General features: G+C 40.2%; 13 protein-coding genes and 2 non-coding genes across 18 annotated transcripts in view; 8 read left to right on the top strand and 7 right to left on the bottom strand.

The window, feature by feature from the left end:
* Window positions 1-5,808: 5,808 nt before the first annotated feature.
* Window positions 5,809-9,058, top strand: LOC120286863 (alcohol dehydrogenase 1). Its single transcript, XM_039299440.1, has 10 exons — window positions 5,809-6,207; window positions 6,805-6,941; window positions 7,034-7,080; window positions 7,177-7,502; window positions 7,577-7,659; window positions 7,767-7,842; window positions 8,087-8,148; window positions 8,240-8,335; window positions 8,424-8,585; window positions 8,728-9,058. The coding sequence occupies exons 1-10, from the start codon at window positions 6,171-6,173 to the stop codon at window positions 8,842-8,844; spliced, it is 1,143 nt and encodes a 380-aa protein (XP_039155374.1). The 5' UTR covers window positions 5,809-6,170; the 3' UTR covers window positions 8,845-9,058.
* A 15,917-nt stretch (window positions 9,059-24,975) lies between these two features.
* On the top strand, window positions 24,976-28,058 carry LOC104415881 (alcohol dehydrogenase 1). Its single transcript, XM_010027274.3, has 10 exons — window positions 24,976-25,218; window positions 25,811-25,947; window positions 26,040-26,086; window positions 26,177-26,502; window positions 26,577-26,659; window positions 26,767-26,842; window positions 27,086-27,147; window positions 27,239-27,334; window positions 27,423-27,584; window positions 27,727-28,058. The coding sequence occupies exons 1-10, from the start codon at window positions 25,182-25,184 to the stop codon at window positions 27,841-27,843; spliced, it is 1,143 nt and encodes a 380-aa protein (XP_010025576.2). The 5' UTR covers window positions 24,976-25,181; the 3' UTR covers window positions 27,844-28,058.
* Window positions 28,059-35,748: 7,690 nt separating this feature from the next.
* On the top strand, window positions 35,749-38,896 carry LOC104415882 (alcohol dehydrogenase 1). Its single transcript, XM_010027276.3, has 10 exons — window positions 35,749-36,049; window positions 36,654-36,790; window positions 36,883-36,929; window positions 37,026-37,351; window positions 37,426-37,508; window positions 37,616-37,691; window positions 37,935-37,996; window positions 38,086-38,181; window positions 38,270-38,431; window positions 38,573-38,896. Exons 1-10 carry the CDS (start codon window positions 35,890-35,892, stop codon window positions 38,687-38,689), a joined length of 1,266 nt encoding a protein of 421 aa, XP_010025578.2. The 5' UTR covers window positions 35,749-35,889; the 3' UTR covers window positions 38,690-38,896.
* A 9,132-nt stretch (window positions 38,897-48,028) lies between these two features.
* LOC104415883 (chromatin assembly factor 1 subunit FAS2) lies at window positions 48,029-54,215 on the top strand. The gene is made up of 12 exons (XM_010027277.3): window positions 48,029-48,353; window positions 49,332-49,440; window positions 50,550-50,576; window positions 50,669-50,741; window positions 51,422-51,525; window positions 51,606-51,820; window positions 51,918-52,014; window positions 52,216-52,288; window positions 52,764-52,852; window positions 52,941-53,079; window positions 53,605-53,705; window positions 53,795-54,215. Exons 1-12 carry the CDS (start codon window positions 48,240-48,242, stop codon window positions 54,031-54,033), a joined length of 1,380 nt encoding a protein of 459 aa, XP_010025579.2. The 5' UTR covers window positions 48,029-48,239; the 3' UTR covers window positions 54,034-54,215.
* Window positions 54,216-54,915: 700 nt separating this feature from the next.
* LOC104415879 (protein trichome berefringence-like 7) lies at window positions 54,916-59,478 on the bottom strand. Its single transcript, XM_010027269.3, has 4 exons — window positions 57,724-59,478; window positions 56,765-56,923; window positions 55,984-56,300; window positions 54,916-55,308 (listed from the first exon to the last, which is right to left on the bottom strand). The coding sequence occupies exons 1-3, from the start codon at window positions 58,506-58,508 to the stop codon at window positions 56,009-56,011; spliced, it is 1,236 nt and encodes a 411-aa protein (XP_010025571.2). The 5' UTR covers window positions 58,509-59,478; the 3' UTR covers window positions 54,916-55,308; window positions 55,984-56,008.
* Window positions 59,479-67,683: 8,205 nt separating this feature from the next.
* Window positions 67,684-68,609, bottom strand: LOC104417858 (transcription factor HEC3). The gene has a single exon (XM_010029062.2). The coding sequence runs from the start codon at window positions 68,576-68,578 to the stop codon at window positions 67,832-67,834; it is 747 nt and encodes a 248-aa protein (XP_010027364.2). The 5' UTR covers window positions 68,579-68,609; the 3' UTR covers window positions 67,684-67,831.
* Window positions 68,610-85,088: 16,479 nt separating this feature from the next.
* LOC104415878 (probable pectinesterase/pectinesterase inhibitor 51) lies at window positions 85,089-87,947 on the top strand. The gene is given in 3 exon segments (XM_010027268.3): window positions 85,089-85,820; window positions 85,823-86,579; window positions 87,011-87,947. Coding segments are annotated over 3 exon segments (1,647 nt in total). The 5' UTR covers window positions 85,089-85,613; the 3' UTR covers window positions 87,694-87,947.
* Window positions 87,948-95,855: 7,908 nt separating this feature from the next.
* On the top strand, window positions 95,856-98,595 carry LOC104441483 (probable pectinesterase/pectinesterase inhibitor 51). The gene is given in 3 exon segments (XM_010054635.3): window positions 95,856-96,286; window positions 96,288-97,191; window positions 97,632-98,595. Coding segments are annotated over 3 exon segments (1,758 nt in total). The 5' UTR covers window positions 95,856-96,118; the 3' UTR covers window positions 98,318-98,595.
* Window positions 98,596-100,542: 1,947 nt separating this feature from the next.
* Window positions 100,543-100,623, top strand: TRNAL-AAG. The gene has a single exon. It is a non-coding gene; the product is annotated as a tRNA-Leu (tRNA).
* Window positions 100,624-111,474: 10,851 nt separating this feature from the next.
* Window positions 111,475-114,047, top strand: LOC104415875 (probable pectinesterase/pectinesterase inhibitor 51). Its single transcript, XM_010027267.3, has 2 exons — window positions 111,475-112,552; window positions 113,130-114,047. Exons 1-2 carry the CDS (start codon window positions 111,580-111,582, stop codon window positions 113,825-113,827), a joined length of 1,671 nt encoding a protein of 556 aa, XP_010025569.2. The 5' UTR covers window positions 111,475-111,579; the 3' UTR covers window positions 113,828-114,047.
* A 358-nt stretch (window positions 114,048-114,405) lies between these two features.
* Window positions 114,406-114,477, bottom strand: TRNAC-GCA. Its single transcript has one exon. It is a non-coding gene; the product is annotated as a tRNA-Cys (tRNA).
* Window positions 114,478-114,601: 124 nt separating this feature from the next.
* Window positions 114,602-118,904, bottom strand: LOC104415874 (UDP-glucuronate:xylan alpha-glucuronosyltransferase 1). 3 transcript variants are annotated; one of them, XM_039299291.1, is made up of 5 exons: window positions 118,459-118,904; window positions 117,891-117,987; window positions 116,836-117,042; window positions 116,085-116,695; window positions 114,602-115,961 (listed from the first exon to the last, which is right to left on the bottom strand). In XM_039299291.1, the coding sequence occupies exons 2-5, from the start codon at window positions 117,941-117,943 to the stop codon at window positions 114,931-114,933; spliced, it is 1,902 nt and encodes a 633-aa protein (XP_039155225.1). In that variant the 5' UTR covers window positions 117,944-117,987; window positions 118,459-118,904; the 3' UTR covers window positions 114,602-114,930. The 3 variants fall into 3 exon arrangements, with proteins under 3 accessions (XP_039155225.1, XP_010025567.1, XP_010025568.1); XM_010027265.3 differs by having other exon boundaries at window positions 116,085-116,713; window positions 118,459-118,899; XM_010027266.3 differs by lacking the exon at window positions 118,459-118,904 and adding an exon at window positions 118,346-118,431 and having other exon boundaries at window positions 116,085-116,713.
* A 2,404-nt stretch (window positions 118,905-121,308) lies between these two features.
* Window positions 121,309-124,481, bottom strand: LOC104415873 (50S ribosomal protein L17). Of its 2 annotated transcripts, none has more exons than XM_010027263.3 (7): window positions 124,379-124,481; window positions 123,867-123,936; window positions 123,721-123,775; window positions 123,575-123,625; window positions 122,539-122,630; window positions 122,386-122,463; window positions 121,309-121,739 (listed from the first exon to the last, which is right to left on the bottom strand). In XM_010027263.3, exons 2-7 carry the CDS (start codon window positions 123,920-123,922, stop codon window positions 121,589-121,591), a joined length of 483 nt encoding a protein of 160 aa, XP_010025565.1. In that variant the 5' UTR covers window positions 123,923-123,936; window positions 124,379-124,481; the 3' UTR covers window positions 121,309-121,588. The 2 variants fall into 2 exon arrangements, with proteins under 2 accessions (XP_010025565.1, XP_010025566.1); XM_010027264.3 differs by having other exon boundaries at window positions 123,867-123,924; window positions 124,379-124,456.
* A 7,308-nt stretch (window positions 124,482-131,789) lies between these two features.
* Window positions 131,790-133,357, bottom strand: LOC104415872. The gene is made up of 3 exons (XM_010027262.3): window positions 133,091-133,357; window positions 132,799-132,988; window positions 131,790-132,584 (listed from the first exon to the last, which is right to left on the bottom strand). Exons 1-3 carry the CDS (start codon window positions 133,247-133,249, stop codon window positions 132,064-132,066), a joined length of 870 nt encoding a protein of 289 aa, XP_010025564.2. The 5' UTR covers window positions 133,250-133,357; the 3' UTR covers window positions 131,790-132,063.
* A 5,504-nt stretch (window positions 133,358-138,861) lies between these two features.
* The window catches only part of LOC104415871 (probable Histone-lysine N-methyltransferase ATXR5), a 13,716-nt gene continuing 11,538 nt past the window's right edge, over window positions 138,862-141,039 (bottom strand). The window contains exons 4-7 of the mRNA XM_010027260.3: window positions 140,209-140,438; window positions 140,017-140,117; window positions 139,705-139,917; window positions 138,862-139,470 (exon numbers count right to left, since the gene is read on the bottom strand). Coding sequence (XP_010025562.2) covers window positions 139,311-139,470; window positions 139,705-139,917; window positions 140,017-140,117; window positions 140,209-140,438 — 704 coding nt within the window. The 3' untranslated portion in view covers window positions 138,862-139,310. The remainder of the gene's footprint in view (window positions 139,471-139,704; window positions 139,918-140,016; window positions 140,118-140,208; window positions 140,439-141,039) is intronic.

The raw sequence follows: 141,039 nt of genomic DNA, 5'->3' as shown, positions 1-141,039 counted from the left end.
TCCTCGAATATAATAAATATATGAAACCAAATGTATTAGAAACACGATATGGACCACATATATCTAAGTAAACCAGCTCAAAGGGACTAGACACATAACTCTTCATGCGAGAAGGAAAGGAAACTCTATGGTGTTTACCAAGCTAACAAGCTTCACATTGAAAAGTACTCATAAACTCAGACTTAGGAAATAAACATTGAAGAATGTTCAAAGGCGGATGATCAGTCCTAGAATGCATCCGACACACATCAAGGGATGTGCGCTTCATAGATATTGCAGCTATCACCTTCTTGTCAAGATAATATATATCAATTGATTCATGTCCCCTACCAATCATCTGTCTGGTCCTCATATTCTGAAAGATGCAATGAGAAGAAGAGACTACTGAACAATTTAGTTTTTAGTTGATGAACTAACAAAAATCAAATTACATGGAAATTTAAAATGAAGGATAGACAATAAGGAAATAGAGGAACTCAAATGAGCAATGCTAGTACCAATAACTTAGGAAGGTGAACTATTAGTTAATGTAACAGAATTGGACACCCTAGGAGGTGTAGAATGTAATAAAGATAATAATTTAGAGTTACTAGCTATATGATGAGTAGTTCTAAAATCTATAGCCTATGAGTCAAACACTGTAAAAAGTAAACAAGATGAACTACATCTAGAGGTATGTACCAGAGTTGTGGTGGGAACTGAAGTTCCTATCACTTATTGGGAGCAAATCCATGCATCATATTCAGCACGTATCAATATAATAGAATCTCTCATTTTCTACACATTAGTAGAATTTGGTGGAGCTAGTGAGGAAAAATCTTCCACCTCGGCAAATGCAACAAGTGTAGGCCGAAACTCAGGATAAAGCATGTAGCAAAAAGCTTTTGTATATCCAACCCTTTAACAATTATTACAATAACAAGATTCACAACCACTAGTACCTCTATCATGACCTCCACGATTTCCACTCAAAACAAAACCATGTTTACAACCCCGAGTTCCACATTCACTAGAATCATAAAAAATCATAGCTCTTATCTCCAAAATTGTAGTTGAGATTTTGTTAGTAGGCGTCTAGTGAAGGGCTTGGAAGAAAACCTCATAACTGTAGAGAGGGAGATTTTCAGACATAATTTGATGGCGAAGAGAAGAATATTCAAGCCTTAGTACTTTTAGAAATAGTATCACTTGAAGATCCTCCTAGTGTTTGACTGGAACATTCGAATAAGCCGAAGTAGGAAAATAAGCATCCAGTTGTCGACAAAGTGTAATGATACAAGCATAATATTCAAATAGAGATCAATCTCCACGCTGAAGATCAAAGCATGGAGATCAACAAGCCTCCCATGTGTTATACACCCGTATCATTTTATTCAGGCTAGAGTAAAGTAAAGCACATTTTTTTACTAACTTCCTTCCAAGAAATTGCACTGAATGAAATGAGGACTAATTTTAGAATCCATATTATTCCATAACAATGTACAAATCATCGCATCTCCAACGACCTAGTCATTTATCTTACTCTTATCTAAGGAGACCATAGACATAAGATAATCATGTTGTCTAGTGGCAATAAGATAAACTTCTATGGCTTTAGACTAAGAAGGATAATTAGTTCCATCCAACTTAACAAATGTCAATTGAAAACGTGTCAAACCAGTAGAAGATCAACCACAAAGTAATAACCACAAATAAGGGTTCAATCAGTGCACTACTGAGTCACAATAATCTACCAAGAAGCCATAAAATTATACACTTGGTATCAAAGAATTACCATAATCATACGAGGATAGCTTTATTAGGCGTGGTTACTATAGAGGCCATACTGATGCTTATATACCTTATGGTGAGAATTTATACTATTGCAATGTGAACTCATTATATCCTTTACAACCCCCTAGCCCCCCAGCAAAAGCTTACTTATACCATTCCAACCTCAAAAGGGGAAAGAGCAAGAACAACACTTGTTGTATCCTTCACCCTATATGGCCAGTAAACCCCTCACTAACTTGCTTAGCTCCGCTTGGCCCTTTCTATACTTAGTATCGAAGAATTACCATAACCATACGACACTCCAAAGGTTACTAAGCACATACCAACTAGCCCTCCAAGGAACAATATGCTACAGTAAGAAGTCATGTAAGAACATTGGATAGCATCCTCCATTGTCCCCTTTTATTTTATTTTTATTTTTTTGGAAACCCTAGTAGTCAAACGAAATGCCTTTGAGCTCCTCAACCGAATAGACAAACACCAGTCAGATCTCAAGACACATGAATACCAAATCTATTAATCATTTTTCGATCTCTTTATCATGGAAGAAGGCTAAGCAAGCGTTGATTCCGCTGGATAAGCTTTAGCAATAGGCGCTGCTGCAAAACGAGGCTAGTCACTAGTTCTGAGATAGTACGATAAATAGAGATCTGGTGATGGTGATGGCGATGGCAATGGTGACAATCGTGGCTGTGGTGGTAAAGGTGAATGTGGCTATGGTGGTGGTAGTGGGGTTGAAGATTAGGGCTTTTTTTTTATTGGCTCTGATATCATGTTGAAGGAGATAAATTGTATTGTATATTTCTTAATCAAGAGGATTAGAAAAATGCATACATACACACACATATATATATGAGTAACCCTTAACCATAAAAGAACTATTGACTATTTTATCCTTATTGACTTATACTTTCCTAACAGCTAACAAGCTCTCTTAAAGCACCCATTAAAGGTATCGTTTGAGGAATATTTTAGACAACAAAGTCGACAAATAATTTTTATTACTGCACATTTGAGCAGTTAATGAATTGAATACTATAATATTTCCTTATTTAGTCACTAGACAAGTGCACATGCCAATTAAATTCAAAGAAAAATAATGTGCAACCATTACATCAAACATGTAAAACCGGTTCAGAAAGCATATCGCCATCTAAAAGATTGAGAACATAAAAAAATGAAGAGTTTTTTCTATTTTAGTAAATTTTTCGCGAAATAAACGGCACATTAATTGTAAATCCAATTTTTGTTAGGGTTTTGGAGTATTCCAAGTTCAGTAAACTTCCGAAGGGGGCCGCACCCGGATCAACGGTCCAGGAGATGCTGAATGGGCCGGACCGGCCCAGAGAGAGAGAGAGAGAGAGAGGGAGAGAGAGGGAGAGGGTCGATTTGCCTGCGCCTGCTTCATCCTCCATTCGACGAGCCCTCCCACGATCACACGCGCTGTCAGCGAAAGGAAGAGAGCAAGAACGCTTCGATTTCAGAGAGAGAGAGAGAGAGGGAAGAAGCAAAGGAAGCGGCGGAGCGGGCGGGCGGGTAGAGAAAAAATGAAGGGAGGGACGGTCCAGATCAACTGGCACGAGACCAAGCCCGTCCTAACCCTAGATTTCCACCCCCTCTCCGGCCTCCTCGCCACCGGTGGTGCAGTACTGTGGCTCAAAGTTTGCAAAATTTGGGGCGCCGGCTTTTTCCGTTTTCCATGTTTCTGCTGCTCTTAGGTTGATTTACGCCGCATTTTGCTCGTCTCGGCTGTATCGCGTCTGTGCTTTTCGGAACGTGGCGAGTGCAATTGCTGTCTATGTCCTGGGCTCTTCTTTCTTGGCATTCCGAAAGGAAGTGACTTTGTCTGCTTGTGGAGTTCAAGTTTGAAGCCCTTTATTGTAGATTACTTGTGGAATGTGGTTTTGGTGATAAGTAGTGCGTTGCATTTTCTGGAAGTGCCTAATGCTTTCTCCCCGGATGATGGCCAATGGAACTGTTCTTGCTGGATTGTGCTAAGTTCGTTCGCCGCGAATGGTAGGCGGTGTATATGGGATCCTAGTAAAAGTTGAAGGATCCCCATCGTATTAAATTGAGTTTCGGAGTCTCATGTGTTTCTTAGATAAGAGGAGTTTCTAGTTTCTCATTTTGCCTGAAGAATAATTCCACTGCACTGTGTTTTTTTAGATTTGGCTTTTAGTTTGTGAAGAGCAGAAGAAAGGTCCCGTAGCAACCTATCAGAACAGTCTCACATACCACGCCTCTGCTGTGCTTTTCGCCTTCAGGTAAGAATACCCAGTGCTGGTTAAATATGCTCTACACGACACGGACACGCGACACGACACGACACGCCGACACGTCATTTATTAAAAATAAAGAATTTCGACACGTACCGACACGTTATATATTAAATGTATTTTTATATATAAATACATAAATTATTATAATAATAATAATAGCCTACAATTAATTTACACGAAAAATATTAAATAATATCATTCATTATTTTAATTTGTTACAATAATGAAAAAAAACATTGTTTAAAGAAAAATGTTTAAATGATATTTTTAAATTTATTTATTTATCATATATAGCATTTTTTTATTACTTCTTTCATAATAAAAGACTTTTTAAAAAACTAAAAAATTCTAAAAAAAAAAAACTAAAAAAAAAAAAAAAAATTGACCCCGTGCGTGTATATTTATAGCATTTTTATTTCTTCTTTTATGTATATTTAAATTTTGACCCCATAAGTATAAGAAATTTTTAAAATTAACTCCGTGCGTGTCGGAATCGCGTGTCGAAATTTTGGACTCGCGTGTCGGAAAGAGTTGATCACGTGTCGGATTTTTCGACACTCGTTGACCGCGAGTCAGAGCATGTCGAGATGTGTCAGAGCGTGTTGGACACGTGTCGAAGTGTCAGACACGACACGAAGGCTTCCGGAGAGTGTCCATACTATATAGCATATCACCACGTCTTGCAACTTACTAACACGCTTATAGGCGTTCCTGGATTGCATCTCTTGAGAGTGAGACTCTATCTCATGATAATAGAAGCTATGACAATTGAACATAATGCAAAATCTTACAACACTAGGTAGTACCTAAATGCTTTCATCAATAAAGAGATTTAATTAATTTTTATATTAATTATTTACCACATCAACACCAAAACGACGTCGTTTTGGCACAATTTAGCCACATCGGTGTGCAAAACAACGTCGTTTTGCACTAAGCTCGCCGAAAAATTGTCACGTCAGTGTTTTGACCGAATTTTCTCACTGTTGGCACTTAACCTATCAATTGTGCTCCGATTTTGATACTTAAGTATCACTTTCGTAAGTTTTGACACTTAAGTGTCCTTTTGTGCTAAGTTTTGCCACTCCTAGTTTATAGACCTAGAAGACCTGATAATATAGTTTGACGTTGCAAAATATCATACAAAAATATGTCTATATAAGAAATTTTTTGGTACCTCTAACATCTATCTCATATAATAGGGAATTCTAATGTTACCATTTACAATATGTTTTTTCTTCCTAAAATACTCTTAATTTAGGGGTAGTAAAGAACAATAATACCCATGTAGTTCACTACCCTAAATTTAGAAATATAAATATCCAAATAACATTAATAACATTAATAACAAGAGTAGTCGTAATTTTTCGTTCAATCACTCTCTATTCTTTTTCTCGCCATGACAAAAATGAATGAAATAATCAAACCCAAAACTCATAAAGTGCTGAACAAAATCATGAATAGAGACTAAATAAGATGCGAATCAAAATTTGAGCAAATGGATCAAGTATAGAATCATGCCGATGCTTGTACTAAACGGCATAAAAGAAGGATCCTGTATTTGTATACTTAATCTCCACTAGACATGAGTCCTGATCTTTACGACAATAAAATAAGAACCCAAACCGGAGACAGAAACCGCTGCGGTCCAAAAGTAGCTGGAAGCTGACTGTTAACGCACCGAAAGAGGCCAAGAAGGGAAAAAGCCTCCCCGAGATTCTGACCTGCAGAGGTCAACGCACCGAAAAAAACCAGAAACTGGGAAGGATCCGCAATACAAAAGGCGCTGCAAGAAGTCAGCAGAGCATCCATCGGGCATGGAGAGAAACAGAGCACGCCGGTCCTGGTTTTGGGGTGACCTGGTTTTCGCCCTTTTCTTCTCTCTCACGTGGTCTCGAGATACCGTCTTCGAAACTGAGCTCACTGGTTTACAGGGTGGCGTGGTTTCGCCGTTTCTTTATTCCCTCCCTCGGACGTTGATTGGTGCTGAACCATGAGTCTTTCTCTTCGCCTCGCGGACTACAAATACCACCACCCATCACCGTCTTCTCCTCACATCCAGAAGAAGGAATCATCTTTTTCATCGCTCAAGAAAGAAGCCGAGGAGTTTGGACAACCATGTCGAGCACTGTCGGGAAAGTCATTCGTTGCAAAGGTGCGAGCTTCTGCGATGAAAAGCTTTAGCGAATAATGCTTCTTCTTTTATTTTATTTATTATTTATTTATTTATTTGGTTTAGCTCCTGTTGAGTCAGATTCGCATGGTTCCTTGCTGTGGTCTAATTTATGGTTTTATGTGGAACTTCCTCGTTGATCATATGCCCCTCAGTGCGTGTTTTTGACGATCATCAGGTTGATTATGCAGCTGGGATTTAGGACTTTGTGATTAATTGTTGGTTCTGCTAGTTGAATTGTGCCAGCTGCATATAACGATGTTGCTTGAGTTGCTAATTCCACTGCTTGAAATGGTCCCCATTATGTGGACGTACAGTCTGCTGATTCTGATAATTTCCAGCTTTGTTGTGTTCAAATGAAGCTTCAATGAAAGAATCTGAATATGGTGGTGACCTAATTCGGGTTTCCACCAATGCTAATTTGCCCAGCTTTGGTCTTCCGCCCCGTTCATCCTAATATCAATCCCTTTTCTTTAGAATACACTATGATGTCCTGCCTTATCGCAGTTTTTTACCTTCTCTTCAAAACATTAAATCACTGCATTCTGCTTGCATTAACCGAATGATTTTGGATATCAGCTGCCGTGGCATGGGAAGCCGGAAAGCCACTGGTGATAGAAGAAGTGGAGGTGGCTCCACCGCAGGCCATGGAGGTTCGTGTGAAAATTGTCGTCACAGCACTCTGCCACACAGATGTATACTTTTGGGAAGCCAAGGTAAATAGATGTTCCCCTCCTTCGATTCGCATGTTCCTTGTAGATTTTTCATCAAAGCAGTTATTAAGCCCTGTTGATCCATCAATTTTCAGGGACAAACCCCAGTTTTCCCTCGCATATTTGGTCATGAAGCAGCAGGGTATGGCCTACTACTTCTTCATTTGATATTTAATGGGCCTCAGTTTTATTCTTTCTTTCCTTGGTGCTTATAAGTTGTGATCTTCTTGATTCTTAGGATTGTCGAAAGCATCGGTGAGGGCGTGACAGAGCTCAAACCTGGTGACCATGTGCTTCCAGTGTTCACGGGGGAGTGCAAGGAGTGTCGGCATTGTAAATCTGAGGAGAGCAACATGTGTGACCTCCTCAGGATAAACACAGACAGAGGAGTGATGCTGAACGATGGCAAATCGAGATTCTCGATCAATGGAAAACCCATTTACCATTTCGTTGGAACATCAACGTTTAGTCAGTACTCGGTCATTCATGTCGGCTGCCTAGCCAAGATAAATCCTTCTGCTCCCATGGACAAAGTTTGCATTCTCAGCTGTGGAGTCTCCACTGGTACGTAATTGAAATGGTGCTTTTTTACCTTATCATTCATCAAATTGTTGTTGCTAATCTGAGTTGCAATGCAGGTCTTGGGGCCACCTTGAATGTTGCGAAACCTCCCAAGGGTTCAACTGTTGCTATATTTGGACTAGGTGCTGTTGGCCTTTCTGTGAGTTTCTGCAATGCTCTCCTTTACATGTTATTGCTTATTTTGTACTGAGGATGCTTGTACTTGCTCGTTGATCTGAAAAGACTGTTCCTTGTGACTTTTATCAGGCAGCTGAAGGTGCCAGAATTGCTGGAGCTTCGAGGATCATTGGTGTCGATCTCAATCCGAAAAGGTTTGACGAGGGTGAGTACAATTCTAACAAGATTAATACTTAACAGCATTCCGAAAAAAGAAGGTTGTCTCATGAGTTCCGAGTACTGAAAAGTAAATAGTAAGGTTGCCTCATCATTAAGCTTTCGCTAGTTTCTTTTGTTTACCCTGTAGGCATTCTGATGCGCTCTATTGAGTATAGCTTAAAATTTCCCTCTGATGAACTTGTGGTTCCATCAAACCTTCTGCTGATGGTCAATTTCTTTATTCTGAACAGCCAAGAAATTTGGCGTTACCGAGTTTGTGAACCCAAAAGATCATCATAAGCCAGTTCAGGAGGTTAGTAAACCAGTATGTTAAGTTGGAAAGCTGTAACCATTAAGTAGAGACTTTACCATCGGTGCTGATAATGCGATTCCATCATCCTCAGGTTCTTGCTGAAATGACTGACGGGGGAGTCGACCGAAGCGTTGAGTGCACAGGAAGCGTCAATGCCATGATCTCTGCTTTCGAATGCGTTCATGATGTAATCTCCGATGTATTTTGCCGACAGGCACGATAGAAATGATGTCACAAAGCCATTGGCAAAAATACTCACGTTCCTCCGTTTGCAGGGATGGGGTGTGGCAGTACTTGTCGGAGTGCCAAACAAAGACGACGCCTTCAAGACTCATCCGATGAATTTCCTGAATGAGAAGACACTCAAGGGCACCTTCTTCGGCAACTACAAGCCGCGCACCGACCTTCCAAACGTTGTCGAGATGTACATGAGGAAGGTAAGTGAGCAAAGACATGATAATGTGATTCCCATAATGGCTAGCATCGCTTAGGTTATGAAGATTCAGTGGCCTAATCTTCTTCGAAACTTTCATAAACTCGATGATGCTGACTTCGACCCCCGGTGTCTTATTTCTGCAGGAGCTCGAGCTGGAGAAGTTCATCACGCACGAAGTCTGTCTCTCCGAGATCAACAAGGCGTTCGACTACATGCTTAAGGGAGAGTCGCTCCGCTGCATCATCCGCATGGATGGATAGAGGAGCCTCAGTGGCCGATCGGGTTTGCCCGATAAGTTAGATCAGGTTTCCGAATGTAGGATCGCCAATAAAAGTCGAAACATAGGATGTTGAAAGTTCAAAAGAGTCTCCGTCTTTTGTTCCCCCATGTTGGTTTACTTCCCTTTGTACAGTGTGTATACTATGTTTTACTATGAATGGAGTTTGAAGAAAGATGCTAGTCCGGATTGTCACTTTTTTTCTGGTGCAAAAGAACTCCAAAGCTAAGTTATGAAACGATATCACTCTTCGATGAGCTATCTTTATTCGTGCAGATGGTCCGAGACCATCAATAACGGTTCTTGTTAATGTTGAATGAGATAAATCATATTGTGTATTTCTTAATCAAGAGGATTACGAAAATACATATAATATATATGATTAAGGGATTATGAAAATACATATAATATATATATATATATATATGAGTAATCCTCTAAACATAAAATAACTATTAACTATTCTACCGTCATTGGCTTATTATTTCATAATATGTCCCCTTAATTTGAGATAGATATCCAATAATTCCAACTTGTTACATAAAAAAACTTACTCTATTCCCCAATAAAGACTTAGTAGAAATATCTATAGGCCAATCCTCTGTCTTTGAATGTTGAAGGGTGATCTCTCCTATTTGAACTTTTTCTCATATAAAATAACAATCAACTTCATTGTGCTTGGTTCGCTCATGAAAGATAGGATTATTTGCAATATAAATAATTGATTGATTATCACAATATAATATTGATGGTTCTTATGTTGACATACCAATTTTTGACAATAATATCCTCAACCAGAGCAATTCACCTTCACATGTGCCATAACTTTATATGTTGCTTCAAAACTTGATCGAGACGACATGATGTTTCTTACTCTTTCAAGCAACTAAATTACCTCTAATAAATACACAATAACCCAACATAGATCTCCTACTAGTAGAACTTCTAACCCAATCTTTATCAAAGTAACCCATGGCATTCAGATGGCCATAATTCTTGAAAAGTAATCATTTACCTAGTGCTTCTTTTAAGTACTTGATAATTCGAAGCACAACATCTTAGTGAGTAATTCGAGGAGAATTCATGAATTGACTTATTACACCGATAACAAAAGATATATCAAGTCTTGTGACAATAAGATGGTTCAACTTTCCAACTAATCTCAAATATTTCACTGGATCATGTAATAATTATCTATGTTTTGTATCAAGTTTCACATTGAATTCAATAGGAGTATCAACTCATGTTACTCTAATAAATCCAACCTCATCAAGAATATTAATGATATATTTTCGCTGGGTTAAATTGATACCTATATGCGAGTAGAACTTATCAAGGTCAGGAGTAAGATAATGGGCAAAACAAATATAACCAAATACGCGTAGAGGTAATAGACGGGAAGATGATTTGGATGTAAAATCAAAAAATGTGTCTCCCCCAAGGAATAGAAGATGGAAGCCAAGATTGTAAGGATTACATGACTCTAAAATGTTTTAAGTAGATGTATGTGAAACATAAAACATCGAGCAATATTGATTTTTACATTTAGCTACACCATATTGCTATGGGGTGTATGAACAAGAAGTCTATCGAATAATGCCATGAGAATCATAAAACATTTAAAAACCAGAAGTAGGAGCAAGATACTCTTTGGCATTATCTAACTACAAAGTTTTGATAGAAGTATTATATTGATTCAAACACCACAAAATAAAATAAACAAAAGCAATGAAAAATCTCAGTACGGTTTTTTATTAAGAACAACCAAATCATTCGAGAAAAATTATCCTAGAATAAAATAAATATATGAAACCAAATGTATTAGAAACACAATATGGACCACATACATCTAAGTGAACCAGCTCAAAGGGACTAGAGACACAACTCTTAATGCGAGAAGGAAAGGAAACTCTATGGTGTTTACCAAGCTAACAAGCTTCACATTGAAAAGTATTCATAAACTCGTTCAAAGGCGGATGACTAGTTCTACAATGCATCCGACACACATCAAGGGATGTGCGCTTCATAGATATTGCAACTATCACCTTCTTGTCAAGATAATATATATCATTTGATTCATGTCCCTTACCAATCATCTGTCTGGTCCTCATATTCTGAAAGATGCAATGAGAAGAAGAGACTACTGAACAATTTAGTTTTTAGTTGATGAACTAACAAAATTCAAATTACATGGAGATTTAAAATGAATGATAGACGATAAGGAAAGAGAGGAACTCAAATGAGCATCTCTAGTACCAATAACTTGGGAAGGTGAACTATTAGTTAATGTAACTGAATTGGACACCCTAGGAGGTGTAGAATGTAATAAAGATAATAATTTAGAGTTACTAGCTATATGATGAGTAGTTCTAAAATCTATAGCCTAGGAGTCAAACACCGTAAAAAGTAAACAAGATGAACTACAACTAGAGGTATGTACCAGAGTTGTGGTGGGAACTGAAGTTTCTATCACTTATTGGGAGCAAATCCATAAATCATACTCAGCATGTATCAATATAACAGAATCTCTCATATTCTACACATTAGTAGAATTCGGTGGAGCCGATGAGGAAGAATCTTCCACCTTTGCAAATGCAGCAAGTGTAGGCCGAAACTCAGGATAAAGCATGTAGCAAAAAGCTTTTGTATATACAACCCTTTAACAATTATTACAATAACAAGATTCACAACCACCAGTACCTCTATCATGACCTCCATGATTTCCACTCAAAACAAAACCATGTTTACGACCCCGAGTTCCACATTCACTAGAATCATAAGAAATCATAGCTCTTATCTCCAAAGTTGTAGTTGAGATTTTGTTAGTAGGCATCTAGCGAAGGGCTTGGAAGAAAACCTCATAACTATAGAGAGGGTGTGACATCCGGATTTCGCCGGACCTCGAGTACGTAACGATTTGTGACGGGTCGACAAATTTGTCGTTGGACTACGTCGTTGACACTAATTACGGCCTTGCTTCATCACCACACTCACCGTGATGAAACGTTACGTTTCGTCACGTTCTTGTAATAGCTCCTCGTCTAATTTTCTTGCTTAACGCGGTCAACTATGAAGACACGTTAACCCCGAGCGGCCTCACAAATCAACGGAGTTGAAGACCTCGATTTTGTACCACCCCGCCACCACCGTCCTTTTTCCTAGATGGCCTCACCGATGACCATGCATGAAGGACTATGCAACCACGATAAATTGATTTCCCATGCAGCCGTGTGAGTCCATGGATTTTCATGCAATGGACAAAGATCTTAACCGCATCAAGTCACGCCACGTCCGTCTCTCTCTCTCTCTTGGGCAGCAGTTGAAGACAACCGACCGTCACGATCTCACGCATGCATTTCCTCTTCATGGAATGACCATACCGTCACGCCAATCTCTTCCCATGCATGCGATACGTCAAGACGCCCATGCACATGCGGCAATTGAAGGCCACGTTTATAGGAGTCAACCAAGAGACATTTGCTGACCCATGCAGCTATGTTTGCATGCAAGAACTGCTTACGAAGAAGTCACGTTCCACAATGGTCAACAAACGAAGAGTTGTTGACTGAGAGGACCCGAATGGCAGCCACGTTTTTTACCCTACTCAGCAAGCCGAAGAAGCCCCGTGAAGACCACGTCCTCCTCCAGCTGTCGACGTGCGCGCGCTCCTCTTCTCCTTTGGCCAGCACACCGAAGGCTTGAGTGATGGACTGGCCCGTCCCTGCATGAGGCGTGCATGGTGTTCCACGCACGGGCTGCCACCAAGTCCTATTTAGTTGACTATAGGGGTCAACTAACACGTATCTGCATGGAGAATCATGCTGTCTCAGCAAGGAGAGAAACCGACATGCAAGGAGCCACATCTTCACCAGCTGCCTTGCGTGCGTGCGGCCACCGGGATCCCCATTTGGTTGACTCACGAAGTCAGTGGCCAGAGGGAACGAAGCAAGCAGAAGACCTCCTTCTCTCTCTCTTTTCTTTCATCTCTCTCGGCGCCCAATTCTCTTTCTTTTTCCCCATTTCCAGCGGTGTTTGTATCGAAGAAAACCCAGAATTCCTTCACCCTCTCACTCGTAATTTGTTGTTCCACCCGTGCTTCGTCGACCACTCACACCACACCACCGCACCACCAGCACCACCAACCTCCCGCACTGCCGTAGGCCCGAGTTTCAATCGCCGTCATGTTGTTGTCACCGTGAACTGGTGTATTTGCTAACCCAGTAAGTTTATGCACTAAACTCTTCTTAGTAGGCTAATGACGTTTAAAGTGTGTTTAGATTTATTTAAGTATAATTAGTTTAATTATTAAATATTTTCCGGAGATTAGATCGGGGTAGTCGGTGACCGGAATTTCCTACTGATTGCAATGATGTGGTTATTTTTGCAATTGAGTTAAATTGTGAAAATTTGAGTGCTGATTGGAAATTTGGTCAATTGTTCCAAAAATTGTAAATTTTGATATTTATTCAAAAAATCCAGGGTGTCGGGTTTTAACATTGAAAATGGATTTTAAGTACTATATCAAATAGTGGGGCTTGAAAAAGATAGGTATCAGTCTTCTGGTTCGAATTGACCGTGTATCCACACACGACTATTTTCGGGATGTTTTTAATACGAATAAAATAGGTCAGGATCACCATTTTAATGGAGGCATTTGAATGCAATACACAATGCCTTAGGCCGAAATTGAATGGTCCTGTGCTGATTAAGAAAACCCGTCCCCGAACTGTATCGAATGGATGTTACCCTTTATGAGATACTCACTTGGTGGGATTTTGATCGCAGTAGATTCTAGACCTATACTCTTTCGGGAAAGTCGTATGAGAGACATAACCGTGCTCAATGAGGTGAGATGATGCCTAGCTATGTCAGTAGACCGCTAAACTTCAAGTAGGCCATACCCTCGAGTGGGCGTAATTATTAATTGGAACGGATGTTGAGTGAAATGAATGCGCCGGATTATGGGACAAAATTGTGTGACATGATATGGGACGTGTCATAACGGTTTGACCCTATAATCAGGACCCATGTGATTTAGTGAGTTAAGTAATGCATTTCAATTGTTGTGTGCATCGATTCTATACATAATGTATATAAACCATGCTGACCTACAAGGTGGAATTAAGGCGAGGTAAGTCATCTATGCTAAATGCGTGATTGTGTGGTTAGGGCGCCTCCGGGTGTATTTCCCTCCTAATCGGGGTTTAGAGTGTGAACTCGTTAAGATTTATATCTCACCCCGTCATGGGCTAAATTTTCAGGACCGTAGAGCAGAGGACCTAGAGTCGTACTGAGGTGATCTGAAGCGTAGGTCAGCTAAGGCCATTTCTTTTTGGAAAGACAATCTTTGTAGTCTTTTGGTCATAAACCTTGCACATGACTCTATGTGAACATAAAAACATGTTTGTTTGTGAATCCGTTGTCCTACTTTTCTATCCCGAGATGATTACTGTCAGTGAATTTATTATTCACTTCCACATGTGCAATAAAAAGAAAAGGGTTGGCGACTCTTGCTGGGAAGTCACAAATTTTATCGACTACCAAGGGATGGGCATGCGCTCGAGGTTTGGGGCGTGACAGAGGGAGATTTTCAAACGTAATTTGCTGATGAAGAGAAGAATATTCAGGCCTTAGTACTTTTAGAAATAGTATCACTTGAAGATCCTCCTATTGTTTGATTAGAATATTCAGATCAGCCGAAGCAAGAAAATAAGCATCCAGTTGTCGACAAAGTGTAGTGATACAAGCATAATATTCAAATAGAGATTGATCTCCACGCTGAATATCAAAGCATGGAGATCAAACGAGCCTCCCATGTGTTATACACCCGTGTCATTTTATTCTGGCTAGAGTAAAGTAAAGCACATTTTTCACAAACTTCCTTACTAGAAATTGTACTGAATGAAATGAGGACTAATTTTAGAGTCCATACTATTTCCATAACGGTGTATATCTTCGACTCATTAGCAACTCTCGGTTGTCGTGAAAATTTTGAGATTTCAATTACAGGCATAGATTACCAAAACGACAGAAAAATCGGTCTAATGCCGATCGACAAGAATTTTGTAATTAAGTGGAATCATCCATGCCTAATTACATATTTTAGTCAAGTCGACCTATTTCCAATCTTTGATAGATTTTCAACTGTGCCACAATGATTCTTGTAGACTAACACGGTCGAGCAGTCGATTCCTAGTCGAATTCTTAAGCATGTTGCATTAAAATCCCTTATTGACTCCCCCAACTAATCTAGTTATCTCCTGAGTGATCGACTTAGAGAATAGCGCTATAGGCACGTCGACGAAAAGCCCGATTTATTTATTTATTTATTTTTGTAACGAAAGCCCGATTTATTCAATTGAAACAGAAATATAAAATCAGACTGTCATAATAGGCCCTTGGGAAGACCATGGGCGTATGTCAAAAGCAAGATCAAGGTATGTAGGGCCGTCTAACACGAGAGCAGTTGAACGGTCACGGGCTGCACATGGGCTAGTCGAACATTGTTCACGGGTCATTCATGGGTCGTGCATGGGCCTTTGCCCGTATCATTCATGGATTGATTGTGGGTTGGTCTTCGATCAGCCCTTAGGCGTTGTGACAGTCTGATTTTCTATTTCTATTTTCAATGGAATAAATCGAACTTTTTATCGACTGTCTATAATGCTATTCTTTGAGCTGATCACTCATGAGATAACTAGACTAGTTGAGGAAGTCAATAAGGGATTTTCGTGTAACGGGCTTGAGAATTCAACTATGAATCGACTACTCGACTGTGTTAGTCTGCAAGGTCATTACGACACAGTCGAAAATCTATCAGAGACCGAAAATAGGTCGATTTGATTGAGATATATAATTAGGCATGGGTAATTCCACATAATTACAAAATTCTCGTCGATCGGCCTAAATCAATTTTTTTTTTGGTACTCTGTATCCATAATTGAAATCTCGAGATTTTTCATGACAACCGATAGTCGCCAATAAATCGAAGATGTACATTATTGTTTGAAAGTAATCGACTACAAGTATATTGCATTGAAAATTTCCAAAAACTATCTGATGGTTTAGGTCGCGCTAAAACCACGTTTGACTGAATTTAACCGTGAAATTCATTCTAATTTCAGAAATTGAGAACTTTCATGTGTCACAATTAATCATAGGGATATTGTTGCATCTTTTCAAAATGTATTGATGACAGGAATTGTTTGTGAAAAATGCAAGAGTGGAAAATTAAAAGAATATCGGAAATGTCATATTTTAAATAGGTTTTTGGGCCTTTAAGGTGGAACATTTGTAGAAAGAATTGTCCTTATTAACTAAGATGGTGAAAAGGATAAAATGGAAAAGGAAAAGTTATGAGAATTAACTCCAAATTCGGATGCCTAAACATTATGATGGATTCCACCACCATTTGCATCTCATTTGAAAGAGATAAGTGTGTTCAAGCAAAGTGGGCCTCATGAGAAAGATAAGAACCAATTTTTCCATGGAAAAAGTACTAAAACTCTTATGGAAAAACAAAAAAGGCTATGGAAATGTGAGAGGATGGACCCTCATCGTCCTTTTTCCTCCCTCTCCTTTCCCCCTCCGTGTAATCCCCTTCCCCTTCTTGGCACCATACGACTACTCTCTTCTCTCTCACCCTTTCTCTTTCTTTCCCTTTCATTTCTTTTCTCTTAGCCGAAAAGCTTGTCTTTTCTTTTCCCTATCTCTTTTTTCTTCCGCGTGTATTTCTTCTCCCTTGCTGCCATGCGCCTATCTCCCTTTTTCCCTTTATGTTCCTTTTCTTTTTCCCTTTTCTTTTTCAACCATGCAAGTTGTTGTTTTCTTCTTTAAACATGCAATCCCCATTCCTACTCCCTCTTGGACAACAAACCAGCGACTAAGAAAACAAAAGAATGCGTGATCTTGACGTTACAAAATTCCTGGACCCACAGAAATTTCAACCCAACTACCACCTTGTTTTATATCTCTTGGTCTTGGATTTCAAGTGACGACAAAACCCCCTCACCAGCAAGAGAACAACGCAGCTGACCAAACACCACGTTTATTTCTCTCTACTAAAAATTTTGTAATTTCGTGTGTTGCTATTGCCGTCGCACCGCAGCACACCCCTCTGCTGTTTCGGCTCAACCCCATCACTTGAGACCCAAGGCTTGTTTTATGTTGTTGTCCAACCATTAGCAAGAGCCGCCTTTAGTTTTAAATAGGTGAGTTGTTCTCCTAAAATTGGAATATGAGTTGTGTATCTCTGTTTAGGGATTAAAATTAGTTGAGAAAGGTTTAGATGAGATTAAAGATAATTAATATTAGCTTAGAAATGTTAGATTAGGTATAGAAAGGCTTAGTCTTAGTTTAAATAACAAGATTAAAATCATATAAGACAGTTTGGCCAAGAACAAAGACTCTGTTCCAGAATTGACTCCAGAACTGATTTCTAAGCACGTGCGGTTTGTTATTTTTGTAGACGGAGATGTGTTGCAATTTTGAAGTGAATTTATTCTAAGGAAATTCTATAGACACCTTTAATTATAACATATAATTTTATCATGATTTTTAAAAATTAAAAAGAAGACGATTTTAGCTTCATTAGCTTTAAACAAAAAGTTAGACTACACTGAAAATTCTGACCTGTAAGGATTCTACGGATCTTTACTGACATTTAGAGTTCTAATTTTCAAACAATGCATTCACAAAAGTTGTTCTTTATGTTTTCTAATTTAACATACTTGAATTTTAAATCAAATGGACCTGTTTTGAATCCCAAACCAAGCTGATTTCGGAAAACAGAACCACTGGAAAAGAATCCGATTTTAATGTTGGATTGAGTAAATTACTGGGCCGAATCCAAAATGATATGGGCCTCAGTATCTTCATGAAAAATGTTTGTTTACATGTCCTTTAGCACGTGTTCAAGTTTGAGAATTTTTTGAACCCATATGAATTGATTTCTGGTCTTGAACCTGAGAGTGTGCAACTAGGCAGTTTTTGCCAATTCTAGTCAGTAAAAGTTTACAACTGTTTTGAGGTGTTTTTTGTTGGAAAATTGTCTAATTGATGTTGTGAATGAAATATGCAATTGAGTTTTGAACTGTGGCATTAAGTGAATGCATACACAATATGAGAATCCGTCACGAGCCTTTGGGGCCGGACGATGCTCCTTCACGAATGCCCAAGTCAATGGATGCCGATCGCAGTGGATACTGGGCCGATGCTCCTAATCGGAGTGCTGTCTAAGTGTAGACGTTGTCGTGTTTGACGGTGCGAGACGATGCTTGGTTATGTCGAAAAACTGTTATCTGCTGCATTGATTATGGCCCGTATGCTTACATTGATATTTATGTCATTGCATATACTCATATTAAGGTATTCATATGATGTGTAGACTCGATACTATTAGCTATGATTTGATTGACACTAATATGCATGAACATGCTGGTATTAAAAGAATTGTGAGAAACATGACTAGATTGCATATAGAGTATACCATTCTCATATTCGGGTTTTAGGGAATTAACTCGCTGAAATGTGATCTCACCCCATTGTAAGCTTAAATTTTTCAGGTCCCTAGATGGAGGAAGGCCAAGTCATGTATAACCGGTTGCAGGAAAGAAGAGTAGGACTCTCACTATCTCATTCCAAGTGATGAACGAGTCTTCCGTCAAGGCCGGATGCAGGGTGACGGCTCACCCCAGAGAGATCGAGAAGTATGGTAGTGTAGTAGTGAACCACAGTCATGTAAATAGAAGCTTAACTCGTGGATAATTGAATAGCTTCACATTTTTTTATCGAATCTTGGGGTGTTAAACTGATCTATATACATAAGTATTACGGTATTGTAGGTATGGCTTGTAAAAAAAAAATATTATCCTACGTTTCTATCCCACTGCTTTATTGTATGGATGTTATTTTACATTTTCGCATGTGCAAAATAAACAATGGGTCGGCAACAGTTACTAGGATGTTGCAAATTTTCATCGACCATTGAGAAATGTGCATGTGCCCGGAATTCGGGTCATGACAGGCGTGACACGGCCCACCATAGACGGTTTTAGATCATGCTCCGTCCGTGGGCCGTGTCATTTTCCCCCACCTAATCTGGCGACGCCCTCGTCGCATCTGTAACATGGAAAGCTTCAATGTGTTTCTTGAACTGCCACAAAGCCTTAGAGAGTTCCCAGCTTGCTTCACTCTCGGGCGGGCCCTTCCATTGGACGAGGTACTCCTTCTTTAGCACACAATATCTCTACCGTATGATCCGGTCCGCCAATGATGCATTCAACATCCCGATCATACGAGGTTCTCGCTCCAAGGGAAGCTCGTCGTGACTCACCTCGATCCGAGTCGTCCTCGTCCTTATGGAAAGGTTTCAGCATACTTACGTGGAACATGGGGTGCACCTTACGCTTGGTTGGCAAGTCCAGCTTGTATGCCACTTTCCTGATCCCCTGCAACACTCGGAATGGACTTTCATATCGACGAATTAGCCCTTTGTGCACATCACGGTACCGAAGGACTAGGTGCAGTTTGGCCAACACCAAGTCCCCAACTTGAAATTCCATGTGTAGTTGCTTCTTGTCGGCCCACTTCTTGGTGTGGTTTGCAGCTCTATTGAGGCACGCCTATGCCAAGTCTGCATGCTCATCCCATTCCTTAGTGAACTTGTATGTGGGAGGGTTGTTTCCTTAATACCCCGAGGCGATCACGCTCGGTGTAAGAGGTTGTTGCCAAATCATGATCTCGAATGGGCTTTGGTTCATGGATTCGCTCCGCTGCAAGTTGTAGGAGAATTAAGCCACGTCGATCAGCCGCGCCCAATTCACTTGCGTGTTGCTCACATAGTGCCAAAGGTAGATTTTCAGCAATGCATTCACACGCTCCGTCTGTCCATTAGTTTGGGGATGCATGCTCGTGAAGAAGTTGAGGTCCATCCCCAGCAACTTGAAGAGCTTGGTCCAAAATTGCCCAGTGAATCAAGGATCGTGATCGCTCACGATCGTGCGTGGAACGCCCCAATACTTGACAACGTGCTTGAGGAATAGCTTGGTAGCTTCCTCGGCTGGACAATACTTTGTGGTTGGCACGAATGTCGCATACTTGGAAAAGCGATCCACCACAACCATGAGGGTCCGACACCCTTCGAACTTCGATAGATTCACAATGAAGTCCATGGAAATGCTCTCCCACGGACGTTTCGGGATAAGCAACGGTTCAAGGAGCCCCACCGATGATTGTTGCTCTATATTGTCTTGTTGGCACACAAGACACGTCCGCACGTAGGCTTCAATGTCGTCCCTCATGTGTGGCCAATAATATTGATCCTCAACGAGCGCCATGGTGCGATGGATTCTCAAATGACCCATTCATTTATAATCGTAGCACTCGTGTAGGACTTCCTTCCGAAGTTTACCGTGGAGCAGCACATAGAGTCACTGTCCTTTGGTGCAGAGGAGATTATCCTCGTGCCAGAACCGCCTTGTCTTGCCCTCTTGTGCGTATCAAAGGAGGGCTTGGGCTGTTTGATCGTGCTTCAACCCCTCCTTGATACACTCGATCCATGAATACTCGAGTCGACTCATCACATTGGCCAGCTCCATCTTCCTACTTAAGGCATCAGCCACAAAATTAGATTTTCCGGGCTTGTATTCTCGCACGTAATCAAACTCGGCTAGGAAGTCTTGACACCGAGCTTGTTTCGAGCTGAGCTTCTTCTGGGTTTGGAAGTAACTCGTTGCCACGTTGTCGGTCCTTATGACGAATCGCAATCCCGAGAGGTAGTGCCTCCATGTACGAAGGCAATGCACCACCATGATCATCTTCTTCTCTTGGACCATGTATCGTCGCTCGATATCATTCAGTTTTCGAGATTCAAAGGCAACCAGATGCCCTTCTTGCATCAAGACACCACCGATAGTAAAATCGAAAGCATCGGTTTCTACCTCGTATGGCTTGGTGTAGTCGGGCAGCACGAGCACCGGTTCTTCGATCATGGCATGCTTAAATCGGTCAAACGCCTCTTGACACTGATCCGTCCACTCCCATGGCCATTCTTTCTTCAACATATTCGTGAGTGGCACGGTGAGGCTTGAATATCCTCGGATGAAATGCCGGTAGTAATTTGTGAGTCCGAGAAAGGATCTCAACTTCGTCACCTTAGTTGGTGGCTTCCATTCAACGATGGCACGAATCTTAGCCGTGTCCATCTGCACTTGTTCGCCCCCAATGATGTGCCCAAGGAAAAGGACTTCCTTTTAGCGAAAGCACAATTCTTGCGATTTACATACATGTCATTCTCCCGAAGAGTCTGGAAAACTTGACTCAAATGCTTGACATGTTCCTCGAGCGTCAAGATGTACACGACAATGTCGTCAAGGTAAAAACAATGAATCGATCAAGGAATGAATGTAGTACATTGTTCATGAGAGTGCAGAATGTGGCCGACGCATTTGTCAATCCGAAAGGCATGACGAGGAACTCATACAATCCGTATCGAGTCACGCATGCAGTTTTCAACTCGTCCCTTTTGACAATCCGAACTTAATAGTACCCTGATCGAAGATCAAGCTTGGAGAACCATCGGGCTTACTCGAGCTGATCGAACAAATCCGTAATGAGCAAGATTTGGTACTTATTCTTGATAGTGAGCTTGTTCAAGGCTCGGTATTCTATGCACATACAAAGGGATCCATCATATTTCTTTTGGAACAACACCGAGCACCGAACGGAACCTTGGACAGCCAAATATACCCCACGTTGAGCAACTCTTTTAGTTGTTTTCATAGTTCCTCCAACTCAAGCGGAGCCATGCGATAGAGTGCAATGGCCGGTGGTTGAGCATCGGGCACAAGCTCGATCCAATGGTCGACTTCTCTACGAGGAGGCAACTTCTTTGGCAACTCGAGCAGCATCACATCTTGGAAGACATTAAGGACTCGGGACACTTCTTCCGATACATCGCTTTCTTCCACGCCCTCCTCCTTCAACGGTGCCAAGAAGGTCATCTCGCCCTTATTAAGCCATTTAGATAGTTGCATGGCCGATAGCATCTTCCTATCATGTCCCGATTCGTGGTAGATCGAGACCATACATTGACACCACTTGTCTAGGATACATATGCAATCCACAAAGGGCATAACACCCGCATTGATTCGATCGAGGAATCCTAAACCAAGCACGAAATCATAGTTGTCAATGGGGATTACCTCGATATCCTCTTTGCTGGTCCATGGACCAACATGCAGTTCCACGTCCCTAGCCATGCCGCTAGTTGGGACTCTTCCTCGGAGTTCACCATTTTAAGCCAATCGGCATCACTCGTCTCGACTGGAAGATTTAGCTTCTTCGCAGCCTCTTTGGAGATGAAGAGGTCGGACGCCCCGATATCCACGAGTGCACTCATCGTGGTACCATCGATCGTCACATCCACAAACATCATTCATTTGGGTTCCTTGGCCTTCTTGGCCTTGATCGACCTAAGGATCCGCAACGATCCTAACCATGCCTCCTCTCACAGGCCATCCTCTTTGTACAAGGCCACTAGCTTCCCTCTTTTTGAACAATCTCGGGCCATGTGTGGCCCGTCACAAAAAAAAAACACTTGTGGGTGCGTACCTTGCAATGATATCCTCCGTTGCTCGACTTAGGTTGGGTCTTATAAGGAACCGTAGGTGGTCTGCCTACATTCGGATGGTTGTACCTATTCCAATCTCCCCCACTAGTGGCCCTTTCTCTCAATCGAGAGTCTGGCTTGGCCGACGGCGATGGTTTGTATTCCACGAAGGACTCGACCATCGAAGTAGCCATTGTGAGATCCATTGCATTGCACCGTTTGAGCTCTTGCTTGACCCATGGTTTGAGTCCTCTCATGAACTAGTGGAATGCCTCCATCTCGGTCATGGATGGGATTTGGAGCAGCAGCTTTGAGAACCGTTTCGCCTAGTCACAGACTCCACCTTTTTGCTCTAGGCGCTTGAGTTCCCCGCAAGCTTCCTCCTCTGCATAAGTGGGATAATAGATACGTCAAAATTCCTTGACGATCCGAGCCCATGTTGTGATAGGGTCACCATTCCTACCATCCGACCTATGACGCCACCACAGCAACGCATCATCAGCTAAATACATGGTTGCGGTGTTTACCCGGATTACATCGTCGATCATTCCCATGGTCTAGAAATAGCGTTCCATGTACCACAGGAAGTTGTCCACGTCCTTTGCCACCCGTGAGCCCTTGAACTCCTTTGGCTTGGGTGCATCGGCACGTGGTTGCACGATGATCACCCCATTCACGCGTGCAGCTTTAAGATTGGCGAGCTTGTTTTTCATCTCAGCCATCTCTCGTGTGCATGGCCGCCATCGTGACCTCCCAAGTCTCGTCCCACTGTTGTAGCTCATGCGTGACGAAACCCAACACCTTGATACGGAGCTCTACCATGCCAGCCTAGAGTTCTTGCACTTCGACTAAGAACTCCTCCCTACCGGCTTCTGCTCCTTCGACGGTCTGGTGCAGGTTGTCCATCAACACTTGGTCGTCTATGACGGTCTCTTCTAGGACCGTCATTCAGTTTTCCAGATCCCCCTTCGGATCCCTCAAGCTTGAGACAACCCAATTCTTCTTCGACCGAGTGGCCCTCTTAGCTAGACGCCCATGATCTTCTCAGTCATCGCCTTGAACGACCAGAGCATCAGCACAAGGATCAGCCATTGCGCTTGGAACGAAGGCTTTGATACCACTTGTCACGGGTAGGTCAATTACACTCGATCAAAACACCGTGCGGACTTAGAATTATCGATCCCAAGTCAGCCTTACGCACATACACTCGAACACAATAATCGGATGGGCAAAGAGAGTGTATATTCACTTGTGGATGAACTACTTACAATGAGAGAGAGGAATCCTTATTTATACAAGTGCGGGTCGCATCTCAACCATTAATCGTTCCTCCGATCCAATGGTGCATTTTGAATTCGTATCATCATTACAAGGCTACATAGCAGGCTACTCGATGGTTGTACACAGCAGGCCCTTGGGAAGACCATGGGCGTGTGTCAGAAGCAAGATCAGGGTCTACAGGGCCATTTGACGTGAGAGTAGCTGAACAATTATGAGTTGCACATGGGTTAGTCAAACATTGCTCACAGGTCGTTCATGAGTCGCGCATGGGCCTTTGCTTGTATCGTTCATGGATTGATCATGGGCTGATCTTCGATCAGCCCTTGGGCATGACACTGCCTACCATGGACGGTCTTGGATCATGCTCCGTCCGTGGGCCATGTCACTAGTCACTAGTTCTAAGATAGTACGATAAACAAAGATCTAGTGATGGTGATGGTGATGGCGATGGCAATCGTGACAGTGTGGCTATGGTGGTGGTAGTGGGGTTGAAGATTAGGATTTTTATATTGGCTCCGATATCATGTTGAAGGAGATAAATCATATTGTATATTTTTTAATCAAGAGGATTAGAAAAATGCATACACACATATATATGAGTAACCCTCTAACCAAAAAACAGCTATTGATTATTTTATCCTCATTGACTTATACTTTCCTAACAGCTAACAAGGTATCGTTTGAGGAATATCTTAGATTACAGAGTCGACAAATAATTTTTATTATCGCACATTTGAGCGGTTAATGCATATACTATAATATTTCCTTATTTAGTCACTTGACAAGTGCACACGCCAGTTAAATTCAAAGAAAAATAATGCGCAACCGTTACATCAAACATGTAAAACCGGTTCAGAAAGCATATCGCCATCTAAGCGATTGAGAACATCAGACATGACTCCTCAGATTCTTTACGACAATAAAATAAGAACCCAAACCGGAGACAGAAACCGCTGCGGTCCAAAAGTAGCTGGAAGCTGACTGTTAAACAGCCGGGTAAAAAGGCCAAGAAGGGAAGAGCCTTCCCGAGATTCTGACCTGCAGAGTCAACGCGCCGAAGAAAACTAGAAACTGGGAACGACCCGCAATACAAAAGGCGCCGCAAGAAGTCAAAAGAGCATCCATCGAGCATCGAGAGAAACAAAGCACGCCGGTCCTGGTTTTGGGGTGACGTGCTTTTCGCCCTTTCCCTCTCCCTTGACATGGGTTGGAGATACCGTCTTCGAAACTGAGCACATCGGTTTACGGGGTCGCGTAGTTTCGCCGTTTCTTTATTCCCTCCCTCGGACGTTGATTGGTGCTGAACCATGAGTCTCTCTTCGCCTCGCGGGCTACAAATACCGCCACCCATCACCCTCTTCTCCTCACATCCAGAAGAAGGAATCATCTTTTTCATCGCTTAAGAAAGAAGCCGAGGAGTTTGGACAACCATGTCGAGCACTGTCGGGAAAGTCATTCGTTGCAAAGGTGCGAGCTTCTGCGATGAAAAGCTTTAGCGAATCATGCTGCTTCTTTTATTTTTTTTGGTTCAGCACCTGTTGAGTGAGATTCGCATGGTTTCCTTGCGGTGGTCTAATTTATAGTTTTATGTGGAACTTCGTCGTTGATCATATGTCCCTCAGTGCGTGTTTTTTACGATCATCAGGTTGATTATGCAGCTTGGATTTAGGACTTTGTGATTAATTGTTGATTCTGCTAGTTGAATTGTGCCAGCTGCATATAACGATGTTGCTTGAGTTGCTAATTCCACTGCTTGAAGTGGTCCCCATTATGCCCACATCGAATGGACGTACAGTCTGCTGATTCTGATAATTTCCAGCTTTCTTGTGTTCAAATGAAGCTTCAATGAAAGAATCTGAATATGGTGGTAACCCAATTCGGGTTCACGCCAATGCTAATTTGCCCAGTTTTGGTCTTCCACCCCCGTTCATCGTAATATCAATCCCTTTTCTTTAGAATACACTATGATGTCCTGCCTTATCGCTTTTTTTTTACCTTCTCTTCAAAACATTAAATCACTGCATTCTGCTTGCATTAACCGAATGATTTTGGATATCAGCTGCGGTGGCATGGGAAGCCGGAAAGCCACTGGTGATAGAAGAAGTGGAGGTGGCTCCACCGCAGGCCATGGAGGTTCGTGTGAAAATCGTCGTCACAGCACTCTGCCACACAGATGTATACTTTTGGGAAGCCAAGGTAAATAGATGTTCCCCTCCTTCGATTCTCATGTTCCTTGTAGATTTTTCATCAGAGCAGTTAATAAGCCCCGTTGATCCATCAATTTTCAGGGACAAACCCCAGTTTTCCCTCGCATATTTGGTCATGAAGCAGCAGGGTATGGCCTACTACTTCTTCATTTGATATTTAATGGGCCTCATTCTTTCTTTCATTGGTGCTTATAAGTCGTGATCTTCTTGATCCTTAGGATTGTCGAAAGCGTCGGTGAGGGCGTGACAGAGCTCAAACCTGGTGATCATATGCTTCCAGTGTTCACGGGGGAGTGCAAGGAGTGTCGGCATTGTAAATCTGAGGAGAGCAACATGTGTGACCTCCTTAGGATAAACACAGACAGAGGAGTGATGCTGAACGATGGCAAATCGAGATTCTCGATCAATGGAAAACCCATTTACCATTTCGTTGGAACATCAACGTTTAGTGAGTACTCGGTCATTCATGTCGGCTGCCTAGCCAAGATAAATCCTGCTGCTCCCATGGACAAAGTTTGCATTCTCAGCTGTGGAGTCTCCACTGGTACGTAATTGAAATGGTGCTTTTTTACCTTATCATTCACCAAATTGTTGTTGCTAATCTGAGTTGCAATGCAGGTCTTGGGGCCACCTTAAATGTTGCGAAACCTCCCAAGGGTTCAACTGTTGCTATATTTGGACTAGGTGCTGTTGGCCTTTCTGTGAGTTTCTGCAATGCTCTCCTTTACATGCTATTGCTTATTTTGTACTGAGGATGCTTGTGCTTGCTCGTTGATCTGAAAAGACTGTTCCTTGTGACTTTTATCAGGCAGCTGAAGGTGCCAGAATTGCTGGAGCTTCGAGGATCATTGGTGTCGATCTCAATCCGAAAAGGTTTGACGAGGGTGAGTACAATTCTAACAAGATTAATACTTAACAGCATTCCGAAAAACAAAGGTTGTCTCATGAGTTCTGAGTACTGAAAAGTAAATAATAAGGTTGCCTCATCATTAAGCTTTCGCTAGTTTCTTTTGTTTACACTGTAGGCGTTCTGATGCGCTCTATTGAGTATAGCTTAAAATTTCCCTCTGATGAACTTGTGGTTCCATCAAATCTTCTGCTGATGGTCAATTTCTTTATCTGAACAGCCAAGAAATTTGGCGTTACCGAGTTTGTGAACCCAAAAGATCATCATAAGCCAGTTCAGGAGGTTAGTAAACCAGTATGTTAAGTTGGAATACTGTAACTATTAAGTAGAGACTTCATCATCGGTGCTGATAATGCGATTCCATCATCCTCAGGTTCTTGCTGAAATGACTGACGGGGGAGTCGACCGAAGCATCGAGTGCACAGGAAGCGTCAATGCCATGATCTCTGCTTTCGAATGCGTTCATGATGTAATCTCCGATGAATTTTGCCAACAGGCATGATATAAAAGATGTCACAAAGCCATTGAAAAAAATACTCACGTTCCTCCATTTGCAGGGATGGGGTGTGGCAGTACTTGTCGGAGTGCCGAACAAAGACGACGCCTTCAAGACTCATCCGATGAATTTCCTGAATGAGAAGACACTCAAGGGCACCTTCTTCGGCAACTACAAGCCGCGCACCGACCTTCCAAACGTTGTCGAGATGTACATGAGGAAGGTAAGTGAGCGAAGACATGATAATGCGATTCCCATAATGGCTAGCATCGGTTAGGTTATGAAGATTCAGTGGCCTAATCTTCTTCGAAACTTTCATAAACTCGATGATGCTGACTTCAACCCCCGGCATCTTATTTCTGCAGGAGCTCGAGCTGGAGAAGTTCATCACGCACGAAGTCTGTCTCTCCGAGATCAACAAGGCGTTCGACTACATGCTTAAGGGAGAGTCGCTCCGCTGCATCATCCGCATGGATGGATAGAGGAGCCTCAGTGGCTGATCAGGTTCGCCCGATAAGTTCGATCAGGCTTCCGAATGTACGATCGCCAATAAAAGTCGAAACATAGGATGTTGAAAGTTCAAAAGAGTCTCCGTCTTTTGTTCCCCCATGTTGGTTTACTTCCCTTTGTACAGTGTGTATACTATGTTTTACTATGAATGGAGTTTGAAGAAACATGCTAGTCCGGATTGTCACTATATTTCTGGTGCATAAGAACTCCAAAGCTAAGTTATGAAACGATATCACTCTTCGATGAGCTATCTTTATTCGTGCAGATGGTCCGAGACCACCAATAATGGTTCTTGTTAATGTTGAATGAGATAAATCATATTGTGTATTTCTTAATCAAGAGGATTACACAATAACCCAACATAGATCTCCTACTAGTAGAACTTCTAACCCAATCTATATCAAAGTAACCCATGGCATTCAGATGGCCATAATTCTTGAAAAGTAGTCATTTACCTAGTGCTTCATTTAAGTACTTGATAATTCGAAGCACAACATCTTAGTGAGTAATTCAAGGAGAATTCATGAATTGACTTATTACACCGATAACAAAAGATATATCAAGTCTTGTGACAATAAGATGGTTCAACTTTCCAACTAATCTCCAATATTTCACTGGATCATGTAATAGTTATCTATGTTTTGTATCAAGTTTCACATTGAATTCAATAGGAGTATCAACTTGTATTACTCTAATAAATCCAACCTCATCAAGAATATTAATGACATATTTTCGTTGGGTTAAATTGATACCTATATGCGAGTAGAACTTATCAAGGTCAGGAGTAAGAGAATGGACAAACAAATATAACCAAAGACGCATAGAGGTAATGGAAAGGGAAGATGATTTGGATGTAAAATCAAAAAAGGTGTCTCCCCCCGAAGAATAGAAGATGGAAGCCAAGGTTGTAAGGATTACATGACTCTAAAATGTTTTAAGTAGATGTATGTGAAACATAAAACACCGAGCAACATTAATAAGATGGCGATTTTTACATTTAGCTACACCATTTTGCTATGTGGTGTATGAACAAAAAGTCTATCGAATAATGCCATGAGAATCAAAAAAAGTTTGAAAACTAGAACTAGGAGCAAGATACTCTTTCGCATTATCTAATTGCAAAGTTTCGACAGAAGTATTATATTGATTCATACACCGCAAAATAAAATAAACAAAAGCAATGAAAATCTCAGTACGGTTGTTAATTAAGAACAACCAAATCATTCGGGAAAAATTATCCTCAAATATTATTAATATATGAAACCAAATGTATTAGAAACACGATACGGACTACATACATCTAAGTGAACCAGCTCAAAGGGACTAGACACACAACTCTTAATGCGAGAAGGAAAGGAAACTTTATGGTGTTTACCAAGCTAACAACATTCACATTGAAAAGTACTCATAAACTTAGACTTAGGAACTAAACATCGAAGAATGTTCAAAGGCGGATGATCAGTCCTACAATGCATCCGACACACATCAAGGGATGTGCGCTTCATAGATATTGCTGCTATCACCTTCTTGTCAAGATAATATATATCATTTGATTCATGTCCCCTACCAATCATCTATCTAGTCCTCATATTCTGAAAGATGCAATGAGAAGAAGAGACTACTGAACAATTTAGTTTTTAGTTGATGAAGTAACAAAATTCAAATTACATGGAGTTTTAAAATGAATGATAGACGATAAGGAAAGAGAGGAACTCAAATGAGCATCTCTAGTGCCAATAACTTGGGAAGGTGAACTATTAATTAACATAACAGAATTGGACACCTTAGGAGGTGTAGAATGTAATAAAGATAATAATTTAGAGTTACTAGCTATATGATGAGTAGTTCTAAAATCTATAGCCTAGGAGTCAAACACTGTAAAAAGTAAACAAGATGAACTACATCTAGAGGTATGTACTAGAGTTGTGGTGGGAACTGAAGTTCCTATCACTTATTGGGAGCAAATCCATGCATCATACTCAGCACGTATCAATATAGCAGAATCTCTCATATTCTACACATTAGTAGAACTCGGTGGAGCCAATGGGGAAGAATCTTCCACCTCTGCAAATGCAGCAAGTGTAGGCCTAAACTCAGGATAAAGCATGTAGCTATAAGCTTTTGTATATCCAACCCTTTAACAATTATTACAATAACAAAATTCACAACCACCAATACCTCTATCATGACCTCCACAATTTCCACTCAGAACAAAACCATGTTTACGACCCCAAGTTCCACATTCACTAGAATCATAAGAAATCATAGCTCTTATCTCCAAAGTTGTAGTTGAGATTTTGTTAGTAGGCATCTAGCGAAGGGCTCGGAAGAAAACCTCATAACTGTAGAGAGTGAGATTTTCAGACATAATTTGCTGACAAAGAGGAGAATATTCAAGCTTAGTGCTTTTAGAAACAGTATCACTTGAAGATCCTCCTAGTGTTTGATTAGGACATATGGATCGGCCGAAGCAGGAAAATAAGTATCCAGTTGTCGACAAAGTGTAGTGATATAAGCATAATATTCAAATAGAGATTGATCTCCACGTTGAAGATCAAAGCATGGAGATCAAACAAGCCTCCCATGTGTTATACACCCATGTCATTTTATTCTGGCTAGAGTAAAGTAAAGCACATTTTTCACATACTTCCTTACAAGAAATTGCACTGAATGAAATGATGACTAACTTTAGAATTCATACTATTCCATAACAGTGTATAGATCATCGTATCTCCAACAACCTAGTCATTTATCTTACTCTTATTTGTGGAGACCGTAGACATAAGATAATCATGTTGTCTAGTGGCAATAAGATAAACTTCTATGACTTTAGACTAAGAAGGATAATTAGTTCCATCCAACTTAACAAATGTCAATTGAAAATGTGTCAAACCAATAGAAGATCAACCACAAAGTAATAACCACAAATAAGAGTTCAATCAGTGCACTATTGAGTCATAATAATCTACCAAGAAGCCATAAAAGTATACACTTGGTATCGAAGAATTACCATAACCATATGAGGATAGCTTTATTAGGCATGGTTACTATAGAGGTCATATTGATGCTTATATACCTTATGATGAGAATTTATATTATTACGATGTGAACTCATTATATCCTTTACAACCCCCTACCCCCCAACAAAATCTTATTTATACCATTCCAACCCCGAAAGGGGAAAGAGCAAGAACAACACTTGTTGTATCCTTCACCCTTTATAGCCAGTAAACCCCTCATTGACTTGCTTAGCTTCGCTTAGCCCTCTCTATACTTGGTATCAAAGAATACCATAACCGTACGACACTCCAAAGGTTACTAAGCACATACCAACTAGCCTTTCAAGGAACAATATGCTACAATAAGAAGTCATGTAAGAACATTGGATAGCATCCTCCATTGTCCCCTTTTATTTTTTATTTTTTATTTTTGGAAACCCTAGCAGTCAAACGAAATGCCTTCAAACTCCTCAATCGAATAGACAAACGCCAGTCAGATCTCAAGACACATGAATACCAAATCTATTAATCATTTTTTAATCTCTTTGTCATGGAAGAAGGCTAAGCAAGCGTCGATTCCATTAGATAAGCTTTAGCAATAGGTGCTGCTGCAAAACGAGACTAGTCACTAGTTCTAAGATAGTACGATAAACAGAGATCTGGTGATGGTGATGGCGATGGCGATGGCGATGGCAATGGTGACAATGATGGCTATGGTGGTAAAGTGAGTGTGGCTATGGTGGTGGTAGTGGGGTTGAAGATTAGGATTTTTATATTTGCTCCAATATCATGTTGAAGGAGATAAATCATATTGTATATTTTTTAATCAAGAAGATATATATATGAGTAACCCTCTAACCATAAAATAACTATTGACTATTTTATCCTCATTGACTTATACTTTCCTAACAGCTAACAAGCGCTCTTAAAGCCCCCATTAAAGGTATCGTTTGAGGAATATTTTAGATTACAAAATTGACAAATAATTTTTATTACCACACCTTTGAGCGGTTAATGCATATTATAATATTTCCTCATTTAGTCACTTGACAAGTGCACACCCTAATCAAATTCAAAGAAAAACAATGCGCAACCATTACATCAAACATGTAAAACCGGTTCAAAAAGCATATTGCCATCGAAGCGATTGACAACATCGGAAAATGAAGAGTTTTTTCACTTTTAGTAAATTTTTCGCGAAATAAACAACACCTTAATTGTAAATCCAATTTTCGTTAGGGTTTTGGAGCATCTCAAGTTCAGTAAACTTCCGAAGGGGGGCGCACCCGGATCAACGGGGTCCAGGAGATACTGAATGGGCCGGGCCGGCCCAGCCCAATGAATTTCCCGCCAAATCAAACGGGGGCGCGCTAACATCACCCCCCGTCTCTCTCCCTCACTCTCTCTCTCTCTCTCCCTTAGAGAGAGAGAGAGGGTCGATTGCCTGTGCCTGCTTCATCCTCCATCGACGAGCACGCGCGCCTGTCAGCGAAAGGAAGAGAGTAAGAACGCTTCGATTTCAGAGAGAGGGAAGAAGCAGGGAAGCGGCGGAGCGGGCGGGCGGGAGAAGAAATGAAGGGAGGGACGGTCCAGATCAACTGGCACGAGACCAAGCCCGTCCTAACCCTAGATTTCCACCCCCTCTCCGGCCTCCTCGCCACCGGCGGCGCCGATTTCGACGTCAAGGTCTGCTCCTCTCCCTCCCTCTCTCTCTCTCTCTCTCTCTCTCTCTATCGTCTCTTCCGTTCTCTTAATTGCTATTCTGCAGCTCAAAGTTTGTAAATTTGGGGGGCGCCGGCTTTTTCCGTTTTCCGTCTCGGCGTGTTTCTGTTGCTCTTAGGTTGATTTACGCGGCATTTTGCTCGTCTCGGCTGTATCGCGTCTGTGCTTTTCGGAACGTAGCGAGTGTGATTGCTGTCTATGTCCTGGCTTTCCTTTCTTATCGTTCCGAAAGGAAGTGACTTTGTCCGCCTATGGAGTTTAAATTTGAAGCCCTTTATTGTAGATTACTTGTGGAATCCGATTTCAGCGATCTTTAGTGCGTCGTATTTTCGGGAAGTGTCTAATACTTTCTCCCCAGATGGTGAATGGAACTGTTGTTGTTGGGTTGTGCTGGTTGTGCTGAGTTCGATCACCGCCCTAGATTCAGTGGACGTAATTTTTTTACCGAATGGTAGGTGGTTTATATGGGATCCGAGTTAAAGTTGAAGGATCCCCATCGTATTAATTTGAGTTCCAGAGTCCTGTTGCTCTTAGGTTAATTTATGAGGCATTTTGCTCGTCTTGGCTGTATCATGTCTATGCTTTTCGAAACATAGCGAGCGTAATTGCTGTCTATGTCCTAGGCTCTTCTTTCTTAGCGTTCCAAAAGGAAGTGACTTTAGAGCCTAAATGAGCATTCCAAATGCTGAACCAAACAGGGCCTTTGTCTGCTTGTGGAGTTCAAGTTTGAAGCCCTTTATTGTAGATTACTTGTGGAATGTGGTTTTGGTGATAAGTAGCGCGTTCTATTTTCTGGAAGTGCCTAATACTTTCTCCCCAGATGATGGTCAATGGAACTGTTCTTCTTGGATTGTGCTAAGTTCGTTCGCCGCATATGGGATCCAAGTAAAAGTTGAAGGATCCCCATTGTATTAAATTGAGTTTCAGAGTCTCATGTGTTTCTTAGATAAGATGAGTTGCTAGTTTCTCATTTTGCCTGAAGAATAATTCCACTGCACTATTCTCCCACTAAGTTATCGACTTGTCTTGAGTTATCAATTCTAATTTAAATTGTTTTCCTTTGTTTTTATAATGGAGAAAAGTTTATTAATCACTTGAAATAATCTTTATAATTTCACATAAATGTTAGTAAATTTAAAGCATAGTTAAGAAAAAAAATGAGGGTGGGTGAAAGAAGAGAGAATTTGATAATTAAAAGAAAAATAAACTTTGCTAAGTAACTTATATGAGAGTGAGTAACTAAAAATCAATGAGTAATTTAATTGGAAAAAAATTGGGTAAGTCAATCTGACTGAGAATGGTGATTTCTAAAAATTAGTAAATTCAAGGCATTACTAAGAAATGCGGATTTTGTCCGAAGAAAGAAAGAAATGTGGATAGAAATTTGTGAAGAAAAGTTGGCAAATTAAAAAAAAAAAAAAAAAAAAAGTCAAATAAGTACTAGCGACTCAAACGAAAGTTAGTAACCCAATTCAATTTAACAGGAGAAAAGCTACTGACTCACTTTAGGTTCATAATTTTTTTTAAATGAGTTAGAGACATAAGAATTGGTAATTAAGGCATATAAAAGTTGATAATTCAGTAGAAAAATGATAAAATATAAAGAAAGACTGTTAATATAGATAAAACAACAGAAGCGATTTTATTATAATGAGATGGTTTCAATTTCAAGTGGCAATCTGTGAGATCAAGTTGCCTCACAAGTTGCAACTTTTACTAACTGCTTCGCTGACCGTTTATTGAGATTCTGATTGGCGATTACGCATTCAATTCAATTTAGAATATATGGGATTAGATTTTTTTTTCTTGGTAAAAATATATGGGATTAGATTCAAACAGAACATTTTATTCATGATTGGTTAATTGTGTTTTTGGGAGCTTCTTGCCCCCAATTTTCGACTCATGTGACTTATATTGTAATAGAAATTAGAAGCTTGGATTTAAAGACTATTTAACATTGAATTTACTTTACGGACTGTACTCATAACCAGATAAATTTAAATATAAATAATTATGGGCATATAACTATTATAGGTGCTCAATGTAAATTCATTTGCAATAAGTGATAGTCACTTAAAAAATTAAAGTCAAATTCCAAACCTTTAAAATTGGGCCTTTGTCTTTTGTACTGATATAGTCATTCACAATAAGTAGCCAAATTCAATAATAAAGCGAAGTTCATATTCTAAATCTCCCTAAACAGAAAATAAAGTGGGCCTTTGTCTTTTGTACTGATATTTTTGCTAAATAAATCTATGGCAAAACTATATGCGCAAAATCTATTCACAAAACTTCCACACAAAATGACGTGATAATAATCTATAAACATGTCAATTTCTAATTATAGATTTTATTTGACTAGTTTATAGACCTAGAAGACATGATAATATAGTTAGACGTTGCAAAATATCATACAAAAATATGTCTATATAAGAATTTTTTTGGTACCTCTAACATCTATCTCATATAATAGGGAACAAGATTCTATCCTTATGTTACCATTACAATATGTCTTTTCTTCCTAAAATACTCTTAATTTAGGGGTAGTAAAGAAACGAGAATACCCATGTAGGCCACTACCCTAAATTTAGAAATACAAATATCCAAATAACATTAATAACATTAATAACATGAGTAGTCGTAAGTTTTCATTCAATCGCTCTCTATTCTTTTTTTTGCCATGACAAAAATGAATAAAATAATCAAAACCCAAAATTCATAAAGTGCCGAACAAAATCATGAATAGGTACTAAATAAGATGCGAGTCAAAATTTGAGCAAATGGATCAAGTATAGAATCATGCTGATGCTTGTACTAAACGGCATAAAAGATGGATCCTGTATTTGTATACTTAATCTCCACTAGACATGAGTCCTCAGATTCTTTACGACAATAAAATAAGAACCCAAACCGGAGACGGAAACCGCTGCGGTCCAAAAGTAGCTGGAAGCTGACCGTTAAACAGCCGGGTAAAAAGGCCAAGAAGGGAAAGAGCCTTCCCGAGAGGGAGATTCTGACCTGCAGAGGTCAACGCACCCAAAAAAAAAAAAAAAAAACCAGAAACTGGGAAGGATCCGCAATACAAAAGGCGCTGCAAGAAGTCAGCAGAGCATCCATCAAGCATGGAGAGAAACAAAGCACCCGGTCCTGGTTTTGGGGTGACGTGCTTTTCGCCCTTTTCTTCTCTCTTGACGTGGTCTCGAGATACCGTCTTCGAAACTGAGCACACTGGTTTACAGGGTGGCGTGGTTTCGCCGTTTCTTTATTCCCTCCCTCGGACGTTGATTGGTGCTGACCATGAGTCTCTCTTCGCCTCGGCGGGCTACAAATACCGCCACCCATCACCCTCTTCTCCTCACATCCAGAAGAAGGAATCATCTTTTCATCGCTCAAGAAAGAAGCCAAGGAGTTTGGACAACCATGTCGAGCACTGTCGGGAAAGTCATTCGTTGCAAAGGTGCGAGCTTCTGCAATGAAAAGCTTTTGCGAATCATGCTTCTTCTTTTATTTTTATTTTTATTTTTATTTTGGTTCAGCACCTGTTGAGTCAGATTCGCATGGTTCCTTGCGGTGGTCTAATTCATGGTTTTAAGTGGAACTTCCTCGTTGATCATATGCCCCTCAGTGCGTGTTTTTGACGATCATCAGGTTGATTATGCAGCTGGGATTTAGGATTTTGTGATTAATTGTTGGTCCTGCTAGTTGAATTGTGCCGGCTGCATATAACGATGTTGCTTGAGTTGCTAATTCCACTGCTTGAAGTGGTCCCCATTATGCCGGCGTCAAATGGACGTACAGTCCGCTGATTCTGATCATTTCCAGCTTTGTTGTGTTCAAATGAAGCTTCAATTAAAGAATCTGAACATGGTGGTAACCTAATTCGGGTTTCCGCCAATGCTAATTTGCCCAGTTTTGGTCTTCCGCCCCCGTTCATTGTAATAGCAATCCCTTTTCTTTAGAATACACTATGATGTCCTGCCTTATCACAGTTTTTTACCTTCTCTTCAAAACATTAAATCACTGCATTCTGCTTGCATTAACCGAATGATTTTGGATATCAGCTGCGGTGGCATGGGAAGCCGGAAAGCCACTGGTGATAGAAGAAGTGGAGGTGGCTCCACCGCAGGCCATGGAGGTTCGAGTGAAAATCGCCGTCACAGCACTCTGCCACACAGATGTATACTTTTGGGAAGCCAAGGTAAATAGATGTTCCCCTCCTTCGATTAGCATGTTCCTTGTAGATTTTCCACCAAAGCAGTTATTAAGCCCCCTTGATCCATCAATTTTCAGGGACAAACCCCAGTTTTCCCTCGCATATTTGGTCATGAAGCAGCAGGGTATGGCCTACTACTTCTTCATTTGATATTTAATGGACCTCAGTTTTATTCTTTCTTTCATTGGTGCTTATAAGTCGTGATCTTCTTGATCCTTAGGATTGTCGAAAGCGTCGGTGAGGGCGTGACAGAGCTCAAACCTGGTGATCATGTGCTTCCAGTGTTCACGGGGGAGTGCAAGGAGTGTCGGCATTGTAAATCTGAGGAGAGCAACATGTGTGACCTCCTTAGGATAAACACAGACAGAGGAGTGATGCTGAACGATGGCAAATCAAGATTCTCGATCAATGGAAAACCCATTTACCATTTCGTTGGAACATCAACGTTTAGTGAGTACTCGGTCATTCATGTGGGCTGCCTAGCCAAGATAAATCCTGCTGCTCCCATGGACAAAGTTTGCATTCTCAGCTGTGGAGTCTCCACTGGTACGTAATTGAAATGGTGCTTTTTTACCTTATCATTCACCAAATTGTTGTTGCTAATCTGAGTTGCAATGCAGGTCTTGGGGCCACCTTGAATGTTGCAAAACCTCCCAAGGGTTCAACTGTTGCTATATTTGGACTAGGTGCTGTTGGCCTTTCTGTGAGTTTCTGCAATGCTCTCCTTTACATGCTATTGCTTATTTTGTACTGAGGATGCTTGTGCTTGCTCGTTGATCTGAAAAGACTGTTCCTTGTGACTTTTATCAGGCAGCTGAAGGTGCCAGAATTGCTGGAGCTTCGAGGATCATTGGTGTCGATCTCAATCCGAAAAGGTTTGACGAGGGTGAGTACAATTCTAACAAGATTAATACTTAACAGCATTCCGAAAAAAGAAGGTTGTCTCATGAGTTCTGAGTACTGAAAAGTAAATAATAAGGTTGCCTCATCATTAAGCTTTCGCTAGTTTCTTTTGTTTACACTGTAGGCGTTCTGATGCGCTCTATTGAGTATAGCTTAAAATTTCCCTCTGATGAACTTGTGGTTCCATCAAACCTTCTGCTGATGGTCAATTTCTTTATCTGAACAGCCAAGAAATTTGGTGTTACCGAGTTTGTGAACCCAAAAGATCATCATAAGCCAGTTCAGGAGGTTAGTAAACCAGTATGTTAAGTTGGAATACTGTAACCATTAAGTAGACTTTATCATCGGTGCTGATAATGCGATTCCATCATCCTCAGGTTCTTGCTGAAATGACTGATGGGGGAGTCGACCGAAGCATCGAGTGCACAGGAAGCGTCAATGCCATGATCTCTGCTTTCGAATGCGTTCATGATGTAATCTCCGATGAACTTTGCCGACAGGCACGATATAAATGATGTCACAAAGCCATTGACAAAAATACTCACGTTCCTCCGTTTGCAGGGATGGGGTGTGGCAGTACTTGTCGGAGTGCCAAACAAAGACGACGCCTTCAAGACTCATCCGATGAATTTCCTGAATGAGAAGACACTCAAGGGCACCTTCTTTGGCAACTACAAGCCGCGCACCGACCTTCCAAACGTTGTCGAGATGTACATGAGGAAGGTAAGTGAGCAAAGACATGATAATGTGATTCCCATAATGGCTAGCATCGGTTAGGTTATGAAGATTCAGTGGCCTAATCTTCTTCGAAACTTTCATAAACTCGATGATGCTGACTTCAACCCCGGCATCTTATTTCTGCAGGAGCTCGAGCTGGAGAAGTTCATCACGCACGAAGTCTGTCTCTCCGAGATTAACAAGGCGTTCGACTACATGCTTAAGGGAGAGTCGCTCCGCTGCATCATCCGCATGGACAGATAGAGGAGCCTCAGCAGCCGATTGGGTTTGCCCGATAAGTTCAATCAGGTTTCCGAATGTACGATCGCCAATAAAAGTCGAAACAGAGGATGTTGAAAGTTCAAAAGAGTCTCCGTCTTTTGTTCCCCCCATGTTGGTTTACTTCCCTTTGTACATTGTGTATACTATGTTTTACTATGAATGGAGTTTGAAGAAAGATGCTAGTCTGGCGAAAGGAAAATGTTACATCCACTGAATCTTGGGCGGTGATCGAACTCAGCACAACCCAACAACAACAGTTCCATTCACCATCTGGGGAGAAAGTATTAGGCACTTCCCGAAAATAAAACGCACTAATCATCACCGAAACCGCATTTCACAAGTAATCTACGATAAAGGGCTTCAAATTTAAACTACATAGGCGGACAAGTCACTTCCTTTCGGAACGATGAGAAATGAAAGCCAGGACATAGACAGCAATCACACTCGCTACGTTCCGAAAAGCACAGACGCGATTCAACCATGACGAGCAAAATGCCTCGTAAATCAACCTAAGAGCAACAGAAACACGCCGAGACGGAAAACGGAAAAAGCCGGCGCCCCAAATTTTGCAAACTTTGAGCCACAGTACTGCACCACCGGTGGCGAGGAGGCCGGAGAGGGGGTGGAAATCTAGGGTTAGGACGGGCTTGGTCTCGTGCCAGTTGATCTGGACCGTCCCTCCCTTCATTTCTTCTTCCGCCCGCCCGCTCCGCCGCTTCCTTGCTTCTTCCCTCTCTCTGAAATCGAAGCGTTCTTACTCTCTTCCTTTAACTAACAGCGCGTGTTCTTTTATATATATATATATAGTAATCCTTAGGAGTATGCATGATAAAATTTTTGTTTCTCTCAATTTCTATTATTTTGTTTTCCGGAACAAAAAAAGAACATAAATCTGTTTGGAATAGAAATAAGAAACAAAAAAAAAGAAAAAAAAAGTAATTTCTTGTTCTTAAGAATAATTTCTAGAAATAAGTCAATTTTCTTTTTTTATTTTTCTTTTGTTCCTCTCTCTTGCCGTGGCCACCTCCAACTAGAGCCACTGCCGTCACCGTCGTTCGCCCACCGTTGCCGTTGTACGACCGCCGGCCATCGACCGTCACCACCAACTGGCCGCAACCGTCACCATCAACCGCCCCCTCCCACGGCCGCCCCCTCCCACGACCTCCCGACGGTCCGACGGTGGCTATCGATGGGCTATGCGGCACGATCAGCCATGCCCGATGACGATCGATGACCGGCGATCATGCAGCGGCGGCAATGCGGCGATCAACGGTTGGCGTCTAGCAAAATAAAAAATGAATAAATACAAAAAGAAATTGTTTCGTACCAAACGCATTTTTATTCTTTTTCTATTTCAAAAGTATAAATTTTATTTAGTTACCAAACATCTTATTTTACATAAAAATTGTTCCCCAGAGTAGAAATAAAAAAATAAAAAAAAAAAACTATTTCTGAAAAAAAAAAAAAAAATGTTCTTCACCAAGAAGCGTTACCATGCGCACTCTAAACATAAAATAAATATTAACTATTCTACCCTCATTGGCTTATTATTTCATAATATATCACTTAAGTTGAGATGTAGAAATCAAATAATTCCAACTTGTTACATAAAAAAACTTACTCTATTCCCCAATAAAGACTTAGTAAAAATATTTATAGGCTAATCCTCCATCTTTGTATGTTGAAGGGTGATCTTTCCTATTTGAGGAGTGTTGACACCTAAATTTTGGCGATTTATTTAGTTATTTATTGCATAAAAATTATGGATTAATTTTATCCCTGAAAAAAATATTAATTGCATAGCATATAGATTTAGGTGCATTTATTTTTAATTTGCATTTTTTTTACACTTATTTACTGGACCAATGGCAGATGGGTCGAATTAGTGGTTTTAGGTTTTAAATAAGCTGGGCTAGGCTCACGAAAAGAGTACAAATTGGCCCGAGCCCGTTAACCTAAATTGTGATTTGAAATGAGGATTTTTGAAATTTAAGAAAATTGGGTTTTGATCTTATCTTTAAAAATCAATAGAAAATATTTAGGAGATAAGAAAAATAAGAGGATTTTGTGATTCGGAGGTTATAGGAAAATCTTCGTGTATATTGAAAAGTGGATGAAATATTTCACGAAGATTTTCATCTTATTTGCCTATAAAAGGAAGCCGTATACGATGAGAGAATGGGGGGCTTCTTTTCGTAAAAAAAAATTGAAAAGCGAAAAGAGAGAAAACAGAGAATAGGGTTTCGGTTTGTGGGAGAGGAAAAGAGGAAAAAATAAGCAAAAAGTAGAGGGGAAGGCTGCAGCAAGTGACGTGAGAAGACGGGAGAAGAGGGGAAAAAGAGAAAAAAAGCAATTGACAAGACCCCTACTGTTCATCTTCTCCAAGGGGTTCTTTTGCTGCGTATCCGCCTCAGCCAGCCCAGCGCCTGATTCCCCTGCTGCCGAGCCACCGCCGTGCCGGCGCCGCATCTCCAGTGATGACCTGACGCCGAGCCGCTCCCTGCGGTCGCAACCAGTCCCGACGCAGAAGCCGGTCGCTGATCCATCGCGTGCCTCCGCCTCGATCAGTGCCCCTGCCCCGACGACCCGAAGCCTCGACGCTCCACTCTCCGCGAGCAAGCCCGAGCCGTGCTACAGCCGAGCCGCCTTCCCCGCGCCGACGTAGCCGCCGGTCTCCGTCCACGAGCCCCGACGCTCGCGCCTCCGCCTCGCCTGGGACCTGCAGCTCGGCCCGTTGGCCTCCGCCAGAGCTAGACCCGAGCCGGATCGCAGTCCTTTCCGCCCCGGCGTTGCTGTTCAGCCCTCGGCCCGCGACGCTTCAGCCAGCCCAGCGCCTCTGCTCCGCCTGACGAAGCCGCCGCTGTGCCAATCCGAGTCTCCCCCCGAGTGACTCCCCTGTTCTGCTGCCTGTGTGTCCACTTCGCCGGTGATCCGCCTCAGCCCGAGCCTGCACCTCCGCCCCGGCGGCTGCTTCGCCCGAGCACCCCTGCAACGCTGCTGCCCCTCGCCGGACCTTCGCCGGAGCCCCGGCCGCGACGCCCTTGCTGGACCGACGGTGACCACCACACGGGCACAAGCCTGCTTGAAAAAAAAAAAAGAAAATCATTTAGGTAGTTCTTTTTTTATTTACTTTATCTTATTTTTTTTTAATGTTATTCTCACTTATTTACTTTTTTAGTAGGATTATTCCTAAATATATGATTGATGTTCCAACATGAAAGTCCCCTCAGTTAAGGGATTGATAGTGGATTTTCGCGCCCGAAATCCGACTCGCAATCCTTATAAAAATCGACAATCCACGTCTCAGTAGAGATTTGATTCGCGATTTAAAATTAAATTGGTCAACCCGTCTCTACGCGCGAAATACTTGCCACCAATTTTGGATATCAATATTGTCTTGCTTGATTTGATATCGTATGTTTGGATCAATTTTATTTTCATAAGAGAAAAATAAAATAAAAAATTCAAATTAGGATTAAGTATGTTTTAGAATATTCTTAGTCTTAGGGTTAAAATCGCGATCTGATTTCGAATTTTTTTAAATAAGAAAATCAAAAAGAAAAATCCGAATAAGGACTAGGTCTGTTTTTGTTATCTTGCATATTAGGATTGTAATCTTATTATGAATTTTTAAATAAAAAAATCCAAAAAAAGTGCATTCATTTAGGTTGTTAGTTTTTTATTTGAATTGCATGTTAATTAGGTATTAATTTTAATTTCGAGATTAAAGAAAAACATAAATCATTGTGCATATTAGATTATAATTGCATGTTTCATTTTAAATTTAGATCATCTTTTTAGATAAATGGCATTTTAGATTTAGATAATGTTTTAGTTTAAATTAGGATTTAATATGACTTAATCCTAATTTAAATTAGATAGAATCTTAATCTAGCTAGATCATTTGAAATTTCATAAAATTTGTCTTAGGATAAATTAGTTGCAATTTCTAGGATAGATTGCATTTTTAAAATAAAAAATGTCATTTGCATGTCATATAGAATTAAGTCCATGGAATGCACGTCATTTTAGTGATTATTGTTAGGTTCATTTCTAATTAGAAATTGCCCGTCATTAGATTAGGTCACTTAATAAATGTCGCGTGACATATACCTCGCATATTAAATTGCATGTTGCATGTCATTTTAATTGAAATGATTTTGTACGTCATTGTATTGCATCGCGTCATTAGAATTAAGTCATTTAGGTTAATTTAAATAGACTGCATGCTTATTTATATCATATAGTTTAGGTCATGTTGCCATGCTATATCATTTCATTTTAAATTAATAGCATTGCATTGCATATTGACTATATTTTCATTTAATAAGTGAAAACAAAAAGAAAGAAATTGCGTGTTAATTAGAAACCATATCTAGGATTGTTGATGTGGATTTTAATTTAACACTGCAGATGCTTTCGTTGCTTTGAGGTAAGTTATGCATCATTTAATTGCTTTCTTGGGTGTTAAATTGGTGGTTTGCGCACCCGCATTAATGAGCAAAATCATCCCAAGATCAAGATCAAAGAATGGCATAACCACTGATGAGGCAACAAATGAATCGAGTGATGGCCATACTATTGTAGTAGGAGTTGATCCATTAGCCAAACCATATAATAAGTGTGGTAATGAGCAGATCAAACTGAAATCTCGTGGCCACGATGGAGTTGATCCACGCCTATAATAAGTGTGGTCAGAAAAGTGTTGGTAAGACACACCTATCATCATCAAGAGGCGCAATAAGGACCATCTGAGTATTATAGTATGGTTGGTCTTCAAAGAATGTTAAATCTATTGACACAAACACACGACGATGAGTAGGACCGTAACATTTGTAGCCCTTTTGAGTTCGAGTGTATCCAACAAAGGCATACTTCTCGGCATGAGTGTCCAACTTATCAATGCCGAGAGTAAGAGAATGGACAAAACAAATATAACCAAAGACGCGTAGAGGTAATGGAAAGGGAAGTTGATTTGGATGTAAAATTGAAAAAGGTGTTGCCCCTCGAAGAAGAGAAGATGGAAGCCAGTTAATTAAGAAGTAGGTTGTAAGTATTACATGACTCTAAAATGTTTTAAGTAGATGTATGTGAAACATAAACACCAAGCAACATTAAGAAGATGGAAATTTTTACATTTAGCTACACCATTTTACTATGGGGTGTATGAACAAGAAGTCTATTGAATAATGCCATGAAAATAAAAAATAAATAAATAAAAAGGTTGAAAACTAGAAGTAGCAGCAAGATACTCTTTGGCATTATCTAACAGCAAAGTTTTGACAGAAGTATTATATTGATTCAAACGCCTCAAAATAAAATAAACAAAATCAATGAAAAATCTTAGTACATTTTTTTATTAAGAACAACCAGATCATTCAAGAAAAATTATCCTCGGATATAATAAATATATGAAACCAAATCTATTAGAAACATGATACAGATCGCATACATCTAAGTGAACCAACTCAAAGGGACTAGACTCACAACTCTGAATGCGAGAAGGAAATGAAACTCTATGATGTTTACCAAACTAACAAGCTTCACATCGAAAAGTACTCATAAACTCAAACTTAGGAAATAAGCATCAAAGAATGTTCAAAGGCAGATGACCAATCCTACAATGCATCCGATACACATCAAGGGATGTGCGCTTCATAGATATTGCAGCTATCACCTTCTTGTCAAGATAATATATATCATTTGATTCATGTCTCCTACCAATCATCTGTCTAGTCCTCATATTTTGAAAGATGCAACAAGAAGAAGAGACTACTGAACAATTTAGTTTTTAGTTGATGAACTAACAAAAATCAAATTACATGGAGATTTAAGATGAAGGATAGATGATAAGGAAAGAGAGGAACTCAAATGAGCATCTCCAGTACCAATAACTTGGGAAAGTGAACTATTAGTTAATGTAACAAAATTGGACACCCTAAGAGGTGTAGAATGTAATAAATATAATAATTTAGAGTTACTAGCTATATGATGAGTAGTTCTAAAATCTAGTCAAACACTGTAAAAAGTAAACAAGATGAACTACATCTAGAGGTATGTACCAGAGTTGTGATGGGAACTGAAGTTCCTGTCACCTATTGGGAGCAAATCCATATATCATACTCAACACACGTATCAATATAACAGAATCCCTCATATTCTGCACATTAGTAGAATCCGGTGGAGTCGGTGAGGAAGAATCTTCCACCTCTACAAATGCAACAAGTGTAGGCCGAAACTCAGGATAAAGCATGTAGGGGTGTGCATGGTCCGGGCGGGCGGTTCCCGACCTAGAACCGGGAACCGCCCGCTAAGGAACGGTTCCGAAAAATTGGAACCGGAATCCACCCGTTTGTTGCATGGATCCACCCGGGAACCGAACCGCCGGTCCGGTCCGGTTCCTAGGTGGATCCATGGAACCGATCTTGACGCAAAACAATTTTGATTTTTAACATAAGACGACTACGTGACATCAAAGCAAGCCAAAAAAAGAAAAACCAAATTTAAGTACGTGGAACAAAAAATCATTTGTTGCAACTATAAATGCAACCAATGAAGGAATGGATGTACGTAAGTTGATATAGAGGTAGAGATAGTAGTAAGTGTTTAGGAAAATGGGTCTCTCTTAAAGCTATGAACTGAACATATCCCTCATTAGGTTCGGCAAAATATCACAAGTCGCACAAACAAATCAAAGGAGGTGAAATGAGGCACCATCCAAACACAGGAAAACAAAGGAAGTGCAACTAAACAAGACTTTATTGAATACATCACCTTCATCATTGTATTAATAAATAAACTAAACAACGAAAAGCATAAGAATTCCCTAATATTTAGCTTTGTATTCATCCCGTAGCAAAAACAATTGCCACAAAACAATTGCTTTGTATTCAATTTTAGTATTTTTTTTTAATATTAAAAGGGAACCGGTCCGGTCCGGTTCCCACCGGTTCCCAAAATTGGAACCGGAACCGGACCGTTCCCTCAAGAACCGCCGGTTCCGGGCGGTTCCGGTCCGGTTCCAGGCGGTCCAAGCGGTTCCCGGGTATTTTGCACACCCCTAAAAGCATGTAGCAAAAAAAAATTGTATATCCAACCCTTTAACAATTATTACAATAACAAGATTCACAACCACCAATACCTCTATCATGACCTCCACGATTTCCACTCAGAACAAACCATGTTTACGACACGAGTTCCATATCCACTAGAATCATGAGAAATCATAGCTCTTATCTCCAAAGTTGTAGTTGAGATTTTGTTAGCAGGCGTCTAGCAAAAGGCTCAGAAGAAAACCTCATCAACTGTAGAAAGGGAGATTTTCAGACGTAATTTGCTGATGAAGAGAAGAATATTCAAGCCTTAGGACTTTTAGAAATAGTATCACTTGAAGATCCTCCTAGCATTTGACTAGAACATTCGAATCAGTTGAATCAGGAAAATAAGTATCCAGTTGTCGACAAAGTGTAGTGATACAAGCATAATATTCAAATAGAGATTGATCTCCATGTTGAAGATCAAAGCATGGAGATCAAACAAGCCTCACATGTGTTATACACCCGTGTCATTTTATTTTGGCTAGAGTAAAGTAAAACACATTTTTCACAAACTTCCTTACAAGAAATCGCACTGAATGAAATGAGGACTAATTTTAGAATCCATACTATTCCATAACAGTGCACAGATCATCGCATCTCCAACAACCTAGTCATCTATCTTACTCTTATCTGAGGAGACCGTAGACATAAGATAATCATGTTGTCTAGTGGCAATAAGATAAACTTCTATGGCTTTAGACTAAGAAGGATAATTAGTTCCATCCAACTTAACAGATGTCAATTGAAAAATGTGTCAAGCTAGTAGAAGATCTAAAAGCAACCATCGGTATTAACTCCACTGAACTCCAATAACACAATCAGCCAAGTAGAATGATTATAGGATACAATTGAACTCAAGAACAATGTCATAATAATCAAGCACTTAACTCTAGTAACGCAATCAACCACAAAGTAATAACAACAAATAAGGGTTCGGTCGGTTCACTACTGAGTCATAATAATCTACCAAGAAGCCATAAAATTATATACTTGGAATCGAAGAATTACCATAACCATATGATACTCCAAAGGTTACTAGGCACATACCAACTAGCCCTTTAAGGAACAATATGTTGCAATAAAAAGTCATGTAAGAACATTAGATAGCATCCTCCATTGTCCCCTTTTTTATTTATTTCTTCTTCTTTTTTGAAACCCTAACTCCTCAACCGAACAAACACCATGCGACACGTCCGAACCATTTTTCAATCTCAACCAAATAGACAAACACCAGTACGATAAACAAAGATATGGTGATGGCAATGGCAACGTCGGCAACGGCAATGGCATCTCAAGACACATGAATAACAAATCTATTAACCATTTTTCAATCTCTTTGTCATGGAAGAAGGCTGAGCAAGCATCAATTCTACTGGATAAGCTTTAGCAATAGGTGTTGCTGCAAAACAAGGCTAGTCACTGGTTCTGAGATAGTACGATAAACAAAGATCTGGTGATGGCAATGGCAATGTCGGCAACGGCAATGGCAACGGTGACAATGGTGGCCATGGTGGTAAAGGTGAGTGTGGCTATGGTGGTGGTAGTAGTGTTGAAGATTAGTGTTTTTTTATTGGCTCTGATATCATATTGAAGGAGATAAAAATCGTATTGTATATTTCTTAATCAAGAGGATTACAAAAATAATTATATATATATGAGTAACCCTCTAACCATAAAAATAACTATTGCTATTTTATCCCCATTGACATATACTTTCCTAACAACTAACAAGCGCTCTTAAAGCACCCATTAAAGGTATCGTTTGAGGAATATTTTAGATTACAAAGTTGACAAATAATTTTTATTACCACACCTTTGAGCGGTTAATGCATATTATAATATTTCCTCATTTAGTCACTTGACAAGTGCACACGCTAATCAAATTCAAAGAAAAACAATGCGCAACCATTAAATCAAACATGTAAAACCGGTTCATAAAGCATATCGCCATCGAAGCGATTGAGAACATCGGAAAATGAAGAGTTTTTTCATTTTTAGTAAATTTTTCGCAAAATAAACGACACATTAATTGTAAATCCAATTTTTGTTAGGGTTTTGGAGCATGTCAAGTTCAGTAAACTTCGGAAGGGGGCCGCACCCGGATCAACGGTCCAGGAGATGCTGAATGGGCCGGGCCGGCCCAGCCCAATAAATTTCCCGCCAAATCAAACGGGGGCGCGCTAACATCACCCCCCTGTCTCTCCCTCTCTCGCTTTCTCTCTATCTGTGAACTGCTTCTTCTTCCTGGGGAAGAGAGAGAGAGAGAGAGAGAGGGTCGATTTGCCTGCGCCTGCTTCATCCTCCATCGACGAGCACGCGCGCCTGTCAGCGAAAGGAAGAGAGTAAGAACGCTTCGATTTCAGAGAGAGAGAGAGAGAGAGAGAGAGAGAGAGAGAGGAAGAAGCAAGGAAGCGGCGGAGTGAGCGGGAGAAGAAATGAAGGGAGGGACGGTCCAGATCAACTGGCACGAGACCAAGCCCGTCCTAACCCTAGATTTCCACCCCCTCTCCGGCCTCCTCGCCACCGGCGGCGCCGATTTCGACATCAAGGTCTGCTCCTCTCTCTCTCTCGTCTCTTCCATTCTCTTAATTGCTATTCTGTGGCTCAAAGTTTGCAAATTTGGGGAGCGCCGGCTTTTTCCGTTTTCCGTCTCGGCGTGTTTCTGTTGCTCTTAGGTTGATTTACGCGGCATTTTGCTTGTCTCGGCTGTATCGCGTCTGTGCTTTTCGGAACGTAGCGAGTGTGATTGCTGTCTATGTCCTGGCTTTCCTTTCTTATCGTTCCGAAAGGAAGTGGCTTTGTCCGCCTATGGAGTTTAAATTTGAAGCCCTTTATTGTAGATTACTTGTGGAATGCGATTTCAGTGATCTTTAGTGCGTCGTATCTTCGGGAAGTGCCTAATACTTTCTCCCCAGATGGTGAATGGAACTGTTGTTGTTGGGTTGTGCTGAGTTCGATCACCGCCCTAGATTCAGTGGATGTAATATTTTCCGAATGGGAGGTGGTGTATATGGGATCCGAGTTTAAGTTGAAGGATCCCCATCGTATTAATTTGAGTTCCGGAGTCCTGTTGCTCTTAGGTTAATTTATGAGGCATTTTGCTCATCTTGGCTGTATCATGTCTGTGCTTTTCGAAACATAGCGAGCATAATTGATGTCTATGTCCTGGGCTCTTCTTTCTTAGCTTCCAAAAGGAAGTGACTTTGTCCACTTGTGGAGTTCAAGTTTGAAGCCCTTTATTGTAGATTATTTGTGGAATGTGGTTTTGGTGATAAGTAGCGCGTTCTATTTTCTGGAAGTGCCTAAAACTTTCTCCCCAGATGATGGTCAATGGAACTGTTCTTCTTGGATTGTGCTAAGTTCGTTCGCCGCAAATGGTAGGCGGTGTATATGGGATCCTAGTAAAAGTTGAAGGATCTCCATTGTATTAAATTGAGTTTTGGAGTCTCATGTGTTTCTTAGATAAGATGAGTTGCTACTTTCTCATTTTGCCTGAAGAATAATTCCACTGCACTGTGTTTTGTTAGCTCTGGCTTTTAGTTTGCGAAGAGCAGAAGAAAGGTCCTGTAGCAACCTATCAGAACAGTCTCACATACCACGGCTCTGCTGTTAATATCCTGCGCTTTTCGCCTTCGGGTAAGAATACCCGGTGCTGGTTAAATATGCTCTATGGGTTTAAAGTATATGAGGAGGTTTTTCATCTGATACTTCTCCTACGTTTCTTAAGAAATAGATAGCATATTGTGCACATTGCTATTTACTAGTCATACATATCACCACGTCTTGCAACTTACTGACACGCTTATAGGCGTTCCTGCATTGCATCTCTTGAGAATGAGACTCTTATCTCATGATAATTGAAGCTATGACAATTGAACATAATGCAAAATCTTACAACACTAGGCAGTACCTAAATGTTTTCATCAATAAAGAGATTTAATTGTAGCTCTGGTTAAATCATTTGTTCTTTTTTAGAGGTAAAGGATTTATTTATTTTTCAGTTGTATCTATCTTTGGTTAATAATCTTTTAAATTCAATCCTTGATATGAACATTGGTAGTTGTGTGGTGATGAAGGAAAGTTTCCATGCCCCAAACTTTTCATCTCATAAAAAACCCCAAACCAATACCCTTGTGACACATTTACCCCAATTTAAATTCCATCTCATAGAAAATTTTAAATTAGTACCCCTGATCGAAATCTCCTCTCTTAAAACGCATACATGTCAACACACGTGCATTCTCCACGTCGGACTTGTTATTCTCCATGTCAGATCCATTTGCACTCGTTTGCTGCATGCGGTAACATGTGTGCATTTTAACAGGATATTGGTCAGAATGCTAATGGAGAGAATACTTGGGTCAGTGATATCGGTTTGGTTTTTTTTAGTGAGATCAAAATTAGCTTGGGAAAATGTGTCATGTGGTACCAATTTGAGATTTTTTGGAGAAACAAGAGTTAGCTCGCATCACTGGTTACCAATATGAGATTTTTACCGGTATTATCCCACATTATATTTTATCAGTGTGAGTTAGTGTAACTATTAGAGGTGTTGGTTTGGAGTTTTTTTAAAACACTTATGCATATAGAATCTAAAGTACGGTATCACATGGAACATTGTTTGTTTTCTCTAATTCTTGAATAAAATGCTCATGCACTTTTTATTCACTTTAGTATGTTTCCTTTGTTACTGTATTTACTGCTGTGAATTCCCACCATCAATAATAATCTTCTATGTCATGCAGGGGATTTTCTGGCCTCTGGTGCTGATGGTATGGTGTCAACTCATGTTTCAAGCTACTTTCCCGGTTCAGGTTGGGAGCCAAAGAGGCTAATTAGTCTGATAGCATGTCTTGTTTTTCAGGAGGAGAGCTAATCTTATGGAAGTTGCATGTGGGAGAAGCTGGTCAGACGTGGAAAGTTCTCAAGACATTATCGTATGACCATCTCCTTTTGATATAATGTTGTGCTTTTTCCTTCAAGGAATTTGCTGATGTCTAATGTCAGATCATGCCAATCATCTTTAGCATTTTCTTCTCGGAAGTTATTTATTAATGACTTGACTCTCGAAAGTAGCAGCTAATGTCCCTTCAGCTGGTGTTTACTTGGAAAAGGAAATCTCTCCAACTAATTAATGCTATTGAAGAAGGGTTGACAATTCATGTTTGTGAGATGCGTTCCTGTCATGTCAAAATGATTCAAATTTTCATAAAAATGTTTCATTTAGAGATGCGTTGCTGTCATTGTGTGCTGTTATCAAAATGATTCAAATTTTACTATTACTATCATCATCATTATCATCGGTATTATATATATAGGCTTTAGACTTAGCTAACGTAGGCTGTCACGACGCAAGAGCATGACTTGAAACATGAAAATATTGGTACTTGTATAATTTGAGGAAGCATAAGCTAAGTTCAAAGGCAGGTGGAACAGATTCATTGTGTTGTTGCCTGGCTTTTGGGATGTGGGTTTCAGCTCATACAGTGATGCACATATTTTGTATTTCATTTTGCTATTTTTGTTCATTAACTAGGGTGCATGCATGTTGGTAAGACATTGGGCTGACTTTACAGAGTAAATCTTGTTTTAATGAGCGTCACTTTTTATGAGCCAGGTTTCATCGGAAGGACGTATTGGACCTTGAATGGTCTAAAGATAGTGCATTTCTGATTTCAGGATCAGTTGATAATTCTTGCATCATTTGGGATGTTAACAAAGGTAGGAAGGACTATCCAACTAAGAACTTTTAATTTCATAAGTGAAAATATTGATGAACAAATTATTCTACTTCTTTTCAGGATCAGTTCATCAGATTTTGGATGCTCATTTGCATTATGTTCAAGGGGTCGCATGGGATCCATTGGATAAATATGTTGCTTCTCTCAGTTCAGATAGGACCTGTCGAATTTATGTCAATAAGCCTCAGACAAAAGGAAAGAGTTCAGAGAAGATGAATTATGTCTGTCACCAAGTTATCTCCAAGGCAGAACCCCAGCTACCAGATGATTCAAGGGTATAGTTAGAACAGATCATCTTCTTTCTCATTTCCTAATGCCACTAAATCTAATATGGTGTTTAGGAATTTAAACATCTTTTGTGGTTCGTGACAGCCTGTGAAAAGTCATCTCTTTCATGATGAGACATTACCATCATTCTTTCGAAGATTAGCCTGGGCACCAGATGGATCCTTCTTACTTGTGCCTGCTGGTACTCACCTGATTACAGTGGCCTTTTTTTTTCTCAATATTATTGACAAACTAAGTTTGATGATTCTCGGTTCTGATTTTCGTGATTGGGCTTCATCTTAAAGTAGTGTATCTCAGCAATATTTTCCTGAAGTACTTTGAGCTTGCAATATTTGTCATGTAACATGAGGTCTCCTACCTTGTTGCTTCTCCACTACTGCAGGTTCTTACAAATTATTGCCTTTGGCAGAACCTGTAAATACTGCTTACGTATTTTCTAGAAGAAATCTTTCAAGGTGAGACTCTGATTGCAATCTGTCTTTTTAGAAGACTTCTTCAGTTTTGAGTACACTATCCGTCTTAACAAGCTTAAAGTAATAATGGCTTGGAGATAGCATGATTAAAGCTAAAGTACCACATATTAGTTGCTTTGCATGAAAGTAATCTTGGGATTTACTCTTCAAATTATTGATCACATTTAGGAGATGGTCAGATCAAAGTGTAGGCAGATTTTTCTTGTGAGGTTTATAATTGCGGTTCCATTGAGATTCTGATATAACCTCAAGGAATAAATAACATAGGAACTGGGAATTCTGATCTTGCAGATGTATATGGGTAGCTTCTTTGTCTTGCTTTTTTAATCTTGTACATTGTGGTTTGTCTAATTCTTGTCAAGCTTTCTCATCTGACGGCAAACAAGAATTAAGACTGGCCTTCCATTTGTCCACTGAAGAAACTCTCAGGGCATGATTTTCTTTTCTTAATGTGCAGACCTGCTATACAGCTCCCTGGAGCTACCAAACCTGTTGTTGCAGTTCGTTTCTGTCCTGTAGTATTTGATCTTCGAGGATCCAACTCTGGTATATTACATAGATCATAATGTTGTTTCTGAACAAAGAAAAGGATCATGTTTGGTGTTAAGTTGGATGACTTTTGATGCTTTTGCAGCTGGGTTTTTCAAGCTCCCTTATCGCATCATTTTTGCTGTGGCTACTTTGAATTCCTTGTACGTCTATGACACAGAAAGTGTCCCTCCAATAGCAGTTTGGGCTGGTCTTCACTATGCAGCGATAACTGATATTGCATGGTGAGTTGGGTGATTTTTTTCAATAGTAATAAATTTTGCTCCATCAGTCAGAAGCTTTTTTCTGGTGCGAACAGCTATTCTTCGAAAGTCAAGACAAAAGTCGAATGTCTGCTAGCTGCGTTTTTGTGCTGTGATTACTTTCCTGCATTTATTTATTCAAGATCTACATGTAAATTTGCACACAGCTCTGTAAAGGATTTAATTACTCTCTGGACCTTGTGTATTTGTTGAGCAGTTGTTGAGCAGTGAAATTTAGGAATTTGCTCTACATGGGCACCAAATTCCTGCTTCCATCTAATTCATTGGGGATTCTAATTTATATCATTATATAAATGACACCTTGGCATTAACATTTAAGCTTTCTACACTCTTCATATTCGATGAAGTATCTTAGGCAGCGTTTGATATAGCTTTATCATACTGGATGTTAGATCCTGTGTTATTTCTTAGGAACCTGATTCATTTCCAGACACCGTAGCTGGTATACAGTATGTACTAATAAGTGCCACTAATTGCTCTTAAAAGGTCTCCAGATGCGCATTTCTTAGCAGTTTCTTCTCAAGACGGCTATTGTACCTTGGTGGAATTTGAAAATAATGAATTGGGATCCCGTGCTTCCGCATCAGGTTGGTTTACTTTTATGTTTATCACTTGCATCTATCTGTCTTAAATTAGCTTCTCTTGGTTGCTTAAGACATTCTTTTCACTATTTCAGTGGAGATTAAGGTGGAGGAAAAGAAAAGTGATGAGCACAAGTCGGAGGTTTCAATTGAATCTACTACCAGTGATAGAAACACAAAGGCTCAGGCTTCGGTTGAATCTACTACCGATGATACAAACACAAAGGCTCAGGCAGACGAGAGAGATGTTAAGGAGGTGTCTTCTATTATAACGAGCTCTTCCGTCCCAAATAAGCAGGCCAAGAGGCGCATTACTCCAATGGCAATCGATTAGACAGAAATTGTAAATTTTTTTTTTTTTTTTAAGTATGTTTTATTTTATACGTTATGTTATATCCACATTGCTTCCAATGGCATAAGGAGAAAAGGTTACTACTCAGTTTCTGCACCGCTAAAATCGTGTTCCATTTCTAGGATCTTCATGCTTCCTATTGGAATCGTCCTATTATCTTATTAGTATAGACCCGCTTCATATTGTAAATCATACAGTAAATTACAATACTGAAGGCGGAATCGGTTGATTTGCTCCTGTTTCGTTGTGAATGCTGTCCTAGTGGTCACAGGGCAATGACCGTCCGATTCCAATGGTTATATACTGAGGCGATTCATTGCGATGCTGTACCATGTGCTCTGCTTTTTCTGGATTTGCTTTTATCTCGATTGATCAATCAGTTTGAACTGTGCCTCCTTACAGTTTATTTACTTTACCTTGTTCTCCAAAAAGGGCCCAACTGTCGCAAGGAAAAAATTGAATACAGCAGCAAGCCAATGTCCTTTATGTGAAAAAAAAGATTAATAATGTCCGGCCCCCACCAAGATGTATTTTCCATTATCCTGTCAGGTTTTGTTCATCATATCACTTGCAAAACTTGCATGCTCGTAGACTCAAGACTCTCGACTGATTTCAACGGCAAGCTTAAGATGACAAGGTGCTTTCATGCAGCCATTTTGCTTCATATTTCTTTCCTCTATATGTTTGGACATGCGCGTCGTTAGTTTCTTTTAAGCATTATCGCCTTGAATGCGCCAGCTTTGTTTCATCAGACATCACAATTACAGCACCAACAACTACAGTCACCTCAAAGGAATGGATAGCATCTGTAGCCTCTGTTTCAGCCTCATGCCAGAACCAGAAACGAGGGCACCGAAATCAGGATGTTTGAACCTTTTTACCACTTCTTTCCTCTTTGTTGCAAACAAAATTTTGTAGTTGTTGGTAAAATACAGAGTGTACAGAGGGAAAATGATTGTTACATCTGACAGACAAAATTTTGACCTCTGAAAAAAACAAAAGAATTGCAGAAAGAATGAAAATAATCACTTCACTTCCTATCGCGTAACTGTTCTTACTTGAGTAGCTCTATCGTTCTCCAAGGAATCTGGATTTGGTCGGGACTTGCCAAAAGTTTCAGGCATTGTGCCAAAAGAATCAGAAAGGAAAAATCAATGTAGACAGATCAATAAAACTTGATCATTCCAGCTCTTTAGGGGTTGGGGAATGTAGCAATTGCTCTCGTACACTGCGAAGCTATATATTCTCTTCTTCAATCTGCAGTCATTTAAAACAGGTCAGAGAAGTAAAATGTTTTGAAAAGCAGGAAACAATTGAGGATATTAGGCAGTATCAGAAGTCCATAAAGGCTTTGCCATGTGGGAGTGGTCATTTAGAAGAAAGGAATGCAATGACAGGTCAGAAGGAAGAAAATTGCAGCTGTGGTCAATCGCGGTTGAATAAGATCGTCATATGCATCAGTCACCAACTGTAAAGTAGAAGATATTCTACTCAAATATGCTAAAATCAGGAAGACTTCCTTTTTAAAGTTCTGAATAACAAATGGAGTCCTACCAGAATGTAATAAATGAATACGAAAAGGTAACTGTGGGTGAATAATATTATGGGTGCTTAATACTTTTTCAAACTAATATCCTTTACAAGGAGAAAGTTCTTATGTTATGGATACACGTGTGGCATTGTGGACGTGGTATAACCAATCAATCACTACTATCCATTTGCTACACATCTCATCCTATTTGATGCCATGTGCATATGCATCTCACTTTTGATTAACATGTTACCAACACGTCACTTCCACATGGTGTACTTGTTACATAAAATACCTTGTCCTTTACAAGTTTAATTCTAACTTCATTTCCAAGTAAGTGGCAAGAAGAAACAAACAAGCAAAAGGATGAGATAGATGAATGCAAAGAGATAGGAACTGACCCCCTGGTGCCAATCTCTACAGAGGCTATTCATGGTTGGTAAGAAGATAATAAAGGAGAATTTCGTTCCACATATCAGGTAATCCTGGAAGACACCAGTGGCTGCAGTCAGGCACAGATGGGTTATTGCTCCAATTGCCCACGTGTGCATCAATTCGGAAAGCTGACAGTGATGTAATGCGCAAAAGGGTAGCAGGAAAGCTCATGTTCTTCACCACCTCCTCTGCAATGTCTGCGAGTACATGTTGATCACTCCTGCTAGCTTCCAGCAGGGGATACCGAGTCACATTGCAAGATCTAATTCTTTGGTCACTGATTCTGAGGTATTAAATGGTATTAGTCATATGGAAAGACAAAAAAGTCAATGCCCAAATTGATATGGAGTCTGCATGAAAATGAAACACCATGACGAACTACTTATGCAATCTCTTTAAATTTATCCCAACAAAGATGACAACAGGAATTTATGCTTTTGATAAATGTTTCCTTTAGATCAAATAATCAGGCATCCTGAGAAATCAAATTTAATAAATTGACTAAGAAGAAAGATAAAACTACTCCTTCAGGCATCTGTGATCTATCCTATCGACAATCCTTCTTCCATGGAAAAGTTGGAATCATAAGCTAAGCTTGATATTACATTAAGCAAAAGGAGAGTCCTACTTCTAAAGATAAAACTTGAGTTTTATTCCAGAAACAACGTTTAGAGATAGAATAGTTGCTGAGCAAGGTGATGGTGCAGCATATATCTGATACACATCAAAAGAAATGTAAAGCAATACCTCCAATGAGATGGTTCAAAAGTCCTGAAAAAGACACTTGTTCGTTTTCTGTCAATTGCTCTCTCGACCCATGATGCCCAAGTGTCAAGTGCTACTCTGAAAGCACCAGGAATTGACATCCCAAGCTTTAATGAACTTCCAACCTGGAAATAACAACCCCTGCCGAACATAAAGTTCAGAAGAAAAGCAAACGCTGAAACAAAATAAAATAACAGAACACAACTTAAGAGCTGATTTCACAAGACTTATTCTTCATCTGTACAGTGGGAGAGTATCAGGGATGGAAAAGAAGATATTGCAATCTGTCAAGTCTTCAGTAGCATTACACGTTCAGTGGAGAACAAAGGCCAAGGGTGGACGATATATACAAACAATAGCCCGAGATAATTTGGAAAACAAATGCTTTTAGCTGGACAATGATATCATAAATCATGTTCATAATTAAGAAACTGCATTGGCACAGAATCCGATGCAGGCTGCCATAACTTTCAGATGAGATAGAAGACAATTAACGAAACCTATGAAGTATAGATTAAACACTGGGCAAGATCACAAAGTCTATGTACTTTCTGATAAGAAATTTGTCAGGAACATATGTAAAACTTGCTGCATTATCACTAATCTTGAACATTGGAAGCATTCCCCTCAATCTCCACACGTAAGAAGAAAGACATAAGTAAACAAAGGAAGATGATGTTATGGGGCCAGAATTTGACCCTAACAAAAGAAAGAGCTATCTTAGTAAGAGTGAATGCTTGGAAGAGCCTACAAACATGACTAGCAATAGAGAATAATTGTCATGTGTGAATGTTGAAACTTTGATATGCACAAATATCTAAGATAACCCATAAGTATAAAGCATAAAAACTTGGAACATTTGATGCTGTAGACACTAGCACGGTGCATCATCGATAAGCATCTGAGTACCACTAATGTTGATGACAGGACAAAAAACTTACGTTTCAAAAAGCTTCCCTGGCACCCACCACTGCCCTGTGTTGAATATTAGAACATCCGAATCAATCCAATGACTACTAATATCATCAAGTTTGTCCAACATAAGCGTTGACCTAACCCTTTTCGGTGCATGCCTAGGCATCCAACCATGTTGCACCAGGAAAACAGACCGAAAGAATTCGATGGTGAAGTTGAAGGAGCTAAATCGAACACCTAAGAATCTGATCTGCTTTGTGATTTTACTCCCATTTACTTCATACACACTCTTCTTATCCTCCACTCCAGTCATGAGCAAACATATCAATGACTCCCACTGCGACCTGCTCATTGAATCACCGACAAAGACAAGCCTTCTGTTTCTCAGCCACTCAAGTACGGCATGCACATCAAATTTCGGAACAGCACAGTTCTTGGGCTTCCACCTCCACTTAAGATATTCTTCATCTGTCCTACCATTACCCAAGCAATTAAATCCTTGCTCAGCAAAAGGACATTCCGAAGCATTATACAATGGATAGCTATCATCCAGAACCCAGCTCCCATCAGAAACGTCACAAACGCTCGTGGACTCATTATTCTGGGAAATAGAATCACCAATGAAGGTATGCTTTAGACTAGGAACCACGAATATATAGCTGGCAGAAATAGCCAGCAGAAAAGTAAACAGAAATCCTAACACAATAGGCACATGAAGGTGGCGCGTAACCACGGTGGGTCGGCCAAGTCTTGGGCTTCCGACACTCAAGGCCCTCCGGTTCAACGACGCACTTCTGTTGAAAGTATGCATTATCTTACATAGCCATGGAACCAAGATTCAATGGACACTCTTGCCACAAAAAAGACTGTTTGTGTACCAGCATGCCATAAACCACTTCTCCTCACAGGACCCAAATGCATCAACCGATCCAGAAAGCTCCATTCCATCAAAGACCATCAGGCTAGCATTGCAACAGTGCTCTTATCCATTCAAGGCACAAAGTCATCGCCAAATCGAAGTAGAAACGTAATTAAAAATCGAAACTTGACATTCCAATAACGAATCCACAAGATCCCCCCACACAACCCAGAGCTATACGCATATCCTGAAGCCTCGTATTACCATTTAATCATGACCCAGAAGAGAAACCAGCCGAAATATCAGATGGGCATGGACCAAATCTCAGAAAGCAACGAACTTAAACGCAGAAACATCGCACTCGCGCGGTGTCTCATATATCAACACCAGGAAAAAAGCATGGAGATTCAAACAGCGTATTGGGTGATGGTGAGAGTTCAAGATGGTACCCTCCGATGCGAACAGATCAACGAGCGATTCAACACCGGGACAAGATCCAGAGTGGTTGCGAGAAAGACAGAGAGAGAGAGGGTGGCATTTCAAAAGTGGGAGACACAGAGAAGCCTGGGGGAGGAGAGTAGTTGACATTCAAAGCAGTTATTACTGGGAAGGGGAGAGGTCAGCCTCGTCATTTCGGGTTCAGCAAGCGGCATTGGAACGCCAGGGGGAAAACGAAACACGACCAAAAAGCTCCGTCCCTGTCCCTGTCCCTGTCTCTCCACCTGCCGACTGCCCTCTCTCTCTCTATGAAAATTCCTTTCTTTAATCACCGCCAAGATCGCAAGCTCCCCCACCCAATTCCCTTCGCACCGATCTCCTTTCCTGGGTGATGATGTCTTTGCAGAAATTTCAAGAATTCTCCATCATTTCCTCTCCGGAAAAGTCAAATTTCCACAGCCACGGAAACTTTAAAGCACTGATTTTTACAACAAAGGAACTTAGATACCCTTTAAAGCTTGTGATATATGAGAAATTGCAAAGCCGGGTGATCGATCGCAGCTTTTACTTTCCGCCTCTCTGCACTATTGATTCGGATAACCTTTGTATGCACAAATGAGAAGATTGGACTATTTATAGCCTTTACAAGAGGGCAGTTCGCTCTCCTCATATCATTCTAGAAATTAATCATCAACCTCCCCCACAAACGTCCTAAGATTCTTTGTGTAAGAGAGGTAGTGAATCTTAGTCTTCATTAACTCATTTTTTTGAAATAGGTAAAAGAAATCTAGAGTTATGCTTATGCCGTCTAATCCTTTCTCGAGACATCCCCACACATTTCAAATAGGTCTTTTCGCGAAATTTCTTAGAATGAATGATTGTTTCGATATTTTTATCGTGATCTATCAAAATAATTAGGATTTGTCATCAACACCCATGTGAGATTTTCTTTCATAGGTAACGCTAGATCTGCTTGAAAGGGTGGGCTAAAATAATCGAGCCAATATAACTGCAGGATGACCATACAACTATGATATCCGAGTAATAAAAGACATTGTAAATTGGGAAAAATTATACAAAAAAAAAAAAAGTCATCAATTTATTGTAGATATCAGTCATAAGCTTTTAATTTGACCAATTTAGTCCCAAAACTTTTAATAATTTGCCAATATAGTTGATTCGGCCGATTTGGCTAACAATTATTTAGGTGGATATCGATTGTCATGCGTGACATAATCGCTAACGTGAACAATTTATTGTATTTTTTTGAATTCTTATGAATTTTTTAATTTCCTTTTCTTTTATGTTTTCTTTTCTTTCCCTTCTTCCTCTGTTGGTCTCTAGGCTTTTGCAATGGCTAGCGAGGGTCACACTCGTCGGATTTGGCGAGGGTTGACCTTGACAACCTCAAGCAAGGCACACCCTCGTCAGGTTTGACTTGCCGATCAAAGCAACTATTGGAGGAAGAAGGGAAAAAATTGAAAAATTTTATAAAAAAAAATCAGAAAATTTTAAATAAAAATTCAAAAAAAAATCCATGATAGCACTAGGTTAGTTTGCTAGTCAAAATTAGCCATAACAAAAACATTGGTAAATTGTTAAAAAATTTAAACTAAATTGACCAAATTGAAATATTATGACTAAATTGGCATCCGTACAATAAATTTATAATATTTTGTTGATAATAATCCCTTATAAATTTTTAAATGGAAAATAATATCGATGAGCACAAATTCAAGAAATAACGAACTTGTATTAGAAGTATGACCAAGAGAACTGCAATAACATGAATGACATCACATCTTTGAAATGATAACAACTTCTTGACGACATGAACTAATACTAATTACTTCGGAAAATTCGCACCAACTCGGTCTTTGTGTATGCACACCACCTTAAATCAATTGATGTTATAATCATCTCATCTTTTGATATGAATGAAACCTCATTAAATGTTCAAAAGTCCCTTTTGCAATCTATAGATATCAAATTTTATTTATTTATTTATTATCTTCTACACAGCACTGAAATTTAATTCACTTGTGCTTAGATCAGTTTGAGCTCTTATTGAATTAACGATGGCAATTTTCCCTTTTTGGCAAAAAGAAGGGTAGCCAACCTAATAGTTTCATAATCTTGTCAAAACTGTTTGCAAATCATCGCAATTAATCTACGGATCCTATTCAAGTTCAACCCATTTAACCCAGAATTAAATCGTCTAAACTATTTATAGTTAAACGTCGTATTTTCCCAATTAATGATTAACCTATATTCATTTTCGTATTTAGAAAAGTTATATTATTCTATACTTTAATACTAAACTCAACAGTATCAGCGAATATAGTGATACTAAGCATTGTTTTACTGCAAAAATGTATCAGAAAAATTACCCAATCATTCCTAAAGTTATTGTACCCATGTCAATTTAGTCGGTCCAAAGTTGGCCAAATTGAAATTTCATGCAGAGATTCAGGACTTAATCAGTAAAATTGGAAAGTTTTTGACTAAATTGACATCTATACGCTAGGTTTAGGAATAATTAAATAATTTCTTATAATGGATTATAAGCATAAAATATTTATAGATTATCTAGAATGAACGTTTACCTAATCATAAATTGCACAGAAAGAATTAAATGAAAATATTGATAAATACTTGATTATGTTAAAAAAAAAATCATCTCAACTTATTAATAAAGTGTGTCAATTTCATAAGCACAAACTTAATGCTTAAATTCAATAACAGGAAAACTATTTGGATATTGTTCGTATCATGTTTATGTCGAATTAGCCCAATTTGAATCATTAAATTGAATGATTTATGTGGATCAAGTCTGTATTATATATTTAATAAACAGTACCTATTGTGCTTGAGCTTTCTGATGTAACCAAGAAACGTGTCATATTTGATTGACCTATTTAACATTATACCAATATGTCAACACAACAAACTTGTAATGACATTAGCACTAACTAACCAACGCCATTGTGTGGTCGGATGATCTACCCGTCACACTTGATAATGATTAATTGGTTACATCAAGGTCAAATGGCCAGTCCGATGTTAACCTAATTTAGCATTTCCAGCTAGCTAATTAGCATACACACACAACTAACAACCACATCAGCAAAACGAGACTTGATCACGTCGTTGCCCATGGTTGAGTTCACTTAAATTAGGGTTTCCTCATTTTCTAGTTGGGAGGTCTTTTTTTCCAAGTGTCCTGCACCTGCATGCGTTGAGCCTCTTTCTTTTTCTGTACTGACCATCACTAATGCACACGCGCATGCAAATATAAGTAATCATTCTCTAGAGTTTATCTCGTTTAGGAATTCAGAAATGATGATATCAAATTCCCCCAAAGAAACTATAGAGTCTCTTTTACAAGGCAACACAGGCTTGATTCGATGGATTAGACCAGACCGATCTAATCACATGATATAACGACAAGATGTGCTCATTAGGCCATACGAAAAGAAAAGAAAAAAATTCCATCCACCTCCATGAACTACGGTAGGCGCTAACCCTAAAGTCCCCCCTCAAAAGATCTAAATGAATGGCCTTTTGAGCCTCTTCTAAAGTGTCGCAAGGGGGGACCAAGGGAAGCTGAAACACACCCAACAAAGATCATCTTTGCTCTAGAAGTGACAATTTTCCTTGAGCAAAACCCACACTGTGTACCATTCTAGGTTATTGTCCAAGCATGATTCTCGTTCTCCCAAGGCAATAACCATGTTCGAGTGTTATATATTTTGGAAATTCATAGTACTTGGCATAATCCCATTCATTTGGACACATGAAACATCATTTCGAATTGGTACGAACCATATGGTATGAATTAAACTAACTAAACCTAATTCTCGATTAATTTGGGAACAAAAACCATCAAGTATGACCCACCCCGTTGGTGGCAGAGATGGTGGAGTTGCACGCTGGCCACCCACAAGGCTAGAGTTCAACTCCCCACCTCGTCATTTGTGCGACTTACCTACGGCTTGTGGGAGGTGGGTCCCTGCGGGTCGCCCCGGGTTTATGCTGCCAGCTGTACGGCGCTTCCCGGGTCACCAAAAAAAAAACCATCAAGTATGACCCACCCACACATGGTTGAGGTGGTTGAGGGCTTGCCTTTCCTCCTCAAAGGTTCTAGGTTCGAACTCCCTAATCGGCTCCGTGATTTAAGTGGGGTTCATGGTGATGGGCCTTTCCTCCTCAGAGGTTCTGGGTTCGAACTCCCTAATCAGCTCCGTGATTTAAGTGGGGTTTATGGCGATGGGTTGTTGTGCTAGTCTCCCCCAAGGTATAGTCACGAATACCGAATTGGCGTAAACCGACAAGGGAAAGTGGATCCTCGGTCACCAAAAAAAAAAAAAAAACCATCAAGTATGCTTCATTATAGATTTTGTCTGCCTTGAGTTCAACTTGAGAGGAACTATTAGTAAAATTGCACAGAGTCATCTTCTCCTTCTAGAAAATTAGAGGTGTAGATGTCGTTATATTCACATGGTTTAGTGTCTCTTTCGCATCCAAACTCGTAAACAGACCCTAGGAATTCCATATCGATATAACAATGATTCACCCCATGCATTCACCGTGTCTTAACACATGTTATGTTCTTTTTTTAGGTTTTTCCCTTTACTTGACTTGAAAGAGCTTGAGTTACAAGAAATACAATCACAATATTAGCTTTGCTAAAGCTGTTACCTATCAAAAACTAAAATGTTTGATTCGATGAACAGTTGATCTAAACCATTCATGGATTAACAAACTTTCATCATGTGTTTTTTGTAATGTTGGTCCTCCGTGAGATTTAGTGGGCTTCGAGCACTGCATACTCGTGATCATAGAGCAATTTAAAATAAGAGGAATGCTAGGTATATCAAAGGAAATATATATAAAAAAAAAAATCGGTTTAGTAGATGATACATCACACTTAAACATTTGCTAGAGAAGTGGTGGTTCGAAGCACGAGATAATGAATTTGCCCTAATGTCCGACAAAGAAACCAAAATTTGCACACCCTATTGTTATTACAGGTGTCTATGTTTTTACGATGACTTTGCATTCATTTATTGGTACGAAAAGGACAGGATTCTCACAAAGGTCGACATTTAATCTTCTGCCTTGTGGATCTCGACCAAGGATCAGTTAGTTTGGAACAAGACCAAAAGTAAATAGACCTTGAATTGGTGGTTCTCCTCGTCCGCAGAACTAGGGTTTTGATTCAAGGAAGCAAGCGAGCGAGCATGTAATACCAAACACGGAAAGATTGCCAAACGGAAAGAAGAAGGTCTGGGATTATCATCATCATTATAACGTCATGAAAAGAGAGACCTGCTGCATCAACTGTAATGGAGCGAAGTACGTATGCGATGGAAAAAGAACGGCAAACATGTGTATATATTTCGAGAGAAGGACTTATTCAGATCTGACACACCCATGCTTTTTCGCCAGGCATTTAAAGAGAGGAAAATGAAAGGTCATAGAATTCAACACCCTTTGGCCTCCCCTCAATGCAAGTACTAATAGCGACCGGGCGTACATGCAAGAATATGAAGTTCTGCATTAATGGAAAAAGATGTAGAAAAGTGAGAGTCTCTCCTGTTGGGTCTTAAAACGGCACTTGGATAGCTCCCCAGATATTTCTCTTCTAGCCCTTGAAAGAAAAATGCACAAATTTAGTGGAGATTGCTTCCTCTTTTCGGCTTGTTCTTCCTCATGGAAAGCCCTAGTTTACTTGTGAAACCATAATCGAGTCTGAAGCATTTTCCCCAAAAAAAGGTATGGTGTCTTGGCCTAGCAATGGTATAAACCTGGTTTATCTCCCGGAGAATGCTAATTGGGATGACAGGACTAAGGCATGTACAATAATGGGGAAAATTATCTATAAGATCTTAAACCTATTGTACAGAGATTAATTCAATCATAAACATTTTAATGATTTGTCAAAATAGTCATTCCAAGCATATATCCAAATTATATATCTAAAACTAAATTGGAAAATCGTCAAAATGTTGAGGACTAAGTTGACACAATTGAAATATATTTAATTGAATTAATTGTTATATAATAGGTTTAACACTTTTTAGACAATTATCCCTACAATAATGTCTATGGTTTCATGATGTCTCCATTTTTTTGAAACATGTATTGACGTGAATATTGAAGAATTGAGGCATTTCACTTCAAAAAGAGGCAACTTGTGTTAGTTTCCGATACTCCACGGTATTATCAAACAATTTTTTTATTCTTAAAATTGAAGTTTGAACCATTCAGTCAAGCAAATGTCAGGTCTATAAACAAGGATCCATCATGTTTGCAATACATCCAATTAGAATGCAAGAAATCATCTACAGTAATGAGAAAAATAGAAGAGCCACCCATAAGATTCGAACAAAGGTGGAGAACATTATGTACTCGAATGTAAAAGGTTAAATGGCTCTTGAGTTACGGAATTATTGTAGTAGACAACGAATATGTACTTTGCTTTACAAGATGTTGGGGTTCCACATTTCTTTCCTGATAACACCCAATCACTAGAAATCAAGGAGAATAAACGACCGAATGCCATGCAATCCGGATGACAAAACACCGTTGATAAAGAAAGATAAATCATACAGGAACGTTTAAGAAGAGAGCTCAAGCAAGCATCCAAATTACATCCGCTCTCAGTGATTTCAATTTGTTAAAGGATCCCGCGCAATAAAATCCATCCAAAAATAGGGTGAAAGCAAGGTGAGCGGTTTCAAGTTTCGTATAAATTCTATTTGGAAGTTGAAACCTAAAACATACTAGCAAGAGCAAGTTCCTTATATTTTGGAGTCTAAAACCTACTCCCACATATCCTAGAACTTGGAATCTACCCCGTAATAGGTTTTAGATTCTACGGTCAATTCCAATTTCTATCCAGGTTCCATATATATGATTAATTAAATGGTTATAGTGAATCATCACATTTAATGATGACCACTTTCTGACCACAATTTATGTTTAGACACATGAAAAAAAAATGAAATATTAACAAAGTAAAAATCTTAATCGTAAAATGAAAACTCAGACTAGTAATTGTAAATTATACATTCATCATCGGACGCAATTGAATACCATAGGATCACGCGAAAACATAGGCTAAGGAAAACACCAAAACTTCTTTAAAGTTTTAAGTTTTAAATTCCAGCTATCTAGACCTCAAACCTACTAGATGAAACATGTTGTCCTTTTTTTAGAACTTGGAACCGGATAGATTCTTTCCAGGTTTCCAATAATCTAGTTTTTCAGTTCCAGATTATATTCTGGAATCATGCTCACCTCTAATGAAAGCCACTATATCTCTACTTTGACAAATAAATGACAAAGTTTAAGAGTAACTTTTAAGGAACAGGACAACTGTGTACACCACTAATATGGTTGCAATTATTGTTCTAATCAACATGTCCTATGGAGAGCCATTAGTAGTACCGATGTCAAGCAAACAAGATACATCAATTTACTATGGAAACAATGTCAAAATATAAGTGATCGTTACATGAATAGATAGGCTAATAAGAGTAAATATCACAAGATATGTTTGAATGGTAACTAAAAATGCGGGTAAATCACTACAAATGAATATCTGGGCAGACCAATAATCTTCCAAATAGGAAAAGAGACAGTAGGTTGCACCATAAAATTAACAGGTCAAAACATTTCGAAAATGCGATGCTCATATTTTCTGCACACCGGTGACTTTTAACGATCTATTTGGCTTGGTGATTTCTTAACAAAAATAAGCCCAACATTGAGAGGTCGCACATCAAAAAACTTTCAGGACCGTACAACGAACTCAAGTTGAATAAGATATAAAACAAATCTCACTCTATCTCTAGCACGGCGATATGCGGTCACTTCACCATCAAGTATGTTACGATTGTAAAGTTTACACATCATAGTGCTACAATTATTGTTGATCTGCTATCCACCGATACTATAGTTGCGGTATGAGAACCTAAAACCGCTGCTTTCTGCACGCGAGACTCTCCTTCAGAGCCTAAGTCAGCAATGGATAGAGCATGTTTTCAGGGAGGCTAATCAATACGCAGACATCTACGACGGTGAAAGTTTAATATTCTAAAAGACCCACCAACGGAGATTTTTGCAGCACCTGCAACTGGGTCGCAGAAGCTGTAGTTTTGCTGGACTCGCTGGAATTACCTAAGCTGTAGTTTCTTCTCTATCGTAGGACTTGCGTCCGCTTGGGTGTACCCGGAAAGGAATGAAAGAATCAAACCGTTCCAAAGAAATGTTTTTCATAAGTCCAGGAAGATTTCAAAACCTCCTTGGAATTCCACTTGGGTATATATAACTAAAAATCAATCACAATTGCAAGCCACCAAGGACATCTTTCTGAAAGGATCATGCACGTGCATTAACTCATATTACAGGGGTGAAGAGAGAGAGAGAGAGAATGTAATCATAAGCAATGATATCTTCCAAACGTCAGTGTTTTGTTCCAGGAAGAGAGTTGGCCAAACCAAACTAGCAGACTTCATAACTCTCTAACTCTCTCTCTCTCTCTCTCTCTCTCAAATATAAAATCGCATGCAAATATAAATATACTATATATCATAAATATGGTGGTACGTAAATCAAGCTGTGACGGTTAGGATTATTCTACATCCCTCGCGGTCAACCAAATCCTAACAAACTTTCGGTTCGACGACCTCTTAGAAACTATTACACTTAGATCTTACATAAATTAATATATCTCACAACTTCACCAGTATATAGTACACACTTCCTTATAATAAATTATTATAATTCAAATACGATGACCCCATAAAGTACAAGCGGACAACCTTAAATTATTCACTGATTACCTCATGGCCATTGAAGCACGAATTACCACCACCACCACCATTGGACCAGAACCCAAACCTTGATCCGACCTGTGCTTCGAAGGACGATGACGAGGTAGTGGAGGGTGGTTTGCTCGGTGCAATCACGCCTTGCCAATCCCCTCCCACCAAGCTCCCCGTGACTGCGCCCTGATCTGGTGTAGGGTTTTGGTTATTTGGCTGTTGAAGCAAACGGATTTGTCGCTTCAAGAACTTGACATAGCGAATAGCCTCGTCCAACATCGAAGCCGTGTCCATCTTTGTCCCCCCGGGGACGAGCCTCTGGAGGATCCTGATCTTCTCGCTTATCCTTTCCCGCCGGAGGCGCGCCGCTACACTTTGAGGATCATCACTGATCCGGACATTCCGCCTCTTCGGCTTCCGAATCGTCGTCGGGTCGACGTCGACTGGTTGCATCACCGCAATCTTGTACATCATCTCCTTCATGGCTCCAAGCTCCTCTTCAGGCTCTTCATCCTTGTCTTCGATTTGATTTGCCACAACCCCAATGCTACTATCATTCACAAAGTGGGAAGATGGAATCTGGGAAGTAGTTGGAGTTGTTTGGTGCATTAATGGGAGATGGATGCTAGGCCAAAGGGAAGTGAAAGGCGGCTGATGATGATGTTGGTCATTGGTATGGAGGGTTTGATCTTCCATGCCCAAGCCAAGATCCCAAAAGTTGTTCGAGAACTTGCTTTGGTTGAAGTCCATGGCCAAAAGGTGAAAAAAGGGTAAGGGTTTGCTGTTGTGTACAAGAGATGGAGAGAAAAAGAAAAATCCGTAGTATGTATATTTACTATGCTTTCCAAAAATGGTTATGACTTGTGGCTATAATTATTCCTAGTTGTTTGGATAAAAGGTTCGCCTAAAAGGGTATAAAGAAGGGTTTTTTGGGTAAAATCTCTGTGCAAGCATCCTGTAGCTTCATGAAGGTTGATGGCACTTTGGGGAAGGGGAGAGAGAGAGAGAGAGAGAGAGAGATGTATATACGCTACTTCTTTGATTGAAGAGGGATATGACGAAACCATGATAAAGGGAAGGAGAAAATAGTTAGAAAATGGATGGCCCTAACGGGCTTAGTATTGACTTTTCTTGTCTCCATTTTTTTTTTTATTTTGGCAGAAGCTTGGATTTTTCTTTTCTCAGTTTTTTTCTTGATAATATCAATTTATTCATATGGGTTGATTAAGTTTACAATTCGCAATATTACAAAATAGTGGGTTTAGAACGACTGTTGACATCAAACTGCTTCTTAAAAGTAATTAAATAATTAAGTTTAAAAAAAAATTCTCAAAATGTGGGATTTAGAACTTTCGCCATTTGCCTTGTACCTTTGTTAATCTTCTAAAGATTATCTCCTCAAAATAATTTTAGATGAGATTGAATTGAACTACTACTACTGAAATCTTTTAAGGTAAACTAATTTTAATTGTCTCATACAACTTTTTTTTTGTCCGCTTATTTATTTGTTAGGACACATGTTCTGATAGGTCATACATATTAGTGTTATCATACTTCGAGAGATAACAACTGACCTCGAGGAAGATTGTGTATCCCTTTATCTTTTATAATTATCCTTTTGATCTGTCGTTCCAATTTATAGTCATACAAGGTGATGATTTTCACTTGAAGATGCGACTGCAAAGGTCCTTTTAAAAGCAAGTGCCGCTAAAATCTCTCTCTCTCTCTCCCCCCTCTCCTCCCTCCCTCCCTCTAATGTGGCAGCTAGCCACCATATTGATACACGTAATTCCTTAATGACCATCTTATTAAAATCGAAATTTAAACGCGTTATGGGGAAATCTCCAAGCTTAGTTTCTAGTCTGTTTTTCCTTGCTTGATCATGAATATCCAAATGACAATCTTCAAGTCACTTATTGCAAAGGAGATGATAGAACTTCAATTTATTGAAATTTGTCGATTGCCATTGTATTGAATCCTTACGTACAGATGGATCTTTCCAAAGAAAAAATCACTTGATTTCAAATTGCGCATGACATTATATGTGGAACACTAGCTATGTAACTTCCATCGCAGAAATACCTAAACCACAGAAAATTATTGGACCGTGTATATGGTCCCTAAAGACCAAATCTGGAACTGAAGATTCATAAGGCATGCTAAATGTGACAAAAATTAGATAAATTTCATAGTAACTTGGTTGTTCAATTAGTGTCTAGTGAAATCCAAAAAAAAATGTCTGATAATATGCTATGGTTGTTAGGGTTCATATGAAAGCTGCAGGTGGCAATACATATAGAGAAATATGTTATTGAAAGCAAACTTTTCCCCTTATTTGACTTACAATCGAATTGGTCAAGTTATGGATGGCAAAAGTGGCAAGCAGTGTGAATTCTAAGTGCGGATAAAATTATGAAATCATGCATGACATGTTTTTTGGCCTTTTTTTTCTCTCTTCCTTCTGTTTCCTTATGGCGAGAGACGTGCAGTTCATCTTGTTAACTTTTGGGTCCTTTTTCTTTACTAAATCATGCTTTTTTGTTTAAGGAGATATCGTATTAGTGCCCTATTAGGGTTTGGGAATTTCTACAGGAACTTTGAGCTAAGCAAGCCGACTTCCTATTATGTATAAAAAAAATACTTCATCACCCACTTTCGACATTGTCTACAACGCTTTTTGTAGAGTCTTATATGAATTTGACGTAATTTGGTGAAAATGTGATTGATTGAGTCTCAATGTATAAATCGGAATCTCTTAGCCACTATTTACCATTTGCAATGGTGTACTGTAGTTACACGAGGTTGGACCAACCTGCCTAATTTGAACGGGATGGCAGGGTAAATGTATACCTAGTTTTCCCTTTTCTCTCTCTCTCTTTTATTTAAGATTTTTGGAGGGACCTCTTCCCAAGTGTCCTGCATATGCATTATGGCGACTTTCGTATGTTGGCATCAAATCGTATTGGCAGTGCGAAGACATGCGCATGCACACAGCGCAATCATTCCCTAGGGTTTCAATTTCGGGCATTCTCGGAAACATGTGGAATGAAGCCTGAATATGTTTGCAACCCTTGCACAGTAAACCAGACGAAATACGTGAAGTCACTCTCCATGATTGCGAGCCTGAGTAGTAAGCATATAGTTCGTGATATATATATATGAAAACATTTTTCCTTTTCTCTTCTATAATTCTTTTTGTACTTTTGGCTGAAAATAAGGACAGACATTTTCATTTTATTCCAAAAAGAAGGCAATACCTACCTGCCACTTCTGTCATTTTCACGAATATTAGCTGGAAACATTTCAAGGTTTTGCATTTTCTTTATTTTCATTTCAAGGTTTCTTTATAATACTTTTTTTTGTGTCCTGAGCTTTATAGCATGTTATTTCTTAAGTCGGGTTCTTACCTCATTTGTAGTAACCCCTTAGACATATGATCAGTAGATAGTCCTAGCCTGACAAATGTCGAGAGTCATTATAACCTGGCGAGATTTGGGGTTATGATCTAAGTTGACCCATGTTAGAGATCAAATTCGCCATTTTTCTTTTCATCATTGAGATTGTTAACATTCATAGGTTGTCTATGACAAATTCAGATTGCTACAAAATCGTGAACTTCAGAAAAAGAAATTATTAATCTCTTAAATGCTCGAGATATTTGTTCAATTTTAAAATTAAGAGCTCCTATTGTGCAAAGGAATTTAGAAATGCAACCTGATTGAAATTTCATGGTCCAAATGAAAGATGCTAAGATACTGAGGCTAACCAACATTTCATCGTTTGCAATGATATCTTGGCCATATGTATCTCACAAAAGCATATCTAGTGCTCACCACACACCAAGCAATGTTGGAATTAATTGCAAGTCTTGTTAGCCATCAAGCCAAGACATTTTTGTGCAATTCCTTTCTTTTCTAGGATAAATAAGGACAATGGCATAAATGATTATTAAACTTTAATTCAATGTACAATTTCTTCACTAAATTTTTAATTTGTGCAATATGATCCCTAACTTTGGTCCAATATGTAATATCATCCTAAGACTTTTAGTTTCTTCAATATGATCCATGAATTATTAGTAAATGTTTAATATAATCCCTAGACAATAAGAAAATGTTTAAAAGTTCACGGACTGCATTGAATATTAGAATAAAATTCAAAGACCGTATTGAACAAATTAGAAGTTTAGGGACGACATTATACATTAGACCAAAGTTTATAGACCATTTGTGTCATTCTCAAAATATACCAATGTATTCAGCTTGTAAAGTTAAATATCTCTTATGAACTGCGGTTAACTATTATATACAAATTTTAAGATTACAACTGTAAGTAAAGTTCATCGGCTAGAAAGCTACATGTAGACGCTACAAGTCTACCTATCAAAAGTCACCACGTTGAGGTCATGAACCCCGTAGAGCAGGGCCGTCCAAGTAAAATAGATGAGGTAGGCCGGTAGGCCAGATAAACAGGAGTTTATATGCAAATCTTGAATGTTCAGAGACTGGACATGAAGTCCTTTAATTGCTGACTCGGAGCTCTCAACTTAAACACGGTTATGGAAGTTCGGTGACATAAGTACAAATCGATGCCCGACAGCGAAATCAACACAATCTTTCTATTTTCCTTCATTATTTGAAAAGAACCTCACAGCAAATTTATGGTGAATAAAGTAGCAACAGATTGTAAGATAAATACTTAAGATTTAACTCGTTCATACATTAATGCGTACTGAGTTTCGCTTTAGCATTTTCAGAGACGATTTCCCGAGAATCAGTCATTTGTGAATGACGCATATCGGAAACATGAATTTTTTGGTGTTACTTTAGATACTCATTCATGCTAGGCTAAATGTTTATGTCATCTTGAAAAAGGGACAAATGCGATGTACTTTTTTGTAATGGCAGCTTAAGAGTTATCTGAATAATTAAAAGACGTTCAAATCAATTACCATCACACCGCTAACATGCTTATGGGAATTAGGTTGGCTAATTAATACATTAATCGCGTAAGAAATGGTCAAAAAGGAAATTGTTAGCGTCTTCTATTAATTGGAACTTTATAGTAAGTAAGCATGCGCCAATTAGGTTGAAGCCTATTCATGTAAACGTGGAAACTCCATGATCAAATTAGCTGGCGAGCTCCAGAGCTAGGGTTTCAGATTATTGCTTTTTCCAGGAGCTAATGATCAAATTACCAGGTCGGGAAGATCTTCCAAATGGAAACAGGAGGGGGCAGGGCTTACATAAACACCCTTCTCTAAAAAGGCAAAGGAACTTGCTTTACCGGTTAATTGAATGTGATGAAAGAAGCTAGCTTATTACTACGAGGAGGATCGATTCAGATCTGACACCCATGCCCAGCCCAAGCATTCAAAAGTGGAGAAAACGAAGGGTCGTGAGATTCAACACCCTTTTGGCTCCACAATAGTCAGTACTAGTATAGCGACTGGGCTTACATGCGTGAAGAATTTCAACTTCTCTATTAATGGAAAAAGAGCAGGAAAAGTGAGCATCTCTCTTGTTGGGTCTCAAAATGGCCCTTGGAAAATCTCCCCCAAGGCAAATTCTCTCTCGAACCCTAGAGAACACCCGCAAATCAATGGAGATTTCTTCCTCTCTCGTTGAAAAAATTATTAACTAGGCTTAGCTCAATTGATGGTGAAAAGAAAAATATATATTATGCATCAATTGCCGCTAGATCTAATCTCCTAGTCCTTGCATAAAGGAAAAAAGAATGGGTTTTGCTAGCATAATAGTTTTTGAGTATTATGAGAACAACTGTAAGTCACAAATTTTTAAAAGACTAGACTCCATAACAATTTATAATTATTTGTAATTTGATTTTTTGTGATACAGAATAAATTGTTATTCCTTTCATTCATTTCATCACAGTAAATTAAAGATTATCACCGAATCATTTCTCAAAAGAATTTCATGCACTTCCTTTCAGGAAGAAAAAAATCTTATTACTTGCTGCATTCTGTAAACGTCCCAAAAAAGCATGAAAAAGTATGCTAGATGGAACGATCATTCCATCACCCTAGAATGAAAGGGGTGATCTCATAATTTTTTATCTATAAAGGAACATTAATAGGTACTCCATATTATTTTCTCATTAAGGCCAAATCTAAAACTATGCTTGAGAGATCGTTGTCAGTATACTGATAAGGGTTGTATAGATTCTCTATAAGGGAGGAAACGTGGAGGTCCCCCCACAATTGCTTGAATTCTATTAGTAAATAGAAAGTTGGATCTACATTGAATCTCATCTAAATCGCTCTATGAGAGGTTTAATTTCAAATCCGATTCAAACAGGAGAAGTACTCTATGGTAATATGCCTTAGACAATCCACATCTCAAGATGAAGCGCTGACGAACATGTTGAACTATCCATGTGGTTGAGAGCCCTCATAGTCCAAGCAAAATGACATAATAATCAGCACCATAATTATCAAGATAATGCAAGAAAGAAAAGCACTTTGAATTATTGATTCATTGGCAAAGTTGGCTTAGAACCAATAATTTATTATCTACTGGAAATTTTTGTTCTAATACTCATATGAGAGTTATTAATATTTATCAAATTTGTTCCTATCTAATAGAAGGTTATGGGATCAATTGACAAAGACATTGTTGAAAAAGATGGCTTTTCTTAGATGAAAAGAAAATCTGAGTCATTTAACAATAGAAAGATCTCCTGAAAAAGAAATCAATATGCAATAGCCTTGGCATTGAGAATGATATGTAGAGTGGCATTCAAAAAAACTCATCGAATTAAGTTTATAGATAATTTAATGTAAAAAAATTCCGGGAAAAAAAAAACATATCTCACTTTTCATCCAATGACCATTTAACATATCTCTACCTTATGAAATACCAAATATGTACATGATTTTTATCTTTGGAGATCATATTGCACTTGTACATTAATTATTCACGTGTGCCTATTTATTAAAATGTCATTTTCCTTCCAAAGATGCTCATCCTCAAATGCCCAATTCTCACGACCACTCAAAATAAAGCCTCTTGCACCCTAAGCAAGATGTTAGGATGAGTTGCGAGGAGGGGTAAATTGGTCTTTGCAATGTAGGATTTTGTTTGGAGGTATGTTAATGGAATATGCAAAAATAAAGTTATATAAGTGGTCAGTGGATTAAAAAAAATTATGCATATTTTTTATACTTTCCCAAAATAAAAAATTTATTTATCCAGTTTATAAACAAAAATTTGGTACTGGAATCTCATTTTAAAGAAGACAGGCATAAGACAACATTGTCATGCATCTTTCCACATATTGTTTTCTGTAAAAGATTTTGATTAATAAAAAAGATATCAAGGCAGACACCGTTGTTCACATTTTATGATCCATATTTACTTCTAGTCTCCCACGGAAATGAGAATAACCAAATTAAGTTCAGTTAGATAAGACTTTAGTGAACCTTTTCAGCAAGACCCTCTTGGATTATTTGTATAGCTATGAATGCTACACTAGCCTCGAACTCTTGGCAAATATATTCGGGAATTAACAGAAATTGGAGTTTCTATATAATGCGCCATCAGAGACAGAACTATATTGATATTTTCCTAGGCTTAACATCTCTTTGTAGCATTTAGTTATAGCTGCCGATTTTGAAAAATTAAATATATAGACTATGAGACTAGTATATTCCCCCCTCCCCTCGTTCTTTACCAGGGCATTTGTTCTAGATTCATCTTGATTTTGCTCTTGATTCTCATGCTTGTTCCAGCTTTTCCTTGGACCATGTTGATTTTTTTTTTCTGTGCACACCCAGGGTTTGGATCAAGCTGGGAAGAATATCGAATCGAGTATCATCTTGAAGTAAACCTATACATGATATAACAAAGGAAAGAACAAAAATGACCGAAGATAGACAACCAAACAAGAGAATGCATACAAGTAAACCATTTCTCGGTTGAGACAGCGCCTAAACATATGATACTCCATGGATTTATAAAATGCATTTGTAGTCAAAAACTGTAACAACGATAACCCACCCACATGCCACAATCGCGTCGTTGAGATGATAGCTCTAAACATGTTTTACTTAGTAGTACAATTCTTTCTTCTTTCATTAGTAAGGAAACCTGTGACTACTGGAGCAAAGTGTTGGTAAAAAGTATACTCAATGCCCTTTTGTTGGAGGACTAAGGAAAGATAATTAATTTTCCTGCATGGAGCATGAGGACTGAAGGGTACAGCTCCCTTTTTGTCTTTTGGTTTTTTAATTTTTTTTATATACAATGTTAGGACAATGAAAACTTTAAACGGTGCTATCAAGTCCCTGTGACGGTAGTTTACATAGGTTGACAGAACGTAAGAGGGTTAGACATGCAGAAGCCGCGTACATAAAGGGACGACCCAAAGATGGTTGCACAATAAATGCAACCAGCAGCAATTATTTTCGCAGTAGACATCACAATCGAGATGAACTTTATGGTAATCAAACACGCTGTATATAGGTGCATTCCTATTAAAGATATCCTACCATATCTCACTTGGATGTTATATTCCAAGTTATAGGAATCATTAAACGCATAGCATACCCTTAATAACGCTGTAGGAAAGCACTGTTGCATCATAGGAATAGGAGACAATGCTTACACTAGAGTTTCCAAAATTTGCGTTGTCCTATTGAACCTAGTCCATTGGCTCTCCAATCGCATAGGTTAGGTTTCCACCCTGGAATCTCTTTATTGGGTTAAGGCTCTTAAACCCATTCCCCTTGATGCGCAGTTTATATGCTCTCTTGACAAACTTTTTTTCAGCGGATCTGCAATATTTTCCTTTGAATTTACAAAGTAAAAAGAAATGATTTCATTTGAGAGCAACTGCCTTACGGTATTGTGTCTACAACAAATGTGTCTAGACTTACCGTTATAGATCACATTATGCACCCCCACACTTTTAGAAAATTGTAGGATGACAACTGTCCATTCCATAACTCGTATGGAGTTTTACCTACCTTTTTGTGGGGTATTTTATTAAGAATATAATTTGCAGTTAAAACTGCTTCCCCCCACAAGTTCTGAGGTAAACCTGAACTCAAAAGCATGGCGTTAGCCATCTCCTTTAGTGTCATGTTCAATCGTTCAGCAACTCCATTTTGTTGTGGAGTATAAGGTGCAGTCGTTTGGAGAATTATTCCAAAACTAGCACAAAACTCTTTCAAATTAATTGAACTGTATTCTCCTCATCTATCAGACCTAAGCACTTTGATTCGTTTATCAAGTTGGTTTTCAACTTCATTTTTATACTTGACAAACATGCTCATAGTCTCATATTTGCTAGTTAGTAAATAAACATAGCAAAATCTAGTACAATCATCCACAAATGTGATGAAGTACTTCTTTCCACCTCTACTTTCTACAAACTTCAAATCACATAGATCACTATGGATTAATTGTAGATGTTCACTTGTTCTTTCAATGGATTTGAAGATGTTCACTTGTTCTTTCAATGGATTTGAAAGGTTTCTTGGCAAACTTGGCCTCAACACAAGTCTCACACTTGTAACGGGCATCCAACTCAAATCTTGGAATTAACCCCAAGTTTGTTATTCTCTTCATTGTACCATAGTTTACATGTCCTAATCTACCATGCCATAGATAAGGAGATACAACAGTGTAAACTGAAGACTTTTCTTTATTAATAGTCTTTGGGTACACATACTTTGAGTTTACATCAATGACAGCCACATTGGCCTTAAACAGGTCATTACACAAGTACCCTTTCCCCACATACGTCCCTCATTTTGAAAGTACAAACTTGTCAAATTCAAATACAACTTTGAAACCCTTCTTGACAAGTATAGGGCCAGAAATTAGATTTTTCCGAATCTCCGGTACATGCAGCACATTCAGCAGAGCGACCTCTTTGCCAGATGTAAACTTCAGGATCACCTTTCCTCTTCCGGCAATCTTTGCTGATGCAAAGTTAGCCATATAAAGCTTCTCATCTTCTTCAACCTTCTCATAAGATGAGAACATGTGTTTATCTGCACAGATGTAATTTGTGGCACCCGTGTCTAGCCACCAGCCATTAGTGTTCGACACCAGAGATGCTTCAGACATTATCACAGCAGACAGTCTCTCAATATTGTCATGTTCTGTCAAATTCAGTTGCTGGGATGCACATTCGTTCTTGCCTCTCTCTTTTTTCGGGCACTTCTTGCAATCCTTAGCTTGATGGCCAGGCTTGTTGCATATAAAACACATCCCTTGGAATTTCTGGAACTGCTTTTTCTACTTGCCTTTTCCTTGAAAAGACATCTTCCTTTTTCTATCTTGCTTGGATTTGGAAGATTCCACAACGTTGGCCTTTGCCTCAGAAGAAGGATTCGCACTCCTTCTATTGTCTTTCTCGATTCTGAGGCGCAGAATGAGATCTTCAAGGCTCATCTCCTTCCGTTTGTGCTTCAAATAATTTTTAAAGTCTGACCAGCCCGGAGGTAGTTTCTCAATCATTCCCTCAGCCGAGATGTCACTCAAAATTAATTGCAATTCTTGAACCCGACTCATGACAAATTTAGAATCCACCATCTTGTAGTCCAAGAATTTGGCAACCACAATTTTCTTGGTGCCAGCATCCTCGTTTTGTATTTTTTTTCTCTAAGGACTCCCATAACTGTTTAGCAAATTCAATATTACAATAAACATTATAAAGAGAATTCACTAAACAGTTAAGGATATAATTTTGGCATAAGAAGTCCCCATGCTTCCAAGCCTCCAACGCACCAAGCGTCGTGACATCTTGCTCATTTGGACTAATTATCGGGCACACCTCCGATAAATATTTCGTTAGATTGAGCATGGTCAGATAGAAGAACATCTTCTGTTGCCACTGTTTAAAGCCCACTCCGGTGAATTTCTCCGGTTTCTCATTAGCTGTAATCGAGGCGTTGCCATCACAAAGAGGCAAAGTTCGTTGAACTATCCCTCCAGAAATGGAGCCAAAAGCCATTTGGCTTGTACTTTTCTGAAAAACAGTCCTGGGCATACCAGTCGTGTGACTTGTACTCGCACCACCAAAATTGGTGTTAGCCCAAGGGCCCGTAGCATTGGCTGCTACAAATTCAAACCCCGAGGGTTGAACATATTCCATAGCAATGGTCGAATCGACCATAGGAACGTCTCCTGAAACATTCTGACATTGAATGGCACTTGATTGTTTTTAGCCATCTCAATAATCTGACAAGAACAACAAATAGTGTGAGATAATCGCCTTAAGATTGTTGGAAATTATATCCAGAGAATACACATTGTTTGTTGTAATCAGAACATCAGTGTAAAGAAGACGATAACAGCTATATAATATTCTTCTTTTTATGTAAACTTACAAATCTTGGAGAAAAATAAAATAAGATATCACTGGAAAAATAACATAAAATTGGAGGTGAGGTACGGATAACCAAATCTCCTTAAGGCGATTAGTTTCTGCCAATGGTGCCCCACAGATTCACGAACTATGCCTCCCAAGATACAACACCTCAAACCTGTTTGGATTAGCACTATGCAAACAGGACTCTGTTGAACCGTTCAATTGAACCAGCACACTGAGGAAAAACAGAACAGTAGAAAAAGATATCAAAGCTCTTTTTGGAATCGAATCAAGAAAACCAAAAACCCTTATGAAGCTCTATGCTCATATCTATTTATAGAGCTTTTTAGTTCATGTACTAAAAAGATACATGAATTAAATAGACGCGTGTATCCACGAGATTCATGAATAAAGAGATACGTGAATCCAAGAGATTCATGTATCCAAAGATACGTGAATTCAAGAGATTCATGAACTCAATAAATACATGAACTAAACGATACATGAATCTAGGAAATTCATGAATTCAATAGATACGTGAACATAAAAGTATAGGAAATTCATGAATCCAAAAAGATATACATGAAAAAAAAAAAACAACGTATCTTAATTTATTGGATTACGTTGATCCATTAACCATAATTATAACCATAATTACAACAGCCAGGAAAGGGCTCACAGGTTCGGAGCTTCGAGAGGCGCAATGCGAGCGGCGAAGAGATCGGGCAACAGGGGAGCCCGGAACAAAGTAGGGGGCAGCCGCGGCTTCGCTGGTCTCGTGGGTTGTAAGTGAGGCGAGCAGGGACGTCGTTTGCTGGTCTTCCCTCGAGGCGGCATCAGCACGTTGGGCGCCGGGTTGAGCGGGCAGTGAAACAGTGGCTGCGGAACCGGTGGCGGTGGGAGGAGGGGCCGGTGGTGCAAAGCTTCGGTCGTCGAGGCAGCAGAGGCGTCGGCACAGGGTGCGGTGGCGTGGCTGGGTGAACGCGATGGCGCAGGTGCGGGCCCGGTGGTGCACCGGTGAGGAGGAGCCATCGGTCTGCGGGCAGCAAATTCTGGCGAGTGCAAGGGGAAGAGGTGAACAGTAAACGTCCAATCCCCCTGCCGATTAAACTTTTGCTTCTACTTTTCCCTCTTTTTTTTTGCTTTTCTTTTTCTTTCCTCTTTTTCTCTGCTCTCACATCTCTCTCTCACGTCACTTTCTCTCGGACTCTTTTTCCTTTCTTTTTTTACCAAGAGAAACTCTCCTCACTTTTCTTTTTCCTTTTCACTCGTGTATTCTTTTCTCCTTTGACTAAGACAGAGCGAACCCCCCCAGTTCCAAAACCTCGCCTTCCTTTTTATAGAGGAAAGACTTAGAAATTGTTGAAGATCCGGCGATATTCACTCAACTTCTTCAACAAAGAAGTGGCTCTAAAATCTGACTGTTGAATTCTTTTGAATTCAAAAAAAAATTCAAAATTTCCTCTAATCAAATATTATATTTTATTTCTAAAAATTAAATTTAAATTAGGTGTCAATAACGTGCATAAGGTCCAATTACTAGATGTTGTCAAAAAATCAAATCGTACCATGCTTACATCACCTGATATATATTGATATGAATATCAATAACCTACTAAGTATTTTTAATTATTGATAATAGGTGACGTAAATATAGATGGTGTGAAAATAAAGCCATGCCGGATCGATGTGATACTATGTTAGGAATGTCATTAGCGTGATTGTGAATTACATAATGTAGGTTTCGTACTCAAACTTTGAAGGATGCGCCTCAAGACACCACTGTATTTTGTTTCATAAGTCCATAATGTTCCACGAGATGCAGTAAATGGGACCATCCGGATGCTGGCTTAAGTACTTTGCTGCTTCTCTTATATGTACTTCTTTTGATACATTTTCACATGCTGTGCATTTTTTTTTTCCAATTACTTTAAATTTGACGCTTCTCAGTCAATCGCGATTTCTTTGGCCAGCATGACCACTGGTATTTAATGCCTATCAAAAACATAAGTACGTAGGTACGTACACAGGCATCATAATAGATATGTGCATTTAATTGAAATATCATTTCACGATGATTAATCTACACAACCTTTATTAGGAACCTCTAAAAAACTTTCAGGATAACAAAAAACTAGTGTCGTCAACATGTTGAGAATAGTAGTACATAAAGATTTCAATCTGAGTTTTTCTAAAATTAAAAGATGTATTATAAACAACTTTTTGATAAACTGCTAGAGAGGAGAAAATAATCGATATGTAATGAATTTGCACTTTTATCATTTATGTCAAAAAATATTTGGTATCTTACAATAACTTATCATCAAAATGATAAAATGTACTTCTTGTCTCTGTTAAAGAGACGAGAGATTATATAGTGAGCATAGTCTTTTTCTTTGATCTTTGGAAGGAAAATTTTTTGAAATGTGAAACATCCTTAGAAAAAATATGAATATATATATAATCTACATAGCAAACATGGCTAGCTAAAACCATATCATTCAAGGAAAAAGTTTAGAAGTACACAAATGACTTGAAAGACATCATATTAACATAGGGCTGACAAAAAGGTTTTTTCATATCAATACGATAACTATGTTATGCATCTTGTTAATTTAAATTTCAGAATTATCGGTCCATGCATATAAAATAAAAGTTAAAGTAAGTGTGTTGTAATGTGAATCCAAATCTGTTTTAATGTCGAGATCAACTTATATTCTCATATGGTGCACTAGCATTAAACGTACTCTGTCATTTTGAATATTGAAAACTACATTAAGAAATGTATATTTTTAGATAATTGCATGAAGAATAGTTATGTGAAATGTCAAATAAAAAGGTATATATATGAGAGAGGGAATAAAATGTTTTAATGTCGAGATCAACTTATATTCTCATATGGCACACTAGCATTAAATGTACTCTGTCATTTCGAATATCGAAAACTACATAAAGAAATGAATTTTTTAGACAATTGCATGAAGAATAGTTATGTGAAATGTCATATAAAAAGGTTTATATATATATGAGAGAGGGAATAAAAGGTGAAAGTAGATGAAGGGGAGATTACCATTGGGAGCTACGCTCCCTTGATTATATGTGGTCAACAAATTAGTCAACCTGCCCATTTTCATGTATTTATATATTCAAGTGTGCTTTCTTGCAAAATAATTTATGTGAATATACATACACACACATATACTTCCTCTTAATTTTTTTTCTTTTTTCTTTTTTGGTGAAGGGAAATTAGGTGCATCTCATGGTTTTCCCCAACTTTTTGGTCATATGGATTATTCTAATTTTACTGTATCGACTACTTCGCCATATACCTGATTTTCTCTTTGGTGTATATACTTGGCTTTGCGGCTCCATAAATCGTATAAGATATCTTTGATACGAAAAAAAGAAGGAAAAACTGCAAGTCGGCTCAAAGGTTCAACCTTACAAGGGCAAATCAAACTCAAGTTTCATAGGTGTGAAAGCCCAAACCCAAATGCAGGCTCCAAGAAAACACATTTTTTTCTTCTGAGTTTCACAAGTGCAAATTAAACTTAAGGTCCAAAAGGAACATGAGCCCAACTTTAGACCTAGAAGGCCAGAAACCCTAAAGCCCAATGAGAAATGATTAAGTATAAGTGAAATACCCCTTTAAAAATGGACAAAAAAATCTACAAAGTAGTAGAGACTACTCCAAGCCCGATGGGAAGAACGGCTCAAACGTGAAATTATGTGCACTTTCTTGGGGTGGAAAATCGAACATATGCTTTGCGCTAATCCTTAGTCAAACTCCATTCGCCAATCAAGCCAATGCCATGGAATCAAAATGGACTTCCATATAGGAATTGCCTATTGCTTTGAAGGAGGAGTCAAGTCACCATGATTAAATTTTATGGATTGAAATCACCATAACTTACTAGCACCCTCACTCTTGGTTGGAACGATTTGTTCAACTCCACTAATGATTCATCATGATTTTATCATTATCTCATTTGTAATAATATAAAATGATGATGAATGGAAGTCTCTAAGATATGTGAATGCCACAAGCCGAAAGCTTCCTAGTCAAGGTGATGCAAAGAAAGTTATGCTTGGAAAGGATTACAAAGATAATGTTTATTTTGAATAATGAAGTGCAGATTATAATATCTTAGGCTCCTATTTATAGGAAAGTTGTCATCTAGAAAATAACCAAATAATTGAAATCGAATAACAAAATTAAGGAAAATATATTGATAAAAATGAAAGTTATCAAAACACAACTAAAAAATCTGCAAAAAGAATATGAAATCTGTGACATCTTGGAAATAAAAGGAAATGCATAAATCAAATATTGTAATCCATTTGTAATCTCGAAAATCATGTAATCCTTTTTAATTTGTGGGACCGCTTACTCTTATAACACTCAATGTTTCCATAAAGGCATTTGCATGTTGTTCTACATCACAAGGACAAGCCTATATGGCACCTAATGAGCCAAAGCAACATGTTGGCTTTCTTTCAATAAATCATAGTATACCAAATTACATATTCATAGTTAATGTATCATGCCCAATTTAGCTAATGCATCCAATCTCTCGAGCAAAACGAAAAATCACTTCATGACAACAATTGGTACCAACGTAATATGGTTATCATAAAAAGATGGGCATCAGTTGGATACAAAAGGCCAAAGCAAAAGGTTTGGAGTACTTTATTTAAATTATCATAAGCGCAAATGCTAAAAAACTTGAAATTGATAGGGTAGATTGGTTGTTTCTTTTTCTTCTTAATTTGATGAGTCACCCTCCTCCTTTTTGGCTAAAACACTCCTCAACACGGTAATCTTACTATATTGCCTTTTGTGGCTCTCATTTTCTCGCATCCGTCTTGGCCAATATTCTATGAAAGTGTTCCATTTTTTATTTTATTTTTTGGGTAGAGTCTCTTTTTTTATATTATATTCTGTTTCCTTTCTTATGGGTCCCACATTAATTTTCCTTGGTCTTCTTCCTAATGCGCGTTTTCTCTCATGGAAACCACTCCGAGCAATAGAGAGGTAGAGAAATGGAGACTTCCATGCTTGTGTAGGTGGGAAGGAGGCTAAGGGTGGCAGCCTCAAGGCATACTCTTCGCAATTCAAAACCCTTTCTTGAAAGATCCTTCTTTGCACGAAGAATCAATAAGATTTGCAAAAGCAGCATTGCTCACAAGCGCAAGTTCTATTGGTAATTCATTGACTCCCGGAGCTTGGGAATCAATTTCCTCACCTTCTCCCCATCTAGCTATCAAAAGTATCCAGCAACCAATTTGCTATATTACAAAGAATTACTATCTTCAACCATTTCATCAAGTAAATTTTGCGCAACCCTCTCCTTGCCCACTTTGTAGTTACCCATTGATTAAAGTAGTGTAAGAAACCCAACTCGGGTGATTCCCCCTGCTTCTCATATCTAGAAACACCCCATATGCCTAAAGCTAGTCTTTAAATATAGCACCACTGATCAATAAAGTGACCACCGGCCCTTTGTCTTCCATGGCTTTTTATAGTTCCAAGATCGCCTTTTTCAGACCAAATTTAAGTCCAAAGTGGAAAATAGAAGAGAATGGCAAAATGCACCTAAAACGACAGCGCCTCACCTGTCTCTCTCTCTCTCATGCACTCATCTAATCGGCCATGGCAACTTCAAGAACTTCGAAGTTTCACTCATCCTAGCCTTCTCTTCACCAAACAGCAAAGCATATAAATCTCGCTCTCTTGCTTCATGTCTTGTCCCTCAACCTCGACGAAGATGGTCATTTCATCTGCTTGGGGCTAACTTGGCCACCGTTCCCTCATGTGAAGTAAATTTGAAACAAATCCTAGACAACGAAATTTATTTGTAAATGGAGGAAATATTTCATATAAATCTTTCCACCAAAAATCGTTAAGCCGGAAAAATCTTACCGTGCGTGCCGTAAAACTGGTAGAAAGAGACTGTATTCTGAAACGATATAACGAAAGTGGGTCTCGAATGGCGAAAGATTGAGGAAAAAAAAAACCAAACAGATTCCTTCCACCATCGGAAGAACCGAAGTTCCGGATCCCATCTTGTTAAGGCTTGGAACTGAAGCACTCCTGCAAACCTACATCTCTCTCTCTATCTCGATCTCTTTCCCTCGGACATGAGCATGGAACAGAGAATCCGTGGGCTTCCCAAACTCCATCGCCAAAGAAAGGAAACTACCTGTGACGCCGATTCCTCCTCTCGTGAAACCCCCATCGCCATCTCTTTCCCATCGACCCACCATCTCTATCCACCATCAATTCCATGTTCTTCCAAATCACTACCTTCCAAACCCACTCCCAACTGCACCATAGCGCCATGACACTCCCCTTCCCCTCCAAGAGATCACCTATAAAACCCACCTCCTCTCTCCTTCTCCCCTTCTCCCCTTCAAGCCCACCTCCTCCTTCATCTGCATTTCCATGGCTTCCCTCTTCCTCCTCTCCCTCCTCTCCTTCTCTCTCCTCCCCTCTGCCTCCTACTCCCGCCATACCCACCTCTCTAAACCTCCCCTTCTCCCGCATTCCGCTTCCTCCTCGTCCCCGGAGATCCAGCAGGCCTGCAAGTCCACCAGGTTCCCCGACCTCTGCGCCTCCCAGCCCTACCCCTCCCCTCCGCCGCCCCCTCCTCCCTCGACGTCATCCTCTCCGCCATCCAGATCTCCTCCGACCGCCTCGCCACCGCCCAGTCCATGATCGACTCCATCCTCGCCTCCTCCGCTGGCAACGTCAACCGCACCATCGCCGCCAAGAACTGCGCCGTGATCCTCGCCTACTCCCGCCGGCGGACTGAGTCGACGGCTGGGGAGGCGATCCCGGGCGGCCGCACCAAGGACGCCCGCGCCTGGCTCTCCGCCGCGCTGCTCTACCAGACCGGCTGCTGGTCGGGCCTCAGGTCCGTCAACGACACGAGCCAGGTCGACCAGACCATTGCGCTCTTGAAAACGCTGACGATGCTGACCAGCAACGCCCTCAGCATGCTGGTCTCGTACGACCGGTTCGGGAAGGACACGGCGGCTTGGAGGCCGCCGGCGACGGAGCGCGACGGGTTCTGGGAGGACTCTCCCGGTGGCGGCGGGGGGCCGTCGGGCCTGGGGTTCGACGGCGGGGTCCCTTCGGGGCTGACGGCGGACGCGACGGTGTGCAAGGACGGGGGAAGCGGGTGCTACGCGACGGTGCAGGCCGCCGTCGACGCCGCGCCGGAGAACGTCGGCGGAGGGAAGAGGTTCGTGATCCACATCAAGGAAGGGGTGTACGAGGAGACGGTGAGGGTCCCGTTCGAGAAGAAGAACGTGGTGTTCCTGGGGGACGGCATGGGCAAAACCGTCATCACCGGGTCCTCGAACGCGGGGCAACCTGGGGTCTCCACCTACAACACCGCCACCGTCGGTGAGCTTTCATTCATTTTTCAATAATATCTTAAATATACTTTCGTTCTTATGTAGAATGTTTTCGATCAATTAGTAGTATTTTTTTAAAGCAATCTTCTGGTTCTTTACTAGTGATTCGCCTCTTAAATTTCCTGGGACACCGACAATATCTAGTAGGAATCGTTCTTTGTTTAAGCCGGAATTGTCCAGAGAAGGATCAATTAATTCTTGTCGTGACGCGACACGGGACACGGCATGGACTGCAAGGCTTGTCCATGTCTTGTGGGGTTTGACAAGATTGGCTCTTTTCTTTCATCTTTCGAGAGGGTTTTTTTCTCATTTCTAGTACCAAATTTCAGGTTCATGAATGTGAACTGAAGTTGGCATTGGGTGCGATTGCAATTTGTGGAGGACCGTCAATCTGATTAACGTTTGACGAATTTGTTGCAGGAGTGCTCGGCGACGGATTCATGGCAAGCGGGCTCACGATCCAGAACACCGCAGGTCCGGTCACCCACCAGGCGGTGGCATTCCGGTCGGACAGCGATTTCTCGGTCATCGAGAACTGCGAATTCTTGGGGAACCAAGACACGCTCTACGCCCACTCCCTCCGGCAGTACTACAAGTCCTGCCGCATCGAGGGCAACGTGGACTTCATCTTCGGGAACTCGGCCTCCTACTTCCAGGACTGCCAGATCCTGGTCCGCCCCCAGCAGGTCAATCCCGAGAAGGGCGAGAACAATGCGGTCACGGCCCATGGCCGGACCGACCCCGCGCAGTCGACGGGCTTCGTCTTCCGGAACTGCTTGGTCAATGGTACCGAGGAGTACATGGCGCTGTACCGGAGCAAGCCCAAAGTGCATAAAAACTTCCTGGGGAGGCCGTGGAAGGAGTACTCAAGGACGGTCTTCATCGAGTGCAGCCTCGAGGCCCTGATCACGCCTCAGGGCTGGATGCCATGGAGTGAGGATTTCGCCCTGAAGACGCTCTACTACGGGGAGTTCAAGAACACGGGGCCAGGATCCGACACGTCGAGCAGGGTGTCGTGGAGCAGCCGGGTCCCAGCCGAACACGTCGATACATATTCGGTGAAGAGTTTCATCCAGGGAGATGAGTGGATTCCGACATCTTGATCCAAGAGGATATATAAAACGTTAAAATGAAGTCGAGATTTCTAGTTTAGAGACGAGTGAGACGGGGTTTCGAACCCACGACACTGCAGTTCTCACCCGTTCGATGTACATGAAAGTCATCGAAGTTGTTTTGTTTCATTAAAGTCAATTAGCGGCGTCGGCTGACTTTGGTCGAACCCATTCTGGGTGAGTGGAATTATATTGTCCATTAAAGGTTGCGTTCGTTTTACGGAAAATTGGCCATCTCCGGAAAATATTTTCCTGAAGTCATTTTCCAAAAATGGTATATTTTCCGTATTCGGCTGAAACTTAAATTTTGAGTGGAAAACATTTTCCACCGTTCGTTAACTAATTTCTTTCTTTTTATTTTTATTTTTTCTTTTCTTTTCCTTCTCCTTCCTCCTTCCTCCTCCTTCCTCCTTCCTCCGCCGCCACACGCCTGACGATGGCGAGCCAACCAAGATCCGGTGCGCCGATCCAGTAGGCCAAGATCCGGTTGCCGGATTCGGGCGGAGGCGGGGCTCGGGCTCCCGATCAAGGCAAGCCCGAGCTCCGCCGCCAGATCCGGCAAGCTCGGGCGAGGCTCGAGCCCCGCCCAGCTCGCCGGATCTAGCGAGGCCAGAGCTCCGCCCCAAGCCGGCGAGGCCCGAGCTCGGGCGAGCTAGGCTTCCACAGATCGGGCTAGGCGGAGCCTCGCCAGCCTGGGGCGGAGCTCGAGCTGGCTCACGACCGCAGCTCGATCGCCCCGCCGGCCACTGTTGGGGTCGGCCACCGGCCAAGCTAAGGAAGAAAAATGAAAAGGAAAGAAAAAAAAAAAAAAAGAAGAAGTTATGGAAAATGTTTTCCACTTTTCGAAGTGGAAAACATTTTCCTTAGCTTTGAATGTAATTTTTATTGTTGATGGAAAACATTTTCCTTGAGTAGTTGATTTTCCGTGAAACGAACACCTAAAATCCGTAAAACATTTTCCTGGAAGTTATTTTCCCAAAACGAACACGTATAAAGGATGCGTTCGGTTCATGAATAAAGCAGACTGCACAGTTCGGATCTACAGACCCTTTTTTCTTCTATAATGCCTTGTCTGATCTGATTATTAATGTCTGCTACCTCTTGGTTTCTCATTGCTGGATGCAAATGCTTGTGTCTCGAGCAACAATGCGGCTATTGCTTTGGTCACATGGGAAAGCGTGGGAAAGATCATGCATCTTTTCGACTTTTACTTGACTTGTAAGAAAATATTAAATGGGGAATGACAAACCAAAATTTCTATTGTAAAAATAATTTTTCTATTTCAAATTTGTTTATGAAATAAAACTTTAAAATTATTTTATTTTTCTATTTCTAGAATAAATTATTTTAGAAATAGATTTTAAATAAAAATCAAAAATAAAATTTTTTTACTTTTTATTTTTGGAGAAAAAAAGAAAAAAAAAAAAGTTTTATCGTTGTCCTCGCTACTAATCGACCACCCACTTATCTCCCACCTTCCACTACTTGCCGGTCACCATCGCCAGCTTGCAGCCACCACTTTCCACAATTAGTCAGGAGGAGAAATTTTGTTTGATAATTTTATTCCAAGAACATAAATTTTATATCATTACTAAATGCGAATTTTTGTACAGAAACTTATTTAGAAATTGAAATAAAAAATATTTTTCTTTTAGAAATTAATTTTTACCAAAATTTTATCCGCATCTTAAGTGAACCGATGAGGCCAAACCAGGCACAGGTGAAAGGACGACAGCGATCGCTTCCTTTCATTCGTGGCCACAGAAAGTTGCAGGGATCGGAAATGGGAAATGGCTTATGGGACGGGGCCATATTTTTTCCCCCGAGAAGAAAGTGAAATGGCTCTCTTGAGCATGGGCGTGAGGCTACCGTCTGTGTCTGAGATGCGCGTGAGGGTACAGAATTTATTGCTGATGGCAGGAGCATTTGGCCGAATTTGCAGGGAACGTTTCGACTGTTCCGTCCGTCCGAGTCTTCTCTGACGGGTTTCCAAATGCCAAGGAGCCATAAAGTTGTCCGTTTGGAGTTTAGTGAACAAGACTCTAGGCCTCGTGGCTTGGCTTACCAATGGCGTGAATTGTCGCGTGACGTGTTTACCTCGACGATGTTTCCGCTCGGATTCTTGACACCCACGTCAACTTCAGTCGCTGGGAACAGCTGGTTCCTGAAATCACGGGATAAAGCTGGAAGAAGTTCTTCCAATCAGACGATAGTAGGCAGTCACGAGATGAAGGACATCAAATTGTATACGCTTTGCTTTTCAATCGCTCGGACTGGCACCCAGGCCCAGCCTCGATTGATACAGGACAGGGCACAGCCCTTGGGGACCTAGACTCGGGCATTGGGATCCCATGCTCAGCCCTTGGACACCCGGGCACAGACACTGGGGGCATGGCACAGGATCGAGGTCTCGGGCACTACTTCAATGGACTCGGGAGAGAGCGTTTATCTTATCGTGGCATGGGCACTAGGATCCTAGGCACGTGCACTGGGGTCATGGGCCAGCACTCAATGGACCCAATCTAAGCATCAGAGACTTGATCTAGGACGATATGTTCTAAGAATTGGCATTGGGTTTCAATGCCCAAATGTAAAATTTCGTACCAAAATGCTAATACCCAGTCTATATTTTGAAAAATGATTTTTGATTTTTTATAGAAGAAATCACTAGTCTAAATTTAAGCATAGATTTTCCATTGATTCATTTTTCAAATAGCCAATGCCGTCCGTATGTTGAGAATACATAAAGATTTCAATCCAAATTTTTCTAAGATTAAAAGATGTATTATTAACGACCTTTTGATAAACCTCTAGAGAGGAGAAAATAATAGATATGTAATGAATTTGCACTTTTTATCATTTATGTCAAAAAATATTTGGTATTTTACAACAAATTATCATCAAAATCCAAACATGTACTTCTTGTCTCTATTAAAGAGACGAGATTATATAGTGAGCAAAGTCTTTTTCTTTGATCCTTGGAAGGAAACTTTTTTGAAATGCGAGACGAAAAATTTGAGACACTACTTATTTATATATATTTCGATAATATACATATCAAGCATGGCTAGCTAAAACCATATCATTCAAGGAAAAAGTTTAGAAGTACACAAATGACTTGAAAGACATCATATTAACATAGGGCCGACAAAAAGGGTTTTTCCATATCGATACGATAACTATGTTACGCATCTTGTTAATTTAAATTTCAAAATTATTGGTCCTTGCATATCAAATAAAAGTTAAAATAAGTGTGTTGTAATGTGAATCCAAATCTGCTTTTATGTCGAGATCAACTTATATTATCATATGGCACACTAGCATTAAACGTATTTTGTCATTTCAAATATTGAAAACTACATTAACTAAATGTATTTTTTTACGACTTCACAATATTCTTCAAGAATTGTCTAAAAATATACATTTAAAAAGGTAAAAAGTTTTCAGATGTATTGAAATGACAAATAAAACGTTTAATGTAGATGAAGGGGAGATTAGCATTGGGAGCTACACTCTCTTAATTATATGTGGTCAACAAATTAGTCAACCTGCCCATTTTCATGCATTTAGATTATTCAAGCGTGTTTTCTTGCGAATTAAATTATGTAAATTTATATATTTCCCTCTTAATTCTTTTTTTCTTTTTTCTTTTTTGGAAATGGGGAATTCAGTGCATCTCATGGTTTTCCCCCACTTTTTTGACCATATGGATTATACTAATTTTACTATATCAACTACGTCACCATTTACCTGATGTTTCCTTTGGCGTATATACTTGGCTCTGTGGCTCCAAAAATAGTATAAGGTATCTTTGATTGGAAAAACAAAAGTAAGGTAAGTCGGCTCAACGGGTCAACCTTGAAAGCGCAAATCAAACTCAAGTTTTACCAGTGTGAAAAGCCCAAACCCATTTGCAAGCTCCAAGAAAATACATTTTTCCTCCTAAGTTTTACGAGTGCAAATCAACCTCAAGGTCCAAAAGGAACTTGAGCCCAACGTTAGACCCGGAAGGCCAGAACAACCCTAGAGCTCAAATGAGAAATGATGAGTGAAATACCCCTGAGAAAAATGGACAAAAACAAAGTCGTGGAAACTACTCCAAGCCCAATGGGACGAGTGGCTCAAACGCGAAATTATTTGCACTTTCTAAGGTGGAAAATCGAACATATGCTCTGCGCTAATCCTTAGTCAAACTCCATTAGCCAATCAAGCCAATGCCATGGAATCAAGTGGACTTCCATATAGGAATTGCCTATTGCCTTGAAGGAGGAGTCAAGTCACTATGATTAAATTTTATGGATTGAAATTACTATAACTTACTAGCATCCTTACTTTTGATTGGAACGACTCGTTCAACCTAAACTCCACCGACGATTCATCATGATTTTACCATTATCTCATTTGTCATGATACAAAATGATGATGAATGGAAGTCGATGAGACATGTGAGTGTCATAGGCCAAAACTTCCTAATCAAGGACAAGCTTGTGAGCCCAATGAGCCAAAGCAACATGATACCTTTCTTTTGATAGATGGTCCCCGAGAACAGTACACCAAATTACATCTTCATAATTAATGTCCTGTGCCCAATTTAGTAAGGGCATCCAGTCCCTCAAGCAAAATGTCAGAACCACTTCATCACAACAATTAATATCAATGTAATATGTCCATCATAAAAAGAGACACATCAGTTTAGGTACAAGAGGCCAAAGCAAAAGAGGAGTTCTTTATTTAAACTATCATAAGCACACACTAAAAAACTTGAAATTGTAGGGTAAACTGGTTGTTTATTTTTCTTCCTAATTTGATGAGTTACCCTTTTCCCGCCTCCTCTTTAGCTAAAACACTCCTCAACGCTATAATCTGACTAAATTGCCCACTGTGAGGCCCCTTTTTATCATCGTCTTCGGCCAATGTTCTAAGAAAGTGTTCCATTTTTTTCTAGCAGTGTCCTTTTTTCATATTGATTCTCTTTTTTTTTTTTGCGCGTCCCGCATTCACTTTCCTTGGTCTTTTTCCTTCTCTCCGTTCTCTGTCGTGTAAACCACTCAAAGCAACAGAGAGGTAGAGGAATGGAGACTTCCACGTTATGTAGGCGAAGGCGACTGAGCTGGTCCTCACTCCTCAGGACCCACAACACCTCCTTTCCGAGCCGGCTAAGTGAAGGCCGGGCGCATAGGTCTTACAGCAACAAGGGGATCGTGTTTACGGAGAGTGGCGCATACGACGGGGCATGAGTCTGACGAAGGTAGAGTTGTTCGCGCCAATGAGGAGATAGGAAGGGTGGTGGGGAGGCTAAGGGCGGTAGCCTTGAGGCATATTCTTTGCAATTTGAAACACTCCATCCAAAACCTGTTCTCTACATAAATAATCGATGAGATCCGCAAAAGCAGCGTTGCTCACAAGAAAGTTCTCTTGGTATTTCATTACCTCTTAGAGCGTGATAATCAATTTCATCACCCCTCCCAATCTAGCTTTCGGAAGTACTCACTGGCCAATGTGCTACATTTCAAAGAATTGAGCCTGATACCATCTTCGGCTACTTCATCAAGCAGCTTCTGTGCAGTCCTCACCTCACTCCATCCAAAACCTGTTCTCTACACAAATCTCGCTCTATCGCTTCATGTCTTGTCCCTTACTCTCGACAACAATGGTCATTTGATATGCTTGCAACTACCTCAGCCACCGTTCCAGCCAAAACATTGGAGATAAAGAGAGTCTCCGGGGATGCAACATGGACTCTCTAGAGAATGCATCGACGGAACAGAGACGGCTGTCGTACTCTGATTTGCCACCGTAACCATCTCTCTAGTCCTAGAAGGTGGCGATTCAAAGAGTTGATGCTGGTGAGGGAGGGCTTGTTGCATTGAAGAATAACGAGAAGGTCGAGAAGTTGCTGTCCGTGCCTCTTGAAATTGGGATTAGGGTTTGCATGTTCTGATTTTGCCCCAATCTAAAGAATTGGGGTTAGGGTTTTGTGAAGTACATGTTGAATTTTGCCCCAAATTGTCAATTTGGTGTTAACATATGGCTTAAATGATATCATTTAGTGGCTAACTTGCTGACTTTATTTTGCCAGTGAGGCACATCAGACATAGTATAACAAATTAGCGTCATGTCGGATTTTCCAACAAAACAAATCGCTAATGAAATATAAGTAAATGATATTTAATAAATGTGTCATTCAGGTGAATGAAAAAAAATTACGACACTCAAATGAGTACCATACAAAAATTATGGTTTAAGTAGCACCGATATACGACACGACACAACATAACATATTAACAAATCATTTTTCAAAAGTAGAGAATTCCGGCATATCATGACACATTATATATTAAAGGAATATTTTTATTTTAATTAATTTAATTCAAATTCATAATTAATAAATGATAAAAAAAGAGCTACGGTGAATTTACACTAGTAATATTAATAAATCTTTTCTGTGTTTCTTCCCCCACCCCCACCACTTATTAGGCAGTTACTTTCTTTATTAAAAATTGAAGTCACCCTTTTGTCCAAAACCCCTCTGAAAAGAAAAATGTCCAATCAAAATCTCATTTTTTAAAATTTCCTTCTTCATAAATCCTAGCCCCTGCCTTCTCCTCCTCCTCCTCCTCCTCCTCCTCCTCGCACGACTCTCTTCTTTTTTATCTCTACTCTCTCTCTCTCTCTCGCCTCATTACAATCGCTTGCTACCCCGCCTCTCCTTCACAACTGTAGCCTCGCCATCGGCCCTCCATCACGGCATCGTAATCTTGATCCTCTAGTCCTCTCAATCTCTACTCTTCCTTTGGCCCTTCCATCCCGTTGTGGCTTGCTGTTACTCACGGCCTTACCTTCACTCCCTCACCCCCACCTCCACCTTCCATTGTCTTCTTCAACGATTCTCTCTCTTGGACACGCATGTTGTCGAAAAATTCAACACTTGTTGACCGCATGTATGAGCGTGCCCGATATGTCGACATAGAAGCTCCGACAACATGTCTGTGTTTCATAAGTTATGACATATGTGATATCCTTATCCTCTTTATTTTTCTATATCTTGAGAGAGAATAAAGAAAATGAAGAAGATTAAGTAAAGTGGATATGGGAACCACAAGAAAAAAATTAGAAAATCAATATAAAAAAGGGAAAGAACAAAAATGGGACTACACCACTGGCCGCGGTGGCTCCGTTGGATAAGAACTTCGCGATCCTCGGTCCCAGGAGGTAAAGGGTTCAAAACCCGGGGAGGTCTTGCCAGTGTATTAAGTGTGACTCGGGGATGGTGGGTCCTCCTCCCGCGTCGCACGGGTTTACGGCGCAGGTGTCATCGTGCAAGCCCGGTTCCTTCTCCAAAAAAAAAAAAAAAAAAAAAAAGGGGACTACTTTCTTAGAAGGATAGCCAAGGGATGCTACAAAGTAGGATCCACAAAGAGAAATATTGTTAGAACACTTTATTGAGGAGTGTCTTAGTTGGGAAAAATAACAAAACAATCCATAAACTTTAGCTCAATATGCAATGTAGTCCCTAAACTTTTAATTTATTTAATATAGTCTATGAACTTTAATTCAATGTATAATATGACCTATGGACTTTTAATTTTTTTTTTAATGTAGTTCATTAAATTTTGATACATGATGAATTTAATTCTATGTTATTACTTATCTTAAATTAATGAAAGAACAACATTAAATATTTTTATACAGTTCAAAGACTATACATTATACATTGAACTAAAGTTCAAGAATCACATTATATATCATACCAAAGTTCATGAATTATCTGTGTCATTATCCACTTTAATTAAAAAGGGTGGAAAAAGTGTGGTCCTAATTTGATTTGATGATCATGCGATGCTCCTGCCCATCAATTCAAATCTGGGTGGATTGCACGACTTCCGGTAAGCAGCAAGGGACGGAAAAACAAATCAGATGGGGGTGTGAGATCTAATTTGGCTTAAACTAAAGCATAAAAAAATGGCATTTGATAAGTTTTGTTGAGAAGGTTTTTGCTATCGAAATTCCCAAGCCTTCCAAAAGATTACCGTCAAGCAACAGTAACATCGAAAGAGAGATGAAAAGGAGTGAAAACATAAGAGGACAATCCTAGACCGAATGCTAGGTGGCTGGGATAAATGGTGAGGCAGCTCATTATCCATTTTTCATTAGGGGTTCGCAGCCCTCCTGCAAACCCTCCTCTCTCTGCCTCTCTCGATCTCTCTCCCTCGGGCGTGAACATCGAACAGTGAATCCGTGGGCTTCCCAAACTCCATCGCCAAAGAAAGCCAACAACCCGTGACTCCAATTCCTCTCGTGAACCGCCCCCATCGACCCGCCATCTCTTTCCACCATCTCTTTCCATGTTCTTCCAAATCACTACCATCCAAATTCCCCCCCACCCCTCCCCCACTCCCAACTGCACCATAACGCCATGACACTCCCCTTCGCCTCCAGGAGATCGCCTATAAAAGCCGCCTCCTCTCTCCTTCTCCCCTTCAAGCCCACCCCCTCCTTCCTCTGCGTTTCCATGGCTTCCCTCTTCCTCCTCTCCCTCCTCTCCCTCTCCCTCCTCCTCTCCCCCTCCTCCGCCTCCTCCCGCCATACCCACCTCTCCAAATCCCCCTCTCCCGCATTCCCCTTCCTCCTCCTCTTCCTCCCCGGCGATCCAGCAGGCCTGCAAGTCCACCAGGTTCCCCGACCTCTGCGCCTCCCAGCCCTACCGCCTCCCCTCCGCCTCCCCCTCCTCTCTCGACGTCATCCTCTCCGCCATCCAGATCTCCTCCGACAACCTCGCCAACGCCCAGTCCATGGTCGACTCCATCCTCTCCTCCTCCGCCGGCAACGTCAACCGCACCCTCGCCGCCAAGAACTGCATCGAGGTCCTCGCCAACTCCCGCCGCCGGACGGAGTCGACGGTGGGGGAGGCGATCCCCGGCGGCCGCACCAAGGACGGCCGCGCCTGGCTCTCCGCCGCGCTGCTCTACCAGTACGACTGCTGGTCGGCCCTCAAGTACGCCAACGACACGAGCGAGGTCGACCGGACCATGGCGTTCTTGAACACGCTCACGATGCTGACCAGCAACGCCCTCAGCATGCTGGTCTCGTACGACCGGTTCGGGAAGGACGCGGCGGCGTGGAAGCCGCCGGCGACGGAGCGCGACGACTTCTGGGAGGACGGCGTCGTCGGCGGCGGGGGGGCGTCGGGCCTGGGGTTCGACGGCGGGGTCCCCGCGGGCCTGAAGGCGGACGCGACGGTGTGCAAGGACGGGGGCAGCGGGTGCTACGCGACGGTGCAGGCCGCCGTCGACGCCGCGCCGAAGAACGTCGGCGGAGGGAAGAGGTTCGTGATCCACATCAAGGAAGGGGTGTACGAGGAGACGGTGAGGGTCCCGTTCGAGAAGACGAACTTGGTGTTCCTGGGGGACGGCATGGGCAAAACCGTCATCACCGGGTCCTCGAACGTGGGCCAACCGGGGGTCTCCACCTACAACACCGCCACCGTCGGTGAGCTTCCGTTCGTTTTTCGATAATTTATTAATATATTTTAGTTCTAATGCGGAATGTTTTCGATCAATTAGAAGTATTTTTAAAGCAATCTTCTGGTATTTTACTAGTGATTCGCCTCTTAAATTTTCTGGGAGATTGACAAGATCTAGTGGGAATTGTTCTTTTATTCAAGTTGGAATTTCGATCATTAATTCTTGTCGTGATGCGACATGGGACATGGCATGTGCCTCAAGGCTTGTCCATGTCTTATGGGGTTTTAAGAAAATTGGCACTTTTCTTTATCTTTTGAGAGGGACTTTTCTCACTTCCGGTACCAAATTTTAGGTTCATGATAAATGAATCTTGTTAAAATATGCCCAATGTGAACTGAAATTGGCATTGGGTGCTATTGCAATTTGTGGAGGACCATCAATCTGACATTGTCGATTTTGTTGCAGGAGTGGTTGGCGACGGATTCATGGCGACCGGGCTCACGATCCAGAACACTGCGGGTCCAGACGCCCACCAGGCGGTGGCATTCCTGTCGGACAGCGATTTCTCGGTCATCGAGAACTGCGAGTTCCTGGGAAACCAAGACACGCTCTACGCCCACGCCCTCCGGCAGTACTACAAGTCTTGCCACATCGAGGGCAATGTAGACTTCATCTTCGGGAACTCGGCCTCCTACTTCCAGGACTGCCAGATTCTGGTCCGCCCCCGGCAGGTCAAGCCCGAGAAGGGCGAGAACAACGCTGTCACAGCCCATGGCCGGACCGACCCCGCGCAGTCGACGGGCTTTGTGTTCCAGAACTGCTTGGTCAATGGTACTGAGGAGTACATGGCCCTGTACCGGAGCAAGCCCGACAAGCACAAGAACTTCCTGGGGAGGCCGTGGAAGGAGTACTCAAGGACGGTCTTCATCGAGTGCAACCTCGAGGCCCTGATCACGCCTCAGGGCTGGATGCCATGGAGCGGGGATTTCGCCCTGAAGACCCTCTACTACGGGGAGTTCAAGAACACGGGGCCAGGGTCCGAGAGGTCGAGCAGAGTGTCGTGGAGCAGTCAGGTCCCGGCCGAACATGTCAATACATATTCGGTGAAGAGTTTCATCCAAGGAGACGAGTGGATTCCAACCTCTTCTTGATCCGAGACGATGGAAAGAAAGTTAATAAGGTCAAGATAACTAGTTTAGAGAGTGAGATGGGGAGTTTTTCGAACCCACAAGACCACAGTTCTCACCCGATCGATGTACATGAAAGTCATCAAAGTTCTCTATTTTCATTAAAATCAATCAGCGGCATCGGCTGATTTTAGTCTAGTTACCATTCTGTGTGATTGGAGTTACATTGTCCATTGAAGGATGTGTTCAATTCACGAATAGAGCAGACAGCAGAGTTTGGATCTACAGACCCTTTTCTTCTATAATGCTTTGTCTGATCTGATGATTAATGTCTGGTACCTTTTGGTTCCTCATTGCTGGATGCAACTGTTTGATGTCTCAAGCAACGATGGGTTTTGAAGGTATTCCCTTTTCCTACCATTGGATGAAGAAAGCAGGAAGCAAAGAATCACTACATACATAGTTTTGTCTGTATGTGGCGTGCCGTGCTGGTGTTTATATTTATCTGTGCGGACGGCACTAGACCGACCACTAATCAGTAGTGGAAGCATGGGACTATGGGGCTATTGCTTTGGTGACATGGGAAAGCATGCATCTTGCTTTACTTGTAGGCAAAAATGAAAAGGATGACAATGATCTCTTCCTTCCATTCGCTGCCACAGAAAGTTGGTGGATTGGAAATGGATAATGGGACGAGGCCATGTTTTTAACCCTGAAAAGAGTGGGAAACGGCTCTTTTGGGCATGGGCGTGAGGCACACGTGTCTGTTCCTCGGATGCGCGTGAAGGTTTTTACGATCATCGCTGATGGCAGGAGCGTCTGGCCGAATTGACAGGGAACGGCTGGACCGTTCGGTCCGTCCGAGATTTCTCGAACGGGTATCAAGTGACAACGAGCGATAAGGTTGTCCGTTTGGAGTTTAGTGAACGAGACTCTAGACGTTGTGGCTTGGCTTTCCAAATGGCGAGAACTGTCTCGTGACGTGTTACCTCGACGACGTTTCCCCTGGGAATCTTGACCGACGTCAACTTCAATCGCTGGGACCGGCTGATTCCTTAAATCACGGGATAAAGATGGAAGAAGTTCATCCAATCAAAAGCCAATAGGAGGCGTGACGAGCTGAAGGGCATCGCATTGTATATGCTTTGCTTTTTCAGTCACTCGGACCGGCGGCATCCGGTCCTGCCTCGATGGATCCAGGACAACCTTTGTAGACTTGAGGCAGGACCCAGACTCGGACTGGGATTCCACGCTTGACCCTTCGGACCCGGCCCCAGTGCCAGGACATTAGACATAGGCATTTGGGAGTAGGGCATGGAAATCGAAGTCTAGGCACTACTTCAATGGATCCAAGAGACGGTGTCAAGATCCAAGCATGAACACTAGGATCCCAAGCATGAGCCAATGGACCGGCCTCGATGGACTGAGCTCAGAGCCGAAGACTTGATCTTGAATGCTGTGTCTCGAGAATCAGCATTGAGTTTCCATGCCCATGCGTAAAGCTTTGCACCCAAAGTATTGATGATATCTAGTCATATTTTTTGAAAATTATTTTCGACCTTTTAAGAATGGAATCATAAGCCTAAGTTAAAGCATAGATCTTTTATTAACTAGCAAAATATTTTCCATTCACTCATTTTTCTAAACAAATTTAACGTTGGAAAATGAGGAAAAACATTTTCCTACGAAGCAAACAAAGCCCCCCCGAAGTTAGGCTTTGTTTTCATGAATACGCCATCACGAAATCTTCCTTTTACTCGACCTGTCTTTACTTGTTTAATTTGGGGCCTTAGACCAATTAGCCCCACGTCAATGGTTTATTCCACAACTTCCTAACTATTATGATAGCCCATATTTCTCGACCATTATCATTCGTGACTTTCAAGACTTTTGGCCTCGCAAATTAGTGATGGTGCTGGCTTCGCAATTGAATGGGTCATGACTGCAATCGAAATTGTTGGCTTTGTGAATTGAATGCTTATCTTGTTCTTGATTCATTGATCTTCACTTTTCTTTGATTCCTTTATTAATTGAACCAAGTTACAAATGTCTATACTCATGGCTCAATACTTAGTAATTTTCTGTTATATCGCCTATCAGTGACTTTTCATCGCCTTTGTCGATTACCTAAAGTTGCCAATCAAAAGGACACAACAAATTTTACCTCAAGGATGTCTTGCTTGGTCTATTCTAGTTCGAGTCGACGGTCAAAGAGTTGTGTAGTTATATGTCGAGTCTACTCCCAACAAGTTGAGATGGCCGAGTTGGTCTAAGGCGCCAGATTAAGGTTCTGGTCCGAAAGGGCGTGGGTTCAAATCCCACTCTCAACAACCCTCCAATGCTTTTTTAGCCAAAACAAAAACATGATTGTTTTGTGTGTGGAATCTCCGACAATTTTTTTCCCCAAAAAAAATCAAATCTCCTTATCCCGTTTTCTTCTTTCAAATTAACAACTCCAACAACTCCACGAGGTTAAGTTTTTGAGGGAAAAAAAAAAGCAAAAAAAAAAAAAAATCACAAATTATATCTATTGCGATACATTTACTTTATTATTATTATTATTATTTTACATTAAAAATTCCAAATTTGTAATTAACAACTCCAACAACTCCACGAGGTTAAGTTTTTGAGGGAAAAAAAAAGCAAAAAAAAAAAAAAATCACAAATTATATCTATTGCGATACATTTACTTTATTATTATTATTATTTTACATTAAAAATTCCAAATTTGTATTCGAGTGATACATTTACCATTTTTAAAGATTCTATTAAAAATCCTCACGTAACATTGTATCTAAAAATTTTAAAAAGAAAACTAAATTTTAAGTTACTATTCATTACGAGTTACCATTCATCATCTTTAATCTCGTCTCTAACACTTGTCCGTCATTGCATTGTCATGGCCCAATGCGGCTTAGACTCCGGGAGCATTTGTCGTAGTTGTTGGCCATGGTGGCTGCGAACTTCAAGGTTGGATCTAGCTTCGTGACTGCCATGGCCGCTCGAGCTCGAAGCTGGACCATTCAAATTGGATTAGAGATGGAAAGTCTTTGGTTGATGGCTTATTCAACTCATTTGACCGTAACATCAATTGCACGCCGCTCAATTCGGAGACAACATTTTGTGGAAGATAAAATCCTTTTGAAACGAGGGCCTATTCCTCCAGTCAGATAAGTGCTTGCGGACCCATCTGAACAGAAAGTCTCGTTCAGAATCGATAAATTATTTGCTGTCTCCTTTGTCAAAGTTTTGTTAAAAACACCTGGTGGCGTTCAAAGCAAACAATAACTTGAATTTTAGTTTTTTACGCGCAACCAGCCCCGATTTTTTTAAGACACTCTTGAGGACCAAGATTTTACGCGTGCCCAAGCTTCGAATTCGAGCAGCCATGGCGGTTGCAAGATCTTGCGGCTGCCATGGCTAGTAGCTAACGAATGCTCCCAGAGATCGAAGCAGCAGTGGGCAGCTACAGACGAGTGCCAAAAGAGCTTTGGCCAAGCGATCGTGAGGTTGAAGACGATGCACAATAACTTGAATTTTAGTTTTTACTAATATGGCACTATGCGAGCATTATGTCAAAAAATTTAATAGGGATTTTTAACAAAACCCTATGGAAGGGTAAATGTGTTATCCAAAATACAAATTTGGATATTTCAATGTCACACACAAATTTTTTGACATATCAATTTTTTTTCACAAAATCTAGCAACTACTCTGAATTTCTCTCGCCCATGTTAGAGTTTTCTCTCGCGTCTAGGTCGAGATATTCGCCATGTCTTCATCTTCAACCGTTCTTCGTCGATCTGTGCTTTCCTTTTGCACTTTCGGAGCTCGTCGCTACTTCTACCTTAATTGTATCCGTTCTTCTTTCACTCTTCTGCATGCACATCTTCTTCCTATACTTCCAGTCCTCACCTTATTCTCGTTCGGAGTTTTTCCTCATTATCTCTTCACTTCTGATTTTCCAGCTTTGCATGTAGCCGATCCGTAACATGCAACCCTTGCAATCCTTAGTTTCGGTCCTACTTTCTACAAATAATCTATCCTAGTGTTCTTCGGTTCTTACATCAATGGATGAAAGGGACGATACCTCGAGAATTGCTTCTCTATGCAAACAGCTGGGTCAACTATGCTCGAACGGGAGCCGGAGGTGCAGGATGATCTTCCTTCCTCGGCCAAACTGCACGATTGTCGTCTTATCTTGGTGGGTAATGTTTTTACTAATCCTTCACAACATATCAGCATTTCAAGTTGCAATGAAGAAAGCCCGGAGAATCGAACATGTAGAGATTACTCCAAAGAGATCTGAGGCTGTATATAATCAAATTTCGAAATGAATTAGAGCGAAGGCGTGTCTTGGATGGGAGCCCTTGGCTGTTTTCTGGCCACTTGGTTAATCTTCGCCCATGGCAACCCATCACTCCTTTGCAACATTATGATTTTAGTAAGTGTATGTTTTGGGTGCATGTTGTTGGATTACCTTTGGAGTGGACTTCTCCTCATATTCTGCGTAGAGCTGTCTCTCGCTTAGGCAAAGTTCGGGATGTGAAAACCGATAACTCTCGCAAGAATACGGATTGAATTAGATTTGAAAGCACCTTTGAAAAATGGCAAACTCATAAGTATTGAAGGAAAAACTCTCTGGTTGGATTTTCGGTATGAGCGGTTGTCACATTACCATTACTCTTGTGGACGTCTCGGGCATTATGTCTGCTTCATGTCCGGAGGTTCCTTATGATGAATCCCAATTTGACGGCGTGCCACGATGATCTATGGACCTTGGCCGAGAGCAGAGCTTAAACAATTTAGTCCATACTTTGGGATGCTTTTATCAACCTAAATCCCCTAGTGAGACAATGGACGAAAGCGTACACTCGAAACTCCTCCTCCATTTCCGATCGCACTCCTCGCTCTTCCATCTATTCCCAAGGTGGATGTAACTTTGAATCTGGTATACAACACGAACCTTCTCCGGGCGCTTGAATGTTGTCAATCCCTGTTATTACTACGGATCTCGTCCCTGCAGCGAGACAAGATGAAAGCTACTCAGCCTGTACGGTGGATAAACAAAGAATGCGATCTAAGATCACTCGTCCTCTGTCTCTTGGGGGCTCTAGTAAAAAATCTAAACGCTATGCACCTTATGATGTGACCTTTCCTTCATCTACGGTATGGATGAGTCCCTTCTTTTGGATGCCCCAGTTTTTGAGGCAACTTTTCCGATCTTCGGGCTTTGGCGGTGGCCCTCAACAGCCACCGGGTTCCAAATGAATCTTCTCTCTTGGAATTGTCAGGGATTGGGCAATCCCCTGACAATTCAAGCCTTAAAGGCGATGATAGCCTGTGATAAGCCCGATATTTTGTTCTTAATGGAAACGAAGCATAATCAGAATTTTGTGAATAGGATACAGCGGAAGTTACATTTCACTCACTCTTATATGAAGGACCCCGTCGGCTTCAAGGAGGCCTCGCTCTGTTTTGGAATGACACTTTTGAAGTTTCTCTTGTTCATTTGGATGATCGGTTGTTGATTTCATTGCCCGTGATCCTCGAACTTGTCTCTACGCATATCACTTGCTTGCATGCTCCCCATCATATCAACTCCGTCAAGAGTTCGGGATACTATCATAATTATACATGCTGCCAATCATTTACCTTGGATCTGTCTTGGTGACTTTAATGATTTCCTTTCTCCCTGGGAGAAGATGGGTAAGAGACCTGCATCCACTTCGAGAATGACCTCTTTTCGGAACCTAATTAATGATTGTGCCCTTCTAGAACTACACAAAAGGCTGTGAATTTACTGGTCCAATCACCGTGAAGGGGATGATCTTGTAAAGGAGAAGTTAGATCGGGCGTTTTGTTCTGGGATTGGCCGACGTCTTTCCCTTCGCGAAGTTTATGCTTTACCTCCTGTGGGCTCGGATCACGCCTTTGCTGTTGCAAGCGCGTCCCCCATCTGTCAGACGTACAAAAATGTTTCACTACGAAGCTTTCTGGAACCTAGATCATGAGTGTCACGACATAGTTTCAAAGACATGGGACAATGGTAGTACCTCATTGCTTCCGAAGTTACGGGATTTGCTCTCCGATTATCTAGCCGGAGCGAAAAAAGGTTCAGCAGAATCACCAGCGTATCTCTCATTTGCATTCTCAACGCAATCAATCATTAATCGACCGTTTATCAAAGAGGGGATAAAGAGCAAGCTCATGCAATCCGATGTGAAATTCATCAATTATGGACTCGAGAGGAACAATTCTGGGCTATGCGTTCCCGTATTAATTGGTTGAAATGGGGAGACCATAATTCAAAGTTTTTTCATGCTTCTACTATGCAACGACGACAAATAAATCGAATTACAATGCTTCTAGATACTAATCATCGGTGGATTCGAGAACCGATCGCTTAAAGAACTTACTCGGGGTTTCTTCTCTCGGCTATATCGATCTGTGGGCAATCGGGATTTTCAACCTTTTCTACAATGTCCGCCGGTGGTAACTCTTTGAAATAAATAATCATTTGATGAGAAAGATCACGAAGAGGAAATTTACCAAGCAACCCGCAATTGGGAGCTTCAAAGTCTCCCGGTCCTGATGGCCTTCCTGGACTCTTCTATCGGCATCACTGGAATGTTATAAAATCATCGGTTATTCAAACGGTCCAAGATTTTTTTGATACAGGAAGTATGCCTACCAGACTTAACGAGAACGATTATAGCCCTAATCCCTAAAGTTCAAAGCATCCGAAAGCATTGAACAATACCGTCCTATTAGTCTTTGTAACTTTGCTTACAAGATCATTTCCAAGATAATGGCCAATCGACTTAAACCATGGTTATCCTCTTTGATATCAAATGAGCAAGCAAACATTTATTAGCAACCGTCGATTCGGGACAACATTATGGTGGTGCAAGAAGTCATGCATCAATTTCGAGTAAGGGCATGCAAGAAACGTTTCAATTTTATGCTAAAAATGATATGCGAAGGCCTATGATCGGGTTGAATGGGACTTTTTGGCAGCCTATTTAAATCATTTGGGCTTTCACTCTAAGTGGGTTTCTCGGGTCATGGCTTGTGTCACTACGCTTTCCTTCAAATTAGATTTAACGGTGAACATCTTCCTTATTTTAAGCCCACTAGAGGACTGCGCCAAGGTGATCCCCTCTCTCCATACCTCTTCATTTTAATAGCCAATGCCCTATCTCGCATCTATCTCTCAAGTGTCTATAGGTCATCTTAAGGGGGTTCAATTCAATAGAGACTGTCCTATCTTATCGCACCTATTTTTCGCCGATGATTCCGTATTTTTCCTCCGAGCCACCATTTCGAAAGTCAAAATCTTGCTAACCTCCTAAACCAATATTGCTTCACCACAGCGCCAGCTCATAAATCGGAATAAATCTGGTGTGTTCTTTAGTAAATATTGTCCTAACTCTCTACAAATGAACATAGCACAAGAACTCGGGGTACCTATTCTCACTAAGTATGGAAAATACCTGGGCATTCCTTCGGATTGGGGCCGATCCAAGAAGAAATGTTCTCTGATTCTCAGCAAGAGTAAATGCTAGATTAGCGGTTGGCGAGAACAATTTTTATCGAAAAGTGGCAAGGAAATCTTACTCAAATCGGTGATACGAGGCCTTACCGCAATATGCCATGTCCATCTTCAAGCTTCCGTTGTCTCTCTGCAGATTAATAGAAAAGAAGATCTCAGCTTTTTGGTGGAGTAAGCATAACGATAATACGGGCATTCACTGGAAAACTGGTCCGAATTAAAGCTGTCCAAAGCTTCGGGGGATGGGTTTTCGTGATTTAATTAACTTTAACAAATCTATGCTTGGAAAGCAAGCCCTGAGACTTTTCAACAACCTCAAGCTATTTGGAGTCGGCTCTTTAAAGGTTTATATTTTCGATACTCCTCTTTCCAAATTGCTACTTTAGGACATCGGCCTTCTTGGGGGTGGCGAGTTTAGTGAAAGGCGGAGAGGTTATTACTCCTAAATTACGATGGTTAGTCGGAGATGGGTCGCATTCATATTAGAACAGATCATTGGTTACCTCAAGGTCGAGATAGGAGGCTTACCCGCTGAGGGCGAACCAAGCACTTGTTGCCGATCTCATTGATTCTCAACGTTACAATGGAAGTCTTCCTCGGTTACTTCATTCTTCGATCACCGGTTAGTAAAGCCATTCTCAACACTCCTATCAATCCTTTTCTTCACCACGATCACCTGGTTTGGACAGAGACATCTTCGGTACCTACTCGGTGAAGAGTTGTCATCATTATCTCTCTCGCACAATCTCGGCACATAATTAAAACCCCATCATCCTCTTATACTAACCCGCCTATGTTATGGAAAAAAATTTGGAATATGCGAGACAGTGCCCAAGCTTAAAGCTTTTCTATGGTTAGCTTGTAAAAACGCATTAGCCACAAAACAGAACCTTTACCAGCGACATATCATTCAGCACCCCTTTTGTACCCTCTGCCATAACTCTATACCAGAAACAATAGAGCATCTGTTTTTCTTTTGCCCTTGGACTCACGACATATGGAACCATGAAGATATCAGAGTCGTATATGTCCTACCTCGGTCGCAGACTTGATGCTTGGCTTGTAGACTATATTTCTAACCCTCGAGAGTCTCTGGATTTCAAGTGATTGCTCATCTCCTGTGGGAAATTTGGAAACATCGAAACAACGCCGTCTTTCGCCACTCTCCGTTGGATTCTCTTCTTGTCGTCAATGAAGCCCTCTCCCAACGCATTATCTTCAAGGTCATCCAACCCTCGCCAAAGAAGATTCAAAAGGGTCAGATCGAGTCTAGGGCACGGATGGACCCCCCAAGGCTTTATCAAATGCAATATTGATGGGGCTTTTCGCCCGCATCCGAGCAAGGATCCATAGCTTGCGTTTACGAGACAAAAGAGGAAATTTTGACGGATGTGCTTACCCGATCCGGCTCGCTCGCCGCCATTCCAAGCCGAGATCTACACTCTTATGTCTCGCTCTTCAACGGATCATCCGAAGGTCTCCATCTTCACCACTTGTGATTGAATCGATTGCTTGCAATGGTGGAGATCGTTCGGACCAAACAAACAAATGCCGCCATGGAAGGAGAGTCATCCGTTCGCGATTCTGGAAGATCTTCTTCAGCAATGCCCTCACCTTTCGCTTCGACATATTCCACGAACGGCAAACCTAGCGGCTAATTGGGCTGCAAAAGCCCATCGGGATCAAGGCCCATCGACAAACCGGCTTTTCTTTCCTCCGCCTTCCTTTCTTAATGTTCTTTCTTGGTGCTTCCGCTTGTATTAATCTCTAATATAATATAAGTTCTCTTTCGACCAAAAAAAAAAAAAAATGTCACACACAAAAAAAAAAAAAAAAAAAAAAAAAACAAAGATTTAGGTAAATGTTTCTTGATGGGTATAATTTGAGATTTTCTGTATTTTTTTTTCCCAAAACTTCTTATAATTAGGGAGAATTTATCTTGGTCAGATAGGCTTCAGAAAGGAACTGCACAAGGCCCTTCCCGTAGCAGTTAGAATAATCTCAAAGGGTGTAAAACCAACTCCTACCATCTTCTGGTTTGACACTTTTTCATTACTCACTCATTTAGATGTTCGTATCTATATCTAAAAGCAAGCCTCCACTCTAAATAAATTAATTACATTAAAATCTTCTCGCAATCCGTAGCAATTCAACGGGCACATGCGAGTTGGTAATAGGCAGAAACGAAATTGGAACCTGACCCCGCTTTCGGTTCTCAATCCCAACCACTTCGAAAGAGCTGGTGATGCTCATTAAATTGCTTTGACATAGGCTTACCATAGTAGTAGTAGATAGAGATTTTAGTCAGGGCACCCCCTAAATTTAACTACCTCCCCCACTACTTTTTTGACCTTTGGCAGCACCGTGGGACCATACCTTTTTCCTTCGACAAAAATAGATAGATGATGCTCGATATTTCGTGATTGATTGAGTGTATAGTTGACTAAATGCTCTCGAAAGCACCTAATAATCTTTCTCATTTGTCCGTTTTTGTTCAATTTATCGTGAACATGTCCTGGGATATCAAAAGGAAAGCTTGTCGTAAAGCAATTATGTAAGTAGATATGTATCAGAAATGTTTTTTCTCTGAATAACTTCTTTGAAAAATATAGAAAATCTAACTCGTCACGTAATTACTCAAATTTCTTGTCTCTAGTGACTAATTATGATAAGATAAATACCGTTAAAAACCCTAAACTATGCTCACTATAAAATAAATATCTCGAATTTTTTTATATCACCAAAAATTTTAAACTTACTCACTATAATAATACCCTTAACTTTTTTTGTGATTAAACCCCAAATTTATACAAATATAATATATATTTCCTCTTGTTCAGTTCCAACAAGGTATATTTATCTTTAGAGTTTTATGAAAAAAAAAAAAAGATTCGGATTAATTGTGTCATCGTTCGGAGGTTTTTGTGGTATTTATCATTTAAATAATTTTGTATTTGAGTGGCCATTTCCTTATTTCCTGTATAATATTTAAATGCGGGACATATCCATAAAGTCAGCATTTATGCCTGACGAAACATATGAGGTTCAAAAAATCTCTTGAAGGAGGCTGTGCAGTGCGTACGGACGTGCAGCGACGTGTAGCTAATCGCTCGCCGTCTCTACCACCTTGTGGCGGGTAATGCGCTGGATGTGACCAGCGCCTTTCGCTAATTTCATGGTTCCATCAGTTGATGGGACATAGATTAAATATAATTATGATTTTCTCAGAAATTTATCAAAAGGGATTATGATTTAGTCAAAAAGGACTTCGAAAATTCTTTGGATTAATCAAAGAGAGTATGAAATTCTCGAGCCCCTCTTCTCACGGCCCTGATGCCACATTCTCTCTCTCTCTTCTTTTTTTTTTTTTTTTGACAAATGAAAATTATATGCATCATTCAGAAATAGTAGAAAAATTGGAATAAGTGGATGTCGCTAAAGCTCCCTTGAGATGCTACAGCTAAACAAAAGAAACAAAATATTGACAACGGTATTCCTATTTTTGTTAACATGAACTAATGTCCTAAAGGCACTTGTCAACAAAACACGTACTTGTAACATCAGGATGTGTCGTATTCATATTTTCGAATCATTTTTGGCATCATGTGAAGATAATTCATACTTTTGAAAAACTCAAGGGAAAATTTCATAAAAAGCCTTTGAAAAAAAAAATCTTGATTTTAAGAGCAATAGTTTTTACAAATTTCGACAGTAAAAGGGATCGACATAAAACAACGTATTGTGAATGGATAAGAATCGTAATGCCTAAATGAATTTGTAATGTGATAACTATCATGGCTTTTGTGTTTGCATTGGTTTTCATGATACCTTTGCACGTTTTCATCGTTTAGGTGATGATAACCAGTAAGTATAATTCTCTTTCTCAAGCAAGGTGGGTTATTTTGCGAGATCGGACTTGCAAGCTAAGGGATACACGTTCTTGATCATTGCCATACCTCACCTAGTCTCGGCCCGGCCCGCCTTTGTTCCGCCAAATGCCCAAGACAACTTAGGTTGTCTTTTAATTGGGGGAAATGGCTCTATCACTTAGGGGTAAGTGGTTCTATGGTGGATAGTTTCTAGACCTATATAACTTACCTTATCAAAACCAATTCCCAGTTTATGAAACTTTGAAACCTATCTTGTAAACCTCAAAAATTTCAGTCTAGTTTGGTTTCAAGGTCTATTTAGGAACTAACCAATTCCTTTTTCTTTTTTGGATTAATACTATGAAAAACCTCAAACTAGTACATTGTGACAAATTTACTCCAAACTAATTTTTTTTATCACAAAAATCCCAAACTTGTACACCTGTAACAAATTTGCCTCAACTGATCATAAAAAATCCAAAGTGATACATTTGTAATAAATTTATCCCAAACCAATTTATTCGACCGCCAAAAACCTAAAATTAGTACATTTGTGACATATATACCCTCAATTAAATATTAATATCATGAAAAATTACAAAAATTATATAACTATAACAAACGAAGAATAAAATCTTAAACTAATATACCGGTTAAATGTCACATGTCATTCTACTCAGTAATTTGACAGTAAAATTTAACGGAAACTAATAGAGGGTAAATTTGTTACAACTATGCTAGTTTATAATAAATTTATCAAAGGTGTACCAGTTTTGGGTTCTTGGTGGTAAAAAAATTAATTTTTGGTAAATTTGTCACAGATGTACCAATTTATGATTTTTTAGGGTATTAACCCTTCTTTTCTTTGTTTCATTTTTTTTTTTTTTTTAAATTTCCTTGAGAGAACAAACTTAAATAAAACATCATCTTATTTTCAAGAGGCAGAGGTGGCAACAACAACACACAATTTGGAAGGTAAAACTAAAAGAAGAGAATTAAAGTTTTTTCATATGGTTCTCTAGTTCAGTCCGCTTCCTTGGCTCAGTTTGGCTTTGTATCTAGAACCGGGAACTAGATCAAGAACAATCGAAAATCAAAACAGAACCAACTTGAGTCTAGGTCTGGTCCAGCTCCAGGTCTATCCTAGATCGATACTCATCCGTTCTTTTATTGGTACGAAGTTTCCTTGCCTAATCTCAAGTCTTGATCTATGGTCAACATTCACGGGATGAGCTTGCCGGAATCCGAGGTAACGCATTCCCGCTCCATAATGACCACAACGGCCCAACACAAAACCATTAATGCCACACACACCTCTCGTAAAAAGCGGAAATGCTTTGCGGTCTGGGCTTTGGTACGACGACATTGGTCGATCTCATGGATCGGCCATCTCCATAATGATCATCATTCATCATTCCTTGGATTAGACTCCTCAATTCCTAAATTCTCATCATAATTCTTAACCACGAAATGAATGTTCTTGGCGTAGCCTGTGAAACCAGCAAAGCATAATGAGCACCACAAGTCGAAAAAGCATTTCGTTAACGTGTGCGCCGTAAAAATACCCGTGAAGTAATTAACAAAGAAAAACATTTGCCGTCTCGAATTTCCATCAAGAGTCTCATAATTTTACGTACAATTGCTGTCGTGAAAATAAATTATTTTTATATACTATGCTTTTGTAAGTATTTTTGGAAATTGATTGAGTGGACAGATTTCAAAAAGAACAACTTTTTTCCTTTTTTGTTTTGGAAAACAGTTGTCGGAGTTCACTGCACTCGATGTCTACGCAATAATCGACACTGTCCGCACTTGTTACCGATCCTCCGCCTCCTCCATCTCCATCCTCTCAGCTCTCCTCCATGGCGGCCCTCGTCCACCTCCTCCTCCTCCTGTCTCTCTCCGCCGCCACCTCCGCCGCCGCCGCCGGCCACCGCCCGCACTTCACAGACCCATCGCACCCCTCCCTCTCCGTCGTCCCGCCCCAGGTCACACGGGCCTGCCGGGCCACCCGGTTCCAGGACCTCTGCGTCTCCACCCTCTCCCGCTCCAAGCCCCCCCTCACCAAGTACTCCTCCCAGTCCCTCTCCGCCATCCTCGCCGCCGTCGCCGTCTCCTCCGACGGCCTCAACACCGCCCAGTCCATGGTCAAGTCCCTCCTCGCCCCCTCCTCCGGCCACCGCAGCCTCAACCTCACCGTCCACTCCAAGAACTGCCTCCAGCTCCTCCCCCTGTCCCACTACCGGATGAGCTCGACGGCGTCGGCGCTGCCCCGCGGCGGGGTCAAGGACGCCCGCGCGTACATGAGCGCGGCCCTGGAGTACCAGTACAACTGCTGGTCGGAGCTGAGCTACGCGAACGAGACGGCGGCGGTGGACCGCACGATGGCGTACCTGAACACCCTCATGTCGCTCACCAGCAACGCCCTGAGCATGATCGTCGCGTACGACGTCCGCGGCGCCAAGATGGACTCCTGGACCCCGCCCGCCACCGAGCGGAACGGCTTCTGGGAACACGGCCCCGGCCGAGGCCCCCTCTCGGGGTCCCCCGGCGGGGTCCCGCGGGGGCTGGCGGCGGACGCGACGGTGTGCAAGGCCGCCGGCCGGGGGTGCCACCGGACGGTGCAGGACGCCGTGAACGCGGCGCCGAACAACGCCGCGAGGGGGAAGAGGTTCGTGATCCACATCAAGGCAGGGGTGTACGAGGAGATCGTGAGGGTTCCGCTGGAGAAGAAGAACGTGGTGTTCGTCGGCGACGGCGCCGGCAGGACGGTAATTACGGGGTCCCTTAGCGCGGCGATGCCTGGAGTGTTCACCTACAATACGGCTACTGTTGGTACGCTTTTCGCTTTCTTTTCTTTTGACGTCCTTGGTTTTGCCGAGGCTTTTAATCTTGTCGGCTTGCTCTTTCTGTCATTATCATACACTGACGTTGCTGGAAGGATCTGAGGAAGATAGGTTTGCGTGGCAAAACAGTAAAAAAAAAAAAAAGGGTTAAAAAGTGGTGGTGCAATGAATTACAAATGGATTGCAGCAAAGCAATTAAATAATGTGGCGGTGAATCATTGTTACTTGCTAAAGTGAGTTTTGCTTTTGAGACTTGTCTCTGCTGCAGTGACTTTTCACTTTGGACCCATTTGACTTTATAGGCCTTGCACTGCACTTTTCACTGCTTTTCTTTTGAAACTTGTGGTTGTGGATGTGTTTGCTGCCGTTGCTTTCACCTGCATGGTGAAATTAGGGTTATATGATGATCTGCTTAGATCATCAAATGCTATTGTTACTCATTGATGTGATTCTGTTTTGAGGAAAAATTGATCTTCGCAGCACATCTGAGCTATTATTATAGAGAGAAGCGGACTCGGGTTAATGGCAAAAATTTATGGCATGATGTTTGATCGACAAATGCGCAGGTGTGTTCGGGGATGGGTTCATGGCCCTTGGAATCACGTTCCAGAACACAGCCGGTCCAGATGTCCACCAGGCTGTGGCCTTCATGTCGGACAGCGACCTGTCCGTCGTTGAAGACTGCGAGTTCTTGGGCAATCAAGACACTCTCTACGCCCACTCTCTCCGCCAGTTCTACAAGTCCTGCCACATCGAAGGGAACGTGGACTTCATATTTGGGAATGCCGCCGCGGTGTTCCAGGACTGCACGATCCTGGTGCGGCCCCGGCAAGTCACCCCCGAGAAGGGCGAGAACAACGCAGTCACGGCCCAAGGGAGGACGGACCCGGCCCAGTCGACGGGCCTCATTCTCCACAATTGCTTGATTAACGGCACGGAGAGGTACATGGAGCTGTACCGCAGCAATCCTAAAGTGCACAGGAACTTCTTGGGCAGGCCGTGGAAGGAGTACTCCAGGACGGTGTTCATAGGTTGTCGCATGGAAGAGCTCATAAGCCGGGAGGGATGGATGCAATTCAGGGAGGGTTTTGCACTCAAAACGCTTTATTACGGAGAGTTTGGGAACTCAGGACCCGGGGCGGACACGTCGGGGAGAGTTTCGTGGAGCAGCCGCATCCCGGCGAACCACTTGAACGAGTACTCCGTGCAGAACTTCATCCAGGGCAACGGGTGGATTCCTTCATCGACCCCTTCTCAGCTGTGAATCAAAATTGACGTCGGGGAAGATGGATCGGACATGGTTGTTGTGCTTGTGGAAGATCTAGGAAGAAACCTTGGCATGAGCTTGAAGGAGTTTGTATTGCAACTATAGGAGCGGGATGTAACATTAAATGCCATCTTCTGTGCATGAAGACATGAAAACGATAACGTTATCTCTGCAGTTTAAGGAATTCTACACATATGAGCTAATTTTGCTTGTTAAATGTAGGGTAAAGTTCATGCAAAGAGGATTCGAGAATAATTACTTCCTCATGGCCTATTCTCACGGTTTACAGAGCGTAACCCGTGAGAACTCCTTTTATAGTAAATTCTCGTCCGAAGAAAATGAAAGATTCCTTTTCCTCCTATGTTACATTAAGATTATGCGACGTGAGCACGATGAACTAAGTTTTAATTGGGCACACATGAAAGATTCCTTTTCCTCCTATGTTACATTAAGATTATGCGATGCGAACACGATAAACTAAGTTTTAATTGGGCACAAGTTTAGTATAATCCAGAGAGGCAAACAAAAAGGAAAAAAAAAAGAAAAAAGTGAAAGAAACTAAAAGGGAATATCTAAGGGCCCAACCGGGTTCGAACCGGTGACCTCTTGATCTGCAGTCAAATGCTCTACCACTGAGCTATGGACCCTTTGTTGCCTGTTCCTTGATACCATTTATTTATAACATAAAAGCACTGCTCTAGATCCGTACAGATGTCCTCATATTTCTCGTGTGGTATATGATGCTGAGCGACGTTAATTTCAGCTACAGAGTACAAAGAAACTGTCTTGATTTTTCAGATCTAGAAAGTGATTTGAGAGTGGTGCTTGATTCTTGTAGCATTGCGAGACAAGAGTACAGTAGAGGAACAGCATTCTTGATTCTTCTAACCAAAGTTCGTTCATTTCTCCAGTTGTTATTTCCAGTCGAATCCAATTTCGAAGCATCAAGGAGGGTCTCTATCAGACGCCTTATGCGATAGGAAGAGGCAGGAAAAGAAAAAAAACCGAACCGATCGCCGGAAGATCAGTCTCTCATCTACGTTCTGTGTGAAGAAATTATAGCTCGGCATGACAAAGATAAACAGAAGCATCCTCTGTACTCATTGCTGGGAGAGAGATGCCGTAGAGATCGCCGGAGGCGAGGGCGGGAGGAACTGGTCGTCGGTCCAGTTCATCTCGCCCCAATGTCGCAACATGCTCTTCCAGTTGCACAAATTGTCGATGCACTTGCCTAGCCGCGCATCCTTGACCTTGATCTTCCAATGCCCGTCCGCGTAGTTGGCCTTCTCGGCCTCTCTCCGATCCCATTCCAGCTGCGCCTTCTGCTTCGAACCCAACATGCAGAACTGCTTCAGGACCTCTGGCATCGCGTCATGCACTCTCCACCACCGCTCGTGCGCGACGTTACTGGCAAACTCCTGGAAGAAGTCGACGTTCCAGTTGCAGTCGTAGTCCCGGAAGCAAAGCCACGGCTTCACTCCTAGATAGTGAAGCACGTAGAGGATCGGGGGGTCCGCCCCGAAGAGCCGAGTCTTCATTTGCTTCTTCTCTTCCTCGTCACCGATCCAGAAGTGCTTCAAGAAGTTCATGTGTCTAGGGATCCGGTGCCACCACGTGAAGATCTCGTTCAGGTACCCTTGGTCGCCGCCATTGTAGGACTCTATCTCATTGATGTGCTTCATCAGAAGGTTGAACGTGCAATTCGATGGCTCAATCACCATGACACCGGAGTTGAATAGCGTGGCATTGTTCCCAGTGGCCGATATTTCAGGCATGGCGAAGAGGAAATCGATGTTTCGGAGGATGAGCAAGTCGGCGTCGATGAATATGATCTTGTCATAGTCGGTCAGCTGCCACAACCGGAACTTGCTGTAGTTCCACTCGTTGTAGGCGTCTTTCTCGGCCTTTGGGTTCCTGATCCGCTGTATTGTGCGGATCTTCCAACCGGCTGCCTCCAGACCGCTCCTGTGGTAGTTGCTGATCGAATCGTCCACGAGTATTACGAGGTCACGAGTCGAACCGGCCATTCGTATGCTTTGAGCAGCAGCTATTGCCCCACAGACGTATACATCAGCAGAGTGAAGGATGGTCGCATAAGCTTCTCGGCGTGCATCTCCAGTGTAAACCCGTTCTGTTTGCGACAAACCGGATTTGTGACATCACATATGGGATAGCATATAAGATGGTGGCGCACGCTCGCGCGAGAGAGAGAGAGAGGGAGAGAGAGAGAGAGAGAGCTTGTTATAGAACTGACCTCTGACATTGAGAGGAAGAGCAAGTTCACATGACCCAACAGGGAGCTGCAACTTCTCTCTCAGGACACTCAGATTTGGCCTGTAAAGCCAAACGTTGCCTATCTTCTGGACAAGCTCTTTGCAGGTGAACAAGTTGGGTATCGGAAAGCACTTGGACACGAAGAGGACGTGCACTGGATAGCTCCCTTTGGCTGCTGACGCGACCCGCGCTGCTGTGAGCTGCAAGTGGAGCCTCGCCACATCTCTCGACCAATTGCCCTCGTTCCTGCATGGAAGTTTCACGGCGATAAGGTCAAGCCGCACAGCCGGTGGTTTGATGCGCGGTAGGTTCGGGCAAACGGGTACATCAGTTTCTTCTTCCTCGTCGATCCACTCCGGATATAATGAATCCCAAGTGACGTTTTTGGCAGCATATTCCAAGGGCAGAACAATGTGCTTTGCCCTCGGAAAAAGCAGCTTCCAATATCCGTTTTCACTTTCGTTGAAGTTTAAAAGGCCGATTCCATGATAGTCATTTTTCCCATTTAGGCTGTCTGTTACGTCTCTTATATCCTCCCAATCTATGTCCAAAAGCGCCATGTACCGTGGGTCTGATCCGCCCCATATCCATCTGTTGACAAAACTTGGCCTGAGCAATAGAATAAAGAAAGTTATGCTTGCTGCCTGGAAGAATAAGAAATTGATGCTTGTCCATGTGTTTGTTCATCAAGCAATGTGTGAACACTGCATGTTTTTTGAAATATTTCTTACCGAATCGTGGATGATGATAGACTGTCACTGCTGTAAACTTCGGGACGGTAGAGTATCGTTGCCAACGTGCCACATATAGTAACGGCAAGGAGGAATTTCAATAGAGAGAACTTGCAGTTTGCACTCTTATATTGGAGGGGCAACTGCAAAGATTTGCCGATTCCTTTGGGTTTACTCCGCTGCAGTTTCCGCTTGTGTATATCTTCACTGATTCAAGTGGACATTGGCGAATGGGTCAGCAAACAAAAGAAATGAGAAAGTACATGAAAGTCGTCGATGATTCCAAGCAGCTTAACAGAATTATTCGTAATATGAGCGATAGATGTAGCAAACCAACCATAAAATGGAAGATATTCATAAAGTAAATTCAAATGTTAGTAGTCTATCTTTAGTCAGAACAGAGGACACAATAAAACCCTCAACCGTCACGAGGGATACTAAGTGAATCGGCAGACAAGTGCTCGTTTCAAGTTGTGTCCCTTGAAGTATGAACCTGTAGAAGTTCTGAATTTTTACTGATTATTCAAGACTGCATTTGTTTTCTAATCCTAAAGCTGAACTCTTTGCAGATGAGGAGCAAATTGCTGCACCAGCTGCTTCTCTTGATTGTTGATCAATTGGTCTGACTAAATAGTTCACGGAAGAAAATCCTTGAGCATGAGATCGGGTTTTTGGTGATGCCATACTGATATATACATCGTGCAAAGCTATGCAGCAGTGTTCATCTGGGATACATTTCAATGCACATTCTTTATGAAGATGACATTGATCTGCTTCGTAAGTATAAAGAAGCAGAACTGTTATGAGGAGGCTTTTTCTATGACTGCATAGAAATTCATGTTGACTTAGCGATCGCGAGCAGATCATGTAGGAATTTACAGAGCACTACCAATTCAAGTATTTGATCAAGATGTAAAAACTAAGATCGCGTTGCTTGTTACTGTTTAAATTCAGGTTGCAGGGACCTCAACTTTTTAAATGAAGCTTTCCCTGTAAGTAGTTCCTCCATGGATTAATGAAACCAAATCTGATATTTGAATGAAGAAGAAACTCACTTTGACAATGACAACCTGTGTTTGATCTCGAGATTATCGTCTGAACTTCCCATTGCTTCTCTCAGCTGGATTTACTTGAAGCAGGGGAATCCACCATCTGATCAACAGGACAGTGCAGGAAGAATCATCAAACATGGTCAGAGGAAGGCTAAGCCATATGCATTCGCCATGATGATTTGATAAGCCGAAAAATAAATGAATGTTACTTAAACCGCAGAAAGAATGACAGAATCAAGAAGTGGGTGAGTAAGCATTTCAAATTCGAGAAGATTGTTGTGTCAAGAAGCTGTTTTTGTACAGACAATTCAACGAAAAACCAAATTAAGTTCCTTTTGTGACATTCACAACATTGCACATTCCTAGCCAAGAAGAGGGGTAACAAAAACACTTCCCTGACTAAAATTTGCTAGAGAAGATGAAACTAAAGTAGAAAATCCTGGACCGCTGAACATTACATGCATAAAGCGGGAGAACTAATTCAAGAAAAACCATCACATGAAACTGGATCAAGAACAATAGCATTTATGCAATTGAGAGAGAGAGAGAGAGAGAGAGAGAGATTACAAACCTATGTGGTTCTGGGGTTTCTTCTGAATGACATGGAGAAGCAAATGAGGTGAGATAGGTGCAAGTGGGGTCAATATAGAGGGATCCGACCTCTGTTTGAATTCTCGTTCACACTTTGCTTTCCATTGTTTTTTAAACTGCTTCATCATCGATACCAAGTTACCAACTTTTTCATTTATTTTCTTTTTCCTGTATGTTTTTTCTACTTCTCTCCCGCTTTATCCTTTTGTCCTGGCAAGGATAGATCAACTGTAATTTTCTCGAAGTTGATATCTGACTGCAAGTTGCGGTTACACTAACATGTGGAAATAGTTGAAATGACAATTAAATATGAAAAACATGCCAATTTTATGTTAGTTGTTAGGACTAAAACACAGATTCACATTCAGAAAATGCAGAGAATGCATTACAAAAATGCAGAGGAGAGGAATTTGCAGGCCAGCTTGGAAAAATGCAGAGAACATGCAGGGTAGCAATTGTTATAAAAATTGATTGAGCACTAGCCCTCTCAGCTTGTGCCAAGCCACCAAACCCCAAAAAACAGGCTTAAAAATGATCATTACAAAGGTGGGAAAAATAAGTTGCTCTAATCTTCAAACCTCTTTTCTCCAAAAGTACAGAACAAAGATTGCCGTCATAGAGGTAGTTGCACATTAGGTTGAAGAGAACAGATTAGTTGATGATTCATGATGCATCTGACAATGGGAAGCGAGTCAACTCATGTCCCATCTCACTTACCAGATTGAGCAAACCTATTATTTTACTTAAAGATATAGGCAGAAGATGCATATGATCTGTTGGAAAGCTGACCGTTAAACCGATTGATAATTATAGTCAATGCTTTTTGGCTAAGTTAAAAGTTCCTGTGAATCATACCCTTTTTATTGTAAAGGTGTGGTGTCATTTGTGAGAGAGTTGAAACCTCCATATTGCCCTCTTTTTTCGGCTTATAATAAGTACGGATAAGAACTATAGAATAATAATATCAGTTGCATGAGCATCTACAGGTCAAGTCAGTGTTTATCTGCAGATATTTCTTTTTCCTGTTTTCCTGAATCATTGTCCTCAATGACACCTTTAAGGAGAATTTTTCACCATGTAATCCAATATTTTCTACTTTTCTTTATTTTTTGCGGTTTTTCTTATTAAACCCTAATAGAAAGAACCCGAAATAACTACTACAGAAACCATTTTTATATTTCTTGGTCTTGCTCCATATTCCTTGATGCTAAAGTAAAGACAAATTAAGGTGAAATTGAAAGATTAATCAAGACTGATAATGCAATCAAATTTCACCAAACGAAAAAAGGGAATACAAACGCGGTCAAAGACACCAATTAGAATGTTTAATGAAATTAAAGTTGGTTGACACCCACTAGGCATCACTTTCCAAAGGGACATCTCACCTTCCATTTTGTCATCCGAAAGACCTAAGCATTGTAGTGTGATAAAGATTATCCACGAAATCAGAACAGAAGTAACTCAAAAGTCAGAACTAAGTTTGGTCTCTTCTATTTAATACATTAATCAAACATTAGACTGACCACCATGAATATTAGCTTCGAAGCTTCATAAAGCATGGGAAAAGGGAGCATCAGAAGTCCACGTGGCAGCGACCCGACCGCACACTTGTGATGCAGACGTGAGCCGAGCTTTGCAATTATAATTCTTCCCTTTAAGATGGAAGCCGTGCACTCATCGCTACGTATCTCTCCGTTACTCCATCCCATGCACTTGTCTTCCTACTATATTTCATATAAATAAAACAAAAAAAAGAAAAATCATATGCCTGTAAAAGTACGAAGATAGTATAAATGGAGATGTGACAGAGTATGAATGTTGTCGTAGAAGCGAAGCAAACCGACCAAAATGGAAAGAATAGATTTTCTGTGGAGTCTTCCAGCTGTCGATCCATTCATCGGGAAGCAAAAGCGAGGGATTTTTCCACCAATGTTTCACTTCCACGTCCAATATAGATATAAACAGGATAGAGTATAAATTATTTTTAATCCGTTATTCACCCTTTGATTGGTATGCCCATCTTTTGCTTTTGGTTTTTTGTTATTTTCATGGTGATGTTGAGATTTGGTTTGATGTGGCTTCTTTGGACCACTTAAGACGTAGGAAAACGAAATATACCTAGAAAACATGGTTATTTGTTGGGAGATTTTTGGCTTAGGATAGGCCCAATGTTTGGCAATACTTGGTTGGTCTACTTGGTGAATTCAAGGAGAGTTTTCTGACAAGACGAGAAATAGTTTGCTATTCCTCTCCTAACAATCATCCGGATCCTCCTCTTAATTCCACATCACAACCAAACATGAAAAAGTGCTACATAGAGTTTGGTCTTATTAGTTGCCAGAAGAGCAACTAAATGGGCGAGATTAACGCATCTAAATCACACTTAAGCAATACTTAATGGTAACTTCAAGGATAACCAACGAAAAAGAGATAAAGCTTGAAGGAACCTCTTCATAATTACTGACTGCACGGAGAGAGAGAGAGAGAGAGAAACTGCCAATTAGCTCATCAACATCAGCTACTTACAAGCATGCGCAGCTCCACATCCCTTACATTCTCTTTTGCCGATTAAATGCACTCACACTCCTCTAGCCTTACACGTTAAACCCATGAAAATGCCAGTTTTCTGCTTATGAAACCCAAAGTTTGGCAATCAATCCTGGCTGAATGACTTGACATTGCGGACAATATAAATTATGCACAATTTCAAGGGAAGGTTTCTTCCAGCCCAAAAGATAAAGGAATGAATGTATTAAATTTATTCATGAATGGCAGCCGCGGAACAAGGCTCAGTGAGCAGTTAAAAATTCTTCACTGTGAAGCATAGACCTCAGCACCCAAAAATGCAAATGATATAAATCAAAACACCAAAGGCATCCTAGAACCATCGAATGATCGAATTGACGGTGGTACAAGCCTATGTTTGCTTGATGCTCTGGAGAATGAAGATGCTTATCATTATCACCTCCAAAGCCACTACTCAAATACATAGCACAAAAATAAACAGCACAAAGGTTCCTCTTGATCTATATGGCCAATGACAGATTATGAGGGGTAAAGGAATCCCTTTACTTGATAAATAAAGGACTATCAAGTGGCCTCTTCCGAGTTTATGCATCAGGCTCAGAGAATTTTTCCTCTTTAGGAGGTGCAAACTGTTTGCAAAGCTTCGATCTTGTCCAGGGATCCATAGGAGGTCTTTGTGGAGGCTGAGGGACTGGAGGCTTCGACTGTCTAAGTTCATTTTCTCTGTCAATAAACCTGTTCAAACATCATTCAGCAAAATATAACCAGTTAAGACATCTAATTGCATAACCCCCTGAGAATGCACACGAAAACATCACCAAAGTGACATCATGATTCATCATGAACTACTAGTGCAGGTTATTTTTTTTTTATAAAAAATTGAAAAAACTTAATCAATTAGGATCACTTTTCACTGGGTATTCAATGGGCTTGCGTGAAGCTTCCTCAAACCTCCACTAATAAACTCATTAGAGGGGTGGTCCATACTCACTCAAAAACATGCTTGAGATAATACCCTCAATCTTTCCCAAAATAAGGAATGAACTTTTTCTTCTTCCCTCCTGGTTTATACATCTAAAAGCTTCTTTATCTACCTACCGTCCCCCCCCACCTCTCTCTCTCTCTCTCTCTCTCTCTTTCCCTCTCCCCCCAAAACACAGGAAACTGATGTTGAAGTTTCATACTGTTCCGCTTAACGACTCGCTGAACTCCCTCTCTATGTCACAAGTAACTATATAGACATTGGATCAAACTAGATACATATATTGCATATTATTAATCCACCTACACAGCCTATTCTAGCTCATGAGATGGCAGAGTGGAAGACAGATTTAATACATTTTACATACTTTATAAGCAAGAAATAGAATTATGGCCTTACTCAATATAAGCCATGGGTGCAGCATCACCAACTCGAATGCGAGTTCGAAGAAGTCTCGTATATCCACCAGCTCGATCTCTGTGTTCACATATATTGAAAAGGGTAAGGTTCATGACAAATGAAGGGATGAAAGATTAATGAGCTTATAGTCACTTGTATCTATAGGCCAGTTCGGTGAATAGTTTGTGAAGGACATCATCTCCTCGCACAAAAGCAGCTGCTTGCCTAGCAGCATGAAGGGTACCCTGGCAAAATATAACAAGTATCGCAAAAGCGCCAATCAGTCGAACTAAAATAAACTCAGCACAAAATTTCACTTGACTGGCGGTAGAGATAGTCAAATAGGATAGGACAATACTATCAAGTGTATGAAGATGCATACCCAAGACACTAAGGTAAAACTCTTCGTCAATTGTTAAACTTTCAGTAGTATTTCATTTTTACCATGGAACTTCACTTTGAATTAGCAAAACACTCAACTTTCAATATTCTTTCAATTTTATCACTCCAACAATATCTAGTCAAGATAAAAACAGAAATATCACATGAACATCCTACTTGTCAAAGTTTGAACAGTAAAATCGTAGTACCAATCTCAAAAATTAAATGTTGAAATTGAATCAATGCAAGAGCTGAGCCATTACAATCATGTCCCAGAAAATGTCTCCCGTCAGAGTTTCAATATGTGATCTTAATGATAATAAACAAAATCGTAAAAATGAAACAATGTCAAAAGACGAGGGCTCACAATTGAGAAACGTCATGCCCTTTGGCCCTAATGTCCCATATTACAAGTTTCGTACCGATCAATGTAAAGTATTTCAACTAGTATACTTTCAGATAAGTTGAGCACTACAATACCAGATGTTCAAGTTCTGAAAAAATTTTGTTTTCAACAACCTAACATCTAGAAGCAGCAAAGCTAACATCTTCAGTATCCAGATTGAACCAGCCACCAGCAAGTGCTTAAGCAGTAGAACTGTGATGGCAAAAGGCTAACCTAACCCCACTTTGGAGTGTAAGATGAGAATGAAGCAAAGTCCAACATTGATTAATAAAGCTCCCATAACATCTCAAGGCATTGACCAACAATATTATTGGCTATAACCTAAAAACCATGTCCTTCAGGGGTAACTGTAAATCTATCATCATCAAAGGCAATAATATAAGAATAATGACATGATCCTACCTCTTTACCAAACTGTACCATATTATCTGCTAACCGCCGGACCTCTTTGGCCTGCATTTTCAAAGATCTATCAGAAATATGCAGTTAAAATGGTAATCATTGTCAAGCACTCCATAGATGCAAAAACGAATCGTACGGCAACTTACCTTAGCCACAGTGGTTTCGATGCGCTCATGTTTCACCAACTGCGATACCATTGTCCTGTCCACCCGAATAATTCCATCAAATGAAAAACCTTTACAAGCCCAAAAGGTTCAAATTCAAATATTTACGACAGGGTTGCAAACAAAACCTCAGCATGGACATTCTGTGAGCAGCAGGCCTACCAAGCTTCCTAAACTTCGTCATTTCTGGCGAAAAGACTGTAGACACAGTAAGCATAAATCCTCAAGAATTTATCAAAACAGAAGCTTTCCCAACACTATAACCACCCCAACAAAATAAAAGGAAAAAGAATGACAATATGGTTGGGCCAAGTTCATCATTTCAGGGGCTGCTTCCTTTCCAAATTTCAACTTCATCAACAGTTCCCCACAACCCGCTCTCAGCTATCGCGAAAGTAAGCGGATTCATCTAAACCCATCTCGATCTCAGCAAACCGAAACGTGGGAAATCTCGCGCGGACAGTTCGAACCCGCCTTCAACTCGCGGTGTGCTACAGCCCCGGACCCGACGAATCGAACAGAAAGCGGCGAGGACAAAACGGGACGGACATCGACCCATCGAGCCAACGACGAATTTCCAAGAAAAACCCAGGAAAACCCACGAACCGCGCGAAGATCAGGAGAAGGAGGAAACACGTACCGGCGTCCGATCGGCGACGGCCGGAGGAGGCGGAGGATGGAGCGGCCTCTGGATTTCTCGACGACGGAAGTCGGAAGAGCGAGGGAAAAAGAGGGGTTTTGAGGTGGTTTTAGGCTAAGCCAGCCGGCTCGAATGACGGGCCGGGCCGGTCCGGGCCGGGTCGGGCCGGGTCGGGCCATAATAGGCCAATCTGGGCCGAATATCTGTCGGGCCGAAGCCATCCATCCTTAAAGGAAAAGCAATGCTAAATTTGGGCTTGGGTGAGCTAATGGCGGGCAATGGTCAACGTACTAGGAAATTAAATCACGTAAAAAACTAAGTTCTAATTCATTTATCACTTATATATATAGTTAAAGCCGGAAATGAGAGAATATTTAAAAACCATCGATGTGGTCGAATTGTCCTTGAGAGAAGAAAGAATCATAGGACTTTTAGGGTTTGATGTCATAATCTTATATTGGACCGCATTTATTCAAGGTGATGTAATTTATGTACATTTTTTTTTTATCCAGTTTAGATCGCAATTTTTTTCTACGGAAATATGTATAGATATGTTTGTGAATATATGCTCGTGTAAATGGCTAGCCATATAATATATACATATATATTGTTAAATTTAAAATGTGCTGTATAAAATTAGTCGCATTTCACACGAGTACTAAATTTAAGACACAGGAAAAGAGTATGATTTTCTGAAAGTTTTAGACAATTTTCTTGCGTGATGTATTGAACCCTTCAAATAGGGTGGGTTGAGTAAAAAAAGCCCGATCCAAATGGCTCAATTAGAATATTCTTGACTTATTTCCATATACTCCAAATCTAGTGACTCATAGTCAACTCGACTTCATATTACTGAAATATTTATATATTTAATCAAATCTAAGAAAATTCATACCCAAACTAAGGTGAGAGTGCAAAGTGAGTAAAGGTGAGACAATGAAGAGAGAGTTATAGAAATGAGTTAAGTCTAAATAAGTTATCAACTCATTATTAACATTCATTTTATTTTGGGTTTTATCATTTAAAACATATTTGTAACACATTTACTAAATATAACTAACTCATGGGGTTGATGTGTCTATAATGTATATCCTCTCTTATACTATTTTTATGTTATCTATGCTTAGACGCAACATCTCTCCAAACTCTTTTTCATTGATCTTTTCTTCTGATTCCTTTATCGCATTATATATAGTCTTGTTATAGTGCATAATTTATGCAGTACATGGAGCCAAATCTGTCCGAATTAAATTGTACAAAATATTCACTTCGCTTATGTTATAATAATTGTTTTTAGAACTAGGTCAAAGATTAGATTCTTATTGACTTTGAGTTATTTGTAAGATTAGATTCTTAGCAATGAATGCTATATTTTTCCGAGATTTATGTAGTCACCCTTTCTTCCTCCAATTAAAAATCTGTCCAATTGATGAATGATATCACATCTAGATTTATTCTTACATACCATTATATCACTTTCCTTTATATATGGACAACTGATATCTATTTAAGTCACATTCTAGGTAATTTCATCGAAATTATACTTTTTGGCATGGCATTGACAAAATTGTCGCCAAAAGAAGATAACATTTGATTGATTTGTACCTATGGTCTAAAATGGTGATTGATGGGTATCTTTCATTTGTTTATTCTAACAAGTAAAAAATGTCATAGTGGTTGTACGATGGACAGGGACACGATTCCTCAATAGTCTGTATATATAACCAAAAAAAAAAGTAAATGAGGCAATGAAAGATTATTTTTAATAACAATTTGTTCATGGATTCTTCTAATTGTCGCCATCAATTTCCCTTTCGTTGGCAAAATTTCCATTCGCCGAGGCACCTTTTGATTTTTCTTTTCTTGGCCTCCACCTTTGATTGGTCGCTAGATCTCTTTCATGAAGTGGCCTCTCTTGACAATGGTGTCCAATTGGGAATGAAGAAATTTTACTTTTGCCAATTGATCATCCATATCTTATTAATCTGATATACTACACAAATATAAATACGATGCCTAAATTTGTTCAAGTTGCTTAGGAACGGGATTTGTTCTCTTAAAACCTTATACTAAGATGGGGATTTCATCTTACTTTTTCTTTTCAGACATATCGCATAGAATTTTCCGAAATGAAAGAGAAGAAAAGAAAATTTTATAGTGGAACTTATCTTTTAAATGCAACAGTTTTTTTCTCATTTAAAAAATGATAGTAGAAGTCATTGCACCGGCATATTTGATAAAGCATCTCTAGATGTGTCTAGTACATCTTACGAAAATCAAAATTTACATATCATAGAATGAGTAGCATAGTCCAATTAAGCTTTAATGCATAATTTTATGACATGTTGACATGGTGAACAATGGCGCAATCTTTTGGGATAATTATGTGAGTCGGCAAAACTAGTTTCATGTAACAAGTTTTAATGTGCTAGTGAACCCATAACTCTTGTTATATACACACAATTGACTCCCTAACTTTTTTTGTGCAATCAAATTTTCTAACTTCCTTTTTTCCACGATTAGAAACCTAAAATCACTTTTGTTGATGTGATTAGCTTATGTGGCGATAACTTACCACGTAGGATTTACGTGATATGTCCCCTTAGTCAAATGCATGATGGGCAACACCTTTCGCCCTTGTAACACTGGCAAAAGCAACGAGGATTAATTGTCAACCCTCAATGATGTCTAGTGACTAGTGAGGGCAAGGGCCTTCAATGGACAATGGCATCTCCTCCACGATGGCGTTGGCCGGTGGCGGCAGCTGATGGCAGGTGATGGCATCGCCGTATATAGAGCATGGGCATTGACCTCTACTTGATCTAGGTAAGGGAACACTAACTTTATTGTGGAAAAAAATAAAGATTAAGTGTTCAACCCAAATTATGATGATATAAATTGTTCATTGATATCGTGAATATGTTTTCACATGATAGCATAAGAAATATTCACCCAAGTGCTCAAGATAAGATGACATTAAAGTTGTCAACAACCATTTTTTTCTTCATAGACTTTAGCAAGGAAAAATTGATCACTTTGTATGCGCTCGCACACACACATACGTATAGATTCCCAATATCCTATTCGAAATGATTTCATGGTTTTCCACATCATTGCGGTACACAAATTTCAAATTTAGTAGGCTAAACAAAAGTTTCCTAGCAAGTAATTCAAAAAGGTACATATATATCACTATGAGAAACAGTGAAAGCCCTTTTCTCAGTCTTGGGCAAAATAATGGTCACGATCATAAGGTCGAATTACTCATCATATCTACAAGAATTTCTTATGAGCTCTCATTTCACCATTGTAAATAAATTACCAAGATGCATCTTGCGGTGCTTGGAGAGCTGTCCTCGATATTACTTTGTCAGTATTGGGATTTGCTTGTTTTACTACTTATTTATTTTCTCTATAAAATTCAAGAATGAAAAATACATTCTTATATCAGTGAACAAAATGGAAACAAAAAAAATCAAAAAACCCGACATATCATTTTTGATTTCTTTTTCATAAAATTTTAAATGTTTATGGTAATAGAGGTTTAATTTTTAAATATATAGCTAATGAAAGCATAAATGCCAGTTCAAGAAAAAAATGTTGAAATACTCTCAATTGTGTTTTCCATCTCTCTTTAAGTATAGAAGATAGTATATATATATATATATTTGGAACTGATTAACAATACGAATAAAAATTAAAGTGCTTGCGTGTCAATACTTGTTCCTCAGTATGTCACGGATTTTGAGGGAAATTTATCAAGTCTCTATTAATCATAAAACATTAAGTTCTAAACATATAAATGGAAGATAATAGTCACTTCTTGCAAAATTGTTGAAGTAGGCTCTCTGTGTTTTTTTTTTTCTGCTTTCGCGTGATCTTTGCGCCCTTCGAAGAGACCGAGTAATTTATGTTCGTCTCTTGTCAAATCAGCATCGACTTTAAAGCAACAAGACAAGGCCAGATTCGGCAGAAGAAATGAAAGAAACTGAAGTTTTTCATATCTGACAAAAGCACACTGCATCTACACGCACCAGAGACAGAGACTCCTCTCTCTAGCTTTCTCCCTTCTCCCTTGTTTTACGCCACTTGTTTCCCCATGGCCAGTGGTTTTCCTGTGGAATTCCCATGCCTCTATTGTTCTTATTGGCTGCCCTTGCCTCGGTATTATTCTTTCTTGATATGGTTGATGATGTAGCTTGAGGTGTTCTGGCCCTATGGCTCCGTGCTATAATATATTTCGTGGGGGTTGCCAGGGACTATTGGGATCAGACAGAATCTGTCTTGAACTTCTCATCATCAATCCCCATACGTAAGTTAGGGTGCAGATGCTCTGAGAACTTAGATGATGTTGCGAATTTCCTATAAAATATCTTATCTTGGAAACCACCCAAAAATAAAAATAAAAATAAATGCTCCTGATGAATTTAAAAGGAATAAATCAACAAGGATAGAGTATTTTGTGTGTATATGTCTTAGAAACAGTTGAATATACAATTATACATATCAAGCTAACAGTAGCTATAAAAGCTTTCAAACAAGGATGCAACAGTTTAGATAACCGAATTATCGAAATAAGTATTTCTAGACCTCATAATTTAAGTCGCTTAGAATTTGGACGAAGTGAATTTCTCATTATAATCTACTTTTTATAACTTCAATAAGAGTTAATGCTTATTGGGTATTTTGATCTTATGATTTATTCACATTGCAATTGATGGTGGAAGGTATAAAAGAAAGTTATGGGGTGGTAGTTTTGTGGTGCGAAAATGGAAATGCCTCCAGAGTCACTCATGTATGTAATTTCAAAGAAAACGACCACAGAATAATAAAGGTAAAAGTCCACTTTTGGTGAGGAAAGTCATCCATATTTGAGAATTTGATTAGGCAAATTAGAAATTCAAGAATTTGATCAGAAAAATAAACAATTTTGAGGAGCGAGAATGAACTTCTTACCTGTTATGCCAAAAAAAAAAAAGAAAAAAAAGAAGAGGAGCAAGAAAGTGTAAACTGATTATGTATAATCAATTTAGCACAAAAATGCTCCTTTTACACGTTATGTGAACTAAAGGCATAAATAGCCACAGTCAAAGAGTTCAAGGAAGAGAAATTGCAATTAAGACTTATAGGGGTTCAACACCTCGTGTCTACGTCCTTCCTTCCAACTATAATTAGCTCAAATAGGCTGAATTTCGTTAGTTCAGCCAAGAGTACAAGTGCTGCATCGCTACAGGTGTAGAAGCTTCTCTCGCACAAAACTAGACTCATGCAACAACCGTCCTATAGATCATGTCGCAAACGGAACCCTCTAATATGTGCTCTCACACCCTGTATGCATAGGCTAGTTGAATACACTCCACCAACTATAAAAACACGCATTTCTAGTGATTACACAGGATCCATCATGAACTTTCTCTCACATAAACAAATAATTCTCCCTAAGTACAATCACTCTCTCGTGTGTCTATAAATGGGTTTGTCACTCTTCCTAACTTTTAGAAATAACACTCAAATGAGTATTGCAAGTTCATAGAAAGGATGGACTAAAAAACCTCTAGATAATGTTCAATTTATCTTGCTTATGCTTCTCAATTGCGTCACTTCTATCCATAAGGGAATGGAGTGAGGTGGGGCCATTTAGTTTCAAGTATGTGGTTTAACTCATACGCTTTTGCATGTAGGGAAGTACTTTTCCAAGAAGTTATTTATTCTGGGAGTGCTCTCACCTGAGCATACTTAACATTTGAGTTCCAATTTTAAACATTGTCATTTCATCTATGTGTTAAATTCTAATTTACATATATAATCAAAAAAATACTCTCCTCTTGTTTAAATTCATTCATGCCGCTTTTGCTATCCTTGAAACCTATCAGGAGACACTCCTCATTTAAGACCTCTAGCATCAACAATCACTTCTCGCCCTCGTTGAACCAAGTCATTATTTTGTAAGTGAATCACGTCTTCCTATGAGAGAAGGCTTTAATTAAGCCATCTCGCAAGTCTTTCGAGCACATATGTCCATGATTTTTAGCAAAGATAATCTTTATATTATAGTTAATGGAGGGGGGATGGGTCTTTGGTTTGGGAACTCCAACGATTGTCAAATCTATGTTTGGAAAGTCCACTTTGCATCAGTCTAATCATATTGCAAAACTAATGTTTACATCTAAGGTTGAGCATGGTTATAGGATAGAACCTAGAATCAAAGAACCAGACTAGTGGGAACTTGTTCAATTCTAAGTTCCAAGATACGAAGAGAAAATTTCAAGTTTCAAAAATTTGGGAACTTGTTTCAACATATAGGTTTTAGGTTTTAAATAGGTGGAACTTGAAATCTAGAATCTAGAATCTGAAACAAGAATTTGTGTTTTTCTTAATCTATGTTTTTGCATGATCCTACAATATTCCATTGTATCAGATAATGAGTATATAATTTGAAACCATTAATCTAAACTTCCATTTATAACCGAGACTTTTACTTTATTAATATTTCGTATTCTTCGTGTGCTTAAATATGAGTTGTGATTAGAGAATTATGGCAACAAATTGTGGTCATTAAAAGTGATAATTCATTATGAACATTCAATTAATAATACATGTTGAATATGGGTAGAATCGGAAAGTGACCCTAAAACCTGTGATAGGATAGGTTTCACGTTTCAAAATATAAAGAACCTGTTTTAACGGATGGGTTATAGATTATAGATGGAACCTATACGAAATCTGGAATCACTCATCTTTACTTATAACTGTAGCCTAACGGCTTGACTAATTGCAAAACTTACGTTTGGTTCTACATCTTATTTTTTGCAATTTTCCAAACTTAACAAAATTTGAATCGTGTGATAGTTGAATCTAGTCCTGGCTTTGACTTGGTTGAAATAAAAACCTCTGCATATTTAAATAAATACATTGAATACTATGGGCTAAGCATTTTAATTTTTCTCATAAAACTTTTATGTGCATCTTTCTAACAAAATATCAAGCCCGATATTCATCTGCCCCCTTCAAATCATTGTAATTTTACCTACATTATGTGACTGTTTCCCACTTAAATGTCAATGAAGTATGAACAATATAGAGTTAAATCGATATAGCAATGATCTTAACCAATTTGGCTAAAAGGAAAGGTCTGCTCCAGTCAAAACTAGCATGATTCTTTATTAAAAATAAAATAAAATTCGAGCCCATCATTTGGTCAAATATAATATCTTCTTACCTAAATTCGCATCGAAGGGAAGTGGAATAATGTTCCCTCTCTTTATGATGGTATATACAAATATATCATCTCATCATGCCCACTCCACCCTCTCCCCATTCGTTCATTTCCTCCATCTTTATGCATGCCTTTCGTACCCCTTTCATTAACGGCACAAATACACTCAAAAGGCACTATAGGCTATACACATTATTGGGATGATAAAAAGAAATAAAGCATTGAATTATTAGGACAGAGAATTCTGTCTCGGATAGATAAATCATTTAGACAACTGAAGAAAGGCTATTCACCAATTAGTGTGGGAAAATAATCGGTTCGATATCCATCAACTCCTCATCAACAAAAATAGATTACGTTTTCCCTCTTCACCTCGACATAAATCACTCACTCGCCCAAAATTTGTCCAAATCTTGGACAGCTTCCTTATCCAAAACAAGCATCAAAAGTCCTAGTTAAGCACTCTAAATCAGCAGCAGTTGATGCTCATGTTCGAGAATTGGCTAGACAGACCAGACCCACGATTACCCAGATCACCCTTGGTGGATTTCACCATAGACTTAGGCAAGAAAGAAGCACCATTCTTGATCTTGCGCCCATGATCACCATCTTTTCTGTTGCCTGAAATTGAAGCGCCACCGGCAGCACCGATGGTTCTCGATACCGGGTCTCTGAGACAGCTCTCGGAGAGCCACTTGGAGAGCATGTAAGTGGTGGTCCTCCATGGAGGCAAGTAAAGGCCTCGCTCCCGGAGCGACTCCTTGGCCGCTGAGCAGAGGAGGGAAATGATCCGGTTGAGCTTGACCTCGTCCCCAACGAAGATCGATGGCAGCGTGTCTGTGAGCTCCTTGTAGCTCTGTGTCGGCCTCGCCACTTCGAACTGAGACTTGAAGTCCACGTCCACTATCAGCCTCTTCATTTGATGGTGCTGGTGATGTTTCTTATGACCATCCTCGTCTTTGATCAACACATCGATGTACTCATAATCCCCTGTTTGAATATCAGAGAGAACCATAAGATGAACTATTTCATATTTAGCTTACTTCTCCATGCTTGGAAGATGAAAATTCATGACACACTCTTCCAGATTTGTGTTAATTCAACATCTTTTTACTGCTGGGCAGACTGATTTTGTGCTAAACCACCCTAATTGGTGGGGAGTTTGCCGGCGGGCAGAGAGAGAGAGAGAGAGAGAGAGACCCACCGCCGGGGCAACAGAAGGAGGTGGCCCAAGAAGTGTGGCAGAGAGAAGCGTGGAAGCCGTCCATCTTCAGCCTCATCACCAACCATTTCTTCAAGCCCGTGGTCTTCTCTGCGTCCCTCTTGCGCCTCATGTGCTTCAACAGGCTCTTGAGAACATCAACCTCAGCTCCGGTTCCGCTTTCAAGCACATCCTGAACACCCCCCCGCCAAAAAAAGAAGAAAAAGTTCAGTTCAGAAACACACATGCAAACACGGAAAAGAAGAAGACTTAATGAAAAAACAGGTGCATATACCCTCAAAGCAAAGTAATAGGAGTGGCGTTGGTTATCAGAGGCTTGCAAGCGCTGGGCGGAAGATGACGATGACGACGGTGATGATGATGGGTAGTCATCAGATTCAATGAAGTCTTGTACCATCTGAACCAGCTTCTCATCATCTTCCATGCTGTCCATCTCGCTTCCTCTCTCGCTCTCTCTCTCTCTCTCTCTCTCTCCCCCCGTGGAGTGTGCTTTATGGGTGAAAGCTCTGGCTATGGAGTTGGCTCAGGCAATGGGATATATGTATCTCGGACTACACGACACGGGATGACTTAGGCGGTGGGGAAAACTGGTTTTGCACAGTGGTGAGTGGCGACAGATGAGGTCATGATAAGTACTTTTATCTTTTCGCTCACAGAAAAGGTCAAGTATATGATAAATAAGAGATTAGTATGTCGACAGAATATGTCTGCAGAATATCCTCCCTCCTTTCCCCTCCCTTTTTCTTCTTTATATCACAGGATACGCTAGAGGCTCAACTGTTCCAACATGTCCGTAATGGAAATCTTACTCGGACTGGCTGTTGCACAATCTCGTGAGGGTCTCCAAAGTTCCTCCCCATCGTATCCAGAAGAGATATGCTCTTTGACGTTTTAAAAAAGATGCTCACGGGTCAATCTTGAGTGAATTTTGGATACCATGGATGTCAATGGGTGGACCTGGCCTTGGCTAAGAGTGAGTGCAACGTGGTTGAAAAAATTACCATATTCGCTTAGCAGGAGAAAAGTAGAGAACTCTGTGTGTAATCTCCTAGAGACAAGTGAAATACAATTCCTTTCATTAACTACCTTCCGCTTCTCCCTTCTTGCTTCATTCTATTTGTGCAATTACTTTCTCTTGCAGTTCCATGCAACTCTCGCGCATAGCAAACCATAGGTAAAATCGAAAGAGATTAGAGAATCGATTAAGATTCGAAAAAGTAGACCATAGTTTGAGGAACTTGCTCACGGATTAGGGCTTCATAGCAGCAACCCCATTCTATGGTCATTTGAAACTCTTCCCATCTCAACAATCACCTCAACAATGGTAGGATATGAAAACTGTTTGGACGAATGAGATTGGTTGAGGGGGCTGCTATAATTCTCAAATCAAGGACCAACATAATCCCTTGCATAAGATTCCCTTTGTGTATGTTCTATATTTTCATTCAATATTATCCAAGAAAAGCATAAAACAAAGAAACTCAAATTATGAAAGAAACAAAAATGAATAAAAACAAGAGTCAAAGGTGGAGTAGGCATACGACCGGAAAGAGGGGAATCCCATGAACCTAGATATTGCCTGGTGAGAAAGGAGGCATATCCTAGTAAAATCTTAGGTACTAGATTTCCCAGTGAGTGACAATTATAATGGCAGGCAACAAAATTGACATGATCCAGATCTGATGCCCCTGATATGGATGTACGAGATATGTCCTTTTGTGGTGACCCCATTCTCGGCGAATAAATACACTACTGGCAGATTTTAACAAGCAAGCTAATCCTCGTCCTTTTCCCTCGGTGCCTATGCTACGTTCGAGAGACATTTAGGGGAAGAAAAAGAGATACAAATTCATCCAATTTTAAATTTGATCTGTTTCGTAGCCTCGTAAAATTCAAAATGAATTTGGTGAGCAAGTCGGATGTGGATTGATAACGAAAAAACTACTTAATTCCTAAAATCAAAGAAAATTTGGCCACATCAGAAAAAAGTTCAAAAGAAAAAAGAAGGAAAAATAAAATCTTCTTCATCGTGCTTGGCTATGGCCACTTGAGCTTCATTGAAGCCATGGCCACTCGAGCTTCTCTAAGCTCCAGGCCATGGTTGCTCGAGTTTCATTGAGCATGGTAGGGAAAAGTGTTCGAAAAATCATAAATTGATTACATTGATGCTAATTTGGTTCCAAACATTTTCAATTATGCCAATTTAATCTTTAAATATTTTTTATTTAGAATCAATTCAATCATTGGAGCTAACTTTGGATAAATATTACCGATGTCGACATCAATTGACTTACATGACATGATTGGCACTAATTTGGATTTTTTTTAATAATATTTATCATTTCTTTTCCTTTTTTCCTCCTCTTTTCTCCGATGGATGGAGAGAAAAGAGGAGAAAAATTATTAAAAGATTATTAAAAGTGTTCAGGCTAATGCTAATTATGCTATGGTGATTGACGTCCACATCAACGATATGAAATTAATTAAAATGACTAAATTGGCTTTAAGTCAAAATATTTAGGATTAAACTATTACAATTAACTAACCAAAAAAAAACTGTTACAATTAAAAAGTTTAAGTTTAAATTAGCACAAATGTTATAAATTTAAGAATTTATTTACACTTTTCTTAGCTTAGCAAGCTAGGGTGGCCATGCTTGCACGAGCTTCTTCGACAAACTTGTCCATTGATCTCGGATGTACTTCTCCCTCTTGAACGGACTTTGAACCATTTCCCCTGAAAAAGCAATTAATTATGGATGGCAAAAACCATCCATTGATAGTCCCTCTTGAACGGACTTTGAACCATTTCCCTTGAAAAAGCAGTTAATTATGGATAGCAAAAACCATCCATTGATAGTCGACCAACACAACTTTGCAGTCAATTACGTCCAACATAGTAATAGTAAGGGAAAAGTGTCAAAACAGTTATAAATCTATCGCATATGTATCAATTTAGTCTTAAACTTTTTAATGATATCAATTAGTTATAAACCTTTTGACTCATTATCAATTCGGTCCTAAACCTTTTAATGGTGTTAATTTAGTCAAAAACTTTTGAACTAGTATCAATTTAGTCATAAATTTTTTAACTTGGTATCAATTCAATCATTTCGACTAATTTTGAACGAATTTTGTTAATATGAATATCAATTGGTTTACTTAGCACCACCAAACTTATGTGAATAATTTTTAATAATAATTTTTATTTTTAAATTATTTTTCTGATTTCTTTTTTTCTCTCTCTCTCCTTCATTTCTTCTTCCTTTAGATGGTGGCTAGCCATTGGCCATGGTCGGCGAGCTAGCCATTGGCCATGGTCGAGTGAGCTGGCCCTTCTTGACATGGCAAGGTCGAGCCCTAGTGAGGGTGACCTCTCCAAATCTAGCTTGGGCAAGGTCGCCTTGTTGAATTTAGCGAGGGCTCGCCTAGGCTAGATTTGGCAAGGTCGACCATCATTGGGACTTGACCTTACCATGGCCTAGTGAGGCCGATCGCCCAGCCATAGCCAATGGTTGGCCATGGCCTATGGCTGATGGTTGGCCACTATCTAAAGGAAGAAGAAAGAAAGGTGAGAGAAAAAAAAAAAAGAAAAAAAAATCATAACAAATAATTAAAAAATGAAAAATTATTAAAATATTATTAAAAATATTCACATTAGCAATGCCACGTAAATCGATCGGTATTTACGTTAACAAAATTCAAGAAAATTAATTGGAATGATTGAATTGGTATTAAATTAAAAGGTTTATGACTTAATTGACACTTTCAAAAAAATTATGATTAATTTGATATCATTAAAATGTTTAGAATTGAATTAACATAATTAAAATATTTAATATTAAATTAACATCAATGCAATAAGTTTAGAACTTCTATGACACTTTTCCCTAATCGTGGCCATGAGGTTTCAACAAAATCGAGTGTTTTTTGTAGCCAATGACATCGAAATGGCCATGTTGCTTATGAATTTGCAGGTGGATATGCGTACAAGATTGGTTTGTGTTATGAATCAATATGTGAAGCGAACGAAGAAAGGGAGGATAAAAAGCGGGACATTATGTTGTTTGAGATTTGATTTTAACTATAAGAAAATCCAACTTACAAGTTTATGGTCTCAAAAAATCTCATATTATATTAGAACAAAAGATCTTGAATCAAATCTTTTTAGGCCTCTATTTGCTTTCCCAATTATATATTTTCACATTTTAGACTTAGATCAAAATTCAATGCATATGTAAGGGATTAAAAATCATGTCTTTATCTAATAGTTTAAGATTTGATACTACGTCAAAAAAACCAAACCAAAAGCTTAAGTTTTTAGAGTAATAGGCAGTGATCCCACAAAATCTCACAATAGTTTAGCTAAAAAATGCTCGAGTGGCCAAGGTTGTGAGCTCAACAAAACTTGAGTGGCCTCGAGTAGCCATGGCTGAGCTTGACAAAGTAGCTCAAGTGACAAGCATTTATGGCTAAACTTAGCGAAGAAGATGAACAATAATTTTTTTTTTTTCTTTTTTCTGAAAGTTTTCAAATTTTTTTCTTGACATGACACTTGATAGTTGAGACTCCATTTAACTTAGGTTAATCCGGCAAAAAGCCAACCTGCGGTTAGATAACCCTTCTTGAAAACCATTGCGAACCCCAATTAAATTCAAGTATGATAAAGTTTTTCGTTATTGGGAGGATGATAGACCCCTTCAATCCATTCCATACAATGTCTTTTTTGGAAGCCAGAGGAAATGCATCTCAAGCACACCAATTAGTAGGTATGAGAGGATTAATGTTAGATCCTCAAGGACAAGTGATTGATTTATCCATTCAAAGCAATTTATGCAAAGGCACATTGGCACCACGTCTTAAGAAAGTAATTATAAAGCCACGTCAGCATTTCCATTAGTTAAATTAGACGGACTTAATGAGAAGACTTGATAGGTGTTATGACTTAATTTTGATATTTGAAAACTTTAAGACTTAATTGTATTTTCACAACAAGTTTGAGACTTTCAGCCCACTTGTCCTCAAAAATTGCATAAGCACTTTCCCTCTTTCACTTGAAGTTATAGCTTGATTTCAGCTTAAAAATTGCGTATTTTAAGATCCAAACTTTCTCATTTCATTCTCTAAGTTGCATCTTCTCTGTTGACTTGTCAATTAGAACTGTGGAGTGAAAAAGAAAGCACTGATGAGGCTGGTGGTAATAGTTTCGGTCCAGGTCCTTTGACGGGCATAACCAATCGTCTTGATAGCATTAAGGAAAGCACTAGAACAAGGTCAGCTCAGCTATTGGTCCACAAGCAAGGTAAGTAGGTCCACTGCCGACCGCCTCAAAAATGGAAAGACCTAATGGAGTAATCCCAACTCGAGGATCGGAGATGCTAACGGAAAGACCTATTTACCACCAGTGTTTTTCTCCTGTTAAGTATGCTCCCTGACATAGACCACGTATAGGAAGTACCTTTGGTAAGATAAGAATATAACTACGTGAACATAACATGTTTGAAAATCCCCCAAGGGATCAACCCAATAATCAAAATATAGTCACATCTAGAGTCCCAAAACACAGGCACTATATTCTATGTTAATCTCAGCATGGATTCAAGGTTTTCAAGGTCATATACGACGCTGTTATCTGTTTTCTTTGAAAATGAGCTAACATAAGTATGCTAATAAGAGGATGAGCTATTCATTTTATCACCATTTCTTGTATCCGCTTCAGCTTCATTTTCTAAATCAAACAATCGGATCTTTGGAAACATTTGGCCACATGATTGTCCGATTCAATTATGAAAATGTACTAAAGCAAGCTAAGTAATAACTTATACCGATCTGCGATTCATGTGTAGGTAGAAGATACTAGATAACAACGCTTCTCTAAGTATTTTGTCCATCCAAGCCTATCTTCAACTCTCTGTGTTATCTCTAGCAAATGGTTCATGGCACGTGTCTTCACTCTTTCATAGAAACAAGTCAAACTGAGTGAAGGGTCCAACAAAACAATAGTCGAAATAGGGAACATGGACTTGGCCATGCGATAGACCGTCCAAGATCCAAGACGTCTTCAGTTCAATTCCCATCTTCCACTACCCATCTTACCAAATGAAAGAAATATGATCACAACACTTACTGGAAACAGAAAAAAGCTACCCGAATGAAGTTGACCAACTCCAATGTAGGAACACGGAGCAAGAATCTCTAATCAAAGAAATTGCATTCTTTTTCCACAGTTGTAATGCAAAGAAGATTTGCTTTATAGCTAGAACTTTTGCACATCTACAATTCCAAAATGCAAAACTTCAGAAAAATCCTCCTTTGTCCTACTGTCACTAAGCTGCATAGAGGCCGGCTCGTTAGATGAAGACCATACTATAACTTCAAAGGATAAACAAAATTCCTCAGATTCTCCAACGCCCGGAAGATAAGAAAAATTTGAATGGTAGAATGGATATATTATAATCGATTATTAGTAAAATCGGGCCCATTTTTGGCGACAACTTAGATGAAGTGATGAGTAGGATATTCATGCTCATACCCATTATAGTCATAATAGAGTCTCTCCCCCTTGGCAATATCACGAGTCGCAACCAAAAAGACCTTGCATTCGCTGTTCACATTGTACCTCACGCATTTACAGTTCTGCTTCTTTTTACCGTCCCTGCATAATATTTTATGAAGTCTAAGCAGAAGGACCAGCACAAGCTCTTGATATCTTTGGGAGAAGGGACGAAAAACATATGGTATGAAAATACTTCAAAACAATTTGAGATGGCAAATCATGCAATTAAAGTTCGAAATTCAGCTACACAAATAGTAAAGGTGATTTTCTTTTCTAGTACAATGCATTAAAATTAAAAAGTCGATGACGGAAAAAAGGATTAAAGTGGCTTACACTGTGTGATTGTTGATGCCATTTACAAAACGTGCAATATTTCCACGTTTATCAGGGCAGATGACAAGACTTCTAGATGGATCATTTGCTAGAAGAAGAGTCATCATACTATCGCAATCGTCTTTTTCTCGGTTCTTAAGGTAATCCACATCACCGGTGTACTCTGCAATAAATGTCATGTCCTTAATCGGACCATCAGCTTCTACAGTGAAGCTGCATCATGATGGAGTGAGCAAAAAGGACCAATTAAACGAATGCATAATGGTATGGTAGATATCATATTAAAGGTCCATGGTGATAGTAAAGTAGTACCCTTCACATGAATCAAAAACAACCGAAAGAGGAGGCCATTCGCCTCTTTTAGACATTGCTCTACACTGCTCCAGAGTTTCAATGTCTTCTTTTGGAAGAACCTGGTAGGAAATCAAAACACTTCAGAAAACAGAAAATAAAATGTCAAATTAGTGTGCGAATGATGTCAAAATAGAAGTATATAATCCAAACCTGCATGCCACCTTTTTCAAGCTTTGCCTGATTAGCTGATCTAGGAGCCCATCCTGGCAAGTAGGTGAGATCATCACTGAACTCCATCTTTAGCGTTGTCAAAGCAGAAGCAAGTGAACGCATTTCTTTCAACCTTTCGGAAGGATCCTCCACTGGAGTAAATGGAAGGAGTCTCCTCTTTTTCTTCTGCATAACCAGAGGCCCTGAACGCTTCCGACGCTTTCTAGCGTCTAAATGAAAGGAATAATCAAACTAGTTGCCTCAATAGTCACCAAATGTATGAGATTAGAGACTTTCTGGGGAGTGGTCTCTTTTGCCAATAATGACTTCAACAATTGGTGTAGTCACTATTGTAAGTGTAACCATAAAAGTTGGCAGATTTGAAATGTAAGATGAAGTTCAGACCGAAATACTTTTTAAGACAAAATAATCCATGTAATTCAGTGGACTAAGATAAAGTCGGTGGAAGGCCAAATCTAGAAACTCAGTTTCTTGCAACAGAAATATAATAGCACAATCAAATCATTATACAGCAAAAACTTAAGAAAGGACATGTAGACAAGCACAAAGAATTAATGAAGTAGCACGGTTGATTGCATAATGTTCTCTGTGGTTCTTGAACTTTTTAGCACAATATTCAATTTTGTCCCTGTCAATTTACATTATTCAATGTGTTGCAGGCACATATTATATATGTGCAGTCTAGTGCTAACGCCAGTTTAGGGGGGGTTCTCCTTGCCTTCCTGACCAAACACTTGAAGTCGGGCCACCACATCCAATTACATATCAGGGTACGTACAATGGCGTCTTTGCCTGGGCTCAATGGCCTAA

The sequence above is a fragment of the Eucalyptus grandis genome, chromosome 8 (genome assembly GCF_016545825.1).
Source record: "Eucalyptus grandis isolate ANBG69807.140 chromosome 8, ASM1654582v1, whole genome shotgun sequence".
Lineage (NCBI taxonomy): Eukaryota > Viridiplantae > Streptophyta > Magnoliopsida > Myrtales > Myrtaceae > Eucalyptus > Eucalyptus grandis.
This window is presented reverse-complemented; position numbering and strand designations above follow the sequence as displayed.

What these genes read in the sequence shown, in the direction of transcription:
- LOC104415874 (XM_010027265.3), bottom strand. Translation starts at nt 117,943, where the DNA reads ATGGGAAGTTCAGACGATAATCTCGAGATCAAACACAGGTTGTCATTG. An exon ending in CACAGGTTGTCATTGTCAAA is followed by an intron (nt 117,043 to 117,890) that starts GTGAGTTTCTTC and finishes CACTTGAATCAG; the next exon opens with TGAAGATATACACAAGCGGA. An exon ending in CTATCATCATCCACGATTCG is followed by an intron (nt 116,714 to 116,835) that starts GTAAGAAATATT and finishes TCTATTGCTCAG; the next exon opens with GCCAAGTTTTGTCAACAGAT.
- LOC104415882 (XM_010027276.3), top strand. Translation starts at nt 35,890, where the DNA reads ATGAGTCTCTCTTCGCCTCGGCGGGCTACAAATACCGCCACCCATCAC. An exon ending in CAGCTGTGGAGTCTCCACTG is followed by an intron (nt 37,352 to 37,425) that starts GTACGTAATTGA and finishes GTTGCAATGCAG; the next exon opens with GTCTTGGGGCCACCTTGAAT. An exon ending in TAGGTGCTGTTGGCCTTTCT is followed by an intron (nt 37,509 to 37,615) that starts GTGAGTTTCTGC and finishes GACTTTTATCAG; the next exon opens with GCAGCTGAAGGTGCCAGAAT.
- LOC104417858 (XM_010029062.2), bottom strand. Translation starts at nt 68,578, where the DNA reads ATGGACTTCAACCAAAGCAAGTTCTCGAACAACTTTTGGGATCTTGGC.
- LOC104415879 (XM_010027269.3), bottom strand. Translation starts at nt 58,508, where the DNA reads ATGCATACTTTCAACAGAAGTGCGTCGTTGAACCGGAGGGCCTTGAGT. An exon ending in CCAGGGAAGCTTTTTGAAAC is followed by an intron (nt 56,924 to 57,723) that starts GTAAGTTTTTTG and finishes TATGTTCGGCAG; the next exon opens with GGGTTGTTATTTCCAGGTTG. An exon ending in TTTGAACCATCTCATTGGAG is followed by an intron (nt 56,301 to 56,764) that starts GTATTGCTTTAC and finishes TTAATACCTCAG; the next exon opens with AATCAGTGACCAAAGAATTA.
- LOC104415872 (XM_010027262.3), bottom strand. Translation starts at nt 133,249, where the DNA reads ATGGACAGCATGGAAGATGATGAGAAGCTGGTTCAGATGGTACAAGAC. An exon ending in CCTATTACTTTGCTTTGAGG is followed by an intron (nt 132,989 to 133,090) that starts GTATATGCACCT and finishes GGGGGTGTTCAG; the next exon opens with GATGTGCTTGAAAGCGGAAC. An exon ending in CTCCTTCTGTTGCCCCGGCG is followed by an intron (nt 132,585 to 132,798) that starts GTGGGTCTCTCT and finishes ATATTCAAACAG; the next exon opens with GGGATTATGAGTACATCGAT.
- LOC104415875 (XM_010027267.3), top strand. Translation starts at nt 111,580, where the DNA reads ATGGCGGCCCTCGTCCACCTCCTCCTCCTCCTGTCTCTCTCCGCCGCC. An exon ending in CTACAATACGGCTACTGTTG is followed by an intron (nt 112,553 to 113,129) that starts GTACGCTTTTCG and finishes ACAAATGCGCAG; the next exon opens with GTGTGTTCGGGGATGGGTTC.
- LOC120286863 (XM_039299440.1), top strand. Translation starts at nt 6,171, where the DNA reads ATGTCGAGCACTGTCGGGAAAGTCATTCGTTGCAAAG. An exon ending in GAAAGTCATTCGTTGCAAAG is followed by an intron (nt 6,208 to 6,804) that starts GTGCGAGCTTCT and finishes TTTGGATATCAG; the next exon opens with CTGCCGTGGCATGGGAAGCC. An exon ending in TCGAGATGTACATGAGGAAG is followed by an intron (nt 8,586 to 8,727) that starts GTAAGTGAGCAA and finishes TTATTTCTGCAG; the next exon opens with GAGCTCGAGCTGGAGAAGTT.
- LOC104415881 (XM_010027274.3), top strand. Translation starts at nt 25,182, where the DNA reads ATGTCGAGCACTGTCGGGAAAGTCATTCGTTGCAAAG. An exon ending in TATACTTTTGGGAAGCCAAG is followed by an intron (nt 25,948 to 26,039) that starts GTAAATAGATGT and finishes ATCAATTTTCAG; the next exon opens with GGACAAACCCCAGTTTTCCC. An exon ending in TTTGGTCATGAAGCAGCAGG is followed by an intron (nt 26,087 to 26,176) that starts GTATGGCCTACT and finishes CTTGATCCTTAG; the next exon opens with GATTGTCGAAAGCGTCGGTG.
- LOC104415873 (XM_010027263.3), bottom strand. Translation starts at nt 123,922, where the DNA reads ATGACGAAGTTTAGGAAGCTTGGTAGGCCTGCTGCTCACAGAATGTCC. An exon ending in TCGAAACCACTGTGGCTAAG is followed by an intron (nt 123,626 to 123,720) that starts GTAAGTTGCCGT and finishes TTGAAAATGCAG; the next exon opens with GCCAAAGAGGTCCGGCGGTT. An exon ending in TGGTACAGTTTGGTAAAGAG is followed by an intron (nt 122,631 to 123,574) that starts GTAGGATCATGT and finishes ATATTTTGCCAG; the next exon opens with GGTACCCTTCATGCTGCTAG.
- LOC104415883 (XM_010027277.3), top strand. Translation starts at nt 48,240, where the DNA reads ATGAAGGGAGGGACGGTCCAGATCAACTGGCACGAGACCAAGCCCGTC. An exon ending in CATTTGGGATGTTAACAAAG is followed by an intron (nt 51,526 to 51,605) that starts GTAGGAAGGACT and finishes ACTTCTTTTCAG; the next exon opens with GATCAGTTCATCAGATTTTG. An exon ending in TCTTCGAGGATCCAACTCTG is followed by an intron (nt 52,853 to 52,940) that starts GTATATTACATA and finishes ATGCTTTTGCAG; the next exon opens with CTGGGTTTTTCAAGCTCCCT.